At 32.1% G+C, this 128,563-nt stretch overlaps 8 protein-coding genes across 11 annotated transcripts; 5 read left to right on the top strand and 3 right to left on the bottom strand.

Moving 5' to 3' along the window:
* Positions 1-16,750: 16,750 nt before the first annotated feature.
* LOC134715691 (peptidyl-prolyl cis-trans isomerase FKBP8-like) lies at positions 16,751-41,034 on the top strand. Its single transcript, XM_063578042.1, has 11 exons — positions 16,751-16,923; positions 27,867-28,549; positions 28,966-29,113; positions 29,542-29,629; positions 30,595-30,705; positions 31,758-31,832; positions 36,011-36,122; positions 36,711-36,800; positions 37,272-37,349; positions 38,170-38,304; positions 38,827-41,034. Coding segments are annotated over exons 1-11 (1,608 nt in total). The 5' UTR covers positions 16,751-16,922; the 3' UTR covers positions 38,914-41,034.
* Positions 41,035-43,234: 2,200 nt separating this feature from the next.
* LOC134715690 (KAT8 regulatory NSL complex subunit 3-like) lies at positions 43,235-58,455 on the top strand. Of its 4 annotated transcripts, none has more exons than XM_063578039.1 (14): positions 43,235-43,340; positions 45,769-45,959; positions 47,210-47,374; positions 48,552-48,642; positions 49,318-49,401; positions 50,218-50,319; positions 50,980-51,114; positions 51,468-51,686; positions 51,985-52,056; positions 53,529-53,603; positions 54,113-54,334; positions 54,825-54,932; positions 55,492-55,564; positions 56,306-58,455. In XM_063578039.1, the coding sequence occupies exons 2-14, from the start codon at positions 45,802-45,804 to the stop codon at positions 57,829-57,831; spliced, it is 3,030 nt and encodes a 1,009-aa protein (XP_063434109.1). In that variant the 5' UTR covers positions 43,235-43,340; positions 45,769-45,801; the 3' UTR covers positions 57,832-58,455. The 4 variants fall into 4 exon arrangements, with proteins under 4 accessions (XP_063434109.1, XP_063434110.1, XP_063434111.1 ...); XM_063578040.1 differs by having other exon boundaries at positions 43,245-43,303; XM_063578041.1 differs by lacking the exon at positions 43,235-43,340 and adding an exon at positions 43,385-43,401 and having other exon boundaries at positions 47,210-47,362.
* Positions 58,456-66,333: 7,878 nt separating this feature from the next.
* On the bottom strand, positions 66,334-68,223 carry LOC134715689 (uncharacterized). The gene has a single exon (XM_063578036.1). The coding sequence runs from the start codon at positions 68,107-68,109 to the stop codon at positions 66,424-66,426; it is 1,686 nt and encodes a 561-aa protein (XP_063434106.1). The 5' UTR covers positions 68,110-68,223; the 3' UTR covers positions 66,334-66,423.
* A 4,264-nt stretch (positions 68,224-72,487) lies between these two features.
* On the bottom strand, positions 72,488-77,209 carry LOC134714058 (E3 ubiquitin-protein ligase TM129-like). The gene is made up of 4 exons (XM_063575304.1): positions 76,912-77,209; positions 74,964-75,438; positions 74,273-74,432; positions 72,488-72,778 (listed from the first exon to the last, which is right to left on the bottom strand). The coding sequence occupies exons 1-4, from the start codon at positions 77,129-77,131 to the stop codon at positions 72,527-72,529; spliced, it is 1,107 nt and encodes a 368-aa protein (XP_063431374.1). The 5' UTR covers positions 77,132-77,209; the 3' UTR covers positions 72,488-72,526.
* A 3,237-nt stretch (positions 77,210-80,446) lies between these two features.
* LOC134714057 (dual specificity protein phosphatase 3-like) lies at positions 80,447-86,178 on the top strand. Its single transcript, XM_063575303.1, has 5 exons — positions 80,447-80,516; positions 81,428-81,532; positions 83,396-83,507; positions 83,958-84,169; positions 84,915-86,178. The coding sequence occupies exons 1-5, from the start codon at positions 80,495-80,497 to the stop codon at positions 85,142-85,144; spliced, it is 681 nt and encodes a 226-aa protein (XP_063431373.1). The 5' UTR covers positions 80,447-80,494; the 3' UTR covers positions 85,145-86,178.
* Positions 86,179-88,662: 2,484 nt separating this feature from the next.
* LOC134714056 (uncharacterized) lies at positions 88,663-90,509 on the top strand. The gene is made up of 3 exons (XM_063575301.1): positions 88,663-88,688; positions 88,874-89,770; positions 90,460-90,509. Exons 2-3 carry the CDS (start codon positions 88,885-88,887, stop codon positions 90,477-90,479), a joined length of 906 nt encoding a protein of 301 aa, XP_063431371.1. The 5' UTR covers positions 88,663-88,688; positions 88,874-88,884; the 3' UTR covers positions 90,480-90,509.
* Positions 90,510-97,544: 7,035 nt separating this feature from the next.
* LOC134714055 (uncharacterized) lies at positions 97,545-99,985 on the top strand. The gene is made up of 3 exons (XM_063575300.1): positions 97,545-97,574; positions 97,785-98,600; positions 99,932-99,985. Exons 2-3 carry the CDS (start codon positions 97,796-97,798, stop codon positions 99,949-99,951), a joined length of 825 nt encoding a protein of 274 aa, XP_063431370.1. The 5' UTR covers positions 97,545-97,574; positions 97,785-97,795; the 3' UTR covers positions 99,952-99,985.
* A 20,183-nt stretch (positions 99,986-120,168) lies between these two features.
* Positions 120,169-123,143, bottom strand: LOC134715688 (uncharacterized). Its single transcript, XM_063578035.1, has 2 exons — positions 122,889-123,143; positions 120,169-121,539 (listed from the first exon to the last, which is right to left on the bottom strand). The coding sequence occupies exons 1-2, from the start codon at positions 122,995-122,997 to the stop codon at positions 120,725-120,727; spliced, it is 924 nt and encodes a 307-aa protein (XP_063434105.1). The 5' UTR covers positions 122,998-123,143; the 3' UTR covers positions 120,169-120,724.
* Between the last annotated feature and the right edge of the window lie 5,420 nt (positions 123,144-128,563).

Genomic DNA, 128,563 nt, shown 5'->3' with positions numbered 1-128,563 from the left:
GTAATATTTTTCACTTACCACAATTTTCTGAAGTTGTTAAGTTATCAAACAAACTTTAACAGGTTATAAATGTACTTTTGATGGAAATATAAGTTTCAAATAGCATAACACATGTGGATAAAATGGTCTTTAGCAATGTTATGCTTAAAAAAACAGATTGCCAGTTTAGGCCGTTCCCCACATTTGCATATTTAAAAGCATATAAATGATATGGGAGATGGAGATATACTTCTTTTTGCTAAAATCTGTGCTCAGATATGGTAAAACATGGAGCCTGGATGTAACAAGACTGTCACTTTCAACTATATATGCAGACAGTATGGTCTGATGCAAAGTTTATTAACTTTACTGTTTAAAAACTGAATGAAATTTCAGCCTCAAAAGGCCAATATTTAAACCACTAGCTATCCAACAGAAGAAAGTAAAGGTAGTCTGTGAAACAGAAATGGTTAAGCAACCAGTAATAAGTGTTTTTGATGTAGGTTCAGTGCAATCTGTTTTGGAATACAACTTTTAAGTGCATAGAACTTCACATTTCACCTGCTGCGTATACTGACCGTTAGCCTTAGACTATTAAAACAGCACATTTTGCACTCATTTTATGTTTTTATCTACTTTTTTTTGTGTTCAGAGTTCACAAATAAGTTAAACAACTGAAATAAATACCACAAACACAAATAGATATCAGAAAAAAACTGTCAGAGAGAAATTAAGCATGCTGTTTTTGAAAAAATTGTGAAAAAAGTGAAAAAGCTACATTTTAGGCATTTAACCTGAAAAGTGACTTTTTCACAAAATTTCTATCAAATGAAAGTGAAAATCATTTCTTCTCATATAGTTTGACAAATCAATACCAATAGATCATTCAGAAAAGATGCCAAAGTAAAAATTCAAAATTTGCTGAAATGCACCTCTTAGGCCACAGACCACAATTAATTCCTCTATCAGTTCTTTATAACCTTTTGCATCATTAAAAAAATTGCACCATGCACTTTTGTCAAATTTTTTGTGTGTGTAATGTATTGTCCTAGTCCAAATATATATCCAAAATTCAGAAAGATTGAAGCAATCACTTTTACAAATTTAGCCAATACACATCCATACCCCTATTGACAAGTCAAGAGATGTTCCGAAAACTGTAAATATCACCTTTTTGCACTTGACCTAATCACTCATTCCATATCAAAATCAGTTAAAATACAACCTCCAAAAATTTATTTGACCTCTCTTCTTTCATTTCCACCCAAAAAGATTTAAGGAATGAGTGAGGAAAGGAAAGAAAAAAAATTAAGGAAAAATACACTCTAATTAAAAGGAACTATATTCGTGGACAACGAAAAGCGGGGTCATTAATTGTGGTCTTGGGCCTATTAGGGGCCTAAAACTTGACCAATTCTAATAAAACTTGCATGATTCAAGCTTAGTATATTATAAAACAGGTTACAAAGTTTTAAAGCCATATGATATCAAATAAAAAAAATGTGGCATTTTTTATATCTGAATTTTGGGTGCTGAATTGTGGCGTTGAATTAGAACAATTAAAACTATCAAATTTGAGCTTCTAAAAACCAAAAGATACCAAAACTAACACTTTTTAATGTCTCTATGTATAAGTTAACATCTATTTAAAGCAACAGAAAGCATACTTCATGTATCAGACTTATGAAAAATGGCCAGAAGTTAATTTTATATGAGCCTGTGCCAAAAAATAGAGGTTTTCAATTAGGGTGAGGCCTTATATCAAATGTAATATTTTTCACTTACCACAATTTTCTGAAGTTGTTAAGTTATCAAACAAACTTTAACAGGTTATAAATGTACTTTTGATGGAAATATAAGTTTCAAATAGCATAACACATGTGGATAAAATGGTCTTTAGCAATGTTATGCTTAAAAAAACAGATTGCCAGTTTAGGCCGTTCCCCACATTTGCATATTTAAAAGCATATAAATGATATGGGAGATGGAGATATACTTCTTTTTGCTAAAATCTGTGCTCAGATATGGTAAAACATGGAGCCTGGATGTAACAAGACTGTCACTTTCAACTATATATGCAGACAGTATGGTCTGATGCAAAGTTTATTAACTTTACTGTTTAAAAACTGAATGAAATTTCAGCCTCAAAAGGCCAATATTTAAACCACTAGCTATCCAACAGAAGAAAGTAAAGGTAGTCTGTGAAACAGAAATGGTTAAGCAACCAGTAATAAGTGTTTTTGATGTAGGTTCAGTGCAATCTGTTTTGGAATACAACTTTTAAGTGCATAGAACTTCACATTTCACCTGCTGCGTATACTGACCGTTAGCCTTAGACTATTAAAACAGCACATTTTGCACTCATTTTATGTTTTTATCTACTTTTTTTTGTGTTCAGAGTTCACAAATAAGTTAAACAACTGAAATAAATACCACAAACACAAATAGATATCAGAAAAAAACTGTCAGAGAGAAATTAAGCATGCTGTTTTTGAAAAAATTGTGAAAAAAGTGAAAAAGCTACATTTAGGCATTTAACCTGAAAAGTGACTTTTTCACAAAATTTCTATCAAATGAAAGTGAAAATCATTTCTTCTCATATAGTTTGACAAATCAATACCAATAGATCATTCAGAAAAGATGCCAAAGTAAAAATTCAAAATTTGCTGAAATGCACCTCTTAGGGGCCTAAAACTTGACCAATTCTAATAAAACTTGGCATGATTCAAGCTTAGTATATTATAAAACAGGTTACAAAGTTTTAAAGCCATATGATATCAAATAAAAAAAATGTGGCATTTTTTATATCTGAATTTTGGGTGCTGAATTGTGGCGTTGAATTAGAACAATTAAAACTATCAAATTTGAGCTTCTAAAAACCAAAAGATACCAAAACTAACACTTTTTAATGTCTCTATGTATAAGTTAACATCTATTTAAAGCAACAGAAAGCATACTTCATGTATCAGACTTATGAAAAATGGCCAGAAGTTAATTTTATATGAGCCTGTGCCAAAAAATAGAGGTTTTCAATTAGGGTGAGGCCTTATATCAAATGTAATATTTTTCACTTACCACAATTTTCTGAAGTTGTTAAGTTATCAAACAAACTTTAACAGGTTATAAATGTACTTTTGATGGAAATATAAGTTTCAAATAGCATAACACATGTGGATAAAATGGTCTTTAGCAATGTTATGCTTAAAAAAACAGATTGCCAGTTTAGGCCGTTCCCCACATTTGCATATTTAAAAGCATATAAATGATATGGGAGATGGAGATATACTTCTTTTTGCTAAAATCTGTGCTCAGATATGGTAAAACATGGAGCCTGGATGTAACAAGACTGTCACTTTCAACTATATATGCAGACAGTATGGTCTGATGCAAAGTTTATTAACTTTACTGTTTAAAAACTGAATGAAATTTCAGCCTCAAAAGGCCAATATTTAAACCACTAGCTATCCAACAGAAGAAAGTAAAGGTAGTCTGTGAAACAGAAATGGTTAAGCAACCAGTAATAAGTGTTTTTGATGTAGGTTCAGTGCAATCTGTTTTGGAATACAACTTTTAAGTGCATAGTAGAACTTCACATTTCACCTGCTGCGTATACTGACCGTTAGCCTTAGACTATTAAAACAGCACATTTTGCACTCATTTTATGTTTTTATCTACTTTTTTTTGTGTTCAGAGTTCACAAATAAGTTAAACAACTGAAATAAATACCACAAACACAAATAGATATCAGAAAAAAACTGTCAGAGAGAAATTAAGCATGCTGTTTTTGAAAAAATTGTGAAAAAAGTGAAAAAGCTACATTTTAGGCATTTAACCTGAAAAGTGACTTTTTCACAAAATTTCTATCAAATGAAAGTGAAAATCATTTCTTCTCATATAGTTTGACAAATCAATACCAATAGATCATTCAGAAAAGATGCCAAAGTAAAAATTCAAAATTTGCTGAAATGCACCTCTTAGGCCACAGACCACAATTAATTCCTCTATCAGTTCTTTATAACCTTTTGCATCATTAAAAAAATTGCACCATGCACTTTTGTCAAATTTTTTGTGTGTGTAATGTATTGTCCTAGTCCAAATATATATCCAAAATTCAGAAAGATTGAAGCAATCACTTTTACAAATTTAGCCAATACACATCCATACCCCTATTGACAAGTCAAGAGATGTTCCGAAAACTGTAAATATCACCTTTTTGCACTTGACCTAATCACTCATTCCATATCAAAATCAGTTAAAATACAACCTCCAAAAATTTATTTGACCTCTCTTCTTTCATTTCCACCCAAAAAGATTTAAGGAATGAGTGAGGAAAGGAAAGAAAAAAAATAAGGAAAAATACACTCTAATTAAAAGGAACTATATTCGTGGACAACGAAAAGCGGGGTCATTAATTGTGGTCTTGGGCCTATTAGGGGCCTAAAACTTGACCAATTCTAATAAAACTTGGCATGATTCAAGCTTAGTATATTATAAAACAGGTTACAAAGTTTTAAAGCCATATGATATCAAATAAAAAAAATGTGGCATTTTTTATATCTGAATTTTGGGTGTAATTGTGGCGTTGAATTAGAACAATTAAAACTATCAAATTTGAGCTTCTAAAAACCAAAAGATACCAAAACTAACACTTTTTAATGTCTCTATGTATAAGTTAACATCTATTTAAAGCAACAGAAAGCATACTTCATGTATCAGACTTATGAAAAATGGCCAGAAGTTAATTTTATATGAGCCTGTGCCAAAAAATAGAGGTTTTCAATTAGGGTGAGGCCTTATATCAAATGTAATATTTTTCACTTACCACAATTTTCTGAAGTTGTTAAGTTATCAAACAAACTTTAACAGGTTATAAATGTACTTTTGATGGAAATATAAGTTTCAAATAGCATAACACATGTGGATAAAATGGTCTTTAGCAATGTTATGCTTAAAAAAACAGATTGCCAGTTTAGGCCGTTCCCCACATTTGCATATTTAAAAGCATATAAATGATATGGGAGATGGAGATATACTTCTTTTTGCTAAAATCTGTGCTCAGATATGGTAAAACATGGAGCCTGGATGTAACAAGACTGTCACTTTCAACTATATATGCAGACAGTATGGTCTGATGCAAAGTTTATTAACTTTACTGTTTAAAAACTGAATGAAATTTCAGCCTCAAAAGGCCAATATTTAAACCACTAGCTATCCAACAGAAGAAAGTAAAGGTAGTCTGTGAAACAGAAATGGTTAAGCAACCAGTAATAAGTGTTTTTGATGTAGGTTCAGTGCAATCTGTTTTGGAATACAACTTTTAAGTGCATAGAACTTCACATTTCACCTGCTGCGTATACTGACCGTTAGCCTTAGACTATTAAAACAGCACATTTTGCACTCATTTTATGTTTTTATCTACTTTTTTTTGTGTTCAGAGTTCACAAATAAGTTAAACAACTGAAATAAATACCACAAACACAAATAGATATCAGAAAAAAACTGTCAGAGAGAAATTAAGCATGCTGTTTTTGAAAAAATTGTGAAAAAAGTGAAAAAGCTACATTTTAGGCATTTAACCTGAAAAGTGACTTTTTCACAAAATTTCTATCAAATGAAAGTGAAAATCATTTCTTCTCATATAGTTTGACAAATCAATACCAATAGATCATTCAGAAAAGATGCCAAAGTAAAAATTCAAAATTTGCTGAAATGCACCTCTTAGGCCACAGACCACAATTAATTCCTCTATCAGTTCTTTATAACCTTTTGCATCATTAAAAAAATTGCACCATGCACTTTTGTCAAATTTTTTGTGTGTGTAATGTATTGTCCTAGTCCAAATATATATCCAAAATTCAGAAAGATTGAAGCAATCACTTTTACAAATTTAGCCAATACACATCCATACCCCTATTGACAAGTCAAGAGATGTTCCGAAAACTGTAAATATCACCTTTTTGCACTTGACCTAATCACTCATTCCATATCAAAATCAGTTAAAATACAACCTCCAAAAATTTATTTGACCTCTCTTCTTTCATTTCCACCCAAAAAGATTTAAGGAATGAGTGAGGAAAGGAAAGAAAAAAAATTAAGGAAAAATACACTCTAATTAAAAGGAACTATATTCGTGGACAACGAAAAGCGGGGTCATTAATTGTGGTCTTGGGCCTATTAGGGGCCTAAAACTTGACCAATTCTAATAAAACTTGGCATGATTCAAGCTTAGTATATTATAAAACAGGTTACAAAGTTTTAAAGCCATATGATATCAAATAAAAAAAATGTGGCATTTTTTATATCTGAATTTTGGGTGCTGAATTGTGGCGTTGAATTAGAACAATTAAAACTATCAAATTTGAGCTTCTAAAAACCAAAAGATACCAAAACTAACACTTTTTAATGTCTCTATGTATAAGTTAACATCTATTTAAAGCAACAGAAAGCATACTTCATGTATCAGACTTATGAAAAATGGCCAGAAGTTAATTTTATATGAGCCTGTGCCAAAAAATAGAGGTTTTCAATTAGGGTGAGGCCTTATATCAAATGTAATATTTTTCACTTACCACAATTTTCTGAAGTTGTTAAGTTATCAAACAAACTTTAACAGGTTATAAATGTACTTTTGATGGAAATATAAGTTTCAAATAGCATAACACATGTGGATAAAATGGTCTTTAGCAATGTTATGCTTAAAAAAACAGATTGCCAGTTTAGGCCGTTCCCCACATTTGCATATTTAAAAGCATATAAATGATATGGGAGATGGAGATATACTTCTTTTTGCTAAAATCTGTGCTCAGATATGGTAAAACATGGAGCCTGGATGTAACAAGACTGTCACTTTCAACTATATATGCAGACAGTATGGTCTGATGCAAAGTTTATTAACTTTACTGTTTAAAAACTGAATGAAATTTCAGCCTCAAAAGGCCAATATTTAAACCACTAGCTATCCAACAGAAGAAAGTAAAGGTAGTCTGTGAAACAGAAATGGTTAAGCAACCAGTAATAAGTGTTTTTGATGTAGGTTCAGTGCAATCTGTTTTGGAATACAACTTTTAAGTGCATAGAACTTCACATTTCACCTGCTGCGTATACTGACCGTTAGCCTTAGACTATTAAAACAGCACATTTTGCACTCATTTTATGTTTTTATCTACTTTTTTTTGTGTTCAGAGTTCACAAATAAGTTAAACAACTGAAATAAATACCACAAACACAAATAGATATCAGAAAAAAACTGTCAGAGAGAAATTAAGCATGCTGTTTTTGAAAAAATTGTGAAAAAAGTGAAAAAGCTACATTTTAGGCATTTAACCTGAAAAGTGACTTTTTCACAAAATTTCTATCAAATGAAAGTGAAAATCATTTCTTCTCATATAGTTTGACAAATCAATACCAATAGATCATTCAGAAAAGATGCCAAAGTAAAAATTCAAAATTTGCTGAAATGCACCTCTTAGGCCACAGACCACAATTAATTCCTCTATCAGTTCTTTATAACCTTTTGCATCATTAAAAAAATTGCACCATGCACTTTTGTCAAATTTTTTGTGTGTGTAATGTATTGTCCTAGTCCAAATATATATCCAAAATTCAGAAAGATTGAAGCAATCACTTTTACAAATTTAGCCAATACACATCCATACCCCTATTGACAAGTCAAGAGATGTTCCGAAAACTGTAAATATCACCTTTTTGCACTTGACCTAATCACTCATTCCATATCAAAATCAGTTAAAATACAACCTCCAAAAATTTATTTGACCTCTCTTCTTTCATTTCCACCCAAAAAGATTTAAGGAATGAGTGAGGAAAGGAAAGAAAAAAAATTAAGGAAAAATACACTCTAATTAAAAGGAACTATATTCGTGGACAACGAAAAGCGGGGTCATTAATTGTGGTCTTGGGCCTATTAGGGGCCTAAAACTTGACCAATTCTAATAAAACTTGGCATGATTCAAGCTTAGTATATTATAAAACAGGTTACAAAGTTTTAAAGCCATATGATATCAAATAAAAAAAATGTGGCATTTTTTATATCTGAATTTTGGGTGCTGAATTGTGGCGTTGAATTAGAACAATTAAAACTATCAAATTTGAGCTTCTAAAAACCAAAAGATACCAAAACTAACACTTTTTAATGTCTCTATGTATAAGTTAACATCTATTTAAAGCAACAGAAAGCATACTTCATGTATCAGACTTATGAAAAATGGCCAGAAGTTAATTTTATATGAGCCTGTGCCAAAAAATAGAGGTTTTCAATTAGGGTGAGGCCTTATATCAAATGTAATATTTTTCACTTACCACAATTTTCTGAAGTTGTTAAGTTATCAAACAAACTTTAACAGGTTATAAATGTACTTTTGATGGAAATATAAGTTTCAAATAGCATAACACATGTGGATAAAATGGTCTTTAGCAATGTTATGCTTAAAAAAACAGATTGCCAGTTTAGGCCGTTCCCCACATTTGCATATTTAAAAGCATATAAATGATATGGGAGATGGAGATATACTTCTTTTTGCTAAAATCTGTGCTCAGATATGGTAAAACATGGAGCCTGGATGTAACAAGACTGTCACTTTCAACTATATATGCAGACAGTATGGTCTGATGCAAAGTTTATTAACTTTACTGTTTAAAAACTGAATGAAATTTCAGCCTCAAAAGGCCAATATTTAAACCACTAGCTATCCAACAGAAGAAAGTAAAGGTAGTCTGTGAAACAGAAATGGTTAAGCAACCAGTAATAAGTGTTTTTGATGTAGGTTCAGTGCAATCTGTTTTGGAATACAACTTTTAAGTGCATAGAACTTCACATTTCACCTGCTGCGTATACTGACCGTTAGCCTTAGACTATTAAAACAGCACATTTTGCACTCATTTTATGTTTTTATCTACTTTTTTTTGTGTTCAGAGTTCACAAATAAGTTAAACAACTGAAATAAATACCACAAACACAAATAGATATCAGAAAAAAACTGTCAGAGAGAAATTAAGCATGCTGTTTTTGAAAAAATTGTGAAAAAAGTGAAAAAGCTACATTTTAGGCATTTAACCTGAAAAGTGACTTTTTCACAAAATTTCTATCAAATGAAAGTGAAAATCATTTCTTCTCATATAGTTTGACAAATCAATACCAATAGATCATTCAGAAAAGATGCCAAAGTAAAAATTCAAAATTTGCTGAAATGCACCTCTTAGGCCACAGACCACAATTAATTCCTCTATCAGTTCTTTATAACCTTTTGCATCATTAAAAAAATTGCACCATGCACTTTTGTCAAATTTTTTGTGTGTGTAATGTATTGTCCTAGTCCAAATATATATCCAAAATTCAGAAAGATTGAAGCAATCACTTTTACAAATTTAGCCAATACACATCCATACCCCTATTGACAAGTCAAGAGATGTTCCGAAAACTGTAAATATCACCTTTTTGCACTTGACCTAATCACTCATTCCATATCAAAATCAGTTAAAATACAACCTCCAAAAATTTATTTGACCTCTCTTCTTTCATTTCCACCCAAAAAGATTTAAGGAATGAGTGAGGAAAGGAAAGAAAAAAAATTAAGGAAAAATACACTCTAATTAAAAGGAACTATATTCGTGGACAACGAAAAGCGGGGTCATTAATTGTGGTCTTGGGCCTATTAGGGGCCTAAAACTTGACCAATTCTAATAAAACTTGGCATGATTCAAGCTTAGTATATTATAAAACAGGTTACAAAGTTTTAAAGCCATATGATATCAAATAAAAAAAATGTGGCATTTTTTATATCTGAATTTTGGGTGCTGAATTGTGGCGTTGAATTAGAACAATTAAAACTATCAAATTTGAGCTTCTAAAAACCAAAAGATACCAAAACTAACACTTTTTAATGTCTCTATGTATAAGTTAACATCTATTTAAAGCAACAGAAAGCATACTTCATGTATCAGACTTATGAAAAATGGCCAGAAGTTAATTTTATATGAGCCTGTGCCAAAAAATAGAGGTTTTCAATTAGGGTGAGGCCTTATATCAAATGTAATATTTTTCACTTACCACAATTTTCTGAAGTTGTTAAGTTATCAAACAAACTTTAACAGGTTATAAATGTACTTTTGATGGAAATATAAGTTTCAAATAGCATAACACATGTGGATAAAATGGTCTTTAGCAATGTTATGCTTAAAAAAACAGATTGCCAGTTTAGGCCGTTCCCCACATTTGCATATTTAAAAGCATATAAATGATATGGGAGATGGAGATATACTTCTTTTTGCTAAAATCTGTGCTCAGATATGGTAAAACATGGAGCCTGGATGTAACAAGACTGTCACTTTCAACTATATATGCAGACAGTATGGTCTGATGCAAAGTTTATTAACTTTACTGTTTAAAAACTGAATGAAATTTCAGCCTCAAAAGGCCAATATTTAAACCACTAGCTATCCAACAGAAGAAAGTAAAGGTAGTCTGTGAAACAGAAATGGTTAAGCAACCAGTAATAAGTGTTTTTGATGTAGGTTCAGTGCAATCTGTTTTGGAATACAACTTTTAAGTGCATAGAACTTCACATTTCACCTGCTGCGTATACTGACCGTTAGCCTTAGACTATTAAAACAGCACATTTTGCACTCATTTTATGTTTTTATCTACTTTTTTTTGTGTTCAGAGTTCACAAATAAGTTAAACAACTGAAATAAATACCACAAACACAAATAGATATCAGAAAAAAACTGTCAGAGAGAAATTAAGCATGCTGTTTTTGAAAAAATTGTGAAAAAAGTGAAAAAGCTACATTTTAGGCATTTAACCTGAAAAGTGACTTTTTCACAAAATTTCTATCAAATGAAAGTGAAAATCATTTCTTCTCATATAGTTTGACAAATCAATACCAATAGATCATTCAGAAAAGATGCCAAAGTAAAAATTCAAAATTTGCTGAAATGCACCTCTTAGGCCACAGACCACAATTAATTCCTCTATCAGTTCTTTATAACCTTTTGCATCATTAAAAAAATTGCACCATGCACTTTTGTCAAATTTTTTGTGTGTGTAATGTATTGTCCTAGTCCAAATATATATCCAAAATTCAGAAAGATTGAAGCAATCACTTTTACAAATTTAGCCAATACACATCCATACCCCTATTGACAAGTCAAGAGATGTTCCGAAAACTGTAAATATCACCTTTTTGCACTTGACCTAATCACTCATTCCATATCAAAATCAGTTAAAATACAACCTCCAAAAATTTATTTGACCTCTCTTCTTTCATTTCCACCCAAAAAGATTTAAGGAATGAGTGAGGAAAGGAAAGAAAAAAAATTAAGGAAAAATACACTCTAATTAAAAGGAACTATATTCGTGGACAACGAAAAGCGGGGTCATTAATTGTGGTCTTGGGCCTATTAGGGGCCTAAAACTTGACCAATTCTAATAAAACTTGGCATGATTCAAGCTTAGTATATTATAAAACAGGTTACAAAGTTTTAAAGCCATATGATATCAAATAAAAAAAATGTGGCATTTTTTATATCTGAATTTTGGGTGCTGAATTGTGGCGTTGAATTAGAACAATTAAAACTATCAAATTTGAGCTTCTAAAAACCAAAAGATACCAAAACTAACACTTTTTAATGTCTCTATGTATAAGTTAACATCTATTTAAAGCAACAGAAAGCATACTTCATGTATCAGACTTATGAAAAATGGCCAGAAGTTAATTTTATATGAGCCTGTGCCAAAAAATAGAGGTTTTCAATTAGGGTGAGGCCTTATATCAAATGTAATATTTTTCACTTACCACAATTTTCTGAAGTTGTTAAGTTATCAAACAAACTTTAACAGGTTATAAATGTACTTTTGATGGAAATATAAGTTTCAAATAGCATAACACATGTGGATAAAATGGTCTTTAGCAATGTTATGCTTAAAAAAACAGATTGCCAGTTTAGGCCGTTCCCCACATTTGCATATTTAAAAGCATATAAATGATATGGGAGATGGAGATATACTTCTTTTTGCTAAAATCTGTGCTCAGATATGGTAAAACATGGAGCCTGGATGTAACAAGACTGTCACTTTCAACTATATATGCAGACAGTATGGTCTGATGCAAAGTTTATTAACTTTACTGTTTAAAAACTGAATGAAATTTCAGCCTCAAAAGGCCAATATTTAAACCACTAGCTATCCAACAGAAGAAAGTAAAGGTAGTCTGTGAAACAGAAATGGTTAAGCAACCAGTAATAAGTGTTTTTGATGTAGGTTCAGTGCAATCTGTTTTGGAATACAACTTTTAAGTGCATAGAACTTCACATTTCACCTGCTGCGTATACTGACCGTTAGCCTTAGACTATTAAAACAGCACATTTTGCACTCATTTTATGTTTTTATCTACTTTTTTTTGTGTTCAGAGTTCACAAATAAGTTAAACAACTGAAATAAATACCACAAACACAAATAGATATCAGAAAAAAACTGTCAGAGAGAAATTAAGCATGCTGTTTTTGAAAAAATTGTGAAAAAAGTGAAAAAGCTACATTTTAGGCATTTAACCTGAAAAGTGACTTTTTCACAAAATTTCTATCAAATGAAAGTGAAAATCATTTCTTCTCATATAGTTTGACAAATCAATACCAATAGATCATTCAGAAAAGATGCCAAAGTAAAAATTCAAAATTTGCTGAAATGCACCTCTTAGGCCACAGACCACAATTAATTCCTCTATCAGTTCTTTATAACCTTTTGCATCATTAAAAAAATTGCACCATGCACTTTTGTCAAATTTTTTGTGTGTGTAATGTATTGTCCTAGTCCAAATATATATCCAAAATTCAGAAAGATTGAAGCAATCACTTTTACAAATTTAGCCAATACACATCCATACCCCTATTGACAAGTCAAGAGATGTTCCGAAAACTGTAAATATCACCTTTTTGCACTTGACCTAATCACTCATTCCATATCAAAATCAGTTAAAATACAACCTCCAAAAATTTATTTGACCTCTCTTCTTTCATTTCCACCCAAAAAGATTTAAGGAATGAGTGAGGAAAGGAAAGAAAAAAAATTAAGGAAAAATACACTCTAATTAAAAGGAACTATATTCGTGGACAACGAAAAGCGGGGTCATTAATTGTGGTCTTGGGCCTATTAGGGGCCTAAAACTTGACCAATTCTAATAAAACTTGGCATGATTCAAGCTTAGTATATTATAAAACAGGTTACAAAGTTTTAAAGCCATATGATATCAAATAAAAAAAATGTGGCATTTTTTATATCTGAATTTTGGGTGCTGAATTGTGGCGTTGAATTAGAACAATTAAAACTATCAAATTTGAGCTTCTAAAAACCAAAAGATACCAAAACTAACACTTTTTAATGTCTCTATGTATAAGTTAACATCTATTTAAAGCAACAGAAAGCATACTTCATGTATCAGACTTATGAAAAATGGCCAGAAGTTAATTTTATATGAGCCTGTGCCAAAAAATAGAGGTTTTCAATTAGGGTGAGGCCTTATATCAAATGTAATATTTTTCACTTACCACAATTTTCTGAAGTTGTTAAGTTATCAAACAAACTTTAACAGGTTATAAATGTACTTTTGATGGAAATATAAGTTTCAAATAGCATAACACATGTGGATAAAATGGTCTTTAGCAATGTTATGCTTAAAAAAACAGATTGCCAGTTTAGGCCGTTCCCCACATTTGCATATTTAAAAGCATATAAATGATATGGGAGATGGAGATATACTTCTTTTTGCTAAAATCTGTGCTCAGATATGGTAAAACATGGAGCCTGGATGTAACAAGACTGTCACTTTCAACTATATATGCAGACAGTATGGTCTGATGCAAAGTTTATTAACTTTACTGTTTAAAAACTGAATGAAATTTCAGCCTCAAAAGGCCAATATTTAAACCACTAGCTATCCAACAGAAGAAAGTAAAGGTAGTCTGTGAAACAGAAATGGTTAAGCAACCAGTAATAAGTGTTTTTGATGTAGGTTCAGTGCAATCTGTTTTGGAATACAACTTTTAAGTGCATAGAACTTCACATTTCACCTGCTGCGTATACTGACCGTTAGCCTTAGACTATTAAAACAGCACATTTTGCACTCATTTTATGTTTTTATCTACTTTTTTTTGTGTTCAGAGTTCACAAATAAGTTAAACAACTGAAATAAATACCACAAACACAAATAGATATCAGAAAAAAACTGTCAGAGAGAAATTAAGCATGCTGTTTTTGAAAAAATTGTGAAAAAAGTGAAAAAGCTACATTTTAGGCATTTAACCTGAAAAGTGACTTTTTCACAAAATTTCTATCAAATGAAAGTGAAAATCATTTCTTCTCATATAGTTTGACAAATCAATACCAATAGATCATTCAGAAAAGATGCCAAAGTAAAAATTCAAAATTTGCTGAAATGCACCTCTTAGGCCACAGACCACAATTAATTCCTCTATCAGTTCTTTATAACCTTTTGCATCATTAAAAAAATTGCACCATGCACTTTTGTCAAATTTTTTGTGTGTGTAATGTATTGTCCTAGTCCAAATATATATCCAAAATTCAGAAAGATTGAAGCAATCACTTTTACAAATTTAGCCAATACACATCCATACCCCTATTGACAAGTCAAGAGATGTTCCGAAAACTGTAAATATCACCTTTTTGCACTTGACCTAATCACTCATTCCATATCAAAATCAGTTAAAATACAACCTCCAAAAATTTATTTGACCTCTCTTCTTTCATTTCCACCCAAAAAGATTTAAGGAATGAGTGAGGAAAGGAAAGAAAAAAAATTAAGGAAAAATACACTCTAATTAAAAGGAACTATATTCGTGGACAACGAAAAGCGGGGTCATTAATTGTGGTCTTGGGCCTATTAGGGGCCTAAAACTTGACCAATTCTAATAAAACTTGGCATGATTCAAGCTTAGTATATTATAAAACAGGTTACAAAGTTTTAAAGCCATATGATATCAAATAAAAAAAATGTGGCATTTTTTATATCTGAATTTTGGGTGCTGAATTGTGGCGTTGAATTAGAACAATTAAAACTATCAAATTTGAGCTTCTAAAAACCAAAAGATACCAAAACTAACACTTTTTAATGTCTCTATGTATAAGTTAACATCTATTTAAAGCAACAGAAAGCATACTTCATGTATCAGACTTATGAAAAATGGCCAGAAGTTAATTTTATATGAGCCTGTGCCAAAAAATAGAGGTTTTCAATTAGGGTGAGGCCTTATATCAAATGTAATATTTTTCACTTACCACAATTTTCTGAAGTTGTTAAGTTATCAAACAAACTTTAACAGGTTATAAATGTACTTTTGATGGAAATATAAGTTTCAAATAGCATAACACATGTGGATAAAATGGTCTTTAGCAATGTTATGCTTAAAAAAACAGATTGCCAGTTTAGGCCGTTCCCCACATTTGCATATTTAAAAGCATATAAATGATATGGGAGATGGAGATATACTTCTTTTTGCTAAAATCTGTGCTCAGATATGGTAAAACATGGAGCCTGGATGTAACAAGACTGTCACTTTCAACTATATATGCAGACAGTATGGTCTGATGCAAAGTTTATTAACTTTACTGTTTAAAAACTGAATGAAATTTCAGCCTCAAAAGGCCAATATTTAAACCACTAGCTATCCAACAGAAGAAAGTAAAGGTAGTCTGTGAAACAGAAATGGTTAAGCAACCAGTAATAAGTGTTTTTGATGTAGGTTCAGTGCAATCTGTTTTGGAATACAACTTTTAAGTGCATAGAACTTCACATTTCACCTGCTGCGTATACTGACCGTTAGCCTTAGACTATTAAAACAGCACATTTTGCACTCATTTTATGTTTTTATCTACTTTTTTTTGTGTTCAGAGTTCACAAATAAGTTAAACAACTGAAATAAATACCACAAACACAAATAGATATCAGAAAAAAACTGTCAGAGAGAAATTAAGCATGCTGTTTTTGAAAAAATTGTGAAAAAAGTGAAAAAGCTACATTTTAGGCATTTAACCTGAAAAGTGACTTTTTCACAAAATTTCTATCAAATGAAAGTGAAAATCATTTCTTCTCATATAGTTTGACAAATCAATACCAATAGATCATTCAGAAAAGATGCCAAAGTAAAAATTCAAAATTTGCTGAAATGCACCTCTTAGGCCACAGACCACAATTAATTCCTCTATCAGTTCTTTATAACCTTTTGCATCATTAAAAAAATTGCACCATGCACTTTTGTCAAATTTTTTGTGTGTGTAATGTATTGTCCTAGTCCAAATATATATCCAAAATTCAGAAAGATTGAAGCAATCACTTTTACAAATTTAGCCAATACACATCCATACCCCTATTGACAAGTCAAGAGATGTTCCGAAAACTGTAAATATCACCTTTTTGCACTTGACCTAATCACTCATTCCATATCAAAATCAGTTAAAATACAACCTCCAAAAATTTATTTGACCTCTCTTCTTTCATTTCCACCCAAAAAGATTTAAGGAATGAGTGAGGAAAGGAAAGAAAAAAAATTAAGGAAAAATACACTCTAATTAAAAGGAACTATATTCGTGGACAACGAAAAGCGGGGTCATTAATTGTGGTCTTGGGCCTTTTCTCTCAAGTAACCAGTCGTATACACTATTTGCGGTTGTCGTGTAAGGGAATCTATTTTTTTTGATATTTGCATTTTTTTTAAAATTTGATTAATACATGTTTATTTAATATTATATATAAATCTGGAATCAGCTATGCTTTTAATTAGGATCATTGTTTTTATTGAACATGCACCGGTAATCGTATGTCGTAAAAGATATTCAGAAGTGAAAGTTGATAAATTATCTTCCCGTATTTTGCAATTTGTTTTTCTAACTGTCACTTAAACATTCCAGTTACAAAGAAAGTAAGTAGATGAGATCATTAAATATGTAAGTTACCAGAAAATGATTGTAGATAGATAATTGCTATGAATTTCGTCATTTGCTGTTCAGAGGGTGCATGTTTGACCTTTTTTACAGCATGATCTACAGACCCGGTATCAAACACTTGCTAAATTATTATAGGTAGGATACAGACTACAGGATTTGGATTATTTTTATTGTTTGCAATGAATATAATATTGAAATTTTCTATTTTCATAAGACATAACACATACTTAAGGTTCATGTGGACCCTATGGCTAAAATGGCCGTATTTTCACCTCAAAATTTACTCTGAGTACAGACAAACCTGCGCATCTGTAAAAAAAATCAGGCATAGCATGCCCTAGATAAATGAATTTTAAGTATGTTTTATGTTTTATAATAATAAAAACTTACCAGGATTTTGCCGTGCACTTTTTTCCTTCCTGCAGAAGTTGCCAAAATAAACTAAGTTGGGAAACAGGTTTGAGAACTTCCCCACAGATAATAATTAAAGTGAGCATTTTCAATTGACATGGACATTAGATGGACAATAGATACCTGACAATAATTGGTTATTTAAACTGTGTACCTGAGTGGACCATATCAAGGTAAACTCATCTGTTTGTTAATTTTATCATCTTCTGCAGAGACGAAAAAAAGTGTACGGCAAAATCCAGTTAAGTTAAGAATTTTCTACATCATACAATGCATTTGAATTCTATTTATCTAGGGCATGCTATGCCTTAAAACTTTTCCAGATGCACATGTTTGCCTGTACTCAGAGAAAATTTTGAGGTGAAAATACGGCCATTTTAGCCATAGGGTCCACATGAACCTTAACATTACTAGACTTGTCTTGATATTTTTCTGATTATGCTGATGAATTTATCAATTTTGTTGCGGTAGGTCTTTTCACCACCGAACACCACAGCGCACAGCCGAACACCACCGAACAACCCAAAAATTAATTTTTACATCTTTTTTTGTTATAAATGTGGCCTATAGTCTATATAATATTTAAGTTATCAATTCTATAAATTTTAAGATTAAGAGACCAAATATCAACATCGAACAGTCATAGAGAGTTTATAATATTAACTCAAACATTCACCACTAGACACCTCAAATATTTATTTTTCTTCATTTTACTTCTTCTTCCAAATACTAACAAAACAGCATATGTCTTACTGGTAACATTGGCCTGGTTATATAAATCATGTGATCTATATTGCTTTTCACCGGCCAATACAGCAAACCTTGAATCTATACCAGTGCCAATACAGAAACAACCAGTTAATTACACTATAGTATTGAGTATTGGAGATTAAGGAGATAACTGTATTGTATTTTAAGCTACAAATGGCATCAATTGGTGATTTGATGGATGCAAATTTTAAAAGTTTACTGGTGATAATTTAGTGGAGCCAGTGAACTGGTAATTGCGACCATAGCTTAAAATAAAATATCCCCACTTCATGATCATTCTTATGAAACTCACAGAAAACAATGTCTACAAATAATACTTTCGAAATTTGGTATACTGTATACCTTGTCTGCAATAGTAAATTGATGCCATGAAAATTGGTGACGTTATCTATTATCAAAACAAATGTTACAAACACTGTTGCATTACAATCAATAATAAAAGTTGTCTAACTCACTGCTTGAGTTATATTTAGGAATTTCTTCTTTTGCAAAGACAGATAAATCCAGAGGTTGCAGGTTCATCTGAGTATTTTCATAAAAGAGAGACTCATGCTGCTTGCACATACAAGTCATGCAAGTGAATGCATGTGTTGGATAAGATATTGTCTGCTATGAAAGTATGTCCACCAGACACTTTTTCACAGTAAATTATGTCACTGATATTATGAAATTTTGTAAGGTCGATGTTAAAAGTGTCCTTCAAAGAAAGGACCATATTTCAAAGTTTTAAGGGTTCCTTCATCATGTTCATAGAATGGACAACTTATCATACATAAAAAAAGTGTAGGGTTTTTGTCTCTAATAAAACATGGCATGTAAATTGGAGTTTTGAAATCATCCAAAATAATATCACCATGTGTAATTCGAGAATGGAAATGGTGAATGTGTGAAAGAGACAACAACCCAACCAAAGGGCAGAAAAAAAATTTGTATTTATTTGTATACTTTATCATGTTTATATAGAACAACTGAAACAAAGATAAATATTTAATTGTAAAAATTGTAAAAGAAAATATAAGACATCATAAGACATGTAAAACATCATTGACCTAGATATCACACCGGTCAAAAAGATTAGAAAAACACTAAAAAAGGCCCAATAACAGGCTATTATTTGAACTTGGAATTATTTTAAATTATGGAATTTGCATCATTTCTTGTGCTTGAAATTTTTGATAGTTTCCATGCATGTTTATATTAATATTGGTATAAATTTGTTTTGAGCAGTTCATAACACTTTCCATAAAATGTATTTTGTATAGATAGTGTTGTGCGCGGCACAGTACATTCTATTGAAAATGTTCTATCTTCTTTGTAATAGAAAGTGTTGTGCGCAGCACAGAGCATAAAAAGTACAGAATAAACATGGAATTTATTAAAAATTTCAAGCACAAGAAATTGTCCAAATTCCTTAATTCAAAATAATTCCAAGTTCAAATAATAGCCTGTTCCTTATTGTGATGAATAAAATGATTAGATAGACAAACTGAAAGGAAAGCTAACTAAATAATTCATGATCATTAACAACTCTTTACACATGTTACAGTTAACTATGCACCTGTCATGAATATATTTCACACATATAGTGAATACAAGGCCTCTTTTGTTACATTACAAGGGGTAATCAGGTAATCAATGAGGATTCAATGGGTTATTTGGACTTGTCAATCAATACTATAGTTCATGTTTTACAGGTACATTTTGGTCATCCTTACAGACCTTGAAAAAAATAACGAAAAATCAGAATCAATAATTATACAAATTGAAAATCATTGTACATTCAGTTATTCATATGTCATATATGGCTAAGTGCACATGTCATTGATTATTACTTACAGATGGTGGTATTCTGCTTTTCTGCTGTCATATTCTCTTGACTGCTCATCTTTCTTCATATTTGAATCCCTGTCGCTCTCTGCCGGGTGCTTTGATGTCTTCAGATGGTTCCAACCTTCACCAGATGTTTCGACCCTGTACCATTACATCCTCCGGTTGGCGGGTCAGTAGAGGTGGCCAAACCTCTACTCATCAGCACTCGGCTTCCAGCTCAGATCATCTCGGCGATGCCATAACCAGCAAGATGAACGCTCTGCTGCTTCCCCTAGCTGTCTAACTGCTGTCTTTCTTGCCTTTCCAACTATTCCCATTGCCTGTAGCATCCTCCATACTGACTGTGCAGGAAAACCTCTGCAGCCTACTTCTACTGGGAACAGCCATGCTTTCCAACCTCTCTCTCTACATGTTGTCATCAGCTCTGTATACTTTTCCTTCTTCCGCTGGTATGCCTCTTCACATCTCTCTTCCCAAGGAACTGTCAGTTCTATTGCAACTATCATCTTTGACGGCTGTGACCACACTACAATGTCTGGGCGTAGGGTTGTCTACGCATTCTGGAAACACAAGCTTCTTTCCAATGTCAGCTCTCATGTTCCAATCACTGCCCTTGTCCAAGATGAAGTGCTGTTGAGACTTTGTTGCATGTCCAGTATCTCCCTCTCTAACGAATCTGATCTGTTTTGCCTCTGTTTTTGATGGTCTCTTCTTTTTTCTCTCTATATCAAGGATTTCTGCTAGATGTTTTAGGACCTTGTCGTGTCGCCATCGATACCTTCCCTGTGTCAGAGCAACCTTGCAGCCTGAAAGTATATGTGCCATAGTACCTCGTTCACCACATAACTTGCAGCTTGGTTCTTCTATCAGTCCCCACTGGTGTAAGTTTGAAGGGGAAGGAAGTGTATCGTACACTGACCTAAGCATGAATGAGATTCTGAATGGTTCCATCCTCCATAACTCTGTCCATGTGATCTTTCTTTCTGGCAAGTTCCACTTCATCCATGCACCTTGACGGCTTAGCTCCACTGCTTTCGCCCTTCTTTGTTCTTCTTCTACTGTTCTTATTTCTGACTGTACCATGCTACTCTTCTCTTTTGGTGTTGCCTTTGACCATTGTTGGAAATGTGTCATTCCTAAGCCTTGTCTACCAGTTCAGGTGTTGCCAACTATGTCTTTGTGGTGAAGAATACTTTCTGCTTGATCGACTGCAGTTCTTGCTGACCATTTACGTCCAGTACGTGTCTGTATTCCTGCCTCACTGATCTTGCTATCCTTCGAGTCTCTGAGAGTCATAACAAGTCTGCTCTTTGATACCTTGTATTCCTCCAAAGTTGATGTTAAAGGTAGTTGTAGTTGTGATGATCTAATGTAAAGGCCTATGGCTGTAAAACTTGGTGGTACTCCTAGCCATCTTCTTAGGTGACTGTTTATCTTTCTCTCTATAGCTTCGACTGTTGTTGCTGTCATTTCATAGATCATGAGAAGCCATGTCAGTCTTGGTAACAGCCCATGTTGGTATATCCAAGCCTTAAACTTCCAAGGCAATCCACTCTTATCTACCTTCTTAAGCCATTCTACAACCTGAGTTTGTACTGTCTTCACACTGGTATTGTCTTTAAGGGTATCATCAAACCATTTTCCAAGGCACTTTATAGGGTTGTCTACTATTGTTGGTATTTCGTCCCCTTGGATCTTAAGCTGGAACTTTGTTGTTATCTTCCCCTTTTTCAGTATCATTGATCTTGATTTCCTTGGTTTAAATTTCATCCTTGCCCAAGTGACTACTTCTTCCAGTGCTGTCAGTATCCATCTTGCTTGAATATGGGATGATGTTGTTACTGTAAGGTCATCCATGAACCCTCTTGTTGCTGGTAGAAAAATCCCTGAATCTGTCTTTGGACCTCTTGTTTCTCTTTCTGCTGCCTTCATGATGATATTCATACCCATAATGAATAGTATTGGTGAGATGGTACAACCAGTAACTATTCCTTTCTCTAATTTCTGCCATGCTGTGGTCTTGTTATCTACAGTAAATCGCAGCAGTATTCCATCAAAATACGTTAAGACTATTTTCTTGATGTGTTCTGGAATGTGGTAGTGGTCCATTGCCATCTCTATCAATTTGTGTGGTACTGATCCATACGCATTTGCCAGATCTAACCAGACTACTGCCAAGTTCTTCTTTCCTGTCTTTGCCTCATGTATGAGTTGGCTAAGGACACTTGTATGTTCTACACATCCTGAAAACCCTGCAATACCTCCTTTCTGCATAGATGTATCAATGTAGCTGTTCTCTACCATATACTTTGTCATCCTGTTTGCCAATACAGAGAAGTAGATTTTTCCCTCGACGCTCAACAATGAAATTGTCCTAAACTGTGAGATATCTTTTGAATCCTTTTCTTTTGGTACAAAGCATCCTTCTGCTTTCTGCCAGCTCTCAGGAATGGTTCCTTTTTTCCATAGTATTAGGAATAGCTGCCACAGTTTTCTAAGTATCTTTGGGCATTTCTTGTAGACTTTGTATGGTACACCACTGTACCCAGGTGCTGATCCTGTTCTTGCCTTTTTTACCACCTCACAAACTTCCTTCCATGTTGGTTCCTTTGTTTCAAATTCTATCGTTGGTTGTTTTTCTTCTTCAACTCTTGGGCAATATCCCAAAGGTGTCTCTCTTTCTTTGTCTGAGTGTGTTTCATGCAGATACTTCTCTACTTCTTCCTTACTACAATGCAGATGCCCTGTTCTTTCTCCACCCAACAGTGTTTTCGTGTAGTTGTATGGATTCATAATAAAGTTTGCTCTATTTTTCACTTTCTTCTTATTGCTATTCTTGAGTTGTTCTGCCCTTCTAGTTCTTCTCAATTCCTCTCTGACATTGTCTGTAATGCAAGCTTTTCCCAACTTCTCTATCTCATTGCTTTTCTTGTACCTTCTGTTTAGGTCTTTGAGCTCCTTCCTTAGCTGTTTAATCTTCTGTTCTCTCCTGTTTGGCGTCTGCTTGATGTTACTCCTTTCCTTTCTCTCCTCAATACCAAATCTCTCCTTCCCGATGTTATATACTAGTGTAGTCAGTGTTTCTATTCTCCTCTCAACACATCCTTGGAGTGATGTTTCTAGAATTACCCCTAAATCATCGTTCAGATTCCTCCATTGGGCTTCGCTGTTCATCTTTGGCCATGCTATCCGTTCTTTCTGATGTGATGTCTCTTGCCTTTGCTGTGCAATAGGCTCCTCATCATTCAAGCTTTGACTGCTGTCGTGGAATGTGACTGATGCTGAGAGATTCCTTGCGCTATGGTTTGTGTCCTGGCTAGGATTCTCCTGCGTCTCACCAGATAAATCTGTGCGCTGCTCTGTAACAATTCCTCGACTGCATCCAGACCTTGACTGGTGGATCTTTAAGCCTCTTTGGTTCTTGCAGATCTTTCCACAATGGCATTTAGCCTCTGCCTTCTCTCCTGTCAAAGTTGTTTGCACCATCTGTGTCGTTGTCCGTTTTCGTTTCCTAGTCGTTGCCGTTTGATCTGTTTGGTTGAGCCTCTCATCCTCCCCCCCTCTCGGGAGACTCTGGGGGTATACTTCTTTATTCTGTGTAGTAGCTGTCTTTGGTGTTCCCTCACGAAAACCACACTAAGGGTAGCTGACCCCAAGTGCCCATACCAGTCTGTTCCCGGTTGTCAGCTGTCTCTCCAGCGTCACTGGTCTTCCCCAGTCTCCATTCAGCCTTTCCTGACGGTCACTGGTTTCCCAGAAGAAATGATTATTACTTACAGATGGTGGTATTCTGCTTTTCTGCTGTCATATTCTCTTGACTGCTCATCTTTCTTCATATTTGAATCCCTGTCGCTCTCTGCCGGGTGCTTTGATGTCTTCAGATGGTTCCAACCTTCACCAGATGTTTCGACCCTGTACCATTACATCCTCCGGTCGGCGGGTCAGTAGAGGTGGCCAAACCTCTACTCATCAGCACTCGGCTTCCAGCTCAGATCATCTCGGCGATGCCATAACCAGCAAGATGAACGCTCTGCTGCTTTCCCTAGCTGTCTAACTGCTGTCTTTCTTGCCTTTCCAACTATTCCCATTGCCTGTAGCATCCTCCATACTGACTGTGCAGGAAAACCTCTGCAGCCTACTTCTACTGGGAACAGCCATGCTTTCCAACCTCTCTCTCTACATGTTGTCATCAGCTCTGTATACTTTTCCTTCTTCCGCTGGTATGCCTCTTCACATCTCTCTTCCCAAGGAACTGTCAGTTCTATTGCAACTATCATCTTTGACGGCTGTGACCACACTACAATGTCTGGGCGTAGGGTTGTCTGTACGCATTCTGGAAACACAAGCTTCTTTCCAATGTCAGCTCTCATGTTCCAATCACTGCCCTTGTCCAAGATGAAGTGCTGTTGAGACTTTGTTGCATGTCCAGTATCTCCCTCTCTAACGAATCTGATCTGTTTTGCCTCTGTTTTTGATGGTCTCTTCTTTTTTCTCTCTATATCAAGGATTTCTGCTAGATGTTTTAGGACCTTGTCGTGTCGCCATCGATACCTTCCCTGTGTCAGAGCAACCTTGCAGCCTGAAAGTATATGTGCCATAGTACCTCGTTCACCACATAACTTGCAGCTTGGTTCTTCTATCAGTCCCCACTGGTGTAAGTTTGAAGGGGAAGGAAGTGTATCGTACACTGACCTAAGCATGAATGAGATTCTGAATGGTTCCATCCTCCATAACTCTGCCCATGTGATCTTTCTTTCTGGCAAGTTCCACTTCATCCATGCACCTTGACGGCTTAGCTCCACTGCTTTCGCCCTTCTTTGTTCTTCTTCTACTGTTCTTATTTCTGACTGTACCATGCTACTCTTCTCTTTTGGTGTTGCCTTTGACCACTGTTGGAAATGTGTCATTCCTAAGCCTTGTCTACCAGTACAGGTGTTGCCAACTATGTCTTTGTGGTGAAGAATACTTTCTGCTTGATCGACTGCAGTTCTTGCTGACCATGAGTGTTTGAGGTCTTTTTTATAGAATTAAGACAAACCTTGCATTTGACAGTGAAAAAATAAAATAATGCCCAATTTTTGGATTATCAATAACTCAGAATTTCACTCTTTAAAGGAGTATCAAAGACATGGGTGTTTCACATCTTTTAATTTTGGTTGCAAGACAATATCATATACTACAAATGTACATTCTGTGAAATACAATGTACATACATGTATGTTTATTGTTCTTTTTTATATATATATTTATATATCCAAGTCTAAAATGAAAACTACATTCAAACCTATGATTGCGTTGGATAAAAAACACAATTTTTATACGTGTGCTTGTAAAACAAATTTTGTTGTAGAAGAATCTAAATACAGCACTAACAGTATTTTCCAAAAGACCAAAAAAAGTGAAAAAGTATATATTTAAATGAAACGCATTTGACTAACAGGTCGAACAACTGATGTTCTTTAACCCTGCTGACTGCCATTGGCGTTTGCCAAATGAAATTGATCACAAGATGTAACAAAATGGATCTTAATATAAATTTAATACTAAACAGAAAACAATGAACTTGTGGCCAAGATGTTATGCCACAAACACAAGGTGTCAATATTTTTCTTGTACACCACATCTAGATTTTGACAATATATGTCTCCTCAGTGATGTCAAATGGATGTTAGGGATCGAAACGGTTTTTGGAAGGCCATATAATTTACCCTCAATTTAAGATTGACTCTTGAATTTTAAGAGTCAATATAGGATGAACCGATCATATATATGATACAAGCCCAAATGATAAAATATAAACAAGTCTAAATTGAAAATGATACAAGCCCAAATGATATTTATCTATATATATCTCAACTAACTTTAGCAGGAAATTCAACAACTTGTCCCAGTTGAAGTCTTTTGTTCAAAGGGAGCTAACAAAAATATTTTATTATTGTTATTTTTGAAAATTGAACTATTTTTCCTTCTGGATAATTACTACTTATGTTTTTTATGCCCCACCTACGATTGTAGAGGGGCGTTATGTTTTCTGGTCTGTGTGTCCATTCATCTGGTTGTCCATATGTAATTTCGTTCTCCTGTTTTGCATCAGGTTAAAGTTTTTGGTAAAGGTAGTTTTTGATGAAGTTGAAGTCCAATCAACTTGAAACTTAGGCCACACCAATTTAATTCCTTGTTCGACGGACCCGCCCGCACCTATTTTTTTCAAAACAGATTTTTTTAATTTTTATTATATTCCCTGCTTCCCGCATCCGGAAATGAAATCATGTCCATTTCCCGCACCGTTTTTTTGTAAATATTATATAAAGATCTCAGCATTTGTTTTTTTAAATCACAGTCTAGCTTTTATATAACGATTTTAAACCTTTCAGCACCCCACAACACTGTAAATATCTGCGAGAATATTTGTTTCAGCATGAAACCAATTTATTCCAAGCGGGAGTGCTCCGATATAAATAGAAATACCAGTACAGAACAAAAAGTTGGTTTCTTTCCCCCTAACTTATATTCCCTATAAAAAAATGTTCATTGTTAAAATAAAGTACAAAGAACTTCTGAAGGATTTGCCTTCTACTGCAATTATAATGTATGGTGACGGTCATACCCGCTGCAGGTGTGTGCACCTGTCCTGGTTGATTCAGGGACCTGTTGTTCAGCAGTTATCGTTTGTTGATGTGGTTCATTGGTATTTTCCCCGTTTGGAAATATAATTTAGATCGTTGGTTTTCCTGTTCGAATTGTGTACAATACTAAGTTGTGGTCCCTTATAGCTTGCTCGTTGGTCTTGATCAAAGCTCTGTGTAAAATGCCGTACTTTGACCTATGTTTGTTATTATCAGGTTGGGACCAACCCTCCCTCAGACAAGGACCATGAAGGGGTCATTTTACCATGTTTACTGTTGTAGAAAAGAAAATCGAAATACTAAGGACTTGTACAGTGCTACTATACAAAACCTTTGACAAATTAGAATTTTTTACTCAAAAAGAGGAGAAATACATTATATATTTTAAACAACTTTTCTAAAAGAGGGATGGGTCCACTTATTTTGAATAATATTTAACTGTTAAGTAAATGTGTTAACATGGTTAAAGTCCAGGAATCATTACAAAATTCTTGGACATGTTTTGACAATTTAATACCAAATAGTATAGTTCTTTGGGAAAATATAAGCCTTTTTGTACTGAAAGTGTTTTTACCATAAAAATATATTATAAATTATTTTGACCCCTCATAAAAGGGATATTCATATCATTAAGGGGTTCTGAACCTGATTATGACTTGGATGGAAAATTGTCTCATTGTCAGTCACACATACATAGACCAGATTTAATTATTCAATTATTTCTTGTTGAACAGGGAAAAAGTACTTCATAAATTAAAGAAAGGTCAAGGTACAAGTGATAAATCAAGTTTTAATATAGTCAAAACCTACTATTTTATGTTTACAAAAAAAAATTATAACCGTTCGCCTTTACTTTTTAAGCTTTGCCCCAAAAATTTGCAAATTAAATATTTTTTTATTAAAATTTTCAAATCGCTTGCTCGCCCCAATTTTTGGAGTCCAAAAATCTGTAGAACAAGAAATTAAATTGGTGTGGCCTTAGTACACATGTTCTCCATGATCATGATGATATGATCTTTTTAAATTTTAATGCAAAATTAGAGTTTTGACCCCAATTTCACCGTCCACTGAACATAGAAATTATAGTGCAAGTGGGACATTTGTGTACTGTGTACACATTTTTGTTAATCATGCCTTTGGCTGACTCTTAGGCAGTAAATTGCTGTTGCTTTTGGTGAATTAATTGATCAGAATAATGAGACACTTGCAACTTTGTACAGTTTATGGACTTGACAAGTTAACTGAGTATTTGATTTTTATTAATATTTATATAATTTTAGTGTCTGATAGTGACCAAAATACTAATGCCATCACAGAGGAACAAAGAAAACAACAGCTAGCAAAATTTAATTTAAATGTGGATGAATCCATAACAGCAAGTGAAAGTCAAGCCCATGTGTCAAATAAACAGGTCAATGGCTTTCCAGATAAAACAGGGGACTCAAATATTCAAACAGGGGCAATAACAGATAGTGTCAATATATCAGAACAAACAAATAATAGTGATTCCATAAATTCTAGTCGAGATAAAACTGACACCATTCAGAGTAAAAGTGTGCCTAATGAAATCGTAGAAGACATTGCTGATGACATATCCGATGGAATCGTGAAAGATTTTTCTAAAAACATAGCTACATATGTTACAGAGGTGTGTAAGTTTGACGAACAATACGAGAAAGAACAAATGAATGAATCGTCAGAAACTCAGGATAAAGATTCAGCTAGTTCAAATAGTGAAATAAATGAAAATTCTTCAGAGGATAAGGCAAATGAACCAAATTCAGAACAATCAGAAGGGGCTAAAGAAGAATCAAGTTCAGTAGAAGAGGAAAAAGAAGCCACTCCATCAAATCAAGATAACATCAAGGAAAATGATGTAAAAGATCAAACAAAAGAAAAAAAGAATGGCGAGGATGAAGATGGTTACTTAGACTTATTAGGGAATGGTTTATTAAAGAGAAAGGTATGGTTACGACTTACTAGGGTATGGTTTATTAAGAGAAAGGTATAGTTACTTAGACTTACTAGGGAATGTTTATTAAAGAGAAAGGAAAAGATTTTTTACATGTATATTAAAATTATAAACTAGCTCACTTACACATGTTACATATACGCTACCAGATGACTGATGCAAAGACATTGCCTTCCTGTCTGTCACTTTGCTCTACAATTATGTACCTACTGTCAAAAGCGATATCTAGTCACCTGGGTGTTCAAAATACATAAAGTAACTTTAAAGTCCCTTTAGTCATCAGCAATTTTTTTATTTATAAGTCATGTAAGTAAAGGAATTCAAAAAGATAAATGATTAAAAGAGAGGTGAATTTAATATACTACTTTGTGTGACACTGACAGTTTAATGTATATTTTCGTTCCAAGGTAATTGAGGGAGAAGATGTTGAAGACATAAAGCCTTATCATGGAGATATAGTGACTATTAACACAAGTGGCAAGTTGGAAGATGGGACTGTTGTTGACATTATAGAAGACCTGAGTTTTCCTGTTGGTGAAGGGGATGTTATACAAGGTATTACCTTATAACACTGAGAAATAACAGTTTATTAAAAAAACTCAATATATCAGCTGTTCTGAGTCTAGATGGTCATTGGGAGGTCTTAAGCACTAACTTGAACAGCCTTTACCTTACATATTTTTTTACTACTGACAGTTTACCATTATTGATTAATATAAGTTGTAAAACTTGTTTCCCAATCCACTATAAATAAATATGTTTAAACTAACATTATTGAAGTAAAATTATCAGACAAAAAAAATTTAGAGTTTATAAATGGTTTTCAACACACAGCACAACCCGACCAAAGAGTAAAAAACCACAGTAGAAGGACAAATTCTACATTCCATGTATCTGAGTTGTTTGTATAATACGGCACTGTTACTTATATGATATTTCATGAAAAAAAAGATTTGTTAAAAAAAAATGTCTATTTATTGTAGCATGGGATCTTGGTGTAATGACAACAAATGTTGGACAGACAATTGAATTAACTACTGATGCAAAATATGCTTATGGAGAACTAGGAAGGTAAACAGGAGATTAGTACTTTAATATTTTTGCTGGGTGTTTTATTTACTACTTACATTGTATATATGCCTAAATGTGCACAAAACCAACCTATAACATGGATTTCTTTATTTCAAGTTTATATCACTAAAAAGGACTCGTGGGTCTATAAATCATTTTTTTTTTATATCACTTAATGTGCAGGGTTTCACTATTGCAATGGGCTTTTGTTTTCTTGCTCCAAATTAAAACAACACCTTATAATTAACACACACCTAACACCTAAGCAACAACATTCCATTTATTTCAAGCCTGAAATGAAGACATTCAATTGATTTTGATGATTGGATTACATTTTAAAGAATATTAATTCTATGTGTTCTTAAAAATATGATGTTAATGTAATTTTAATCTGATAGCTACATAATATGTATAAATTAAGGGATCTATCAAGAGTCCTTTCTGCTTTACTTAATAACATTGCTAATGTTGTAGGCAAAAGTCTTCCATTAACCTAATAAAAACCTAAAATTTAACAAGTTATGTACACAAATAAGGCAAGGTGATCAAGATTATACAACAATAAGACCATGAAGACAGGAACGTAACAACTTCATGAAATAAAAAAAAGACATCTATGATCTACAGTTAGATAGAGTTAAAAGACTACAGCTCCAATAAATATTACCAATGTAAAATGACAGGTCAATACGCATGATATGATAAACTACAGAGTATGCAAAACTTGCTACAAAATGTGGTGGTTTAAAAAGTTAAAACACTTAACAGGGTTTATTTGAGTTTATAGTTAAATAGACCTTCTTGGGTTGAAGTCATAAAACTTTGAAATCCAGCATTTTGATGGGTTGATTATCAAGTCTGAGTACAAAAATCATGCTCGAAAGTTTTATGGCCGCAAAGCCTTATCAATGATATTATATCTGTTCCAATATAATTATGTTGTCATCATTTGATATAATTTTCAGGAAACCAGACATTCCTTCAAATGCTACAATTACATACATGATTAAGTTAACCAAGAAAGAAGAGGCTCCTGATATAAATAAACTAAATGTGGATGAGAGATATGATATGGCGTAAGTTTTTTAAAACAGCAAATGAAATATTTCATTTATATGTTGATTGCATGTTGTTATGACATTCTTTTTATGTGTTAAAGTGATGACATCAGCTAATTGTGCATTCTGCTATGAAAGTCTACAAGTTTTTTTAATTAAGTTTATACAAATTATTATTTTTAAGTTATTAGCATGAAAAGAAATATTTCACCATTATTGCAAAATAATCTTTTTCTTATTGATCATGTTGTTGTAATTTCGTTTAAAGATAAATCATTTATTAAATATGTCTTTAGAGAAATAACATGTATAAGCTTTAATGTGTATAAGTATATGTCCTTTCTGCTACAATTTTACAGAATTTCAGAAATACTTTAATAGAAAGTATTTATGCAGAATTTTCAAATGAAAAAGGATGGGTGGCAAGCAAACTTGAAAAATAGAAATTCATAGAATCTGATAGGGCAAATTTTGTTGTTGGTATCATTTAAGTATACATTAAGAGAATCATTAGTAAGACTCTTAAGCACTATTGGTTGTAATTTTTCATGTACATGTATTACTTTTTCCCTTTTTATATTGCAATAGACTTCCTTCTTTCAGTTTAAAATAATCGGAAATCAAATAGAGCTACTAAGGAAACATGTATCCTTCATCAAAGCACTGGAGAAAGAGGGGGGAGAGCACATTAGACTTTAAATCAGTCTCTCAAAGGAAGAATTCAAAGTCACAAATATCCTTATTTAAACATGTTCAAAATAAAACATACAATTTTTTTCTGAGACATGCAATTTACTTGACATATCAAGCATTTGGTTTACCAATTGATACTAAACATTTTAAGTTTGATGATTGGCTCAACAACTTCAGTGACATTGTCTCTCCCTTTCTAATTTCATTTTTTGTTCAACAACAAATCAAATGTGTATGTTGTTGGCATACTCAGTATGGTGTGTGGCCTCAGTCCTTCAAAATTTTCCTTATCAATGGGAAATATGAAAGGATAATTTTGAAATTGATGTCCCAAAAAAATATGGATGTAGGTATTGCAGAAATATTTTTTCTTGTAGGGAAAAGAAGAGAGAAAGAGGCAATGAGGTTTTTGGAAGAAACGATTATGCAGGGGCAATTAATTCATACAATAAGTAAGTTAAAGTGTACATTATGTCAACAATCTAGTCAGTTTTTAATGGAAACAGGTTTACTTTCATGAGTTACATAAATTGTTCTAATGCATCAATTTGTATCAATGTTTTTAATTGGATAACAACAAGATTAAAATCCTTTATCTACCTGTCTGTAGCTAAGAAAAGCAACAATTAATAAAAAAACTCACATTAACATGAACATGTTCTTTTTAGCTCACCTGGCCCGAAGGGCCAAGTGAGCTTTTCTCACCACTTGGCGTCCGTCGTCCGTCGTCGTCGTCGTCCGTCGTCGTCGTCGTTAACAATTTACATTTTGAACTTCTTCTAGAGAACCACTGAATGGAATGGAACCAAACATGGCATGAATGTTCCTTATGAGGTGCTGACCAAGTGTTGTTACTTTGTAGCCGATCCATCATCCAAGATGGCCGCCAGCGGGGGACTTAGTTTAACATAGGACACTATGGGAAATGCATACAAATGACTTCTTTTAGAGAACCATTGAATGGAATGAAACCAAACATGGCATGAATGTTCCTTATGAGGTGCTGACCAAGTGTTGTTACTTTGTTGCCGATCCATCATCCAAGATGGCCGCCAGCCGGGGACTTAGTTTAACATAGGACCCTATGGGAAATGCATACAAATGACTTCTTTTAGAGAACCACTGAATGGAATAAAACCAAACATAGCATGAATTATCCTAATGGGGTGCTGACCAAGTGTTGTTACTTTGTAGCCGATCCATCATCCAAGATGGCCGCCAGCGGGGGACTTAGTTTAACATAGGACCCTATGGGAAATGCATACAAATGACTTCTTCTAGAGAACCACTAAATGGAATGAAACCAAACATAGCATGAATATTCATTCCTTATGGAGTGCTGACCAAGTGTTGTTACTTTGTAGCCGATCCATTATCCAAGATGGCCACCAGCGGGGACTTAGTTTAACATAGCACCCTATTGGAAATGCATACAAATGACTTCTTTTAGTGAACCACTGAATGGAATGAAACCAAACATGGCATGAATGTTCCTTATGTGGTGCTGACCAAGTGTTGTTACTTTGTAGCCGATCCATCATCAAAGATGGCCGCCAGCAGGGGACTTAGTTTAACACAGGACCCTATGGGAAATGCATACAAATGACTTCTTTTAGAGAACCACTGAATGGAATAAAACCAAACATAGCATGAATGTTCCTTATGGGGTGCTGACCAAGTGTTGTTACTTTGTAGCCGATCCATCATCCAAGATGGCCGCCAGCGGGGGACTTAGTTTAACATAGGACCCTATGGGAAATGCATACAAATGACTTCTTTTAGAGAACCACTGAATGGAATGAAACCAAACATGGCATGAATGTTCCTTATGAGGTGCTGACCAAGTGTTGTTACTTTGTTGCTGATCCATCATCCAAGATAGCCGCCAGCCGGGGACTTAGTTTAACATAGGACCCTATGGGAAATGCATACAAATGACTTCTTTTAGAGAACCACTGAATGGAATAAAACCAAACATAGCATGAATGTTCCTTATGGGATGCTGACCAAGTGTTGTTACTTTTTAGCCGATCCATCATCCAAGATGGCCGCCAGCGGGGGACTTAGTTTAACATAGGACCCTATGGGAAATGCATACAAATGACTTCTTCTAGAGAACCACTAAATGGAATGAAACCAAACATAGCATGAATGTTCCTTATGGAGTGCTGACCAAGTGTTGTTACTTTGTAGCTGATCCATTATCCAAGAAGGCAGCCAGCGGGGGACTTAGTTTAACATAGGACCCTATTGGAAATGCATACAAATCACTTCTTCTAGTGAACCACTGAATGGAATGAAACCAAACATGGCATGAATGTTCCTTATGTGGTGCTGACCAAGTGTTGTTACTTTGTAGCTGATCCATCATCCAAGATGGCCGCCAGCGTGGGACTTAGTTTAACATAGGACCCTATGGGAAATGCATACAAATGACTTCTTTTAGAGAACCACTGAATGGAATGAAATCAAACATGGCATGAATGTTCCTAATGTGGTGCTGACCAAGTGTTGTTACTTTGTAGCCGATCCATTATCCAAGATTGCCGCCAGCGGGGGACTTAGTTTAACATAGGACCCTATAAGGAAATGCATACAAATGACTTCTTTTAGAGAACCACTGAATGGAATAAAACCAAACATTGCATGAATGTTCCTTATGAGGTGCTGACCAAGTGTTGTTACTTTGTAGCTGATCCATCATCCAAGATGGCCGCCAGCAGGGAACTTAGTTTAACATAGGACCCTATGGGAAATGCATACAAATGACTTCTTTTAGAGAACCACTGAATGGAATAAAACCAAACATGGCATGAATGTTCCTTATGAGGTGCTGACCAAGTGTTGTTACTTTGTAGCCGATCCGTCATCCAAGATGGCCGCCAGTGGGGGACTTTTGAATGAAATTAAACATGTTCCTTTTCTTATAAATGAGGTTGTGTTGTCACTTTTAGCCAAATTTTATATTTTTTTATATGATTTCAAAAACCCAAGTAGAATCAGGTGAGCGATACAGGCTCTTGAGAGCCTCTAGTTATCTTATTGAATAACATTCAGAGGCCTACAAGAAGCCTTTCATGTCTGGTGTTAAAATTTGAAGTCTAATGCATATATATGTTGTAAACTTGTTTAGTTAGACAATAACATCATTTCAGGGAATAAAAGTTTATGCTTAAATAATGACTGAAATGGACTGATTTGTTTATTTTGCATTAGATTGAAAATAAATATATTGTGTTTTAAGCTTGGCCTATGTTCAACTATGTTTTACTGTCGCAAATCTGCATTCAATAGCTCCTCTACTTGTCACTCGGTAAACACAGTTTGAAACTAAAATAAATACTTTTTATGTAGGCCAAGCTTCAAACAGTTTTTCAAGAAATTTTTATTGATACGTGAAATATAGTCAGAAGTTCAAGTTTTAAGGTAGATTGATGGTATACCGCCATCTTGGATTGTACAATCACAGTACAAAATCAGTCTAGTTATTTGCCTTAATCTGTAAATTTAAAGACAGATTTGCAATTCGATGGTTAGACTGTTTTCTTCATGTAAAGAAAACTTGTTAATTAATTGTATTATAAAAAATATTTTAACAAATACCTTTTTCTTTCTTTTAAAATATTTTTTTTCAAATAAGCCATTTAAGGGTAGATAACTCTTTTAGTACAAAATTTATACTAGGCTAATAGGGAATTTTTTAATTTTCACTTGTAAACAAGAAAACAACTACGGTGACACCATGTTTTCTTTTTATGCCCCACCTACGATAGTAGAGGGGCATTATGTTTTCTGGTCTGTGCGTCCATTTGTCTGTTCGTTCGTCCGTTTGTTCATCCGTCCGTCTGTTCGTTCGTCCGTCTGTCCCGCTTCAGGTTAAAGTTTTTTGTCAAGGTAGTTTTTGATGAAGTTGAAGTTCAATCAACTTGAAACTTAGTATACATGTGCCCTATGATATGATCTTTCTAATTTTAATGCTAAATTAGAGTTTTGACCCCAATTTTACGGTTCACTGAACATAGAAAATGATAGTGCAAATTTCAGGTTAAAGTTTTTGGTCAAGGTAGTTTTTGATAAAGTAAAAGTCCAATCAACTTGAAACTTAGTATACATGTTCCCTTTGATAAGATCATTCTAATTTTAATGCCAAATTAGAGAATTTATTCGAATTTCACGGTCCACTAAACATGGAAAATGATAGTGCAAGTGGGGCATCCGTGTACTGTGGACTCATTCTTGTTATTTTCTTAAAACATACTATGAAACCTATCTTCTCACAATTTATTTCAAAATTCTATCTCATAGAATTTTTTTATGCACACTAATGAGTTTTTTCATGAACAAACTAACCAAATTTTGGCAATTTTCAACAACTCATAGCTTGAAAAATAGCATGGTGACCCATACTTTTTATTAAATTATTGAAAAGAGCATAGTAAAATCTTCATTCTGGCAAATTATAAGAAAATTCTGTCTCAATAAATATATACTTATGATCTACCTTAAAACAAACAAATATATATCTTAAATTGAAATAATATTATTCATAGGTTAAAGTAGCAAGCATATACAAATAACAATTAGGATTATATTCATAGCTTTTACGAAGACTTTTGATTTTTCATAATAGGGCAATAAAGATTTTGGAATCCGGTTCCTTACAAGGTACCCCTTCAAAACTCCAGGAGCTAGCAGACTGTAGATTAAAGTGTTGTAACAATATGGCAGCTTGCCAACTTAAGGTAACATTTAGCAGTCTTCCCATGATTTGGAAAATTGTTTAAATTTGACACAGCAAATATATACTATAAATATGGTCATGGAAGAAAAACATCAACTACCTACATTATACACTTCTGAAATATATACATGTACTTTGGATAATCACCTCATTAAATGTATTTGAGGGTATCATTCATGTGTTAAAGGATAAAATACATCAGAATTATCAGGAGGTTAAGAATTGACAAAATACAAAAAGTTCTAATAACAGTTCATGCAGTTTGAAATGTATTTTCAAATTTTGTTTTTTGTTTTACAGTCATCATGCCAACTATGACATATGGACAAAATGGTTTCTATATTTGCCAACTTATTGGCAATCATACCGAATCTCTTTATTTTTTATATTCCTTTGAGACACAAAACAGACAACACATATTCTTTGGATTTTTTTTTTTACAGTTTCCTATGTTAGATTACATATTTTAAAGATTTGAGATATTTTGTACATATATAACTGCCACATTTGTACTGTGTTCTATTGTGTTGTCTGGATTTATATATGAAGTCTATTCTGTAAGTTAACTTTGATGCCATTTATTTTGTAGGTAGAAGCATATGATGCAGCAATGAAATCCTGTCAGGCAGTGTTAGATTTACAACCAGATAATGTCAAGGCCCTTTTCAGACTTGGAAAGGTAATCAGAATTCTTTTTTTGAAGTGATAGATATCTCAAAAGATTTAACTGATGTTTAAAGTCGAGGAGGCTACATAAATAAAAAGAGATTCAGATACATCAATAACCCAATGATAAAAAAAAAGACTTTAAATCATCTTCATGTCAACATTTGGTCTTCACCTATAGACAATTGTCTGTTAAAATTATATATTTAAAAGGTCTTTATTTTCCTAATCTTGACATTTTGTAATAAGTTCAACAAATACTATCAATAGTCTGCTAAAGTTCCTTACAGCACAAAAAAAATCATTCAATATTACAGCAAAAGACAATATGTCCGTATAGTGTAACACAATTTAATTTTTTTTTTTTTTTACATAACTTTAACTGATGGAAGACATATAAAGTACGATACAAAATATAATTAATTTATTATCATTACAAAGTCAACATTAGGAAAGTATGATTGTCTAAATATTTATATTATAGGCCCATACAGCAAAAGGTAATACAAAAGAAGGGATCCAATACTTACAGAAAGCCTTTAGACTAGAGCCAGAATCTAAGGTAAGAGATAATAACCTATTATCAATGCATGGGAATAGATTGTGGAAGGTTTCTTATTGTACTGTAACATATTTTTTTTTATGATGTTTCTGATTGTACTGTAACATAAAGAATTGTGAACGTTTCACACAGTAACAGTACTGTAACATAAGAAATTAAGGATGTTTCTGATTTTGCTGTGACAATAGAAATTTGGGAGATTTCTATTGTACTATAACATAAGAAATTTAGGATGCTTCTGATTGTATTGAATATAAGAATTGAGGAGATTTTTGTTGTACTTTAACATAGGAATTAAAATTTTGGTTCTTACACATACTTGTCATTAATTTGTTGAAGCAGAGATAAACATTTTATTCATTGCTTACACTCATAAATGAAATGAGAGTATATTCCCAATTTCCATTTATTCTAGTTAGCTATTTTGATTTGTTAAAATTGAAGTCTATGTGAAATTACTTTCATACTTGATTTTGAATATGATCCTTTTCCTTTTATTTAAGACCGCGAAGTAAAAAGAGATTGTTTCCTTTTAAAAGAATTTCATCATAGTAATGCCAAAGATAATTAGATATTTTAATGATTTTAAAATTGTTATCCTCAAGTATTCAGTTTGTAAAATCATTTATCAATTGTTATATGATTTTTTTTAACCAATAAGAAGAACCTATATAAAAAGAATAAAGACATAATATTTTATCAGGTTAGTTTTAAGATCTGTGAAATACACTTGAGACATGTTTCTGAAGAAAGACATTTTATTTATTAGATTTAAAAAGAAGGAAATTTTTAAATATTTTTTAAAATATCTTTTTTATAGGTTATCAAACAAGAAATCAAGAAATTATCTCAGAAAATCAGTAAAGAAACAGAGGTAGAGAAAAACATGTATAAAAAGATGTTAGGGACAAAAACAACAACACCAACAGCAGCAACATTAACAACAACAAATCAGGTTTGTACCTGGTATATAGTTATAATGGATTTTTATGTCCTACTTATGGTGTTTTTTTATGTCCTATTTATGGGCATTTTGTTTTCAGGATGTGGATTGGTCCATCCGTTATTTTGACCATCAATCTGTCCCGCTTCAGGTTAAAGTTATTGTTGGAGTTAGTTTTTGATGAAGTTGAAGTCCAAGTACACATGTTCCTTATGATATGACCTTTCTTATTTTAATGCCAAATTAGAGATTTTCCCCCATTTTCACGGTCCATTGAACATAGATAGGGCATACATGTACTATGGACACATTCTTGTTTAGTCTGTGCATCTGTTCATTCTTTCCCTATGTCTGTCTTGCTTCAGGTTAAAGTTTTCATCAAGTTAATTTTTGATAGTAAATTTGAACTTCTGATTCATATATTTGCATAATTAAAATATTTGTTTTAAAACAATCATTATTTAAATAAATCTAGAAAATCCTGAGTACATTATTTACTTGTATAACTTTAATGAGTCCTTGTTTTTGTTTCAGAAATCGTGGAAATGGGCTGTGTTAGGTGGAGGAGTAGCGGCTGTGGTGGCAGCAGGACTGGCGGCATACAGATATGGACATCACTAATGATCACTTCATTTAGCATCTCAAATCTCTCAAACCTGTATCTCATTGGTTTTTTTTTATAAACCATTTTTTTCATTCATTTTGAAGACAAATGAGGCACTTAGTTTTCAGGCATTCTCTCATCTTCAATCTCCTATTGTTACTCTACTCTGGACCTCATTTTTTGTGGTTGTGAATAAAAAAGTGTTAGTTATTAGAATGTTTACGAGGGCCTTTACAGAATATAACACCTTTACTGTACACCATGTAGTTTTCAATGTGATATATACTAAAAAAGGCAAAGAAGCATTATTACTGAGGTACTTTTTTTTAATTCTACTTAACACAATAATACTTGACCTAAATACTTGACCTATAACATTTGGGATTTAAAAGAAAGTGGCATTTGTTATCTAGTTTACGTTAAGGACTAAGGAGTCATATAAAATTCATATTTTATCTTTCTTTTTAAAATCTATAAGGCAAATGAAAAAAATGTAACACCTTATGAAATAGTTGCCATGGTTAATGTTTATTTTGAACATATTCAGGATATTGTGGGTAAATATTTTACTATATATCCCATGATCCATAAATATTAACAACATTTCAATCATATAGTGGAGACAGTCTGTAAAAACATTGAGACTGTTTGGGGCCAAATTTATATGCGTCACTTCTTTTTTGAAGAACAGTATGTTATGATTTGAGATTTTTATCCGATTTGTAATTGTTTCATGTTGAAATTGTTTTTATTACATTTTAAAGTATATGCTTTTCAGTAGATATTTGAAAACTAACATCATAAGGAAATCCATGTCAAAATGTACAGTTTGCATGTTATCTTAACAATTCTAGCAACTAACTTAATGAGATTGGGTGTGGAAGATATTTATGTTGAAATATAAGGTTGAAATTGTGTGAGGAAAATTGTTCATCAACTGATGAAATTTGGAAAACATTTATTTATATTTTATAAAAATTTTGTACGAAATACCCATAATACCTTTATATTTGACCTCATGTCATCCTATATATAGTGTCTATGAAGAGAAACGTCTATAAAAACAGTACCTACTGTATGTTAAATATTTTGGTGAGGGGTTTCGTTTTCAATATTTATATCCCACCACATATTTTTAATCTTCAAGATGATCAAAATCTGAGTCAGAGACATAAAATGCCTCCACATATTAAATCCACACAGAACAGATTTTACCCTATAAATCATAATATTCTAAAAGCACCAAATATAAACCAGATACATTGTAATAGTATTCTGTTTAAACATTTTGCTGAGAAATTATTTTCAGAGAATAGGTTGATGGCCTGATAGCTTTACTTTTATCATTAATATTGAATAATTTGGTTCTTTTGGTTTGTAGAAAAAGAATAAAACTTTCGTTTCTTTGCCAGTACACACTACAGTTTTGATATATTCAGTATATGCACCTTTTATAGATATTCTTATCTTGTTAAATGGACTCTTTAAGGATGTCTCTTAAAGCTTTGAATAAGTTTGACATCTTTATTACTCAGTATAAAAACTATTGATAGGAATAAAGAATTATACCAAATTATTTCAATTTATAAGGGAGATAACTCAGGATTTCAATTAAAAATAATTTTGACCATTGTTAAGGAACATTTCTCATTAAAAATAAATTCCTATTGACTTATTCCTGTCTTTCTTAAATGTGACTTGTTGAATGTTTTATTATTTTTTGCTGTGCTAGAAAATTAATTTCAGATTGACAATTGCTAGAACTTATTTTAATTATTTGAACCTGTTATGGATGTTACATGATATCTTTTTTATTATTGTTTTTTTTCTAAGTAAGAAAGATTGTGGACAAGAAGCTTTTAGAAAATGACTCAAATAAATATGGACAGTTGTTTTACTGAAGTCTGTACTGTATATTTCATGTTGTTTGTTTCCTCTACTAGTAATGAATGAATTGGTTTCTGGCTGAATGTGTCATGCATAATAATGAAAGTTATACATTTTAGCAATAATATCTTTTAATATATTGTTTAATATGTGATTAATTCAACTATTAAAATTATCATGATTTTGTAAACATGTATGTGAATACAATGCAAAATAAAATAAATCAGAGAAATAAACATAATTTTGATGTAGATTGTAGTTAGTTGTATTTATGTATTTGTATCTTTCAAATTCTTCAAATTGAAAGATTTTCATTTCTTCAAAATATTTGATGGCAATACAAAAAGTAACTGTCTGGTGAATACAGTAATCTCACAAAGAATCAAAGTTGATCTTCTATAACACCACATAATTGGTAGAAATGAATATAAAAGATTAAGGGTACATGTGTCTACTGACTAAGACATCAACTCAATATGAATAAAAAGTACATCACAGGTCTATGTGAGGTCCTCAATGAGTGACAGTTGGTGATACCAGATGCCAAACTCTTATTATTAACCTGTTTTCTATATAACCTATTGTCTCTTTTATTTCCTTGATCAGCTTTAGTGGACATCCTGTTGGTAGCCATTGTGGAGATTTTGTGTGTGATTCAATAACATGGACTAAATTGGACAATTGGTGATGTTTGTTGGCATTTAGAACTGGCTTAACTCTACCACATTGTATTTCTATACCAACTGTTTTTCAATGTTTGTTTTACTTTATATGTCTTCTTTCTCAATCGGGTCTGTTATTGATGGTAGTGTATGGTAAAGGTGTCCAATATTTTTGTGAGTCCTGGTTTCGTTTTTATGTGTTAAGAAACAATTTAAAAAAGTTAATAGAATTTCAAGAATTTTCTGCTTCATTACCCGCTAAACAACTAATTTGGAAGCAACAGGAAAAACAAATTGTATGGTGTTTCAATATTTTTTGCTATAAAACTGCAACAACCAGATATGCTATAGATTAACTAGGGTCTTACCTCCATTGGCTATCAAGTAAGTTTTGTAACCAATTTGAGGCTTACCTTTTGTCTTAATATATATAATATTTTCAAGGCAATGCATCATGATTTATTTTATCTGATCAGCCTAAAAAGTGTTGTGAATATTAAAAAACATACAAATATTAGACAAATGGTATAACAAAAGCTAACATGGTTTTGGCTTAAATTCCTGGTCATTGTGACACAAAATTTACAGTTTGGGAGGGCCTGCAACATCACCTTTAATAGAAAAAGTGTGGTTATTTTTCAAAAGAAAACATCAAAAATGCTTGTGTGATTGAATTTAAAAAAAATATTTGTTTCAAGATATCCACTTTAATTGGGGTCAGAAAAAAAACTTTGTGCAAGTTGATTACAAAAGGAAATTAAATGTAATCAAGCTCAATGGATACCTGGCAAAGTTGTAAAGGTAAGTGTTTTTGTTGCCTTTCCATATCACTTGAGCCTAATATTTTCTGCACTTCTTGCTGGGTTAAAAGCATAAATGGCAGAAACAGGACAACTTCTTTCTACCCTAGGCATTCTGCATTGATTTAATGCTGCTGTCATATTAATTTCTACCAATTTTCACACTTTATATCTTAAAAAATACAGAAACTAGTTTAAAATTGTAAATGTCAAAAGTGTTCATAAATGAAATACCAAGAACTAGTTTAAAATATAAAGGGCAAAAGGAACAGCAAGAAAAAAAAACAAGTATGTCCTATTTTGAAGGTTTCCACTAGCTGGTGTGTCCCTTTCAACCAAGTTAGCTATATAAACTATCATTTTGTTATGATAATGGTCCAATAAAGATCCAAGATGCATTAAATTCCTGCATTATTAGTCTTGACTCAAAATATTTAGGGGACTTTGGTTCTCTCCATCAATAAAAACTGGCATCTATGAAATAGCACAATAGTTTTGAAAGTGGCATTAAAAACCAATCAATCAATCAATCATAATATCCAGCATTACATCTGAAACAAAAAGGTTACTGGAAGATAACTTTATTGTATCTTGTCTATTATTTTGTTGTTTTAATATTCATTGATGACTGTCTCCTGTCATGGATTCAACTTGTCTCTTCTATAGGAAAAATTTACTCATACAAAGGGTTGGCAGCAACCATTCAACTTCAATTTGGGTTAGTTTTTTGTCTGAGTTACACTTTTTTTTATTTTTTCCACAAGCAAAAACTTTTTTTTTTAATAGTTGTTCGAAACTATCTATCAATCTTTTTATGGTGATTATGGTTTTAAATCCAAGGTTGAGTTAAAGAAATTTTTCAAATTAATTTCTGGAAGGTTTGTCATGTCAAAATCAGTGGGTTTTTATCTTATATATTTTTTTCACGCGAAGCTGTGGATTCCGAAACCAATGATATCCATTCCGGAATCGTAACACATTTAGAAATTTGGCCTTCACCTCTTAGTATATTTTGGCGTGGAATGCTAAATAATATATTATTTTGTCGATGTATTTAAGTATGAATGCTTCATAAGACAGCATTCCCAATTATTTGTAAGAATCTCAATTACGACAGTGTTTTCGCCGTCAAACATTTGATCCTGATATTTAAAAGGTCGCTGTTTTCTATGACGAAATCATCTCAAAACAGTGAACATCACAACATCATATATATATATATATTATTTTAAGAGTGAGTTCGTGGTCTAGTGGCCTGGTTAAGACCGATGGCTACAGTGCTGATGGTCCCGAGTCGATTCTGACACGAGGTACTGACAATTTCAGTACATTTAAGGTTCATCATAACAAACGGACAAATATGGCTGTATTTACATGCCAAAAATTACTCTGAGTACAGACTTACCTGTAAAGTTGGAAAAGTTTTAATGCCTAGCATCCACTAGATATATAAAAATTAAATCCATTTTGTGTTTCAGAGAGATAAAATCTCTTTTGGATTTTGATGGGCATTTTTTTTCCTTCATGCAAAAGGTGTGAAAATTGACTAAGTTGTGGAACAACTATGAGATGCTCCCTCAGGTAAAAAACCGGTTTGTATTGTTTTCATTGTCCTTAATTGACATGGACACAATGGGTGTGTTTGGATATACGCCTGAGGCTTCCTATGGTTACCCATAGGTACCTATGGTTTGGTATTTTGTGTATAAAATATCAAACCATAGGTACCTATGGTTAACCATTGGAAGCCTCAGGCGTATATCCAAACACACCCCAGGTATCTTCACAACTGTAGGTGAGTTAAAGAGTTTATCTGAGTCAGTGAGTTGACAGTATCAAAGTAATTCAGGTGTTTGTTTATTTTTGCACCTTCTGAAGAAAGGAAAAAAAATGCCCAGCAAAAACCAAGAAAGATTTTATCTTTCTTAAACACAAAATGCATTTAACTTTTATATATCTAGTGGATGCTAGGCATTAAAACTTTTCAAACAGCACAGGTAAGTATGTACACAGAGTAGTTTTTGAGGTAAAAATACGGCTATATTTGTCCATTTGTTATGATGAACCTTAAAGGGTGATTTTCACCCTCCCACACACTTCTCTTGTACTGTTGTACGAGTTTACAGTGGTACGGGATAACTATAATTCGTACAACAGTACAAGAGAAGTGTGTGGGAGGGTGAAAATCACCCTTTAAATGTACTGGAATTGTCAGTACCTCGTGTCAGAATCAGTATTGTACGAATTATAGTTATCCCGTACCACTGTAAACTCGTACCACTTTACAAAAACTCGTACCAATGCATATGAAGTCTACGTTTCAGAAATTGAAAAACTTACCTGCATTTTGATGTGCATTTTTTTCCAGTCTGCAGAAGAAAGCAAAATAAACAAACACTCGAGTTTCATTTGATACGGTCCACTCAGTTACACAGTTTAAACCTGTTAAATCACCTATTGTTTACAGGTGTCTATTGTCCATTTAAATCAATACTACTCACAACATTGATTATATGAGGGGAGTTTCTCAATTGTTATCACTACTTAGTTAATTTTCTGCAGGAACGAAAAAAAATGGATAGCAAAATCTAGAAAAGTTAATAATTTTCTGAAACATAAAATGCATTTAAAATTTATATATCTAGTTCCTGCCATCCCTTAAAACTGTTGCAGGTGTATAGGTTAGTCTGTACTCAGAGTAAAATTTGGGGTGTAAATACGGCCATTTTAGCCAAAAGGTTATGATGAACCTTAAGATCCAGTATAAAATTCAAGTAATGCAACATTAGTTTTATTAAGTTTACAAAAAAATACCATAAAATATTCGTAATTTTTAATATATTTTTGATGGTACGAGATTTTAGTGGTACGACTTCCCAGTGGTACGAGTTAACTTTTTTGGTACAAGTTAACATGGTACGAGTTTTCGTTGGTACGAGTTAACTTGCTTCCCTGTTGTACCCAGACTGGAAATAAATCCTCAATAAAACTAGAATGGTACTTTGGAGGCCTAGGCTGGTCAAAGTTGTCCCCTACTTTGACCTAGAGATTCAAGGCCAAAATCATACAATAACTAGTCTGATATTACTCTGACATCCAACGGCTGTTTTGCCAGAAAAGCTGGGGACATCAGAGCTCGTCCCATATCAAAAAGTGGATATTTGCCCACCCAAAATAGATGGGCTGCTTCTTCAATTCTGGCGCCGACTGATGGCCTTGGAATTACATAAATCGGGCATCAATCTGTTCATTTTTCATCATGGTTACCATGGTAACAGATAAACTATGAAATTAAATGTTCAAAGAATGGCAAATTTTCTAAACATGCTATAGGCTTGTACGCAGACAACGGCAAAACCACGAAATTAAATATTCCAGAGCATACTAGTTTTCCTTGATCCACGAAAACTATTGAATCCACAGTAATCAATTATAACCTTGGAATAAATACATGTAAATGTGTATTTTATCTGCAAACTTTTCATTTCTATGAATTGTGAACAATCTTGAATTTTTGTTTCAGATCATTTTACAGTAGAGATAATTTTTGTTTAAAATGGATTTTTACCAACCAGACAGAGGCAATACAGTGGCCATGGACCATTGTTATTCCAAGCCGTGGAGTGCTCATCCAGATGCCAGTAATGCCAGACCAATCAAAAAATTATATATGCCCAAGCTACCACATCTTACACAAATGCATGTTCAAAACAGGTAATGGTTATGATAACTAATATAAAATAAACTGTCAAGCTGACGTTTGTTATCATAGTATTAACTGATCTTTGATTAAATGTGAGGTACTGTTAGCTGGGTCATTCATGTAAATAATTAGTTGAAATTGTTTTTTTATTAAGTGCTTAACCCTTTCCTCCATAATGACACCTTTTGACGCCACCCCCCTTACTCCATAATGACGCCTTTTGACGCCTGTGTAGTACCTCAGTTGAAACACTTTGACTACAAAGTGTCTGCAGTTGACTTAATAAAGTTTGTATCCAATATGAAAAGGAATATCATAGGAATATCTGACTTAAATTTATTTGATGAACTAGTTGTTTTTCACAATGCCTTAATACTTCAAAGCATAAGTTCAGCATTTTATCAAAAAAATCCTATGCGAATCAAGTATGCAAAAAAAATATTTCAATGGAGGAAAGGGTTAAAGGGGCACTAGCTGTCAAATTCATGGTGACAGATTTGACTCAAATTCTCATATTTGATTTTTAACAATATAAAACATCTATCCAAACTCCCAAAAGTCCAAAAGAAACAGTTTACAGAGCATGGGGTAGTGTATATGTAGGTTCGTTTCGTATGAATTTTAGTCCAGACGCCATCTAATTAACTATCGATTTGACCTCAAATGACCATACAAGCGATGTAAACATAATAAAGATATGAATATATTAAACCAACACCTGCAATTAGATTTTTATAGGTCTGTTTGATTTTATTTTATAGATTAAACATATATGTTTCTCATTATTTTTAAGGAATTCCTTGATTTTAAATGTAAGTAAGAAAGTTGCACCAAATTAAAACAAGATCATCCAAATTTAAACTTAACAAAATTGTTAAATGTACTTTGATGAATGAAAGTACTATTGACAGCACAAAAAAAATAGAAACAACAGAGAAGACCTATAGTTGTTTATATCCTTGTCCTTTAGTCTTCTGATGGAAATTTGTCTCATTAAGACTTACATGTATATCATACTTTCTTTTTTAGACAAACAGACATAAACATGCAAACACAAGATGACATAACTCATATAAATAAACTATAAAACTATCTACGCAAAAAACACACCAACAAACAGGGAAAAAAAGGGAAGAGATAATGATAATTAAAGAAAAACTTCTTCTTATTTCATGAATATGTTGGATCAATATGTGCTTGAAATTTGATATAACATTTTAACAGTTGTTTCTTTTGTAAACAAGTTTGCTTTCAATTTCAGGGAAGCAGAAATAGATGTTTGTACAGTAACAGAACCCAGCAAGCCACCCTATGACACAGCTAAAGCCAGAAGTCTAATGCAGGAGTGTGGACGACATGTACCTCTAATGAGAACAGAAGAAAGCCCAGAGGACTGGGAAGAAAGAATTTCAAGGTTTAAACAAATGTCTGTTGATTTCATGGGGATCATGGTAACACCTCATTTTCATCTTGCATTCATTTCACGTTTAATAACTTGTTCAATAATCATAAACAGTTAGAAACCAATATTTCATTCATAATTAATTTCTTTAAAAATATGAATAGATTTTAAAACGTTTGAATGATAGTTTATCTCAGCAATGAGTTAAATGAGACTATTATATAAGATTTGAAATAAAAAAACACACAAACACTTTGTTAGATATTTGTGATGTATCAAATATTTTGGTAAACATTAAATAATTAACATTTCAATTATAATTATTATTTGAAGAATAGTTAGATCTTAAGGTAGATTTGCATTTGAACTGATTTTATAGACCTAAAAAAATAACAATCATAATTTTTGTAACCTATTTGATTTAACAAATGTATGACGTGAAAACATTTTGTGTGTGACATATTTATGTGTGCATATCTATGCGTGACATATTTATGTGTGCATATCTATGCGTGACATATTTAGATACTAATGATAGTTCTGCACATAATCATGTGATCATTATCACTTTCATTGTCATTTCATACTGGGGAAATCATGCTTCAAACATTGCATTATACTGCTTAGTTAAAACCTTTGCTTTCTGCGTGAATAGTGATTTCATCTTTCTGGTATGAAATATGCTGATGTTTACTTGTTTAAGTTAGGAAATTCATAAAAGTACTAATTTAAGCTTTAAGCTTGTAATTTTTACTGTGATTAATACGTAATTTGTATTCTATCTTGTGACTGGGTGAGTTAAAATACAATAGTATATAGATACAGACTTTTTTTAAACCATTCATCATATTCACATTTTGACATTATTTTGTGAACACATCAAAATCATTGTCAGATGCCTGTTCATTTCTTTGATATTTTGTCAAATATGGGGAATTCGTTGAGTTCAAGTAATACTTTTGAAAATAAAAAAATAAAACATGAGATACACAGTAACACCGGTCACAGAAAGTTTGAACTTGAGAGTTGAATTTTCATTCATTTGGTGAATAAGGGTAAAAAGTATAAAATGTGACTATAAATAATCAGGTTTTTAGGGCAGAAGCCTTACATGAACTACTAGTAATTTCTCACTCTTCTATTACAATTTCTCTGAACAAGTTAGTTTATAAGTTATTCATTGTTTGTTTATTTCTTTAAGGAATGGATGGAGTTTACAACAGAACAGGTTGTTTAATAAAGTGATGAAGGCATTACAGTCAGATAGACTTGCCAGGCTGTCATATGTTGATGTAAGGTTACAAATCAATGTATCTTAAGTTGTTATATAGCTTTATTTTATCTTTAATTTCTTTCAGTAATGTATAACTCTTTATACATGTGAATTAACAATGATGTTTTAAGGTGGTACCTTTAATTTTCATAAAACTTAGACAAAGTATTTACTTTGACCCTTTGACAAAAATATAAAAAAAATAAAAAAATTGAACCAACCATTTTATCAGGAATATTACACTGGTTATATATAGCAGTTTGAAAAACACTAATTTTGATCATTGAGAAGCTTAATATTCCCTTCACAACACAACGTAAATAAAATGTTAAGCTGATTTTACAGAGTTATCTCCCTGTAGTGTTAGGTATCACCTTATTAGAATAAAATTGATTGAGCAGATATTCTTCTAAAGTTTGGGAAACTGTGGTTACTACAGTTTACCACAGATATTTGATATGGAGAAAGCTATTTACAAGTTTTCTTATTAGAAATTTTCATTATATACCATTAAACCTGTCATTTAGATGACCTTGATTCACGTGGTCAGAAATTTAATCTATAGAATACTGTTCTGGTTAAATTATATAAGACTTTGAGTCAATGTTGAGACCTCTCATTGAAGTCAGTTTGTAAAATGAAATACCATTCATGTCATCTTTATTCTAATCTATCCTAATTTTTATTTTAACAGACAAAAAATGAACCAATAATGAGAAGGATTCATATAGATAAAACAGCAAGACGAATCAGACAGGCTCTGGCTGGTGTATCATGGGTAATATGTTAATAAGATTAGTATGGCAAACTGCAGGGTCATAGTGTGGTTATTCTTTAATGTTCTTGATTATGTTACAATCATTGTTTCTGGGTAGAAACTTGTTTATGATCTTAAGATAGTATTCAGAAGTAAATTTTTAAAAAGAAAATCCTGTATATCTATATTTTACTTATAAATGGAATTAGTTTTTTCTACCAGTTAACATTACATTCACTCTTAGGTTAAAGTTTTTAAAACTTTAATCACTTTCTTAGATTAATCTGGATTTGTACCAAACTTGGGCAGAAGCTTGCTTATGATCAAAAGCTTGTATCAAGAAGGACATTTTGTGAAAAAATAATTCTGTTTTTCCATATATTATTTATAAATGGACTTAATGTTTCTTCCAGTTATCATTACATAGTCAGCAGTTAAAGTTTTAAGCCATTTACTAGATTCATTAACCATCCTGGATTTTTATATCAGTACTGTAAATCTGTTTTGTGCATTCCCCTATTTCACTGAAAACATAGATAACAGCAAAAGTAGGCAAGGCACTGGGTTCTGCTGAGCCTTTACAAGTTTTTATCTTTTAATATGTACATTGCTGTTTTTGTCTATAAACATTAGTTCACTCATGCAAACATGACAGTGTTCTAAATTCCATTGGGAAAGTTAAATAAGAATTTTTCCTTCCCACAATTAAATGTTGTTTGAAAAATGCATGATACATTTTCAAAAATCTCCACAAACATATTTATTTATCTTTTCAGCACATATGAATTTTGAGGCCATGAGATTTTCCCCATAAAATAAGACCTTAATATATTTCAGGATTCCAAATTGACACAATGGTTACATAATTTACTGATAGAGAATTTAAGTATCCAGATGTTAGCATCATATTTAGATGTATTACAGACCCTCAGGGCAAAGGTAAGATTGTTATAAGGGGTGTTCTAAAATTGATGGGGATGATGGAGACACTCAAAACAATAAATTTCGATTTGTTGTTTTTTCCCTCATAGTTTTATTGGTGGTTCTTGTCAATAAAAGGAATAGAACTACCAATATAGAATTAAGATGTGGTATGATTGCTAATGAGACAACTTTTCAACAGACACAATGAGGTAGATGAGTAACTACAGATCACAGTACTGCTTTCAACAATGAACTAATCCATACTACAATGTACTACATAGTAAACTAAAAATGGCACAGACATGACAACTTAAAACTTTTTTTTACAAATCAAAATGCTTTCAGTCTTAATTATGTACTTAACGAAAAGATATGCTATACAGCAACACACAACAACCACTTAATTAAAGGTTTCTGAACCAGGATTGGACCATAGAGAATGCATTGATATTTAAATGACATGCACAAGGAGAACCTACTCCCCCATTTTAAAATTTCTATTGACAGCATAGATCTAAACTACAAATTGTAAAAAAAGAGTAAATGTATTTGAAATAAACATAAACCAGTATAGTGCTGTATTTATGCTGGTTGTAAGCAATGACACAATAAAGACACACAAAGATTTTTTTTAAATCCTATTGATAAATATTTCATGTAAATTCTACATTACAGTTGCCAACAATGATAGATAAAATGGTGGCTATTGGTTTAGCAAGTGGCAAATCAGCAACGTCCATAGAAGCATTACATTTACTGCTGAAAAGGCCATGGGACCCAGTCTTGAGTACTTATAATCAACAAAAACCTGTAAGTTATTGATATAACCAGTAAAAAATTATCAGAATTGTTAAAAGAACTTTCAATTTTAAGGAAAATATAATAAAAGGTATTATAATAAAATTTTAGATGTTTTCTAAAACAAATCATGCAAATCATTGAAATTTAAATTAATTTCCTCAGGATATGATATTCCAAAATTAGATGTAAGGATCAGGGGATGGGAAGGTTATGATAAGGTGCCTTCAAACCCCAATACACTTATTTCTGGAATAGCCCTAATAAGAACACTAACAATTTCTTTTAAATGATAAGATATTTTTTACAGTTATAGCGAATCAAAGTAACATTGATGTATAGTATTTTGTATTTTATTATTTCAGCAAAAGTTGCCAGGAAACCCTTTGATCATAGTAGCGCCCTCTGTACCATCTGCAGGAGGTCATGCTTACTCTAAAAGAACAAGATTCTGGAATTCTCAGTTATCTAACCTTGGCAAGGTCATCCCTGTCACCATGCACACGGTGAATGGCAGTAAAGGTGTTGGTATATCTCAGTGCTTAGAACATATGGTTGGAGCTGTACATACAAAAGTCTTGGAGGTAAATTTATTTATTATTTATACAAAAAACTATCAGATTACAAAAATTATTGCTCTAAGTTGGCATGGTAATTGAATGCTGCTTAACTTAAAAGCAATAAATAGACAGTTTTGGTTTCACATACAAAATATTGTTTTCGTATAGAAAAACTTGGATAGCTTAAACATCATAGATTTGTACAACATATTTTTTGGTCACAGTGCATGTTAATTTACGCTTGTGAAACCTTAGCAGTAAATAGAGCTTCCCTATAACTAGAATATCTTTCTGTATAAAGTACAAACCTGTTATTTTTCAGCTAAAAGGACATTTTCAACATAAACCAATAGTTTTACTAGGATGGGATACAGGCTCATTAATTGCTTGTCATGTAAGTAGAAACATAACTTATGATTTATCATTGACTTGCCTATGAATTTTCATTAAGGTGGTACCCAACACTTTCACAAAAATTGATTGGGCTCGTTTTATTTTCATAAAATTTTGACTAAGTATTTACTATTTAAAGAAATATAAAAATATCAAAAATTTTGAACCATCCATTTTATCAGAAAAATTGCACTGGTTATATAGCAGTTTGACAAACACCAAATTTGATCATTGAGAAGCTTGATATTCCCTTAAGGATGTATTCTTCTGACATTTCAGTCTCGTTCAGTCTCGTTGAAATCTCGTTCTTGAATTATTTCCAAATCATGTGAAACAGGTAGAAAATATCAATGAATTCTAAAAATATTATAGTTAAACATAACTCTGTGAAAAAATTGTGTATTTACACTGAACAGTTTTTGAGTAATCCAGTTTACAAATTTTACGCCCAATTAAGTCAGTATTTTTAGCCAAAATTTTGAGAAAATGGGTGAGGGATACAAAAAATGATTTTACAAGAATCATGTACATCCCATTTCTTTTTGGTCTTTTCAAATTTCTTAGATATGTATTTTATCAATCATTTATAACAAAAAAGTTGAAATAATATGCATTTTGTTCTTAAAACTGAGAAAAATCGCAAAAATAGAAAATTGACAGCATGGTAAATTTTAAACAAAAAAGCGTCAAAATATGATAAAACTTTCTTATATTAACACCTACCTATATTTATTTTAAGTAAAATTTATTCAGATTGGTCCACTTCATCTTTATAGAAAGTATAAAAAAAAGTTTAATTGTGGAACTGTGATTTTTTTCCAGATAATAACCCAAAAATAGGTACAAATCGATGAAAAATGGGAAATTCATCAAAATTGGTCAATTTCAAAGAGCCGTAGCAAAAAAAGAAGTGCACCACCATATTATTTTTTCTTCGCCAATTATTTTGTTACAGTCTTATAAACCCAAAAATCAGGTTAAGAAAAAAAGTTTAATTCTAGAAATTTTTGGCACCTCAGAGGTGTACATCCTTAACAACACAGCATAATTAAAACATTGAGTTGACTTTACAGATTTATCTCCCTGTAGTGTTAGGTACCAGCTTAACCATATAAAGACCCATTAATAAGAGATCGGAACTTATTTAGATCTTTTAAACTTTTTTCTTTATGGCTTGTTTGAATTGCATTAAGAAATGCTTTTGATGTCTTTTGTTTAAAATTTTACTGTCAATATCTTCTTTATCTATCAACAAGGTCAAATGAAAAACTTGATAAACAGTGCTGATCAACTTTTCAAACAGGAGTTATATCCCTTTGAAATAGAAATACATTTCTTGCAGGATATCAATAGAATTATAAAAATAAACTTTTAATTAATTGCCCTTGAACAGATGAAATATGTGCATCTGTGGGACATTTAACTGACTCTGTTCCATGTATTTATCAAATAATAATAGTACCCATGTTTTAGGTGGCACTACAAGAAACTGTGTCTGCTGTTGTATGTCTTGGTTTACCATTGAGTGGCATCAGTGGATATAGAGGGGTAAGTAGAACATGTTACCAAGGCGATAAAGGTTAGATTTTTTTTTTATAGGAAATGTAAGGGCATTGTTAAACTTGTCCATATAAATGAATGAAAAATTTCAATACAATTGTATGTCCTTACCCTTTGAAACAGGGATCTGAAGTATATTCGCAATTTATTTTTAGACAAAGCTAACAAATAATCAGAAAGAATCAAATTGCTTTGTCTTAAAAGCATTTAAAGTCTTTTACACAATTATCCAAGTTTCTCAGAATTTGCATTGTTATTTATAATTTGCAAAATTAATAAATGAATTCAAACTTATTGAAGATCAATGTGATTGTGTTCTAGCTGTCTGTCCAGCATATAGATCTGCATGAACAGAATTTTTAATGTGTATATTGTTATTGTATTTCACTGCTAATCCACATATTATATTATGTAACATATATTAGTTCTTTTGCCAAGCCATGTTTGTACTTTTCAAATAAATGTTTAATAAACTAGTATATTCTTTTTATTTTAAGGATATAGAAGATTCGTTACTAGACCTGACAACTCCTTCTTTGTTTGTGATTGGTCAGAACTCAACAACAACAAATATGGATGATATGGAAGATCTGCGTGAGAGAATGAGGGCAGAGAATGCTTTAGTTGTCATAGGTGGCGCTGATAACCAACTCAGAATGTCAAGGGCAAAACGAAAGCAAGAAGGAATTACACAGATTGTTTGTGATAAAAAGATTATGGTAAATATTTATATGGTTTATTTTAAATTGTTTACTCATGACATGTGTAAAGGTACAACTAAATGATGCTATTATTGTGTCTCCTGACAGTGTTCATGGTAGGGCCACATAAAGGATTACTTTTAATGTTGTTGTCCACATTATCTGCTTTGTAGTCCTCTGCCTATGTTTTGTTTGACATGATGACTTGGAAGCTTGAATAGATATGTATATATTGATATTCCTAGAAAATGTAGTGTTAACGAAATATTCATATTTTCATGACTACCTGCCAAGTCAAGAAATTTTATGCACTATAAAAAGTGTTTTACTACAGACAAATCTGCACAAATAATTGATGCAATAAAATTGATTAGATTTGTTTCACAGCTATTAATCGCTTGTTCATTTGTTTTATCAAGGAATAATGAAGTAATGCCAACTATATTAGCTCATCACAGTGCTGTCTTACTGTAAACAAACTGAAAAGTTTTCTGTTTATATTTTTTAGGATGAAATATCTGAATTTCTTGGTGGAATATTATCACAGTCAACATCCCAGTATATAGAAACACCAGAGGCGTCAGATGCTGAAATGAAGAAGAAACCAAAAAAAAGGGTAGGCTTTATATTATAAAAGTGTTTTCTGAGTTGGTATAGGATTAAGATAAATTAGTCATACTTAAAATAGCTTTTCTCCCTTAACACAATTTGATTTATATTTCGTAATAGATACTTTAAGTATTGGTTCTTTCGATTGACTTTGATAATGGTAACCAATTTTAATGCAATTACAAGATTTCTTGGGCGAATAGATATAAAAACTCAAATTATAGTACATGTACTGTAAATTAGAAATTATTGATGGCATTTGTTATTGATTTTTTGAAGAACAGACACAGTTGTGAGTTTGATTATTTTAATTTCTTATAAAGCTACATCACTTATCAAATAATATCAGGATGGAAGTTCTTATAATTGCCATATTCAAACCAGTTGCATTACTCAACTTGATAAAAAAAAAAGAATAGCCAGTCAATTTATTCTATTAAAGTGTTTCATTTCACATACCATTTGAAAAGATTTTTTTTTCACATAAGCACTACCTCTCTTTCCAATTATTTTTTCTTAAATCACAATTTTTATTAGTACTACTTATCTTAATCTTTCTATTTCAGAATGAGAAATTAATGACAGTTTCAGGGGCAAGTCATATAAAAACTGAAATTGGCACGAAAGCTCAACATACAGGTATATATATATATCCTTATATTCACAATAAATATTCCAAAAATGCCAAAAATTGATAAAATGGTTTCATAATAAGATGAAATTCAGAAATTAGACTCAATCTATGCGAAATGGATAAAATCGGTTCATTCTTTTGATATATACTTAAAGGAATTTCCTAGAATCTTAAAAAGCGGTATCAAGATGATAATCTAAGATTCAGGTAAAATTCTGCAGTGAAAATCTAAGAAAACGACTGAAAGCAACAAATATTGCAAATCTACAGTTCTGTGCAAGACCAAGCTAAATTCTGATTGAAAAAGATGTAAAAAATGGACTGTTTGTCCTATAGTCAGAGGTCAAAAGTGTTTCACACCTGGAATATTACACTATATTTTGTATCAAAAAAGTATTTAAAAAGAAGATTGTTGCAAATGTATTTTATATCAGCAATTATTTTAGCATGACTCCTGTGGATGGAAAAATAATGCGAATGTAAATAGTTTTTGAAGATCTGTAGAACTTGGATTTAGTCTTTTTAAAATACATCGAGTTAATGTGAAAATTGCAATATTGAATAGCTAAGAAATTGCCTAAAATAGGCTATACACAAAATAAAGTATCTGCCAAAATGAATTGGTTTACAGTATTGAACTTCAGTCAGAAGTTCAGAACTCATAAAATTTTGTCAATCATACACTTAGTCTTAAAATATATATTTTTTATTAGCTTCTTTATTATATACTTCTACGAATTTTTTAGGTTCAACTATAGTGCCTAAGAGGAAATCCACTCATAATTCTCTGGCTCCTCCACGGAAGAGAATTAAATCTGCACCAGACTCGAAGTTTTCACCAGGTACAACTCATGTTATGAAGAGTGCACCAGAGTTATCAGGATTATTACGAGGACAGAGACAAATACATGACATAAAACAAGAGATAGACATGCAGAATAGACTTCTGAAGGAAGGATCTGCTTTATATTCTGATCTGAAGGCACAGCTAGCTGCTAAGGCTACTGCACATCAGGCATTAGCAGGTTCATTGACATCAGCTGATATAAAGGCACAACTAGCAGCTAAAGCAGCGCAGCAGTCTCTTGCTGCGTCATTAGCCAGCACTTCTCAGTTAAACAGTGTTCGACAGGTATCAGCCAATACTTTAACCTCCGTTCAAGCAGCTGCAGGTAATCACAATGAAAGCATGCTGTCAAAACATTTACAGACATCGTCGGAGAACACCTTACCAAGTCTAGCTTCTACGCTCACTTCATTACACAATGCTCTGAGAACTGGTGGATACAAACCATCTGTCCATATAACATCAGCTCAGTCAATGACAAGTCAGATTCAACATTTACTTTATTCATCTGTGAATAGAACGACAGAAACCAAGACACATAAATCACTTCCAACATTGTTGTCATCGTTAAAATCCCCTGCCATGGTTTCGCCTGGAAGTATACTTGAAGCATCTTCATCCCCAAGTCACACACCAGGCACTCCAATTAATTCATCTACTACCACACAGACTGATAGTGAGAAACTTCAGGCCATTCAGAAACTGCAATTCCATGATTTCCCTCTGACTACAGCGAGTTTGATCAAGTTCCCTAACACAGCTACTTTGACACAGGCTAAAATATTAACAAGTTCAAATGCCACTAAAAGTCCCAGCCCAGGTTTATCTGATATCAGTAAACCTTCTACAGTTCAGATTGTAACCAGTAAGGGTAATCAAATGGAGTCCTCTGGAACAATGACCATGGAAACAGATGATTCATCTCCACCACGGCCACAAAGACCAGCTATTGTCAGCACTGTCACGGAAGGAAATATAGTAACTGTCAGTCTTACAAGTGACAAAAGTATTATACATTCTGCACCATCCACAACTAAACTCCAAACCACTGGATCAGGAATAATCAGACCTATTACTACGTCAGAAACATTAGGTAAAGTCAATTCTTTACTGGAATCTAGTCCTGTCATTCAAAGAACATCCACGAACATTGTAACTCCTAGCTCTTCACAAATAGGGAGCTACACCATTACAAAAACATATGAATCCACATCAAAAAAGACCCCAGTTACTAGCACAACAACTCATGTGGGGTCCTCAGTCCCAAAGTCTAGTACTACAACTCATTCTGTTACTCCTAAGACTAGTAAATCTACAGCTGCCACAACAGTAACATCGTACACAGCCACACCTAAACCTGCATTGTCTACCATTGCAGCTACGAGAACAAGGAGAATTAAAACACCAAAACAGTATGACCTTTGAACTAGGAATCTGATGAACTTTAGTAAAACATACAGAATAATAGAATAAGGACTACACTCAGACAAGAATATTACTTTCAATACACATCTTGGATAAAGATGATAACATTGCTCAAGGTTTTTCTTGTGACTATTCTTTCAAAAAAATGTACAAATGCACTTGCGCAGTTGAGAAGGACATATTTCAGATGCAAAATGTGTATATCTGTGCGAGAAGAACAAAACAATGTTAAATGTGAGGTATGGTGTCATTCTAGTTAACTTGTCATACCATTGAATATTGTGAGACAAATCTATTAAAGGCCAAGGAGGATATAGTGCTTAGTTTTCATGGCTTTAGAGTTTTATCTTTGATGGTTGGTTTTTTCTGAAGGAGGAGCCTTTAAGATAACCATCAAAGTGTTTAACATTATTATAATGCTAAAACTGAAATTTTAACCTTAAATAGGAGATGACATTTGAATATACAAAGTTTATACCTAGATTATTGTTTATGAAATGGCAATCATGTGCATGAATGCTGTTTAAATTCATTTCCGTAAATGTTTTGTTATGAGACCTAGTTGTTACTTGAAACTGTTTTGTGTTGTATCAATGTGCTATATCATTAAATCATTTATATACATTTTTGTACATGTCTTAAAGAAAATCCAAGTATCTTATGTTTATTATAGCCAAAAACACATGAAAAAAGACTGTATTCAGCATGTTCAGAGTGCTGTGATAAATTACTTGATATTTATCAGCATAAACAGATAAATGTCCATTAAGGTGGTACCTAACACAACAGGGAGATAACTCAGTAAATCATCTAAACGTTTTAATTACGTTGTATAGTTGAAGTTATTGAAATGTTAAGCTTCTCAATGATCAAAATTAGTGTTTTTCAAACTGCTATATATCTAACCAAATTTTTCTGAGAAAGTGATTGGTTCAAGTTTTTTGAAATTTTTATATTTTTGTCAAAGTAAATTTTTTGTCAAAATTTTATGAAAATTAAACGAGCTTAATTAATTTTAGTCAAGGTGTTAGGTACCACCTTTATATGTCAAAGATAAATTTTTCTGTCTTAATGGACTTTCAAACAAACATTCAGTCTCATGATTGTTTAATACAAAAGTCACTTCTAAAATGAATTCTAGCCCGGTTATTGTTTTTCTGTAAAAGTTATTGTTTAATATTGATGAACATTACCTTGTTTTAAAGATAAAAAAAAAGGGTGAAAGATACCAAAGGGAGAAACACAAGTTGAAAAGATATCAGTGAAATAATGGAGAAGAAAAAAAAAACAAACAAAAGAGACTGTCTACAAAAAACTAGAAGACTCACCAACAAGATTCCCACCTAAACCATTCTATATGTGCTGGTCTGAAGTCAGAAGCATGTTTTTAAGTGGTTACAATTGCTGTTTGTTATATTTTCTGTTTATTATTTTGTCAATAGGCTAGATTGGATTGTTTTACGTTTTGTCATGTGGAGGCCTTCTATTATAAATTGCTAATTATATACAGAATGTGATTTACTTATTGTAAAATGCTTCAATGTGACTTATAGTTGATCATCTTCAGTTTGTCTCTAATAGATATTTTTCTCATTTTTGGATTTGAGCGTCACTGATGAGTCTTTTTGGCTCACCTGGCCCGAAGGGCCAAGTGAGCTTTTCTCATCACTTGGCGTCCGTCGTCATTAACTTTTACAAAAATCTTCTCCTCTGAAACTACTGTGCCAAAGGAGTAGGTCCGGTAAGGACTCATTTTGGCCACAAATTTCAGTTTCATCTGACGAAAGATTTTGACCACTTTTTAAACCCTTAAGTGTCTATTTCACTTGATTCAATTAGTTTTTGTGAAAGATTTTAACTTATTTAGTCATTAAAAACGATCCGATTCAAGCTCAAACATGAAAAATCTCTCAAATATGCCAAAAAACGTTACTTTTCAGATGGTTTTTGTTAAAAATGAAAGTGGCTGCATCCGTGTTCATCCACAACCTTTATATATGTTATGTATTATCATAAAATACAACTTACATTTCAATATTAAGGATGAACACGATTGCGGCCACTTTCATTTTACACGGAAACCATCTACAATTTAACTAAAATGATAGAGCTTTGAAGATTTCAGTAATTTAGCATGACTTAATGGTGCTACAACCAGATATATGTGCATTGTATTGTCAAAATCAGCCCATATTTATGTAGCAGAAGCATTCAACTGTCCAATAAATAACTAAAAGTTTACATTTTAACAATTTTGTAAAACTGTTAAATTTTGGGGCCAAAAAGGGGTTTTATCGGACCTACTCCTTTAACCAAACTTGGCCACAATCATTGGGGTATCTAGTTTGAAAATTGTGTCTGTTGACCAGGCCAACCAACCAAGATGGCCGCCATGGCTAAAAATAGAACATAGGGGTAAAATGCAGTTTTTGGCTTATAACTCAAAAACTAAAGCATTTAGCGCAAATCTGACGGGAATAAAATTGTTTATCAGGTCAACTTCTATCTGCCCTGAAATTTTCAGATGAATCAGACAACCCGTTGTTAGGTTGCTGCCCCTGAATTTGTAATTTTAAGAAAATTTTGCTATTTTTGGTCATTATCTTGAATATTATTTTAGATAGAGATAAACTATAAACAGCAAAAATGTTCAACAAAGTAAGATCTTCAAATAAGTCAGCAGGTCCGAAGTGGTCAGTAAACCTGTTTAGGAGTTATTGCTCTTTATAGTCCATTTTTAACCATTTTTCGTTAATCTTTGTCATCTTTTACAAAAATCTTCTCCTCAAAAACTACTTGGCCAAATTAAACCATACTTGGCTACAATCATCATTGGGGTATCTAGATTAAAAATTGTGTCCCGTGACCAGGCCAACCAACCAAGATGGCCTCAATGGCTAAAAATAGAACAGAGGGGTAAAATGCGGTTTTTGGCTTATAACTGAAAAAACAAAGTATTGAGAGCAAATCTGACAAGGGATAAAATTGTTTATCAGGTCAAGATCTATCTTCCCTGAAATTTTAAGATGAATCAGACAAACCGTTGTTAGGTTGCTGCCCCTGAATTGGTAATTTTAATGAAAATTTGCCATTTTTGGTCATTATCTTGAATATTATTATAGATAGAGATAAACTATAAACAGCAAAAAATTTCAACGAAGTAAGATTTACAAATAAGTCAACAGGTTCAAAATGGTTAGTTGACCCGTTTAGGAGTTATTGCCCTTTATAGTCAATTTTTAACCATTTTTCAAAATTTTAGTAATCTTTTACAAAAATCTTCTTCTCAGAAACTACTTGGCCAAATTAAACCAAACTTGGCCACAATCATCATTGGGTATCTAGATTAAAAATGGTGTCCTGTGACCCGGCCAACCAACCAAGATGGTCGCCATGGCTAAAAATAGAACAGAGGGGTAAAATGCAGTTTTTGGCTTATAACTCGAAAACCAAAGCATTTAGAGCAAATCTGTCAGGGGGTGAATTTGACTGGTCAATATCTATCTGCTGCAATATTTTCATATGAATTGTACAACTGGTTGTTAGGTTGCTGCCACTTAATTGGCAATTCTAAGGAAATTTTTACATTTTTGGTTTTTATCTTAAATATTATTATAGATAGAAATAAACTGTAACAGCAATAATTTACAGCAAAGTAAGACCTAAAAATAAATCAACATGACCAAAATATTCAATTGACCCTCTAAGGAGTTATTGCCTTAATAGTCAATTTTTAACAATTTTCATATAATTTGTAAATTTTTGCTAACATTTTTCACTGAAAGAAACTGGGCCAATCATTAAAGATTGAGATAATTGTAAGCAGCAAGAATGTTCAGTAAAGTAAGATCTACAAACATGTCACCATCACCAAAACACCATTTTGTCATGAATCCATCTGTGTCCTTAGTTGAATATTCACATAGACCAAGGTGAGCGACACAGGCTCTTTAGAGCCTCTAGATTAGACGAAGCGCGTGTCTGGCATATATACAAGATTTAGACCTGGTATCTTTGATGAGTTTATTTGCAATACACTGTATTAGCATACCGGTAGCTTATTTCTATATCAAAGTAAAGGGGCCAGCAGTCTTTTTACAAAACACTGATTTTGCTTCTCTTTCCATATAGGGATTTGGAATAGGAAAAACTTATTTGAACTGTTAAGTCAAAATGTTCACATAACTGGTTTAAATGCTTTCAAATACAATAAGTGGTTCCGAAACAACTGAATAACTAGTCTTATGGTCTATGGTGATATTGTCACTGTTAACAGTTGCATGAACATTGTCATTCAAATGGTTCCTAGGTATCAGGAAGTACAGCAAATTCGTTCACAGTATATGTATTTTTACTGAATATGTGTTGCAGAAAGTTGTGTATCACTTCTACCTCTTTGTCTCGATTAATGATCACTTGGGTAATATAGTGTATTGTAGATGTTTTTTTTTTTAACTTGAAGAAAACCTTTGATATTTGAGAAACTTTTTGTTTAATATAATACGCAGGTCAAGTTTTTACATTGTCCTGTGGGGGCCTTTTATAGCTGACTATGCGGTATGAGCTTTGCTCATTGTTGAAGGCTGTACGGTGACCTATAGTTGTTAATGTTTGTGTCATTTTGGTCTTTTGTGGATAGTTGTCTCATGCATTGGCAATCATACCACATCTTCTTTTTTATATTAAAAAAACAATTGTGTCAATTGGTCCTTGGAAGCTTAAGATTTCTTCAGGATGAATCGTATACATATCACTAGATCAAAGATCAAGAACACATCTGCAATTTTCGAATAACATCATGGTCAAAATTTTGGTTATTGAATGTTATCTTGAACAATGTGTCAATCTTCACCTTATAAAACCAGACCTTTGTAAGTTTGTCAAATATTTAAGAAATCTTTAGCAGAACTTAATTTTGAAGTCTTCAACACAAAAAAAGTAAATGAACAAAAAAATCTCTTTCTTCTATAAATTTTATTTATTTGGGTAGTAAATTTATTTTGCTTTTACTCCTTTCTGATTTTTACAATGAAAACTCCCCAGTTGGTATATTGCTTAATGTCATTTAGGCCTTTTTACATATAATGAAGAATCATTGCAAGGAAAAAAGTTCACACAGAAACTGACTACATTAACGACATTGTAATTGTCATGTTATATGAAATACCTATACAACACAATTTAATAATCAATTCAGTAGATTTAATTCTCTTTAAAATGCAATATACCGGTATTTGTTATTACATACATAACACATTAAAATTTTATTTTTTATCGGAAAAACCATGCATATTTAGTATTTTTCAAGGTTGAATCGTTCTAATGCGAACAAAGACGCTTGTATAACTACTAAAATGCTTTTTAATAAATAAGGTGCATCATTCTCATAAACGGTATGTTAAGTCGGGGATATAGAAAATCCCTGGTTAAGTACGGTCGTACGCACATTCATGCATTTATCTTTGAACCTTGACGTTTATTGACTGTGTCGACAAACACTCTGACCAACAATACTGATCGTTATAGTTTTTAAACTCTATTATGTTCTTAAAAGCCAACATTCACTAGATAATGTTCCGTCCACACGAAAATTCATGGTAATGAGATGCTTGCAACCAAATGTTGTATACTGGAACATGTATCCAAACTGATTAAGTTCAATGCAAACTCCAACCAAAGAACATACTTTTATTAAAGTTAGAAATAAAACAGTGCATTTCGATTCACACAACAAAATATTGTAGGTCTAGGGTGTCCCTTTATTTTGAATTTTGTTTTGCCTCTTGCGAATGAACCCACGATGCTAGTTTGGACATGATATACACGTATGTTTACCCGGCGGCAACGCCTTTTGGGGTTAACAAACAGCAAAAAAATTTACGTTTTATTCTTTCAGAAGCAGATAATTCTTATTCAGTATTTGAACAGCTTGTAGTCTTAATATTCCTTATGCCATATGGTAGTCGGCCATCACTTTTTCTTGGTCAAATGACAGACAAAATGTCACTATAAGAGCTAGTATACAATTGCATGTAGACCAAGCGATTTTTTTTAACTTGCTTGTCAACTTTGTTTTTGTGTTTGGTTAAGTATTGTTATTCTAAAAATTGATTTATAATCTAAAAAAAATAAAATAGACGGGGATTCAGTCTGAAGAATATAAAACGCTTGGATTGGACATCGTATAAATGATATTATTGTTAAATGCCTTTTTAGGTTAATATAGGCTACTATATCTGTCATTGAGTGCATGGTTGTTGTGTATTTTTGTTGATCATATGCGTTTGTTTATTTATTGTTTTTACACTTCTTGTATTATTCTGTTGCACCATATACCTATGTGCCTGTCCCAAGTCAGTATCCTGTATTTCAGTGGTTGTCTTTTGTTGTAGTGTTACATATTTCTTTGTTTTTCATTATTTTATATAAATTTTCTCGTTAATTTTTTTTTAACTTTGTAATTTCGGGTCTTTTATAGCCGACTATGTGATGTGGTCATTGTTGAAGGTCGTACGGTGACTTATACACGTATTAATGTCTGTGTCATTTGGCTCTTGTAAAGAGTTGTCTCATTGGCAATCATACCACATCTTCTTTTTTTTATTTAATCTGGCAACGTATTTATTAACTTTTTGTTTTTGCTTTTGTACTATATAGGTCTTCTTCACCATTACTTATTTCTCGATTCAACAGGAGCATATATATATATATATACATCCTACAAGTATCAGACTTCTATAAATTAAAACCGCAATACAATCATTGTATTTTGTATTTCGGTTCGATTCGTATACATATTGAAAATACCGTAACAAATTTATTGCGAGGGTTCTTTATAAACGAAACTTTACAATTTACACAATTGTTTAGTTTTATTATGTCACTATTTTGTCTTGGCATATGCATGAAATATTCGTAACTGGACAATAAGCAACAATCAATCTATTTTATTTTTAGCCTGTTGTGATCTATCGTTGATTCGAATAACCAGTATTCGAATAACAGATTTGGGTACAGGTTTATGAGACAGCCTCTATACTACCTACTGAAACAAGATATACATCTCGTATTGACATTGAAGCAAAGGGGCTTTAAATTTTTTTTTTATTAAAAATATATCTCCGCGTTGGGTAGTGTATGATTAGTGTAAAGAGAGGAAAAGGGAATCTGAAAGGCAATGAAAATGGTTTTAATTGTAAGATGATTTCATACAGTTTTAAAGCATCTTTATTTGTGTCTTATGCCTCGAAATACATCTCTGTAGAAAATAAATCATCGGATTATACAAAAGTTTACTTCCTAAAGTGTAAAATATACTATAGGACATATTTTTTCCAGTCACTTCGCGGTTAATGGTTGATCGTAAAGTTATATGCCTATGTATTGGTTTGAGTTGATCAATAGGTGGAAAAGCGTTTACATGAATTGGTGTGAGAACACACTGTAACACATATTCTTTTTTTATGGAAAAACCAAATTAGTTTTTAAATGTATCATCATTATAACAGAACAGGTATTTCGGTACAAAATTTTAATTTCGTGATTTGACACACCTGATGAAAACACACCTAAAACCTAATAAATCATCAATAATTCCTAACCGAATGATTCTACAATTTTCGTTCATGTAACAAAATTTAAAAAAGTGTGTATAATAGTAAATTGGTTTATATAATGAAATGCCTTTACGGTTCAATATATATTGTGTATCGTGTTATATAACATGAACTAAAACTAAAAATATACGCATGGAATGTTATGAAATGAGTCAGTCCGAATATTTGAAGTTTAAGAAATATAAACAAACAACTTAATATTTATTAAAAACACTGGAAGAAAAGGGAATATCAAGAGGTTATTGCAAGCTCGATAGCGTCAACCAAAGTCCACAAAACCCTTCATAGAAATCTAGTTATACTGTATATAAGTAACACAACCCTATGCAACCAATTAGCTAGTAGTATCGGTTGTGTTTGATGTTTAGAAAAAAACAGTAGAGAGCAATATTATTCGTTCTCTTTCAAAATTCGACTGTTTCAAGCAGATTTTGATAATTGTACTTCTTCTCACTGCAATAACTGTTTTCTGTCTCCTGCATTGACTATGCACTTCTTTTGTAACATTTTTGAGAATTCAATTGAAATAGTGTTATTCCAATTTGTTTAACATTTACTTGAATCGCAACTCAATCAGCAAAATCACTTAATAAGAATTAAGATTGTACAAAACATATATTAACTTTTTATTACTAAGAGTATTGACAATTTGTGAAAATATCATGTTCGTGCCTATACGATTATTGTTATCTGTTTAAATATGTAGAAGCCAACATATTATAATGTTACAATATCAACAAGAGACACAAAAAAAAACAAAAAAAACCCAATTTTAAAGTAGACACATAATTGTATAAAATAAAATGTCTTATTTTTTTTCAGGTATCAAATGAATAGGCTTTTAATTTCAACATAATTACAATTATCATTGATTTTGCAAAATATGTTATTTACAGGAGAGACAGAAAACTTTTCAGTATATCTCACAATCCCATTGAAAGACACAGTAATTATCTCCGTACAGCTAAAAGTTCCGTTATTTCTTTGTCAATCTAGTGATGTATATTTGTCCCTTCTGTTTAGTATCAGTCGGAGGGTGACCCGTTCCAATCCATAAGCGGTCATAGGAATCTATAGCCATGCTATGCGGATGCAGTATACCCACGTCAAGAGTCGATAAATTTTGGATAAAAAATCCGTTTTTGTCTATGATATGCAAAGAGTGATTGTCGATATCACAAATAATTGTTTCACCCCTTTGTGTACAGCTGACATTCGTTGGTCTAAACGGTTTAAATTTGGAACTAGCAGTGAATCCAGAATATCGGAATTTAACTTCCCCAGTTTCGTCAAATGCGATTACTCGTCCTGTGGATGGGTCGTATTTGTCAATAACCACAATACATTTGTTCGTTTCGTTCACATGGCATCGATATGGCACAGTAAATAGTCGAGTGCCTCTCAAATCAAATTCAAATTCGGCCTTGAAAATTCCTTGTGGTGTCAATTTCAGTATTGCTCTTTTGCTGTCTGCATCAACATTTTGACTGTCAGATTCTACTATTCCCACGTATATTTCATGTGTAGATGTAACGTGTACACAAGTTGGTAAAAGCGGCGAAAAAGTTTTAATATTTTTCAAATCTCCAAGTTTTGTTACAGCTTGCAAGCATTTGTTTTTGAAATCTGTTATGTACAATAAGCTGCCATCCGCTGAAGATGTAAAATCATAAAATGTCACAGTAAATTCGTTGAGTGGAATCGATGGTCTAGTAAGGTTGACCAGTTGAATCGTTTTGTGTTTTACGCCTCCAATGCAGACATCAGTATCACCACAGGGTGTTATAACAGAAACGGTCTGTAGTTTAGTAGGTCCTGATTTCTCTATCAACACCAGCTGAAAACTTCTCCCTGATTTTCCAGAAGCTGCTATAGAGTAGTGCAGGGATCCTATATCTCGTGCGCTGTCATCTGAAGTTTGATCTCCAGTTCTAAATACTATTTGTTCATCGACGGGTAAAGTTGATAAGTATTTTTCCAGTTGCTGTTTTGTGGAAATAAATGTAGTTTGTAATTGTGGAAGTTCAGCTTTATATTGTAGCATGCCGAGTTTGTCTCTGGCCTTGACAAGCTTTGTACTCTCCTTCCCAACTCTCTTATTAGCTTCTTTAATATGTTTTTCTCTTTCTTTGTAAAACTTATCTAAATCATTGTGTAGGGATTTCATGTTAGCTTTGCAACTCAATATTATTTCCTCATACCTCTTTTGAATTTCTCTTTTCATTTCTCTTTTTTCCTCCACCATTTGTTTTTTGTCATCGTAAGATTTCGACGATCCCACTTCTGATGTGATTTTCGATATGAGAGTTTCAATATTGTTTTTAAGAGTTTTATTGAATGATTCAAAACTGTCCAAATTGTGAGTAAGATGTTCCATAATGGAGTCTGCCGTGTTGATTCTAACGTTGCAGTTGATACAGAATAGGTCACATTGTTCCTGATTGTTAATAGCAGACGTGATTTTAACTTTCTGCTCCTCCATCAAAGATGGACTTAATTTATCCAGTGGTATAAGAATATGATTCTTACTTATCGAGAATTTTTCGTGGACGTTTTTACAATCACCACATTGTAATTCTAAACAGTTTAAGCATTTCCATGCCACGAGATTTTCCTTTTCACAAACACTACAAAATCTTCTAACTTTCCTTTCAGCCGCCATTATTAAAGGGAATGCATATTTGACGTTTCTACATTTTAAATACAATACTTATGTGTCATCTACCCTAAAATCACCAACCGTTTAATTGTAAAGTGATCGAGGATGGTTTTCTTGTTTATTTTATATTTAAGTGACTTTTAACTGTTAAGTGTATATATCTATTCATCCAGGTCGCAGGTATATCTAGAAGTTCAAATTTGAGAACCAATACAACAAAACCATGTTTATGCCAGTGCATAATTTACAACCAAAACATGCAGACATTACTTTCAAAAAATACAAAGCACAAAAGAAGATTATGAAATATTATATTTAACACCAACGCATGTGAATCATAAATATGCCAATGTGACATTCAGACAATATATATACCCGTTCTAATTTTACTTTTATCACACGAAATCTTGAATTTATAACCAATGATTCACAGTAAATTATTTAAAACTCTTCCTAAATGATTAATGTGCTGATGCCAAATGATATAAAAAAAAATATTCAGAAATGCCGAATTCTATTTCTGTTTACTAGTTGAATGGAATACATGTTGTTTGTATAATTATCTCGTATACTCAGGTTATTTTTTTCCAATTACAAACCATTAAACACGATTAATAGAAGACGAGGTTAAATGAAAGGCAACAAAAACCTGAGTTTACTTAATAACAGCAATTTACATTAAGTCGCTGTACGCTCTTTAACGACGAGCAGAGTACAGCTGCGACATCAAATAAAAACCTTAGACTATGTTCTATTTCAGTGGAGAATATTACTTTGAACCGGTAGAGTTGAGTATGGGTACTTAAAGAGTTCCTTGTTTTTATTCTGTTGATTTGTTGGTTACGTGGGGAAATCAATCGGACAAGTACCATGCACGCTTACAAGAAGCCATTATAAAGAAATACTTCAGCACATACCAAACATACTCTATACAAAATAGGTCAAAAAAATATAGTATATATTAAACATTCTCATCACAGCACTGTTTTAACATTTCTAACTGCAGTGAATGTCATTTAGAACTGTTCTGTCTTTTATTAATATTTCAAGTTGTTTCCCGATGACAGTTCAAAATGCTCTCTCGTTTCAAGTTGGGCAGCACTCGACTTATAATCAATCATAGGAAACAATACTACATCTCCTTATATTAGATTACTATCTGATAGTATGGTAGTCTCATATTATTATATAGGCAATTATCATATATGATATACTATTTCTACTAACTACGGCCACCGACAAGACAATTAAACTAGGCGATATGATAATCAACATATACAGTCTACATGCTCCAAAGACATCAAACAACACATGATTTAATAGCAACCCTCAATAAAACTATATGGCACAAACATCATAGAAATGTTATTAATTTCATTTTTTGCTGGATGGGAGTGGCTTCTACACATACGTAATCAAAGGGTGTTCTATTTGAATAAGAAGCGATAAACTGTTAAATGCATGTCAAAGTGTATGTTTTGGTACACCTATGAATATTGAATAAGTATTTAAATCTCACATATCTGATCAATAGGTCAGCATTTTGAAACATGATATTTTTCTTTTATATCTAACAGTAAGGACAGAGATGAAAGGGGAGTTCGCAATTTTACTCTCATATTCTCTAATTTACATGATTAACTGGTTTATATTTATTAAAAGTGGAAAAATGCTATTTAAAAACCTTTGTACACTTTATTCAACTAGTTTGGGTTTCTTTAAATTGATATATTAAATTTTCAAAATAATATTAATTCAACAATTTTGATTAGAAGTTCTATATTTGAAGCTAAAAATAATGATATTAAAAGAATATAGGAACATTGAACGTATCATACTGTTACTGTTAAAACGTAAAGATAACAAGCATGTATGAAAGGGGGGAAACACTTTAAGATAATAAATAATTTAGAAAATTAAGAAGTGATTAACCATACAATATACCTTAAATGGTATATGATGTATCTTTAATGTTATATAAGATATCTCATAAAGTGTATATGATATCTTATATACTTTATAAGATATCTTCTAAAGTTTATAAGATATCTTATAAATCATATGAGATATCTTATAAATTATGTGAGATATCTTATAAAGTATATGAGATATCTTATAAAAACAATTTTTATATAAGATATCTTATAAAAACAATTTTTATATAAGATATCTTATACAATTTATAGGATATCTTATATAGTTTATAAGATATCTCATATAGTTTATAAGATATCTTATAAAGTTATAGAGATATCTTATAAAGACAATTATATAAGATATCTGATAAATTATATGAGATATCTTATAAACTTTAGGAGATATTTTATAAACTTTAGGAGATATCTTATAAACTTTATGAGATATCTTATAAACTTTATGAGATATCATATAAAACTATATAAGATATCTTATACACTTTATGAGATATCTTATAAACTAAATAAGATATCTCCTATAAAATATAAGTTATCTCCTATAATATATAAGATATCTCCTATAATATATCAGATATCTTTAATGTTATAGAAGATGTCTCCTAAAAATTATAAGATATCTTATATAATTGTCTTTATAAGGAGATATCTCATATATTATAGGAGATATCTTATATATTATAGGAGATATCTTATATATTGTAGGAGATATCTTATATAGTTTATAAGATATCTCATACAGTTTATAAGATATCTTATCTAGTTTATGAGATATTTTATATAGACAATTATAGAAGATATCTAATAAATTATATGAGATATCTTATAAACTATATAAGATATCTTATAAAGTTTATGAGAAAAAGTAAGAATAAATAGCAAAACAGCATGCCATAGAATTCCATCAGGCTGACTTAAACATATCAAAATCATTCTATAAATCAAATTTGATAAGTTTACCAATCACTTTTGCCTGGCACAGTAGGAACTAAGTTTATCATTTAAACTTGACCTTGTTCAATGAACCATTAATATAAGGTCAAAGTCTGATCAACCATGCCATATATAGACATGTACACCTTTTACTCATTCTTTATATCATATTGTAGACTTAATTATAACTGACAAAGTTACCTAATCATGAAACCTTTCGAAACCAATGTACCAAGAAATTTAAAAAAAAAATGCACTTTTACAGATAGATTACAATCTTACCTTAACATGATATGATATACTTACCTAATCAGGACTGAAAAAATGGCTGCATGGGATAAAACATCAACATTGAACAATGATGAATGAACCAAAAAAATTAGAGCAAGGTAAGAACAATAATGTCTGATGGATTGTACACTTTACAATATATCTATACAAAAGCTGACTATGCTGTATGGGTTTTGCTCATTGTTAAAGGCTGTACGGTGACTTATATTTGTTAATCTCTGTGTCATTTTGGTCTCTTGTGGACAGTTGTCTCATTGGCAATCATACCACATCTTCTTTTTTATATATTGACTATTTACTAAATAATCTCAGGAAAATTCTGCAAATAGTTAAACATTGATCCATAAACATAATTCACAGTTAGATAATCCCAGTCATACATGATACATGTAGAGCTTATATAGTGCTTAAAATATCTGAGAACCTGATTTAAACACAAACAGTAAATGTAGATTTATATCAAACCTTGAAATAAGGGCAAGACCTTACGAACCCTCTAGTAAGTAAGGTTTGCAAAAGAAAATTTCAGGGGCAAAAACTTCAAAGTAAAGGTCCTCAATTTTCTGAAAATTAAAAAAAACCAATAGACAACCTTGACTTTCTTATCGATTCTGCTAATGTCAGTTTGCTATGAACTTTGCTCTAACTGCTTTTGTTTTTGAGTTATAAGCCAACAACATTGTAGTTTTTCTAAAAATTGACGTTTTATCCTCATTTATTTTTTTAGCAACACAGAGCCATGGTTGATGATGGATCGAATTCCTAGATACATATTTGAAAATTATAATTCCTCAGGAAAATCAAGGTAAAGTTTTTTAATATATGGACTACCAGTAGTGGTTTCAGAGGAGATTTAAGAAAAGTTAATGGCGATATACAGACAGACGACAACAGATGCCACATGATGGCTAAATCCCATTTCACCTTTTTAGGCCCTGTGGTCTGAAAGGGACATTTTCATTAAATAAAATAATAACTTCATCAGCTGATGTAATCATCATGAAAGTAGCACCTTTTGACAGGGTCTATATTAAAATCAGATCTTTGTATTACTGGAATGTTGATCTTGATCAACTAGTAAGAAAAAATGCATTTTTCCTTCAAGTAAAATAAATTGATAACGCCAGTTTCATAATTTCTAAATGATTCTTGTTTTTCCCTGTAAACAAGGGTTTCAAGTTGTCATGTGAAATAGTAATTGAAGTACCGGAACAAAAATTAGATACAAGTTTTGAAATACAGTCTTTTATGTATTTGAACATTTATTTAACAATTTTACAAACATCTAAAACACAAAATGTTGCCCTGCATGTCGGACAGGGTGATTTTCCACTCATCCATATTTCTGGTCTTTGTTGATTCTGACGACTTGCAAACCATTTACCCATACATTCTAAACACCACATAGGTCGACAGAAACACTGAACACAATTTCCAGCTTCTTGATCATCACAAAGTTTTACAAGCTTCACATCTGATTCTTTCTGCATACATCCAATACAGTTATCACAATCCTAAGAAGATGAAATATACAAATATTTTGAAAACATAAATTAACACAAAGTTACATGAAATTACATAAATGAATGTAACAAATGATAAAGATCTTTCTTAAATTTGCACACAACAAAGGCATGCTGAATATATAAACTAAATATTTTAAATAAATGTAAAACTTTTGTTTTCAAAATAGATTCATAAAATACATGTCTACAATTATTTGTAAAAAAATAATCGTCACCTGGATGGTGTAAATGGTCAATGTCAAACTTGTTCTCCATATTTTAATCAGTAATAAAATTGAGAATGGAAATGGGGAATGTTTCAAAGAGACAACAACCCGACCCTAGAAAAAACAATAGCAGAAGGTCACCAACAGGTCTTCAATGCAGCGAGAAATTCCCGCACCTAGAGGCATCCTTCAGCTGGCCCCTAAACAAAGATATACTAGTTCAGTGATAATGAACGCCATACTAATTTCCAAATTATACACAAGTTGACAGTTGACACAAGAAACTAAAATTAAAATAATACAAGACCAACAAAGGCCAGAGGCTCCTGACTTGGGACAACATTTGAAATAGCAAACCTCTAGTTGAAAGGTTCATAAATCATTGCGTGGAAATGACATACAGTGGTCTTTTCCAATCAATCTGGGATTATAACCCCTGAAAGGCATTTAGTGAAAATTGTCAAAATTAAATTTGACCTCCATTTTGCTGTCATTAACCACATATTGAATTAGAAAAAAATGGGGGAACCTTACAAGTTATAAGCATAGAAACAACTGGAGCTGTTTGAAGTACAACCTAAAATTAGTTACCACTTCTTCTTTATAATTCTTTCCTCCACTGTCTGGAGTACCACTACTTTTGTAGTGTAGCACGGATAAGCAACTGATTACTGTATACTGTAAGCAACTGTGTGCATGTGCAGGAATATTGTACAGTGAATATATGATCGGTGCACAAACCAGTATTATTTCGCCTAAAATATATTGTCCTAGATACTGGTATAAAGGATATCAACACAGCCTGGCGTACCCACCACCAATTTACAACGCAACGGCAGTTGGTCTTATCCAAAATGAGCTAAGGCTGCGATCCCAGCCAGAGCTCAATTCAAAACATAAACTTTAAAATAACTTAATGTTAAATCATTTTTGTAGACGTGCAGGAAACTGTTCCATCACCATACTATATACACCAGATTAAAAAAAAATATAATACAGATAAGGGTGTCAGTTATAAACTAGGCTTACATAAGTGCTATATTAACATGTCCACACTGATTCCAAATAAGTTTTTTTAATCGTTTTTTTTCAATCGAAATGTATTCTTCTTATCAGAGACATATAATACAATTGTATTGTATTATATGTCTCTGTTCTTATAGATCAAATGCTGGATTTTGTAATGATATGTTCACATATATATATCTTTCTTTAATATTAAAAAGGAGCTTGAAGCTGCATTTAACTCATTTTATTTGCTCTCAGAAATACTTACCATATTTAAAGGCAAACGAAAGTCATGATTGAGATTCACTTGTTCATGGAACGCTTCCAAAAACTGGTCACTTAAAGATTGTTTTATTACAATGTTTCTAGCATTTCTAATTGGCCCTGATAGTTTTTCTTTCAAATCTCTGTATTCCAATGAGTTAAGTCTGAAAAGAGTAGAGATGTATCATGTTGTCATTCGTTACATTAGTGTAGCAAGGACCAACTTCAAAAAACTAAACTATTAAAGATCATTAAAGTGCATTTATAAATATGTATATATGGTTCTGAAATAACATGTGATATATTTTAATTTTATTTCTGTGTAAAATGTGTTTGCAATGAATCCTGAGGCAAACCACTATTCACTTAACACATTTACATTACTGTCTAAACTCTTATCTTTATTCTTACAAAATATGTACTTTTGAAAACATTCATCATGTTCATGGATTTCAATTCCACTCAAATATGTACAAAGCGCAATCTTGAATTTGAAATGATGTGCGAATTTTTTTCTGTGCTGATGGACTTGCTCTGATTCTGAGATTACAATCAAGATAACATTGTTTAATTCTTTGTGTGTTTGTATGGTACAACATTTTGGTCGATACTAACTATTTGACTTGCTTGTTTTGAAATTGTTGAATTTTGCGATGGTTTAACTTGATAAAATTGATATTAACTACTTGACTTGCCTGATTTGAAATGGTGTAACTTTCTTGTTGATACTAACTACTGAGATATTCAGATACTGCACCGATGTCATACTTTCATAGGAAAGAGAATGTTCTTCTGATTTGGATAAAGTTAGATGAATATCATTTTGATGTGCTATATTTAAAAAATATGTGGATGTTTTCATAACCCATGAGTCTGTGACAATAACTCTTCTCCCATGTGGGCCGGATGTAAATTTGTCAAAACGGCGGAACTCCACATTTATAGAGGATGCCACTGCTCTCCAACTTCCTGCATTATTAGTAAGATAACTAAGTTCTTTAGCAATCGGATGTCTTGACCAATTGCCTGTAGACCAATAAAATACAACAGCTGATGCACATATAATAATAAAGAGGCTTATTGTCAAATATATCTGCCAGTACCATGCAAAGTAAGGAAACCAATAAAGATGCTGAAGAGGCGAGACATATCTTAGTCCTAGAAAATAACCTGAAATGAGAAAAAATATTAGGCGACTTTAATTTATACTATAATATAATTCATGTACATTATACTTTAATCTAATCAATTAAACACATTGCCTACTAGTTTGATGTCAAATTGGTAACTACTTAAAGCCATGTCATGCATGTGTAGCCTTGTTTTTAGACAAACAAGACTTATAACCATGATAAGTTAACCCTGCCTTTAACCTTTTGTTTATTGATTACTGATTATTTGTTATCAAGGTTAAAATGGTGTTGTGTATTACAAATGTTTAAAGTCTATTAATATAACAATAAAAATTCTAAATAAAAGTAACTTGAAATTTAGTACATTTATACCAGACACCCAAACGATAATGCTGTTGACAGCAATACAATTTATTGCTTCATTGCTTTTAGAGAAAATAGGTATTTTTTATTTTCTTCCAAATCAAGCCAAGGTATTTACAAATAACCAGACATTGTTTGTAGATCTTACTTTCCTGAACGTTCTTGCTACTTAAAATTTTCTCTATCTATTAAAAACTTGGCCCTTTTACCATGTTTACAGAGGAGAATATTTTGTAAAAATTTACAAAAATTTAACAAATTAATGAAAATTGACTATAAAGGGCAATAACTCCTTCTAGGGTTAACTGACCAATTTAATCATGTTGAATTATTTGTAGATTTTACTTTGCTGAACATTATTGCTATTTACAGTTTGTCTCTATCTATAACACTCACTTATTCAAGATAATAAACAAAAATGGCAAAGTTTCTTTACAAAATTTTACCAAATGGCTCAGCAACCCAACAACGGGTTGTCAGATTGATCTGAAAATTTCAGATCAGATAGATCTTCACTTAATAAACAATTTTACTCACAGGTTAGATTTGCTCTTAATGCTTTGGTTTCAGAGTTATAAGCCAAAATCTATATTTTATCCCTATGTTCTGTTTTTAGCCGTGGCTTCCATCTTTGTTGATTAGCCGGGTCATCAGACACATTTTTTAAACTAGATACCCCAATGATGATTGTGGCCAAGTTTGGTTAAATTTGTCCCAGTAGTTTCAGAGGAGAAGATTATTGTAAAGGTTAACAACGAAGACGGACGCTAAGTGATAGGAATAGCTCACTTGGCACTTTGGGCCAGGCGAGCTAAAAAGGGAGCATGATCCTGAATAAAACTATATATATATATATATATATTGATACATATTAAATCTTAGATATGTCTGATAAAACCAGTTGAGATGTACCCATCACCTCAGTGGCAGATCAAAAGGGGAGGGGTTGGAACCCTCTTTTATTTTGATATTAATGTTTTTGAATGGGGTCATACAATGTATGCATTCTATATATGCTCCCCGTGTGCCTTTAATTTGAAATAAAATACATCTTGTCTTATGGTTTGGAACCCCTCCCCCTTTTTCTTAAAATAAATGTCCGCCCCTGCACCGATAAGTGAATGAATAACAACTTTGTAATGGTTACCTAATGGAAAACATGAATGAATCAACAGTGTCGCTGCTGTTCTTTTTATGTGAAAGTAGATAAAACCAAGTTCTTCACTCCCAAGGAAACTTGCCAACATATTTTGAACTGTCAAACCGGCAGCCACAAATTCAGTAGGTGGTGCTATCATAACCAGACTAAAAAATGTATACCCGAGTGTATAAATAGCAAAAAGTGTCGATTCTTCGTTTGACGACATTTTAGTTTATAATAGTTTGGCAATCGATCGTCGATCGTCTACTTTCCATTTACAAAGAATTTTATATGTGGAGGTACTTTTGCTATAAATATATCTAACGACCGAAAAGACGTTTGACTCTAGCAAAGCACTGTTACCTCCAACCACTTTTAACTCTCAAATACTGGTATGCGTTGAAATTATGAAACAATCTTAAATTTCATAGAAAAATTTGTATTGCTTCTATCCTTTGTAAAGGAAATATACTCTCATTTAAACTGACAGGTGCTTTGTTTGTACAAATATTTTATTGCTACAATATCGCATGCCAACCTGAGTTGTATAAAGGCCGGGTTTCACGGCCGATCTTTTTAGACTAGTATCAAAAACCTTTTAAATATTTTTGATCATTTCATTCAAAATATTGTGTTTTATGATTGTGAGAACTGGGGAGTCATTAACATTACTCAAAAAAGAAAACTATTTCTCTATTTGATATTTTTGAAAGATTGCCGGGAAATGGAAAAACGTACTTTAAAAAAAGGGGGAGGGGCAAAAGATACCAGAGGGACCGTCAAACTCATAGATTGAAAATAAACTGACAAAGCCATGGCTAAAAATAAAAAGATAAACAGACAAATAATAGTACAGAAGACACAAGATAGAAAACTAAAGACTAAGCACCACGAACCCCACCAAAAACTGGGGGTGATCTCAGGTGTTCCAGAAGGGTAAACATGTGTTAAAATTATCAAACTCTGTACAAACATAAAAGTCCTGTTAGAACTTGTGAGATATCCATATTTTCAAGATAAGTATATTTAGACTTGATAAAACAAAACATAGAAGTCCTGTTAGAACTCAGTGTGAGATATCCATTTTTTCAAGATAAGTATATTTAGACTTGATAAAACAAAACATAGAAGTCCTGTCAGAACTTGTGAGATATCCATTTTTTCAAGATAAGTATATTTAGACTTGATAAAACAAAACATAGAAGTCCTGTCAGAACTTGTGAGATATCCATTTTTTCAAGATAAGTATATTTAGACTTGATAAAACAAAACATAGAAGTCCTGTTAGGACTTGTGAGATATCCATTTGTTCAAGATAAGTATATTTAGACTTGATAAAACAAAACATAGAAGTCCTGTTAGAACTTGTGAGATATCCATTTTTTCAAGATAAGTATATTTAGACTTGATAAAACAAAACATAGAAGTCCTGTCAGAACTTGTGAGATATCCATTTTTTCAAGATAAGTATATTTAGACTTGATAAAACAAAACATAGAAGTCCTGTTAGAACTTGTGAGATATCCATTTTTTCAAGATAAGTATATTTAGACTTGATAAAACAAAACATAGAAGTCCTGTTAGAACTTGTGAGATATCCATTTTTTCAAGATAAGTGTATTCAGACTTGATAAAACAAAACATAGAAGTCCTGTCAGAACTTGTGAGATATCCATTTTTTCAAGATAAGTATATTTAGACTTGATAAAACAAAACATAGAAGTCCTGTCAGAACTTGTGAGATATCCATTTTTTCAAGATAAGTATATTTAGACTTGATAAAACAAAACATAGAAGTCCTGTCAGAACTTGTGAGATATCAATTTTTTCAAGATAAGTATATTTAGACTTAATAAAACAAAACATAGAAGTCCTGTCAGAACTTGTGAGATATCCATTTTTACAAAATAAATATATTTAGACATGTTAGACTTGATAAAACATTTGCTTTTTTACTGGTACAGAATTGAACACTGATCTATTTATCAGAGCCTATAATGAATATAAATCCAGCAATAACTAGTCGAATAACTTATGGTATTCAAATATACGGTTTTGTATATATAGTGAAAACATTGATATTAATCTAGATTTCTGCAAAAAACTTAGTAAGAATAACTTTAAATTGTATTTGAAAAAAATACATTCAGGAGAACTTTCTTAAAGACACGACTAGACATAAGAAAAAGCTATTCTATTGACTTATTTATATATTTTAAATTCAAATTGGATTTGGTATAGACTAGATGTACAGGGGGAGGGTTGAGATCTCATAAACATGTTTAACCCCGCCGCAATTTTGCGCATGTCCCAAGTCAGGAGCCTCTGACCTTTGTTTATTTTGTATGATTTTTAATTTCAGTTTCTTGTGTATAACTCGGAGTTTAGTATGACGTCCATTATCATTGGTGGCCTTCGGCTGTTGTTTGCTCTATGGTCGGGTGTTGTCGCTTTGACACATTCCCCATTATCTCAAGTTCCTCAATTTTATTTCAATTACGAAAGTAACTTACGTTAATAATATGATTTTTTTTAACAGTAGAATAACTTTAATAAATTTCAGACTGAATAACCCCAGTTTGAGATTAGAAACTGGGAGGCATGAACAAAAACAAAATCCAATTTCAGGAAAACTCTGGGAGGCATGAACAAAAACTAAATTCAGTTTCAGGAAAACTCTGGGAGGCATGAACAAAACCTAAATTCAATTTCAGGAAAACTCTTGGAGGCATGAACAAAAACTAAATTCAATTTCAGGAAAACTTGAAAATTTGTCCAGATATAAAAGGCTCTGTCAGCACTGTTTACTTTACTTGATGGAAAACAAGCTACATTTTGGATATTGTGATACAGTTTTACCCCTGACGATAACTTTAAAACATTTAACTAAACAAGACGGAATTCGAATTCATGCAACTGAGACATCGTGGCACCAAATCGGCTTGCACTTTGTCCATCTAGCTAGACCACTCGACCAGCCAGTGTCAAGTTTTCGGTGACCGGGTGTTACTTTTTTTCTCATCAGTTTGCATCTAGCGTTAACTTGTAGCACACGGTACATGCTATAAGGCATAAAGATTGAATATTACAGATCAGCTGCATTATCTTTTGTAGAGGATCTTAATGTTTTGAGTTGAGATTAAACTTGTCAAGAAAGGGTTGCCCCCCCCCCCCCCCCAACAAAAAAAAATCTTATCTCGTACAAAACCTGAATTGACAATTTAACCCTTTATATGTATGATTTTACAAATTCAATAAAAAAGAAAACGAGACTTTCATTGCAAGTAATGTTCCCGACATACAGCATGTTACTAGTAATAACATTCGACCTGCTTAACGGCAAACTTTAAAAAATCTTTCGGTCCTGTGATTGATATTTTTAAAATTAAAACTGTAGTGGTCTAAAGGCCTATAACATAATGGACAAATTAACAAAACATACATTCAATTACTTGTCGTAGAAACTATTTACAGAATATACGTGTAGATCATATACAAATAGATTATCCGAAATATTTAAACAAAATAATCGATAGTATTATGATCATAACTATTTATAGACTGAATAAATCCACTTTTATATGTACATATGCATACAATGGAATCTTCAGGTAAGAAACATTATTAGCATTTCAGTCTCAGTTCATCTGTCAAATTTTAGAGGAATCATTCATAAGTCTGTCTGAATAGATGTGTAGCTATGTCATCAAATTGAAACAAAGGAAGACTAATTTCTGAACTGATAAATAGGGGAAGTTAATGTCTACAAAAAACTGCCAGGAAAATGGATACCTTTTTTTTAAATATATTTTTTTTTAGAATTTTTGGAGAAATTGGTGATGGTTGCACCCCTATACATATAATTGTTATGAAAGAGGTATGACGAACCTTGCCTTGTAGTATTTCACCGAGTTCCCTTGTCAAAAAGTCAAAGCTTCTATCTACACTCATAATCATAGTATTGTTGCTTTAATAGATTGATATTTAGTGCACAGACAGTTGGGTTTCGAATAGGTTATCGTGTGTATTTTTAGATTTAAAATGTGACTGAAATTAAGGCACGGAAAAATATCCAAAAAAACTGCAATCGTGAAAGACATCTTGGTGATTCTGTAACAATGAAAATGAAGAAAATTCTTAAACGAAGTGTGGAGCTATATATTGTCTGTTAGATACACATCAGTGGCGGATCCAGAGTGGAGAAGATCCGGGGGGTACGACCAATGCATTTTAATGGGGAAATATAGAAAACTATGTTCAGTCAGTTTAAAGTTTGTTACTTTGTAAATCTTGGTCCATATAAGGCCATTATAGCCCCCACTCCTTTCAATAAATTTGTTACATTTTAACTAGGAAATCTACATATTTCTTCATTTTTTCTGAAATAAGATCCTCAAATTCTCCAGGATCTAGTCTACAACCGTTTGAATATTTCATTGGATTCACAATGATCATGGTTTCATGTAATGTGCAGAACTTTTTATCGTCTAATGTATAACAAACGAATACATGTATTTTGAAGGAATGTTAGAAGAAAGGAAAAACTCGAACCGAAAAGGTGGCTTCAAGAAAAGAGTAGGATTCAAACCACAGTTTTTAATTACACACCAACAGAAAAAGAAACATGGTAAGTGAGATGCTATCAGATTGTTTTTTAAATATTTAAAAGATGCCACAATGAACCTTTTTCTAGCCTGTAATTCAGTGGTTGCCGTTTGTTACTGCTATATATGTGTTTTTCGTTCATATTTTATTCACTAATTAGGCCATTAATTTTCTCGTTTGAATTGTGTAAATTTTTATACATTTGTGGTGTCGGTGCCGTTTTTAGATGACTATGTGGTATAGGGTTTGCTCATTGTTGTAGGCTGTACGATGACATATAGTTGTTAATTTCTGTATCATTTGGTCTCTTGTAGAGAGTAGTCGTATTGGCAATCATACCACATCTTTGTTATAATCCTAGTAAATCGCTTCTCAAACGTGCTTGGTTCGAACTCACAACCTTAGTGTTAACAGGCAAGTGATACTGAAAACGAACTACTTTTAATACCATCTTTACGCATAAGTCCCACTGACATCGAAAAAGGTTATAAAATTTAATCAATGCAGACTATCGAGATATTATGTGCCAAGTGTATATAGTTTTAAATTGTATATATTCGGAACGTTTTATTTGTAAATAGTTACAGGAGAATTGCTGTCTCATTCTCCGTCTAGTGGACTTATAACATTCTTTTAAGAATCCAGTCCTAAGCAAGGAAGAAGAAGAAGAAGAAGATTATATACTGAACGACCTAAAAAACGCAACACTCATTTTGTTGATTTTTTTTACCAAATCTTTTTTGATTCTCTTACAACTACTTTTTATGCTTATCATGCTTCTTTCTCCTTACAAAAAATCAAAATCTGACTTACTTGTGGTTATTGCACATACCGAATTTTTTGAAGTCGCACGAATTTCTTACAGAGAAATTTTGGTCCCATGAAAGATTGTTTCATTTTTTTACTTTGTGAAACAGTTCTTTCAATCCTTTGCCTTACTAATTCTTTTTAAAATGTTGCAGCTCCATTTTGCCAAGTCAGAGAAATAAAAAAAAAAGAACCGAATTAGCCTTTAAGAATACTGCAACATGAAAACATAAATGTGCTGCAACCATACCTTATGACTTCAGAAACTCGTCCTACTGTCCTTCCGACAACGATGCAAGTACACAAGATTTGTTGCTGGCCATTAATGAACAGATCAACGTGAAGTGACAATGAAACATCAACAGAATTTGATTATGGAACGTCATTTGCCAATCATGTTTACGGCCGTTGCGGTCAACTGCTAACCAAATTGCCGAGTGCCAATGAGTACAGATTCATGTCATAAATGTTTAACATAAACTGCATTGCCAATGAATTGACTGAAGGAAAACCCGTAAAGCCCTCAAGTTCTAACCGCATAATTGCTAAAACCAATTAATGGGTTGAACAAATGCAAAATCAGAAGGTGTAAAACAGAACTCAAAAATATCAGACAGAATATGTTGACCTTTCTGAAAATCATTTTGGCGTTTGTAACGGGCAGTTATCGCTTTTGACGTTGACACATTCCTTTTAAAAATAACACAAAAATAATCTAGTGTTGCGTTTCTAAAGTCGGTCAGTATATTTTGGAAAAGGAAGGATATATAGTGATCTTGAGAATCATGTTAAAAGAACCCGGGGTGATTTTCTGGGGGTAACGATTTCTATTATTCAAGTAACATATAAATGATATTGATCCACAGTTTTTGATCGAGACTAGCGCTGAAATTGACGCCACACATTACTCGATCAGCTGATTGGATTTTAAGATATCTATATACTATATATACTGTTATACAACATGATTATACAATCAACAGAATGTACAAAAAGTCCTTATTATAGATATGACAATCACACGAAAGCGTAATTAACAGATAGCTCAATATCCAACTAATACTTTCTTTTATTGCAGAAGAACATTACGACGTGAAGCTGTTTTACAAAATACGAAATTTTCTCCAGGACAATAAGCACCTCAAAAATGATGTGGATGAAGTTTTCCCCAGTATATATGTCGGAAATGTGTAAGTGTAAATATACGAACAGCAATCATTATGACTAAAAACAAATATATTAAATTAAAATGATAACTTTAAATAGATAGGTCTGTATTGCAAAAAAAAAAACAACATAAACATAAAAAACTTAAGAAAACAAAAATAAAACAAATCAAATTTCAAACTTCGTTAATTCAATTCGAAACTGATTTAATGGCGTTAACATATATTTGATCTCTTGTGGAGAGTTGTCTCATTAGCAATCATACCACATTTTCTTATTTATATGTACTGTAAATTCAGAAGTTATTGGTTGCGATTTGAAAAGATGGACAAAAATGCGAATTTTATTATTGCGGTACTCACCTGTTCGTAATTTTCGTACTGATAAATTTAAAACATCGCAATAATTTCAATTTTACAGTAATAAATAATGTCTATAAGTACCAATAATTTAATCATTTTAACATATTACAGACACTTCGCAAGAGATTTACAAGGACTAAAATACCGAGGAATCACACATATATTAAATTTAGCAATAGAGGATTCAGAAACCGGAAGCGAATACTACGCTGACACTGCAATTACTTATTCTGAAGTGGAGATGTATGACGAAGAAGATTACGATATTAAACAACATTTTGAGCATACTTCTGATATAATAGATAATGCTATGAAACAAAATGGTATGAAGCTAAAGACTTTTCTCTTTTACATTTGAATTTTTAGTCATTTAGCGCCTCGATCAAGTATTTGGAGTTTTAGTATTTAAAGCTATTTTAACCTGCTTTCAGTGCTATGCTACATTTATGATTTATCACATACGTTTTATTTTATTCTGTTGAAAAATGAAAATAAATATCCTTCCCTAATGTAAAATTGACCTTCTATATATATAATACCCCCCTTTTACACCCTCCAAATTTAAAATTATTTCTATTGTAACTCATTTAAATTGTAATAATACTCCAAAAAGTTGTTTGTATGTATTTTCAAGGACGTACATGTATAACTAACATACGTCCTTGGTATTTTTAAAACATGCTGCATGGAAAAGATATTTTGAAAAATTACTTAGCCATGGTATTTTGACTCCCCTGTGGTAAATTGACTCCCCTAACTATAAACCTTTTATTTAAAAAATCAAGCTATTTTAACTACTTGATATAGTAATTATACCCCAATAAATAGTATGTACGTATAACATGCTGGAAAAGATATTTTGAACATTTTACTTCTCGATGACAAGTTTACATGATATAAGCAATAGTTTACAAATGTTAAATTATCCCAAACTGATACGAAGATAAAGTATACGACTTGTTTTGCACTATGCGGACTGTGACACTTCTATAAAAACAAAGACCACTTCATTCAACATTCATATTTTTATATTATTGACATACACATGATGGTGTCTTATTCTTTCAGGCAAAGTATTAGTTCATTGTCACTCTGTGTACCGCCGGTCCCCAACTGTAGCAATCGCATATATGATGATGAAGCAAAAATTCCATCTTTGGGACGCCATTGTTGAAGCAAGATCAAATAGAAAAATATGTCCAAATTCAGGATTTGTAGAACAGTTGTGTATGCTTGAGAGAGAACTACATGGACATTCTTCTAACTTAGACCAAGTTGACGAAAACGACGAAACATAAAGAGATGTACTACTATTGTATATAACGTTAGGTTGTGCCAACAATGTATAAACAGAAAAGCCATTAGGGATACACGTATACTCCCATTTGAATATCTTTGCAAATATCTGCATGCAAATAAATTGAGTTACATTTAGATATAAAAAAATGAGGAGATGAGGTATGATTGTCAATGAGTCAACTTTCCATACGAGTTAAAATGAAGTGGTAATAAACACCAACATGCCTTCATCAATGAGAAAAACACATATCATTGAGTGTATATTTAATAAAAATGAATGATAAAATTTCAATTTTAATGGTGACAGTCATATAAAAGACAATCTTAATTTATCGATCACACTAGCTCTTTCCGATGACCACCACCTTATTTCTATGTTAGCTCTAAAGTTATAACTGAACACGAGTTATTACCCGTCCTTGTTAATTATATTAACACTTTATTTTCGCTTTATAGACTTAGATAATACCAAAATGAGCAGCAATATTGTTTATACAGATAACAGATAATGAGATGTGGTATGATTGCCAATGAGACAACTATCCAACAAAATCCAAATGACATGGATATGAGCAACACTATCTAGCAAATCATATGGTCTTTAACAATTCAAGTAAAATTCGAACCTTGTTATTCTTGTTCATTCAGTAATAAAAGACTCAAATAAACATTGTTTAATATATGGGTTTACGAAAAGATTACAGCCGACCAATTAGACTATACGTGTTAGGGAATCATATGCACAATTGAACAGGACAAGCAAATTAACAGTGAAAACATGTTTAACAGCTTTTTCTTTCAGCGAACCGTATAACAAATTGCATTTCAAAACAAATTTGTTGAAAGTTACAAATTATAAACATTGTTAATTTTTCTGTTTTTCACCAAGATTAAAATTGGACACCTTGCATTTATTATGCTTTTCTTAACATATGATCAAATCTTCGAAAGACCCTCTCCTAATTATTGAAACTATCTTCTGCATTGACATTAATATATTGTTGTTAATAAGAAACATACATTCGGGCCAACGTCTTCAATGTGCTTCTAATGCGTAATAAGGTTTTCTCTTTTGAATTGTTTTTATAACCTGATAGAAAAAAAACTGTTTCAGAAGTTATTAAGCCTATTTTCAAATAAACAATATAGATTTTAGTTTGTACGTCAGTTTTATCTGGAAAAACCATCATCAGACAATTTATAGATGAAAATTAATGTTCATATACCATGAAGGTGTCAGAACACTAAATCAAAATTCCTATCAAATTTTGTAATTTTCACAGCTTTCTCAATATTTTAACTTCAAAGAAACCAGACATATTCTGAATTGTACATGTATCATCTTTCTACATGCCAATTATCAACCCATGTTAAAAGTCTTCTGAGAAAGAACTGCCTTTCAGAAGACAAGAACTACAAAAACTAACTCCTGGTTTTCTGGAAACTTTAGTTTACTATGGAGCGCATTAATCCTCAATTTTTATAATGCAACTTTTAGACAAGTAAATTTGGACTCAAAAATGGTCTTAATATATTTCTTATGCACCAAAAGTTTCATTTTTTCAATGACATATAAAAGCACTATTTTGTGTCAGAGTAGGGCTACTTTTACTTAGGAAGGAGAGTATTGATTGTCTGACACCAAGAGTTTATGAGCAAATTTCCCTCCTATATATGATTTTTCATGAAAACATAATTAACTAAGAAACAATTTGTACATAAATAAAGACAACCATAGTATACCGCTGTTCGAAAGTCATAAATCGATTGAGAAAAAACATATCCGGGGTACAAACTAAAACCAGAAAAACACATCAACTATAAGAGGAAATCAATGAAACAACAAAACACATAAGTGCAAAAACAACCAAAAAAAAAAAACGACAATGTAACACACACCGAAACAAATTAGAAAATAACAACTACAATTTTCTGACTTGGTACAGGACATTTAAGAAAAGTGGTGGGTTGAACCTGATTTTGTAGCTAGCCGAACCTTGCGTTTTTATGGCAATGTTAAGTATGACAATAAAAGGACAAAATTACATAACAAATGATTCATTTAATTGAGAATACAATAATAAATATAAGAAATGCTAAAAGAATTTAAAGACGAGTCTCTATGCTACCAATCCGGATCTAATATGAACTTTTACCTGCAATGATAAAAGCAGTACATTAAAAAAAAGTTATAAAATCAATAACTTCGCAAAACTTCAGTGAAAGACAACACTTTATGCCCTTATTGAATTTCCGTGGATAAATAAGTTGAAATGCATATATTGTTACTCCTGTTTTTCACTAAATTTACAGATTGCCATCGAAAAAAAAAAGATAGTTACTTGGGAAATGCATACAATAAATGAGTACAATTCCAAACCACTCGTCTAAATTACATGCAAAACATTTGTTTAAGTAAATACAAAAAAATGTATGTTTACATCGATAACAGACTCATTTTTCTCGTCATTTGCTTCAAACACTGATAAAAACATTAAAAGGAGTAAAAATTTATATATTGTGTTTTATACAGTTTTGGTTCAGAGATGGATTGTGAAAATAAAATACATAAATTTGTTAAAAAAACTCAGCATAAAGAACATGAATGTTCTTTAAAAATAAAAATACAAAAATACTAGACTCCGAGGAAAATTCAAAAAGGAAAGTCCCTAATCAAATGACAAAATAAAAGATAAAACACATCAAACGAATGGACAACAACCAAATTTTCGTTGTCTTTTGTTTTGAGAAATAATTAAATACGATTTATTTGGGGATAATATTTGGCTTCCAATTCAACTTCCAGAAACCTACAATTTCAGATAAGTGTCTCCGCCGTCGGTCACTATCGTAAACAATTTTATTACCATAACAAATAGCTCATTGTTAGTGCAAGATAAACAGAATGAAATTTAAAAAAAAATATTTCAGCTTCTTGCTACATTGATTAGCATATGGAATAAAGTATAACAATATCTGTTATCTGTATCACCGAGCCTGAAGATGAATTGAAAATGGGCGAAATCTATGAAAAATAACAACATTTAACATTATAAACAAACGGCTAATGTCATATTCATGATTTGGTAAGGCATGTCCCGAAGAAAATGGTTTGGTAAACAGTGTGCTATCGGTAACTGAATCTCCGAATTATATAACAGTTGTTATAGTTCCGTAACAAAATGGATGAGCAACAGAAATACATACTTAAATAAAATGGGAAATTTTCGTAATACTGAATTACACTTGCATTATATGAACATCAAATATTACTCATAGGTAAATAACCCAAACCACGACGATGAGAATAACGGAGAAAACAATTGCAACAAATAATTGATGACAACATTTTCTATCATTGTGGTTAACCTTTTTTTCTTTCTTTTTTTGAATAAAAACCAATTTTATAATACAAGGTTTATCATTGTTAAATGTCTTTTTTATACCTGATTATAACAAAATTTGTGGTCAGTGAGTATATTATAAAAGACGTAGCAAACAATACGTATCACAAGGAACACACCAGCATAGATCATTACAGAGGTAAGCACTTGATTTGCTTTAAAAGATAATTGTCTTTCTCTCACAAAAGATCATGTTTAACGTCATATTTTGTATATACATCTCAATATCTTATTTGCAACTTTTTTATTTCATTTTCGATTATACGTATTTGCTTATTTTTGAAGGTACTATAATTATTCTTTTATTTAACGGATTCGTTTCAGAACCAACAAACATGACACCAATAGTATTGCTTTCCTTTGCCCTTTTTGGACTCGTTGCATCGGAGGCTGGTGAAAAAGGATACAGTCCCAAACATAACCTGAAAACATATGGAAATCCATTCGGACCAGGTAATATTGGTAGTTTGGGATACCAAGGACATGGTGGATTTGGATATCCATCTTATGGTAGATCAGGATACGGATACGGGGGATATTCCAACAATGCATATGGTTACGGTTCACCATTAAACATTGGCGGTTATAATGAATACAATGGATATAGTGTACAAAGTGGATACCCTGGATACGGATATTTACATGGCAGAGGATTAAACGGATTCAGTGGTAACGGAAATTACGGTGTTTATGGTAAACATATCGGACCTTTCAATGGTAATGGATTCGGTCGAGGAATTGGAGGATATAACAATTTAAATGGTTATGGAGCATATGGTATTAATGGGGCATACGGTGGTGCTAACAATTACGGAACATATGGTATTGGTGGTTTAAATGGTTATGGAGCATATGGTATAAATGGGGCATACAGTGGTGCTAAAAATTACGGAACATATGGTATTGGTGGTTTAAATAGTTATGGATCATATGGTGGTTTAAATGGTTTTGGATCATATGGTGGTTTGAATGGTATCGGATCATATGGTGGTTTGAATAACTTTGCATCATATGGTATTGGTGGTATTGGTAGTTTAAATGGTTTTGGATCATCTGGTTTTGGTGGTTTGAATGGTTATAGATCTTATAGTATTGGTGGTTTAAATGGTTTTGGATCATACGGTATTGGTGGTTTGAATGGTAATGGCATTGGTGTCAATGGTGGACTAATAAATGGAAGACGAGGTCTAAGTGGATTGAGCAGTTTTGGTAAATTTGGAGGTAAGTAATCCTACTAGAGGAAAAAGTTGTTATTTAAATGTGAAATTTCATAATATTAATACAAATATAATTGCCAACTTGTTACTTGAAAGTGTTTCATTCAAAATGACATTCGTTCGTCACGTTAATTGATTTAGATTAATGTTCCGACAAACGAATATGAGTAAAAGGAAATCGGAAAACAAATCATGCTCCATGATGAATGTATTGGATAATTATTTAAGATGGGGTGGTATATGGTAAAATATTTTGTTACTATATTAAATTGATTGCTTATACTTTACTCTATGAAGAATTTATCTTTAATTATACACTAAGTCTAAAGCATAGCAAGGAATAAACAAATGAACATTGATTTGAAAGGTTTTGATTTTTTTTAAATAAGTTTTGAAATTGTATGGGGCAAGTCGTTTTCCATTAACCTTGTGCATTTTTTTCGTTTGATTTGAAAGTTATTTTGATACCAATTATCTAAATAAAACATAAAAAACTGAAGGAAAAGTAGGAGATGTACGGAAGAATAAGAAAAGATACGAACAACCGTAGGAGACATAAAACCGAAAGTTTTTTTGGAGCAATTTTAGCGGAATGTTCATTTAACAAAATCTTTTGAGAATATGAACTGAAATCTTCCTTTAATAATGCAATGCAATCACCTTATTATTTGAACATTGTTTTCATCATTGCAGGTAAAAAAGGAACATATTAGGATTCAAGAAGTCCATGATGAATTGATGTCAATGTTTTACAGTTTTTTTTATAATGGTTTATGTATATTAAAATAAATTTTAATCTCTTTCTTCTTGATTTTTCATGCACGTTTTGTTTTCTATAGTACCATTTAATGGAAATATAGAGAAGCAATTCAATTGAAAACAATATGTGAACGAATTATTGCGACCAAAAAGGTAAAATGAGAAACAAAAGCCAACAAAACATTTTCGAGAAAATAAACCTTGCTTATCACATGGAAATGAAATAACAATTATTGGCGAGGTTTTCCTTATTTCACAGGAGCCTGACTTTATACAGAAACGTCTGATGAAGAAGAACAGATGTTGGCAGTATCCATTAACTTTTCATTTTGCTATATAAATGATTTTCTCTTGCTGAATAATACAATTTTTGGTGACTAAGCTGAAAGCATCTTTCCCATTAAACTGCAGACGAGATACAATTAAGTCTGTATCTTATCTTGACGTTCACATTTATAGACAAGTTGGATAAAGCAGTATTACTGCATGGTCATGTAGCGTCCTTATGACTAACATAATATCACATCATAATTTTGGCAGTCGTTTTATTTTTATTGCATGTAAATATAAATACGGCTCCTCAAAACTTAACTGTAAAAAGTCATGCATTTTGCAAACTGATTGTGACGTTGAACACTAAATCAGATGGAAGGTTCCTGATTGATATATAAATAAAAGCAACAGTAGTATACCTCCGATTAAAAGTCATAAACAGATTGAGAGAAAACAAACCAATTTCACGAAGTACAACATCAAGTGTAAGAATAAAACAACGAAACAATAGTTAACTGACTTGGTTCAGGACATTTTAAGAAACAATATAAGTCTGACAACCATGGTTAGATATAAGTTGAAATCATATTGAACTAGCCTTCTGCTTTTGCGAAACACTTCTGTGTTGCTCATTCCAGATATACTTTTTATTTTTGTTTCATTATTCGGTGATGTCGAAGAAAAGAGAACGGTATATGGCAACGTATGATTTGCAAATAAAAACTTCGTTCATTCTGAGACAACAACTGCAAATAAAAAAATATTTCAATATTTGTAGATTTAACAAAAGTGACAGTAAATTATTGGGATTTTTGAAAAATGTCTACTTAGAAAAATGTATCAGATGTAGGAATGCACCTAGTCGCACCATTCACATTTATAAAAACCCTGCAATAATTTCTGAACTCTATTATAAAAAAAACAAAAAAAAATCAAAACAGTACATAATATTTTACACGTCACTAGAAAAGATTGGTCAACTTGAAAATCAACAAAAAGATGAAAACAAAACACTAAAACCATGGTATTGCACTTAGATCTACGACGGAGAGGTTTCGTTATGATACACCATGTTTTAATGTCTATATAATAAACCAAGTTGTAATGTCAATAGTTCAAATCTACTAGAATAGTTGAAAACAAATTACAAAATGAGAAGAGACTCATGAAATCGAAAATTGATGAAGACCAGGTGCCTCGACAAGGTTATGTTATTTGCGATATTATTAGACCTACACTATCTATTACATCCTCTTATTTTGAGATTAGTTGGAATGGCGCGATATATTCTAGATTTATATAGGTAGATGATATTGTTTTTTATCATTTCGATGGTCGTAGGGTGACCTGGATCTGCTTACGTCAATGCCATGTGGGGTTGTCTCATTGACAATTATACCATATCTTCTTGTTTTCATTATGAATTATTCAAAGAGAAAACAATAGTATACAACATGAACTCAAATTTAAGGATAAATCTATGTTCTTGAAATTCATCTTGAAAAGCACATCTCTGAATTTTACCTTGTTTTAACGAAAGAATAAGAATACTAGAAGAAAATCAAAGGCACATTTGGTTTCCATAAGAATGAACACTGGTTTAAAAACACGACTACCACAGGTATCAAAAATGGTTTTCATGAGACTCCGTAAATTAGACTTGCCGGGTTAATATTTTATGTAGCATTGTTTGTCTGTTTGTCTTAGATCATCCCAATGTTTTAGGGGGGGGGGGGTCCGTGTTGCTTAGTCATTGGGTGTTTATGTTGTGTGTTATGTTATATTGTTTGTTTGTTTGCTTTTAGGGCAACATCATGAATTGGTTGATCTTTATGATGATTGCTGAAATTAATTAACGACCCTTGACCACGTCTGCTTAGATTGTGGTTTGAAATCTATGTCTTCTTCTGCTAATTACCGAACGTGACCTTTTTCCGAATAGTACTGTGTTTTGGCTTGTGAATTTGCATTGCTATACGACGTGTTTCGGTATTTATTCATCCAACATTCAGGTATCTAGTTATAAAAGAGGGACGATCAAACTCATAAATCCAAAATAAACTGACGTTTTGTTTATATAGATTAGACCGTTGGTTTTCCCGTTTGAATAGTTTTACACTAGTAATTTTGGGGCCCTTTGTAGCTTGTTGTTCGGTATGAGCCAAGGTTCCGTGTTGAAGGCCATCCTTTAATCTATAATGGTTTACTTTTTAAATTGTTATTTGGATGGAGAGTTGTCTCATTGGCACTCAAACCACATCTTCCTATATCTATTGACAATGCCATGGCTAAAAATGAAAAAAGAAAAAAAAGACAAGCAATAGTACACATGACACAACATAGAAAACTAAAGAATAAGCAACCCAACCGCACCAAAAACTAGGGGTGATCTCAGGTGCTCCGGAAGGGTAAGCAGATCCTGCTCCACATGTGGCACCCGTCGTGTTGCTCATGTATTAACAAATCCGGTAAATAGTCTAATTTGGTAGGTCACATTCATTATAATCTTTCTGTTGTGGGTTCGGTTAGATATTGTGTTATGTCTTATTGTTTGTGGTTTGAATTCTGAATTTTCGGTACATTTCACATATGTCTAATATGTCAGTAGAGTATGAGTCGAGTTAACTTTAATTTTCTGAAAATGAACAGTGCAGATTCTGAAAATATAAAAAAGAAGATGTGGTATGATTGCCAATGAGACAACTATCCACAAAAGACCAAAATGACACAGACATTAACAACTATAGGTCACCGTACGGCCTTTAACAATGAACAAAGCCCATACCGCATAGTCAGCTATAAAAGGTCCCGATAAGACAACGTAAAACAATTCTAACGAGAAAACTAACGGCCTTATTTATGTAAAAAAAAATTAACGAAAAAACAAATATGTAACACATAAACAAACGACAACCACTGAATTTACAGGCTCTTGACTTGGGACAGGCACATACATAAATAATATGGCGGGGTTAAACATGTTAGCGGGATTCCAACTATTCCCCTAACCTGGGACAGTGGTATAACAGTACAACATAAGAACGAACTATAAAAATCAGTTGAAAAAGGCTTAACTCATCAGATGGACAAAAATACAAGTGGACGTGGAAAAGCCTTGTTGAAATCACAGTCAAATTGAGATATAATGCTAACTTTACATTCATTTTGTTAATCTCTATTCCCTTTCTCATTTCAATAAAAGAACTAAACAGAAATAAGAGAAGCACACCATATTTTTATGGAAATGACCACTGCGCATTGGATAACACTCTAAAATGGCTAAAATAAACAGATCAATTATCTTGATAATTTCTGTTTCAACACAGTATGTGTTCTCGTTATTTTTTACACACATAAAAAGTAAGATCACAAAATAATGCACTTTAAGGAAAATTCGAAACGGAAAATCCCTATTCAAATGGCAAAACTTAATCTTCAATTCTGAATATATTTAATGTATTAATTTTGACCTTCATTAACTCCAAGAAAAAATGCATATTTTTATACCCCAATAGCTAAACACGTACAGAAAATATGTTGAATATACACAGGCAATTTGCCCACATGAATTTCATATGAATCTAACATGAAATTAATATGAAAATTTCACTTGATATTCACCTCAAACAAGCTTATACATGAAACTTACGTGAAAATGTTCATGTGAATTTCACGTGAATTGAAATTTACGTAAATCTGATGTGAATTTTTACATGAATTTCAAGTGAAATCAAGTTAATTTAAATTTACGTGAAATCGATGTGAGTGAAATTTGCCTGTGTATGTTTAATTTCGGATACCATACACTCGCTTAAAAAGAAAAAAAAACCCAGAACTCAAAACAATCATCACAAAAATTCAAAATAGAACCCTCAAAACCCGAATCCGATCCCTAAATTTAAGTTATTCCTATCCTATCATCAATATTATTATGCAACATCATGACTTCAGAAATCGTCACACGGAATAAATGTTGAACCTGCTTTTTTGCGAGCTATAAACAATTTAAGTTAGCAATGACAAAATTCTGTAAACGCTGTGACCTATATACTGTAATCACAAACCGCAAGTTTTGATAATTATTAAAAATACATAAAGCAACGAACGACCATAGACGATATGTGTTTTCAAGGTTAACCACAGCGAAGATAATAGTGTAATAAATTATTTATTTGTACTTAAACAACAAAAAAGTGTTATCCACTATTATATTAGCGGTTTCGAGCGTCACTGATGAGTCTTCTGTAGACGAAACGCGCGTCTGGTGTATACTAAATTAAGTCCTGGTATCTATAATTAGTTTATTTACAACAACAGGGTCGATGCCACTGCTGGTGGAGACTTATTTCCCCGAGGGTATCACAGGCCAAGTAGTCATCACTTTTTGTGCTGACATGAATTGTCATTGATATTTTTATATTTATAAATTTACTGTTAACAAATTTTAGAATTTTTTGAAATACTAAGACTTTTCTACCTTAGGCAAATATTACCTTATATGTATGTGTCAAAACTTTTAGGAGTTTTGGTCCTCAATGCTCTTCAACTTTCTTCTTTATTTGGCCTTGTTATCTTTTTTAGATTCGAGCGTCACTGATGAGTCTTCTGTAGACGAAACGCGCGTCTGGCGTATACTAAATTTAGTCCTGGTATCTATGATAAGTTTATTTATGAAACATTTTCAATTTCTGATAATATTTGTTAAAAAAAAAGACACAAAGCAACAAAGAACCATTGCAATAGACTATTTATGTTTTCAAGGTTAACCACAATGAAGATATTGTAATTAATGATATATTTTTACATAAACCAAAAAAGTGTTCTTCATTTCTATATTTGCGGTTTATGAAACATTCTCAATATTTGCTGTTTTGTGATTTTCGAATCTATGACATTTCTACAGTATTGGTTAGAAGTGTCAAATTATTTTATGTTATTAAAGAATAGTAAATATAAATATATTGTATTTATACATTTTTAGGTCAGAGATGGCTTGTGAAAATAAAACATATAATTTTGACAAAAATATATCATAAAGAACATGAATGTTTTTAAAATAGTTGAACTCATAACAAAGGAAAGGGTAGCTGGGAATTTGAATGTACGTTTGACAGCTTATGGCAAAATTTTCATTGTATTTTGTTGTGAGACAAATAATTCATTTCGATTTTTTTCTGGGTATTAAATTTGGTTTCAAATTCAAATTCCAAAAAACTATCATTTGGAATGAGTTTCTCTGTCGTCGAACAGTTTTGTAAACAATGTTGTTACCCCAAAAAGTAGCTTACTGTTCGTGCAAGAGATAAACAAAATGAAATAAAAAAAAAATATATTTCAGCTTTTGTTATTTTTCATTTGTTTGTAGCAACACTCTAGCATATGAAATTTATAATTTCCAGCTGATACGATATAAGAAAAAGAAACAAACACGCCGAGCCGGAAAATAAATTGAAAAAGGGGAGATAGCCATGAAAACTAACCAAATTTAACGTTATCAACCAACGGGTAAATGTTATATTCATTATTTGGTAATGCATGCCCCGAAGAAAATGGTTTATTAAAAGGTGTGCTATCGGTTATTTATCCTCCGAATTATATAACAGTTATTATAGTTCAGTAAAAAAATGGAATGAGCAACCGAGATAGACACAATGCCTTTATGAGAGACACACAATCATACCCCCAGATTGGGGTGGGGTTCTCGACTCTCAGTTTTCAGTTTTTTTATGTTGTTTCTCACGTACTATTATCTGTTTTGTTTTTATCAGTTTTAACCATGGCGTTGTCAGTTTATTTTCAATATATGAGTTTGACTGTTCCTCTAGTAATTTTCGCCTTTATTGTATAAACGTTCTACACAGGTATACATCTGACTAACGTTTTGTAAGAGTATGCCATTACCATGAACGATACAGCAGGTGATATGTTTGGAGCAGGATATGAAAGACCTTCAAGAGTACATTGTATCATCCCTGATTTTGCATGGTTTCATGTCATTCGGTCTTTAGTATTTCTACACATTGTTATGTAGACGATTGTTTATACATTTCCAAAAGAATAAAATCATAATTCAACTTCTTAAAAAAAAAATGAAAATGAATGCAAGAAGTAAAGTAAAAAAAATGTATTTACGAACTCCAAGGGAATTTAAAACGGAAATTCCCTCAGCAAATTGCAAAATCAAAAGCTCAAACACATCAAAACGAACGGATAATAACTGGCATATTCCTGAATTTGAAACATGCATTTTATGACTAGGAAAATGGTGGATTAAACCTGAATTTTAAGCTAGCTAAACTTTTAACTCAGTTAACGTTGGTTTAAAAAGTCCGAGTCTGAATAGATCAATTGCAAATACAGTGTTAAAAATGCAAAAAATGAAACAACATTAAACGACACAAATAATTAGAAATACACAACTTGGATATCAATGAATGTGTACGAATACTTAAATAAAATGGGAAATTTTCCTAATACTGAATTACACTTGTATTATATGAATTTCAAATATTACTAATAGGTGAAAGTCCCTAAACCAAGATAACAAAGGGTAAAATAATAGCAACAAATAATTGATGACAATATTTTCTATCATTGTGGTAAACCGTTTTTTTGGGGGTTTTGTTTGTTAATTAAACCCACTTTACAGGTTTATCATTGTTAAATGTTTATTTTATAACTGATTATAACATAATGTGTGGTCAGTGAGTATATTATATAAGACGCAGTAAACAATACGTATCACAAGGAACACACCAGCATAGATCATTACAGAGGTAAGTACTTGATTTGCTTTAAAAGATATTCGTCTTTCTCTCACAAAAGATCATGTTAATCGTCATAATTCGTCATAACTCAATATTTTATTTACAACTTTTATCTTTCATTAATCTACTTAAGCATTTTCGGTGATCCGTTTTTGTTTATGTTTTAAAGGTTTTATTATTATTTTTTTTATTTTGACGAATTATTGAAAATCGTTTCAGAACCAACAAACATGACACCAATAGTATTGATTTCTTTTGTGCTTTTCGGACTCGTTGCATCGGAGGCCGGTGAAAAAGGATACAGTCCCACACATAACCTGAAAACATATGGAAATCCATTCGGACCAGGTAATATTGCTAGTTTTGGATACCAAGGATATAGTGGATTTGGATATCCAACTTATGGTAGATCAGGATACGGATACGGGGGATATTCCAACAACGCCTATGGTTACGGTTCACCATTAAACATTGGTGGTATTGCTGGATACAATGGATATAGTATTCAAAGTGGATATCCTGGATACAGATATCTACATGGCAGAGGATTGAACGGATTCAGTGGTAATGAAAATTACGGTTTTAACGGTAAAAATATCGGACTTTTTAATGGTAATGGATTCGGTCGAGGAATTGAAGGATATAACAATTTGAATGGTTATGGAGCATATGGTATTAATGGGGCATACGGTGGTGCAAACAATTACGGAACATATGGTATTGGTGGTTTGAATGGTTTTGGATCATATGAGGGTTTGAATGGTTTCGGATCATATGGTGGTTTGAATAACTTTGGATCATATGGTATTGGTGGTATTGGTAGTTTAAATGGTTTTGGATCATCCGGTTTTGGAGGTTTGAATGGTTATAAATCTCATGGTATTGGTGGTTTAAATGGTTCTGGATCATACGGTGTAGGTGGTTTGAATGGTAATGGTATTGGTGGTTTGAATGGTAATGGTATTGGTGTGAATGGTGGACTAATAAATGGAAGACGAGGTCTAAGTGGATTGAGCAGTTTTGGTAAATTTGGAGGTAAGTAATCCTACATCACTAAAAAGAAGAAAAAGTTGTTATGTAAATGTGAAATTTTCTAATTATAATACAAATACAGTTGCCAGCTTGTAACTTAAGAGGGTTTCATACAAAATGACATTCGTTCGTCACGTTGTTCCGACAAACGAATATGTGTGAAAGGAAATCGTTAAACAAATCATGCCGCATGATGAATGAATTGGATAATTTATAACTTTTGGTGGTATATGGTAAAATACTTTGTTACAATATTACATTGATTGCTTATGCTTCACTCTATGGAGACTTTATTGATATTTCTAAACTAAGACTTAAGCATAGCAAGGTATAAACAAATGAACATGAAACTAAACACATTTATTTCTAAAAACACAGTTGTTGGCATGACACGGGTTATGTTCTTTTCATATATTTTATGATAGTATGATACTAAACCCCTAACGGGAGGGATTGTACCTGATATTCATATGATGAAGGCATACTCTTTCAATCAGTTTAATTAAGGTCTGGAGCTGGCATGTCAGTTAACTGCTAGTAGTCGGTTGTTATTTATGTATTATTGTCATTTTATTTATTTTCTTTTGTTACATCTTTTGACATCGGACTCGGACTTCTCTTGAACTGAATTTTAATGTGCGTATTGTTATTCTTTTACTTTTCTACATTGGCTAGAGGTATAGGGGGAGGATTGAGATATCATAAACATGTTTAACCCCGCCGCAATTTTGCGCCTGTCCCAAGTCAGGAGCCTCTGGCCTTTGTTAGTCTTGTATGATTTTAAATTTGAGTTTCTTGTGTATAATTCGGAGTTTAGTATGACGTCCATTATCACTGTACTATTATGCATATTTTAGGGGCCAGCTGAAGGACACCTACGGGTGCGGGAATTCTCGCTACATTGATGACCCATTGGTTGCCTTCGACTGTTGTTTGCTCTATGGTCGGGTGGTTGTCGCTTTGACATATTTACCATTTCCTTTCTCAATTTTATTGATTTGAAAGGTTTTGAAAAATTTGAAATAAGCTTTGAAATTGTATGCGACAAGTCGTTTTCCATAAACCTTGTGCATTCTTTTTGTTTGATTTGAAAATTATTTAGATTAATTTAATACCAATTATTTAAATCAAACCTGAAAAACTGAAGGAAAAGAAGGAGATGTACGGAAGAATAAGAACAGATATGAACGACCGTAGAAGACATAAAACTGAAAGTTTGAGAAATTTTAGCGGAATGTACATTTAACAAAATCTTTTGAGAATATGAACTGAAATCTTTCTTTAATAATGCAATGCAATCAGCTATTATTTCAACATTATTTTTGTCATTGCAGGTAAAAAAGGAACATATTAGAATCCAAGAAGTCCATGATGAATTGATGTCGATGTTTTATAGATTTTTTTATAATGGTTTATGAATATTAAAATAAATATAAATCTTTTTCTTCTTGATTTTTCATGCACGTTTTGTTTTCTATAATACCATTTAATGGAAATATAGAGATATAAACATTTCAATTGAAAACCATTTGTGGACGAATTACTGCGACCAAAAAGATAAAACGAGAAACAAAAGCCAACATTTTCGAAAGAAAAAAACCCCATGCAAGATATTAAACCTTACTTATCACATGGAAATGAAATTACTATTCTTTGCGAGGTTTTCCTTATTTCACTGGAAAATGACTTTATACAGGAACTTTTGATGATGAAAGAAAAAATGTTGGCAGTATTCATTAACTTTTTTGTTGCTATATACTAAGAAAATGTTTTTCTCTTACTGAGTAGTGCAATTTTTTGTGACTATGCTGAACACATCTTTTCCAACTTTTCCATTAACTGGATACACGATACAATTAAGTCTGTCTCTTATCTTGACGTTCACATATATACACAGATTGGATTAGGCAGTATTGCTGCATGGTCATGTAGAGCCCTTTTGACTTACACGATTTCACATAATAATTTTTCATAGTACATGTACCTTCTGATATGTGTGGGTTTTTTTTGCTTTTTTTTGTCTCTCAATATATATATATTTCCTAGTAATTCAGTCAACCATGTTCGTCAAAGTTTCATATAGTTACACGACAAAACTTAATACTAAAAATAAAATTAAAGACTGAAAGTATATATACATAATATTTATATATATGAATTTAAGGAGCAATTACTACATAACTAAGCCACCTCCCAAAACCAATAACAACAACAACATCATAATTTTGGCAATCGTTTTATTTTTAATGCATGTAAATGTAAATACGACTCTTCAAAACTTAACTGTAAAAGGTCATGCTTTTTGCAGACTGATTGTGACGTTGAACACTAAATCAGTTGGAAGGTTACAGATTGATATATAAATAAGGCAACAGTAGTATACTTTCGATCAAAAGTCATAGACATATTGCGAGAAAACAAATCCATGTCACGAAGTACAACATCAACTGTAAGAATAAGAAAAAGATCACATCTACCAGAGAGTTTTGAATTCTAAATAACATTTATTCAAAGTCGCAACATCCTGTGAAATTTAAATCGCAAAGCTTTTTTAATTCACTAGATAAGAAATACACGAGTTTGAGAAAAAAAAGGGCTTTCTTTTTACCTGTAAAACTCACATGTACTGATGTAATAAACCATGTATAGTTCCGTGTCATTAAATTGACCAAAAACATATTTTAAGATTTGATTTAAATAAATTTTTACTGTAACTTTGAAACACATATCTTTTTTTTAAAAGGTTATTAAGGATTGTTATGAAAGTTCATGATATTAAATTTTTGTTTTAACACAAAAAGGTGTTTATTTGGTTCAAGCTGATTTGAAAAAAATGTAATCTTAAAAAAGACACCATTTTGTGTTATAAAAACTAAAATTTAATATGAGGAAAGATATATTTCTAATATCGTAGCTTTTTGACCTAGATTAATTAAATTCTTAAATTTGACAGAAGTACACAAAACTAAATAACAACCTATGATTCAGTAAGATCAATATATTGCGAAGATAGTTGTAGAGTTTGATGAAAATCTAAGTTGAATTGAAAAAATAAAATGACCTGGGATTTAGTAAGCTCAATGTATATCTAAAAGAGGGACGAAAGATACCAAAGGGACAGTCAAACTCATAAATCTAAAACAAACTGACAACGCCATGGCTAAAAATGAAAAAGACAAACAGAAAAAACAATAGTACACATGACACAGCATAGAAAACTAAAGAATAAACAACACGAACCCCACCAAAAACTAGGGGTGATCTCAGGTGCTCCGGAAGGGTAAGCAGATCCTGCTCCACATGCGACACCCGTCGTGTTGCTTATGTGATTACAAATCCGGTAAATAGTCTAATTCGGTAAGTCAAATTCATGAAAGGGAAGGGGATTGTAGTTACGACGTAAGGAACATATCCGATATCATTTGTGAAACGGTTATTCCATAACGGTCAACCAACTCGTGATGGCGTCCGTAAAATTTACGAAGGGATGATTTCAACTTCACCATTTGGAAACTTGGTTTAAAAGCTTCCTTGTGAGCAGTAACCCTCTATCAAGAAAATCATGATAGGAAATGCAAGCACGGGAATATCGTATAAATTGGGAGATATATACTCCGTATGCAGGTGCTGCTGGAATGTTGCTACTTAGAAATGGAAAGTTCACAATTGGAAAGCTTAAATCATCTCTTTTGTCGTAAAGTTTTGTCTTCAACCGACCCTCATTGTCAATTTCTAGATGTAAGTCAAGATATGAAGCCGACTTAACTGTATCTGTAGTATCCGTTATCTCCAATTCTATGGGATAGATGCGATCCACATAGTCACCAAATTTTAAATTGTTTAGTGAAAGAACGTCATCTATATAGCGGAAAGTAGAGTTAAAGGATATTGCTAACTTCTTATCTTTCTTCCTAAGAAGTTCCTGCATGAAGTCAGCCTCATAATAATAAAGAAACAAGTCAGCAAATAGAGGGGCACAGTTTGTTCCCATTGGGATGCCGACAGTCTGTTGAAAAACACGTCCTCCGAACGTAACAAATATGTTGTCAATCAAGAAATCAAGCATCTTGATAATATCGGTTTCAGAGAATTCTTTGTTTGAATCAGAGTGATTCTTTACAAAGTTGGACTTATCCCTCCCTAAGACGAGATACTTGTATCTACGTTGGTCATTCTTTTTTATGAAGCAAAGTAATACCAACTCTTTTAATTTGTCTTTTAGTTTGGAATGTGGAATACTTGTGTAAAGATTAGAAAAGTCAAATGTTTTAATACTGTTACAAGATGAAAGAGAGTTAGATTGTATGTACTCTAAAAGATCTTTGGAATTTTTAAGTATCCACATATGATTCACGCCACCTCTAGAAAAGGCAGTTTCACAATAACTTTGAAGCTCGTTTTTGATTGCTGATAAAATGGATGTTAATAATTTAGAAAGGGGTTTTAAGATAGCTACATAGTTTGATGAAAATCCAAGTTGATTTTAAAAAGTTATTAAAAATTAATTAAAGTGTACTATCTCTATTTTGTACACATTGCAAATCCTAGCTTTTTTTTTAACAAGATAACTTAAATTCTTAAATTTTACAACACTACATCAAATAACTAATTGATATGGGATTCAGTAAGCTTAATATCTATCTAAGATAGCTGCATAGTTTGATGAACATCCAAGTTGATTTGAAAAAGTTATTAAAAAAATTAAAGTGTACTATCTCTATTTTGTCCGAACTGCAAATTCTAGCTTTTTTGACTTAGATTAATTTTATTCTTGAATTTGACAGCAATACAACAAAAAATAAAATGACCTGGGATTCAGTAAACTTAATATATATCTAAGATAGCTACATAGTTTGATGAAAATCCAAGTTGATTTGAAAAAGTTATTGAAAAAAATAAAGTGTACTATCTCTATTTTGTCCAAATTGCAAATTCTATCTTTTTTGACCTAGATTAATTTAATTCTTGAATTTGACAGCATTTCAACAAAAAATAAAATGACCTGGGATTCAGTAAGCTTAAAAAATTAAAGATGCCCATCTGAATTTATATAATAATTTTCACCTTTTGTAAAATTAAATTCTTTCATTTCACAGCAATAAAAAAACTACCTAATAAGCTTGATTATTGTAAGATCAATATTTAATTTAGAAAGATTGGCGGATTTACACCAGTCTAAACTAAATTTGAAGGTCAAGACTTGTCGAGGCAGGTCGAGACTGGTTGATACTGAGTCGAGACTAGTCGAGACAGGTCGAGACAAGTCAAGACAGGTCGAAACAGGTCGAGCCTTGGCCAAGACTATTTCAGACTACACAAAGATCATCAAGTACTGAATCAGACTAAGTAAGTAAAGTCGAGACCTAGTCGAGTACACTTAAGTACAGTTAAGTACAGTCGAGACAATGTCGAGACTAGTCGAGTAAAATGTGTGCTCGATTTTACTGGTCGAGCACAAAAACTGGTCAATTCAGACTCTGAGCAGTTTATAGTGTAAGTTTTTGGATGTCTATGAATTAGATATCACAACAAACCTATTCTCGGCGAATATGAATATTCATCAAATGGTTTCTTGTGATGGGAAATTCACTGAAATGCAGTCAACTTTCGCGTTTGATAGTTCAATTATTACATTAGATGTATGTTTCATTATAATACGTTATTCTGATTGGCTAAATGCACATCACATGTTATTCCGTAAGCAATTGCATCAGACAATAAAACTTATCATTCATAATGACACGAGGTCCTACAAAAAAGTGCACAGGTGAATTAAATAAAACTCTATAAAAACCGTGTTTTAATGATCCTAGCTAAAAAAATGAAATTATAAGTATTGATTGCTTCTTTTTGTAACTTTATAGGGTTGTAAAAGCGTTGACCGTGCGTACATTTTTAGAATGAAGCGCTTCCGCGCTTCATACAAAATGTACTTCGGTCAACGGTTTTACACCCCAATAAATTTACAAAAAGAAGCATTCAATTCTTAATTGATAACATTCTGGCGTATTACAAACAAACAACTTGTTACGTCTCATTTCAGTGGTCGAAAGATTTAAATACAACAACAATGTAGTCAGTGTGCACGTAAATTGACACAGATGACCGACAAAGATAAATGTTAATCACTGTACTCTAGCTTATGCTTTTATTTGTTGCTGAGTTTCATTTTTTTTTATCTGCTTTAAAATTAAAAGATAAATGTTAACCATTTAAAATCGAAAACAGCACATTTATATTTAAAAATGAAGATGTGGTATGATTGCCAATGAGACAACTCTCCACAAGAGACCAACATGACACAGTTCTAACTTAACAGGTCAGTTAGAAATTAACTATAGGCCACCGTACGGCTTTCAATAATGAGTAAAGCCCATACTGCATAGTCAGTTATAAATGGTCCCGAAATAATGTATGACAATTCAAACGAGAATTGTTCCTTATAAACTACGACATTTTTCACAAAGATTGATTTAGTAATTAGTTCCAAACATGCAAAAGAAATAATCTTCGCCGATATAACATTTCAATTTATTACAACAACATGCCTTCGTTCACTGAATTCATTCAGGTGCAGAAATGATACGATGTAAGTTATTTTGTTTCTATCTTTGGGGGACAATTTCCCCCGTATATGGTACGCTTATAGCTACTGTGTGTATGTTTTATAGCATGAAAAAAATAAAAGAGGAATGTCAGTGCAACCCCTCATTAATTATTGTAAAGGATCAGTATTGTGAGATACTTATTATAAGTGACTACGAAATTGTTAGGATTATAACCTATCGTCAGTATGAAAGAAATTGAAAGTGGTTCATATATTCATCCGTATAAAAGCGCCACATGTATTTTATTTTATCCTTATATTTCTCATCATGCCGGTTAAAAGACAATTGAATTGCTGCATGCATAAAGAACTTAGAATATTACTTAAAACAAAATATCAGTATAATATTTCGACCCTACTATTTGAAGTTAACAAAACATTTATCTAATTCTTTTGAACAAAGGTTTATAAACTATACAAATCAGTGTTTTACGTTCGTAGTAACATAGTAAATTCCATTGTCGGTCACCTGTGTCAATTTGCGTGCACACTGACTACATTGTTGTTGTATTTAAATCTTTCGACCAATGAAATGAGACGTAACAAGTTGTTTGTTTGTAATACGCCAGAATGTTAACAATTAAGAATTGAATGCTTCTTTTTATAAATTTATTAGCTGTAAAACCGTTGACCGAAGTACATTTTGTATGAAGCGCGGAGGCGCCTCATTCTAAAAATGTACGCACGGTCAACGCTTTTACAACCCTATAAAGTTACAAAAAGAAGCAATCATTACTTATAATTTGATTTTTTTTTAGCTAGGATCATGAAAACACGGTTTTTATAGAGTTTTATTTAATTCACCTGTGCACTTTTTTGTAGGACCTCGTGTCATTATGAATGATAAGTTTTATTGTCTGATGCAATTGCTTACGGATTAACATGTGATGTGCATTTAGCCATTCAGAATAAGGTATTATAATGAAACATACATCTTATGTAATTATTAAACTATCAAACGCGAAAGTTGACTGCATTTCAGTGTATTTCCCATCACAAGAAACCATTTGATGAATATTCATATTCGCCGAGAATAAGTTTGTGGTGCTATCTAATTCATAGACATCCAAAAACTTACACTATAAACTGCTCAGAGTCTGAATTGACCAGTTTTTGTGCTCGACCAGTAAAATCGAGCACACATTTTACTCGACTAGTCTCGACATTGTCTCGACTGTACTTAACTGTACTTAAGTGTACTCGACTAGGTCTCGACTTTACTTAATTAGTCTGATTCAGTACTTGATGATCTTTGTGTAGTCTGAAATAGTCTTGGCCAAGGCTCGACCTGTTTCGACCTGTCTTGGATAGTCTCGACCTGTCTCGACTAGTCTCGACCTGTCTCGACTAGTCTCGACCTGTCTCGACTAGTCTCGACTCAGTCTCAACCAGTCTCGACCTGTCTCGACAAGTCTTGACCTTCAAATTTAGTTTAGACTGGTGTAAATCCGCCAATCTTACTTAATTAAGTAATGATCTTTCAATATTCAAGCTTATTAGGTAGTTTTTTTTTTATTGCTGTGAAATGAAAGAATTTAATTTTACAATAGGTAAAAATTATTATATAAATTCAGATGGGCATCTTTAATTTTTTAAGCTTACTGAATCCCAGGTCATTTTATTTTTTGTTGACATGCTGTCAAATTCAAGAATTAAATTAATCTAGGTCAAAAAAGATAGAATTTGCAATTTGGACAAAATAGAGATAGTACACTTTATTTTTTTTAATAACTTTTTCAAATCAACTTGGATTTTCATCAAACTATGTAGCTATCTTAGATATATATTAAGCTTACTGAATCCCAGGTCATTTTATTTTTTGTTGTATTGCTGTCAAATTCAAGAATAAAATTAATCTAGGTCAAAAAAGCTAGAATTTGCAGTTCGGACAAAATAGAGATAGTACACTTTAATTTTTTTAATAACTTTTTCAAATCAACTTGGATGTTCATAAAACTATGCAGCTATCTTACAAATATATTAAGCTTACTGAATCCCATGTCAATTAGTTATTTGTTGTAATATTTAAGAATTTAAGTAATCTTGGTAAAAAAAAGCTAGGATTTGCAGTTCGGACAAAATAGAGATACTACACTTTAGTTTTTTCAATAACTTTTTCAAATCAACTTGGATGTTCATCAAACTATGCAGCTATCTTAGATATATATTAAGCTTACTGAATCCCAGGTCAATTAGTTATTTGTTGTATTGTTGTAAAATTTAAGAATTTAAGTTATCTTGTTAAAAAAAAAAGCTAGGATTTACAGTTCAGATAAAATAGAGATAGTACACTTTAATTTATTTAATAACTTTTTCAAATCAACTTGGATTTTCATCAAACTATGTAGCTATCTTAGATATACATTAAGCTTACTGAATCCCAGGTCATTTTATTTTTTTCAATTCAACTTAGATTTTCATCAAACTCTACAACTATCTTCGCAATATATTGATCTTACTGAATCATAGGTTGTTATTTAGTTTTGTGTACTTCTGTCAAATTTAAGAATTTAATTAATCTAGGTCAAAAAGCTACGATATTAGAAATATATCTTTCCTCATATTAAATTTTTGTTTTAACAACACAAAATGGTGTCTTTTTTAAGATTACATTTTTTTCAAATCAGCTTAAACCAAATAAACACCTTTTTGTGTTAAAACAAAAATTTAATATCATGAACTTTCATAACAATCCTTAATAACCTTTTAAAAAAAGATATGTGTTTCAAAGTTACAGTAAAAATTTATTTAAATCAAATCTTAAAATATGTTTTTGGTCAATTTAATGACATGGAACTATACAAACGCGATGATTTTAATTTTCCTATAGTCAACTTTCCATTTCTGTAAAGCAACATCCCAGCTGCATCATCATCTTGAGTATATGTGTCTCAATTGGTACGTTACTTTAGAGATAGCATAATATGCGTGATGACTTCTGCTTTCTCGAAAGTTGCTAAGACAGGGCTATGAATCAATCAAAGTAAGGTCATCACTCAAGATTACGGTTTTTGAGCTGATTGGTCATCATGACAAAAGTGCGTCAGAAATCATATATGATATTCTTCCTCAGTCATAAAAACATTCCATCATTACCGAACTGACCAAAGAAATAACACGACGGGTGCCATATACGGTGCGGGAAATGCATACCCTTCCGGAGCACCTGATTTTACTCCCGGTTTTTAGTGGAGTTCGTGTTGTTTCTAATTTATTATTTATAACTGTTGATGTAAAAAGTAAAATCACAAAAATACTTAACTTAGAGGAAAATCAATTCGGGAAGTCCATAATCACATGGCAAAATCAAATAACAAAACGCATCAAAAGCGAATGAGAAGAACTGTCATGTTCTTGACTTGGTACAGGCATTTTCAAAAGTAGAAAATGGTGGATGAAACCTGGTTCTATAGCGCTAACCCTCTCTCTTTAAAGACAGTCTCATCAAATTTCATTATATTTACAATGATACGTTAAATAAACAGACACAATAAATAAAATAGTCAAAATATGGGTACATCAGTCCTCATCGTATAACAATTTGAAAAGGAACAATTTAACAGAACACAAAAACAACTATTATCTACGAACACATTCATTGATTTGAGTGTCTGACGTCAGAAACTTTAACACGTCACATAAATTTGTCGTTCAATGTGCATACAAACAATTTTAAAATTTTAAAACAGGCAATGTTAGCATACAGGGTTAAAAAACAAATGTCTTTTGGTTTTGTGAGTCTTTGTTTACTCCTTGATTTTGATTGTTATTGTCTTTTATATAGATTAAAAACAAATGACAAACTGAGAAAATGCCATAAAATCCACAAATAGAGCTAGACCAAGTGAGCCGACAAGGCAATTGTCTATGGTATGGACGCATATATTTGACATTCGATGTTCTGCATAGCTAACTGCATTTCATATCTTTTAATGGTTAACAATGCATGTAGTATAACAACCAAATTGTATACTTTTTTAATGAAAGAATATAAACAAAGCATCAAAATGTGAGGGCTAATCGACATCGCTTACTTCATTTCATTCTGGCTAGTTGCCTAATATATTAGATAAAGGTGATTAACATGTTTGAAGTTTGAATAGATAGATGTTAAATACGGTATTAAAAGACAATAATGAAAGGTAACAATATACGACACAAACAATTAGAAATATACAAAGCTGCTGTATACGAATACCTCAATAAAATGAGGATTTTCCTTTAAACTAAATAACACATTTAGTTTAAATTTAATATCATTGATAGGTGAAAGTCCACAAACCACGATGATAATTACAGCGGGTAAAACAAAGCAACACATAACTGATGACAACATTTTCTATTATTGTGGTTAACCCTGTTTAAAAAGACCCACTTTTACACATGTTAATCATTGTCAAATGTCTATTCTATAACAGATTATTACGACATGTTTGGTCAGTGTTTATGGTATATACAGGACAACGATCACAAAGTATCACAAGAAACACACCATCATTGAAGGACACAAAGGTAAGCAGTTGCTATACTTAAAATGTATGTTTTGTGTTTGTTTTAAAAATTATGTTTTTCAGGTGTATTTAGCATGACTTTCTTTTTAAATAAATTTCATGAACTTAAAACGCCAGGATAAGTTTGGCCTTTTTAAATATATAGTCAACTTACATTTCATTTCACTTACGTCTTAAATCTTTTCAATTATTTTTTTTCTTTATATTTTCTGTCGTTCTGATTAGTCAATGTTTTGAATTTTCACATAAATTATTATTAGTTAATTATAAATGAATATCGTTACAGAACCACTAAACATGACACCGATATTATTGATCGGTTTAGCCCTTTCGGACTCGTGGCATCCGAGGCTGGAGACAAAGGATATAGTCCCAAATATAACCTGAAAACATATGGAAACCCATTCGGACCAGGTAATATTGGAAGTATTGGATTTCAAGGAAATGGTGGCTTCGGATATCCGTCTTATGGTAGATTTGGTTATGGATATGGAGGATTTGCCAACAACGCGTATGGTTACGGTTCACCGTTAAACATTGGTGGTTATTCTGGATACAATGGATATAGTGTACAAAGTGGATATCCTGGATACGGGTTCATGAACGGAAGGAGAATACAGTATACAGTAAAGGAATCAGACCTTTCATGGGTTATGGATACGGCAAAGGACTTGGAAGAAATATGCATGGAACATATGGCATTAATGGGGCATACGGTGTTAATAATCTGGGATCTTATGGTATTGGCGGTATTGTTAGTTTGAATGGTTTTGGATCATATGGTGGTTTGATTGGTCTTAGATCATATGGTATAGGTGGTTTGAATGGTTTTGGTATTAGCGTCAATGGTGGACTCATAAATGGAAGAAACAGTCACAGTGGGTTTGGCAGTTTTGGCAAATTTTGAGTTAAGTAATATAAGATCGCTAAATAGAATAAAATCGAAATTTTATAAATATAATATAACAACAATTGAAAAATTGTTATTTGAAAGCGAGTGTCATTACAAAATGGCATATTGTTTTTTGATGTGAAGATTTATTCTCTTTTTCCTTGTGCATTGTATTCTATTTTGAAAATGATTAATCCTGATTAAAATACCTATTCTCTGAATCAAAAGAGAATTTGCTTAATTCACAACTCTTCCTTCAATAATTCAATGTAATCAACTTATTATGTGAACATTGTTTTATCATTTCAGGTAAAAAAGGAACATATTAACTTTCCATGGAGGCATTGCAGAATTCATGAAGGTATTCTACAAATTTGATTATTTTGTTTGTAATGGTTTGTAAATAATAAAATGAATATTAAATAGTGTATTGTACTTGATTTTTTCATGCAAGTCCTGTGTTCTCAAGCTTAAACACATCAAACAAATGGATAACAACTGTCATATTCCTGACTTGGTACAGGCACTTTTTTTGTAGAAAATTTTGGATTAAACCTGGTTTTATAGCTACCTGAAACTTGAACTTGTATGACAGTCGCATCAATTTCATTATCCTTACAACGATGTGTGAACAAAACAAACACAAATAAGACATAATAGGTAAACATGTAAAAATGTAAAAAAATAGAGCTACAGCAGTCAACATTGTGTTATATTCTCAATCACTATAAAAACAAACATGTAACAAAGAAGCTTAAAAGGGCATATAGACAAGGCATATTAGCAGAAATGAAACGCAATAATACAAATAACCAAATATAGAAGATAAAGATATGTGAAATTATATATAAGATTATAAACTAATAAACTCATCATAGATGCCAGGATTAGAATTTTATATTTACGCCAGACGGGCGTTTCGTCTACAGAAGACTCATCAGTGACGCTCGAATCAAAAGGAGAGGACCTGGTATCAAATCTGTCTCAATTAAACTCTGCTTGATAAACGTCTTACTACAGTTATTTTCATTAAGGTCACATATATTGAATACAAAATGAGTTCCATTTTGACTGGATATGTTCATTAGCCCTACATTATGTATACTTGCGAATTAGTTCACCTTGATCAGTATATATAGCCATTAAAGATATTGAATGCACGAAATATATTTGTAAATAATCGGGAATTTTGTAACCAAAGTTACATAAACACAGATATTCACTGGTATTAAAGAGATAACCGTAACTGCAATTACGATTATCCCAATATGGCGACGGCAGATATAGGTAAAATATTTACAGTCATTTTTCTCATGTAGCATGTTTTTGTCACTAGTTACTCAGCTGCAAGGTTTTTCTATACCATTACATCATATTTGAATCGTAATGGTGTACTGGAATTGTCTAAGCGCTTTGAAAATTGCCGTTGAAAAATTCGGAATGATAATCGAAAATCGAAAAAAAAGATAATCGTAGTTATGGTATTAAAAAATGAGAAGATAATTGTAACTGGATAGTGTTTTATTGATATTGACACTAAAAACGTATATCTGATAGCACATGAAGAAATTATGGTGATGAATTAATCACGTTTCAACATCTTATGACATATCTTTTTGTGCATATATATAATTATTAATGGTTCTAATGAAAACAGCTACATACTATTATATCATAAAACTGGAAGGGTGAACAAGCTTCAAGAAATTTGGATATGGGAAAAACACATACTTTGTTAAAATACAGAAAACTCCCAAGAATTAGGAATGTCACAAAATATTGGAATGAGCGAAGAGGCAGTTTTAAAGGAAGTTATGATATATAGCAATACTTGTCAGGGGAAATGCATGTGTCACCCTACATCAGATTTGTGATTCATAAAATTGAGAATGGAAATGGGGAATGTATCAAAGAGACAACAACCCGACCATAGAAAAAACAACAGCAGAATGTCACCAACAGGTCTTCAATGTCGCGAGAAATTCCAGCATCCGGAGGCGTCCTTCAGCTGGCAACGAAACTGTTAAAGATCATTGATTTATTCCGAATAAAAACAAAGTAATGTTTTAAATCATTTAATGAAGATGGCTATATATGTGCTATTTCTTCCCCCGGGAAGCGACTGCTGGTTCAATTCCAGCCCATACCCTTTATGCCATAATGAAGTAGAAAAGAAGTTTAGTATTCGCCAGAGACAGTTTGACGAGAAATTAAGAACAACAGTTTTGCACTTTTAGGATATGGGATATTGCTAATCCCCCTCCATTTTTTTTCCAAAAAAAAACCCCACCTTAAACGCGCACATAACATTGAAACTTTGAAAACAATTAGAATATCTACTTACCACAATGTCTGACCCATCTTGAATAGGTACATGTATATATTTAAAGGTTGGCACTCACACCACATCTTCCTATATCTAGAAAGATCTCATCTTTTTCTGAATGTGAGAACCATTTTTACCGATACATATTAGACGGTACTTAAAATATGAACGTACAACTTATGTTACGTAGTGGACATTTTGATGAGTGTCGTGTGGACAAAACCGTTTTGATCGTAGTGGACAAAAAGTTTCGTAGTTGACATCAACCCTATTCTATGTTGATAACATACTGAAAATTACATGAAACTAACCCTTGTTATTTGTTTTGCACGAATAGAATTGAAAAAATAAAAATCTCATATACTTGTTTCGTAGGTGACCGTTTTGTAGTGGACATATTTACATGGTTTTTCTCTCTCCACAATCTCTATATTTCAAAAGTATCAAGAATGATTAAATTCATCAAAATACGTACTAAGCTGTACACTGATTTTTTTTTATAATTTTAAAACCAGATACTGATGGAGATTTTAACCGTTTCGAAGTGGACATTAACAAAAATACGGTATCACTCTGGTCCATTTGATGTGCTTTTTTGTCAACAATTAAACTGCCGTTATTAAAACGGAAACATCATTTCTTTTGTAAGACCCTTATGTCTATATCTCTTGCAAAAATTGAGGATGAATGTTGAATAAGGCGTCTAGGGAAATGCCATTTTGTTTATTTTGAATCATTGCAGGAATCAATAGCTTATTAGTGCCTCTAAAAATAGTATGTTTCTTTGCTTAAAAAATGTTAAATCTAATTCCATGTACAGACTGCACAAAAAAATACTTGCAAAGATCAAACACAATTTTTGGCAAAGTGGCTGGGACAAGAAATCACGGTTTTGTAGAAAAAACGCCAATAAATTGAGAGATATATAAGTAAATTTGTCTTAGATATTAACCTCTAAGTTTCTTCATTTATTTTTGTTTTCCGTTAATGTCATCAATTAACTGTACATTTGCATTTTAATACACACAATACCATTGACATGCTGAAAGTAACATTTAATATTTTTCAGTTACTACTATTATCCGAGAAAGAAATTACGATTATCAAACAAGAAAAAATCCATAGAGTTACGATTATCATCCCGAATTTTTCAACGGCAATTTTTCAAAGCGCTTAGACATTTCCATTGCACCGTTACGATTCAAATATGATGTAATGGTATAGAAAAAACTTGCAGCTGAGTAACTAGTGACAAAAACATGCTACATTTGAGAAAAATGACTGCAAAAAATTCACCTATATCTGCCGTCGCCATATTTGGATAATCGTAATTGCAGTTACGGTTATCTCTTTAATACCAGTGGATATTTTTAATTAGTCTGGTTGGTTACATTTAAAACAACATTGTCGACAATACGTTTATATGATATCCTGTTTGTTATGAGGTTTCAAAATATCACAATTTGGAAAAGAAAAAAAATGAAAATATGTCATACTTATTCACACCTTAAAGCAGACAATTATATTGGTATCCTTAGATATTAAATTTCTGAAAATAGTACGAAAGTCGAGAAGCTCAGCTATAATTCAGGATTCAGCATTCAGAATTCGCCATTCGGAATTCAGAATTCGGAATTCAGAATTGGGAAATGATTTCTATCAAATGTTATAACATACCTTTTTTAATAATTGATATATATTTTGATTGTGATATAAAAATTGTATGCCTGTTAATATGTTATTAACTACTCCACCTTATATTAAAATTTTATATTTATTTGGTGTCCATAATCTTTAGAGAGAGGTTGCTATTCGTCATATCTTTGTGTTTTTGCCGTTTTGGAATCTACCCTTGTAGGAGTCTGGTTCAAAATCCCCCCTCTCCACTTTTCAAACATACACTACTTGATTCCTTTTAGTCCATTCACTCACTCGAAATATGTCCATTACACGAAAATATAAAAAATACTCATCCCCATACCTTGATGTGTCTTGTTTGATAAAAAGAAGAAACAAACAACCGTTAAACGTCATATTAATCAGTTCTTCTTCACTAAAGGTGCGAATCAAGGTGTAAAACCAAAAGATGACAACAGTTAATTACTATTGAATCTACAGATCATATGAAAAGAAGAGATGACAAAACACAACATGAAGCTCTTGTGTAGCTCACCTTGGTCTATGTGCTGCAGTGCATATTAAACAAAGGACATTCTACTATATAGACATGAATATAATTCATGACAAAATTCTCTGTTTTTGTGATAGTTACTTGTTTGTAAAAATTGTTAACAATTGACTTTAAAAGGCAATAATACATGAAAGAGTCAATTGACAATTTAAATCATGTTGAATAAATTGTAGAGCTTACTATTCGGTGACCTATAATTGTTTATGTTTGTGTCATTTTGGTCTTTTGTGGATAGTTGTCTCATTGGCAATCATACCACATCTTCTTTTTTCATATTTGCTGAAAATGTTTGCTGAGTACAGTTTATCTCTATGCATAATAATACTATAATAATAATATAACAAAATAACAAAAAACTGCCTAATGTCCTAAAACTACCAATTTAGAGAAGTAACCAAACAGCAGGTTTTCTAATGCGTGTGATAATTTCAACGGCAGACAGATGATTTTGTTTCAGAGATATAAGCTAAACTGTATTTATCCTCCCTGCTTTATATTTTTAGTCATGGCGACCATCTTAGTTGTTGGGCAAGGTTTTCAGATACATTTTGCTAAGGATGGTTCAGGCTAAAAATTGGTTTAATTTGGCCCTGAAGTTTCTGAGGATAAGAATTTTGTAAAAGATTAAAAAATGTACAAAAATTTGCAAACGAATGCCTTTAAAGGGCAAAAACTTTAATGGGGTCAATTAACGAACATGTGTAACTCCAAGGAACTTAAGACAAATATCCAGCAAATATCCAACATGAAAAGATTAAATGTTCTACCATACGTGTATGGCCCGAACGTAATTAGTATACAGATAATGAAATCATACAACTGTCTAAAGTAGGAGGTATATAGAACAATGCATTCGCATGAGGCATTGCGACATGTGAAATAATAAAAGGAGTACAAATGAAGGTCCAGTAAGTCCTCCATGTGACTCCAAAATATAGCAGTTTTAGAAAATTGTTAAAATTAAAACTTTTAGCTATTTATTGGGAAGCAGAATACTTGTGTTACATACATATGGGCTGTTTTGACAATATAATTCACATGTATCGGATACTAGCACCATTAACTCAGGCTAAATTACTGGAATGTTCGAGATTTTAGCATTATGGTAAATTTTTAGACGGTTTCCGTCTGAAATGGCAGTGGTCGCATTTGTGTACATTCTTGATAATCCAATGTTTGTTGTATTTGATCATAATACATAACATATGTAAAGGTTGAGAATGATCACGGATGCGGCCATTTTCAGTTTTGACAATAATCATCTTAAAAGTAGGATATTATGGCATATTTGAAAGATTGTTATTTTAGTTTTGCATTTGAGCGTCTTTAATTACGAAATCAGTTTAAAATTTTCACATAAACTAATTGAATCGACTGAAGTAGACGTGTTTAAAAAGTGTCCAAAATCTGTCTTCAGATCAACGGTAAGTTTGAAGTCATATTCTTCTTACTGGATCACCTCCTTTCAACCAAAAGTCTACAGACCTTAATGTCACCATAAAACTGTGTAAAGTGTTAAGCCTATTATAAGAGGCAATTTCAAAATACAGCGCGACATGTGAGAAATATGTTCCCCCTTATTTTTACTATATAAGAAGAACATATCTTGAACCTAAATACCTAAATAAAAATGTCACCAAAAATTAAACAGACCTTGATTAAACTATAATAATTTATGCAAGCTATACTATCCATGTTAAAACTACAATAAAGTATATCTTGCATCAATTATTTCTAAAAAAATAAGAACAAAGTTGCAAATATTTATAAAATAATTAACACACTGCAATATCGGTAGAAATTTTTACTGCATAACATCACTGCTCCCTAACTATACGTTCTTTGAGTTAAGTCCGTTCGAAAGATGTTGAGATTTGTAAATAGTGTACATATTATGTTTTCTCTAATTTATAACTGTGTTATTTATTACATGTAACTTCTGTATACCATTGTATTGACGAAGGTTTGTCAGAATAAAGATATATATAGATACATCTAGAAGAGCGTGCCCCGTGTATTTATCAAAAATCCTAACTAAACATAACATCCCTGTTCATAACATTGTCTAAAAAATATTCAAATTTTAATCCCCTGTAACCAAACGATGCATTTTTTTATTTCTTCTGTTACGTTTAACAAACTATAACAAACGACACACAACGGTTACCAAACTTTGCTTAGAGAACATGCACTCTTGATTTCTTAAATGATATATGTAAAGTGGTAAACTGTTTTAGAAAAGGTATCACTCCAGGGGATTGAAATTTTACTTTAGGTCAAATTTAGGGGAAATATGTGACATCTTTTCCCTCTTTGTGCAATATGTTTTGGCAAATACATACAGGTTGTTATCATACAGAAAAAAGAAAATACCTTTATTTAACCATTCAACTACTGGCTATTAAATCTATGAAAAATACTGATTACAGACTTATGAACAGTATGCTTTTATTTGTAAGAAAGCAAGGAAATGGGGATGGTAAAGTTTATGTATATTGCTATCTAACATAAGTACTAATCCAGTGACAAATCTCATTTTGTGGTGTCATTTCCATAAAAGAGCAATAAAACATATCAGTGTCCACTATAAGGATTTTTTTTTTAATAAGCATTGGGTTCCTCTTTATTGAGTAAGTGCAAGTCTCTCAAACTGCCCACACATTGGTCGTCGTATTAGCCACTGCCTCACCTAGATTTCTCGGCGACTGTTGATGTCTACACCAACTTTTCGTCTTCTGTGCACTATAAAAGCTCCATCACAGCTATTCACTTGTCTCTCTAAGCTCATACCCACTTGTCCACATTTCCAACTGCTTTATTTCTATGTAGATATTATAAATGTATGCTTTTACTCGGACCTTCTACTAAATATAACCAAATAAACGGAGAATGTGTCCATGGGACACCAATAATGCCCCAGGTAGCATATATAACCTTATAAAGGGTCGTGTTAGGACGTACGTGTGTACGAACGGACAAGGGTTACACTTAATATCCACCCCGAATCGGCAGGGAATAATAAATTCGTACGTTTTTATACTAAAAATGAACATACCCAACCAATTCCCGATTATCCCTACGTCCAATATACGATCAGGTTGATCTGATCTGGTCCAGATCAGGCTGAGATCGTGACAGTTGATTTTGTCTAGCTAGTCGAGTAAAGATCGTGTAAAGATCTCGAATTGATCGGAATTATCGAATAAGTATTCATTTTGTTGTCGGGATGGAGTGATTAAGGAGTCGTGAATGGTCAAGTAAAGCTTGGGTACAGTCGGATGGCGGTCGGGTAGAAGTCGTAAACAGGCCCGCTCAAGAATTTGGTTGAGCTTGGTCGTGGAAATTTGGACAATTGGGATCATCGAGTTGATCTAACCAGCAGTGTGAACCTAGCTAAATGGGCAAAAGAGACAACAAGCCGACCAAAGAGTAGAAAACAACAGAAGGCAATGAACCAATGGTAACTAGAAAACGTGCAACCGAAGGCGTGCTTCAGCTGACCCCTAAACAAAAATGTGATAATGGACGTTATACTACGAAATATATAATGAACTAAGACTAACAAAGGTCAGAGGCAACTGACTTGGGACAGCCGCAAAAATGCAGCGTGGTAAAACATGTTTTTGAGATCTCAACCCTCCTCCTATACCTCTTGCCATTGTAGAAAAGTAAACACTCAGCAATGCGCACAGTAAAACTCAGTTTAAAAGAAGTCAGAATCCGATGTCAGGATAGGTAAAAAAAGAAACTAAACAAAATGACAATGATACATAAATTAACTAAGGACTATTAGCAGTTACTAACATGCAAGCTTCAAACCTCAATAAAACTGATTGAAACATTATGTCTTCCTCATATGAATATCAAGCACATTTTTTCGCGTTAGGGGTTTAGTATCATATCATCATAACATATATATGAGAAGCAAATAATAGTTATCAAAGGTACCAGGATTATAACCAAAACAGTTAAAAACCCAAACAAATACAAAGTTGAAGAGCATTGAGGACTCAAAATTCCAAAAAGTTGTGCCAAATACGGCTAAGGTAATCTACTCCTGGGCGTAAGAAAATCCTTAGTTTTTCGAAAAATTCAAAGGTTTGTAAACAGAAAACTTATAAAAAAAAACCATATAATTGATATTCATGTCAACACCGAAGTGCTGACTACTGGGCTGGTGATACCCTCGGGTACGAAACGTCCACCAGCAGTGGCATCGACCCAGTGGTGTAAATAGTTATCAAAGGTACCAGGATTATAATTTAATACGCCAGACGCGCGTTTCGTCTACATAAGACTCATCAGTGACGCTCAGACCAAAACAGTTAACTCGTATCATGTATGCTGTTTTTGTGTAGTCCAAATTACAGCATTGCATTGCTTGTTATAAAGAATGTTTAACATCACCACCTGCTATTATTGCATGGGATGGGCATTTCGACAATAACTGTTTCTTAAATGGTGATCGAGTCCCTCCTATTAATATATTACCACGTTCGAATCGCATCAATAAAAATTGATATCAACTATACAAAAATAAAATGCAAGTATGATAACTCATCTGTAAGAGGAATGCCTGCGGTAAAGATTTTTTTGTGTAGTTTTAATTTCTATTTCGTCATGGATATGGGTGAAATATTTTACGACTGTGACTAACAGATAATTTTCACTGTTACATGTCTGAATTTCTGTTCAAAAACTTTTTCATAACCTTCAGTGTTTTTAAAAGATCTCTGCAATTAATTGATTTAAACCCAGAAATTCTTTTTGACCAAGTTTTGGGATGTTGTGACGTTTCAGCGATTTATAATTTGTTTTCTATCGACCGAAAATTTACATTTTTTTGTGGTTCGGAAACGTTTGGGAATAGACGCGTTCGAGAGTGTTACACACTTATCACTTTTAAAACTGGTTTTAGAGTTGTCAAAACATCTGTGATTTATGTAAAAAGAAGAACAAAAGGGTCTAGATTTGCCTCAAAGACTGCAAAGTTCGATGTAGGAATACACTTTTCATTTATAAGAATAAGCAAATTCATTTTAACTAAGGTATTTCAATACTATCTTTATTATTAGCTTAATGTTAATTTCATTTTCAATTTTTCAGTGATATATTGTCTGTAAAATGTTCAAATGTTCTTCGGAGAATTCTTGCAAAAACTGTTAACCCAAACTGTTCTATTAAACGGTCTCCAGCATATTCATATATGTTCAACGTTCTGCTCAGACCAATGACTATACATGTAGTATTTATGCTTAAACAATCAGTTGGTGTTTTGTTACAAGACTCTTAAACCGTTTCTGCACTCAACAAATCGCAAAACAACGGAATGACGTTTTCTACTGCCATTTATCATGTAAATTCTACTCCTTGACTACTTTTTGAAGTGGTTTTCGTTGTACAAGTGACTATTATACTGGTTGTACAAAGCGATAGAACAACGTTTCGACAGCAAATCGACATCAAGTCAATTCAAGTAAACTATAGTTCTCCTTGACTCTTCTTTGAAAAAACCTTTAAGTGTTATTCAAGCCCACGACACCGCCATAAAAGGTTAGTCTATATACATCAGCCTACCAGCATTAACATAGTCATTATTTCTAAAATCTATATTTTCTAATAGTCATGTGGTTTGCATCAGAACGTTCGTAAATTAGATTTGCTCCCTTAACATTGACCCAAATTATATCGCTTTTTTTCAAGTTCATATCAATTCTAACGGTCACAGACCTCTGTATGCCTGCTGGAATAACTTCAGGGGTGCACCGCTCGTAAGTTCTATCTAAACTGTTTAAAATACACATATATATAGGCTTTGAGTCGTTATTTCGTCTGTTAAAAAAATTCAACGAAACATCGACTGAATATGATCCAGGCTGGAGGATAGTGATATCTGTGCTGTTATCGTCTAAAATGAGAAATGATGCGTCTTGAAATGTCCATGGAATTTTAACAGACGTGTTTTTAACCTTTTGACTGTATGCATCGAAGTTGACCTTCAAATTGACAAACATAGGTTCCTTTGCTAAAACATGTCGTGTGCTATCTACACACACTATATAGTTATACAGTCCAACACTTACTGCAACACTAACTAGTGCGTTTAGTAGTACTACAAATATATAAGAAGACAATCTTTTACATCGTTTTGCAATACTTTGTTCGTTTGAAGATATCTCTTTTTTACCACTAATGTTTTCGTCTGAGCTATCTGAATTGATGTAAGCGCTTGTAAGTGTTTCATTATCAATATCATCTCGCAGAATGAGGACTTTAGGACTTTTATCGGAGTGATTCTGACTACTAGTACCCTGAGTCTTCCCAGCATTCTCGGAAATATTTGTATTTGCTGTCATTTCTGATGTTGGTTGTGAATTTTGCAAAAGATTGATGTTTTCGTCGCTGTCTTCAGAATCTGAAAAAAAAACATAAGTCACGTTGAAAAATAATTTAAATATGTATATAGACAAAGTATAAAATTGAGAATGTAATGAGGAATATTATCAAGACACAACGTCTATACCAAAGAAAAGAAAACAGACCCACCGGTCCTAGTTACATTGTGTCACTTTTAACTAATGTAAGTTTTGGTAAATGGAACACACTTGTTTCCTTGTGTAGAAAATGGTGGATAAAACACGATTTTGGAAAGCCCAACCTCTCACTTGTATGACAGTCTCATAAAATTCATTATACTTACAATAATTGGTGAAAATAAACCCACAAAAACAGACGTAAAAGGTAAAATGTTAATAATATGGGTACAGCATAAAAACATATTAATAAACATATAAACAAACAAATATCGGTATCTAAAGAAAGAAAAACAAATTTGCATATATAGGCGAAGGCCGTTTGAGTTTAGATAGATATATTATCTTATATTAAACTGGAGTAATGACTTAATGAGGATGTTAATAAAATGTGGAATGCGAAATCCGGATGAATGAAAATAATATTTATACTTGAATTGGGTAAATTCCGCGTTTAATTTGCTCTAAACAGAAAATAAAATTACACTTCAGTTCAGACGCGCATGAATTAATAATACGTTGCATCAGAGTAATATGTTTTAGTAAATCTTAAAAACTCGTAACGGTTCTGCGGAATCCGGTGTCTTGCCTACTCTTGCTAGTAATCGCACACTCAACAAAAATGAAGAAACAAAATCAATAAAACATTCCTCTCAATACTATCTTTTGATCGTAAGAAACTTCTGTCTAAGTTTGGTAAAAATCCAGGATATTTTCTGAATCTAATAAATGTTTTAAAAACTTTAACTGCTGACTGTATGTAATGTTAAATAGAAGAATTTAGGTCAGTTTATAAGTAAAAACGGAAAAAAATTGATTTTCTTTTACAAAATTTACTTCTGGATCATAAACAAGCTTTTGTCTAAGTTTGGTACAAATCCAGGATAGTCTAAGAAAGTTATTAAGATTTTAAAAACTTTAACCATGTTAACCACAGAGTGAATGTAATATGATTCCTGCAGAAAAAACTAAGTCCATTTATAAGTAAAATACGGAAAAAATGAAATTTTGTTTTTACAAAATTTAATTCTGGATACTATCTTGTGAACATAAACAAGCTTCTGTCGAAGTTTAGTAGAAATCCAGGATAGTTTAAGAAAGTTTTTAAAATTTTGAAAACTTTAACCACAGAGTGAATATTTTGAACGTCGCTCGTATGCTCGAAAAAAATGCGAAAGAACGATCATTATACTGAAAAAAAAAGCAGTAAACTACAGAATGAAATATTTACCAATTACACGTGTGCCACATCTGTTTCCTATGTTAAATGCATCTCCATTAATTGTCCATGGCCTAGTACGTCCATGTCTGGTTAAATGATTAGGGTTGTTTCCATCCATAGTCTAAGAAAATTTGTTTCTAGTCTGGTTCAAATAATCGCTCCTTAATTGAATTATTTACATTTAACTTTGATATTTATATACATTCAAAATTCAAGGAAGTTAAAAGATTAAGGTGGTTTCCTATCACATGCCAATGAAAAATCCAAAAAGTTATTTATAAAATTATCAATAATATCACTTATCCTAAATTACTCTACAGCATAGTATTGATTTAAAGTGTAACTTTATGTACAGTTTTTCAAACGTTTTTAAATGAACATATCAGCAATCGCTTCATCTTTTCCCTTGCCTATAAGGGGATTTTAACATTATGTGTTCATTAGACGCTAATGATATATTTAGATATAGAAAAATACCCAGACATGTAATATGCGTATTTATAGACAGACACTGTATTTTTGGGCACAGGACGTTTTGCGCTTTTTTACCTGTAAAACGATAGGACATTTGCGCTTCAAATACTATGGACTTTTGCGCTTTCAATTTTGAATCACCTTTCAAAATGCGTTGACCGTATATTTCTATGTCATGTTCTTGTTTCCAATGTATACAATGACTTGAACTTATTTCTTTTGCACTTTTTGGAATAAAAAACAAACATATTTCACTTGTTAATAATTTTGGTTTGCAAACTATATATCATTATTTTTTATGCATGCTTATTAATGATATTTTAGTTCATTCTCAAACTTGCTCATCATCGATTGCAGGTTTCAACAGGTAGATGAACATTTCATCATATTCATTGCGCATTCCGCCTGCATGATGTGAAACCTTTTTGTAAAAGGGGGACGTTTCCCAATATTTAAATCCAATAATAACATACATACTAAACAACAATTGAAATTGTAATCTTTTAGATTGCAGTATACAGACAATTATAGTGCATTGACTTGATACATCAACGATATAAGAATTCGGCCCAAACAAGAAAAAAGCTCGGCAGAGACTCGCATTTCCCTGTTTCTTGGCCGCATCCTTATATCATATATGTATGTCAGGTCAAGCACTACTATTGTCTTTTTTCATCATTATACTAAACAATCTAGACGGTCTGGTGGTTAGCGTGCTTGTCTGAGTACGAACTTTTGCCAGCAAGATCAAACAAAAGACTTATAAATTGATATCCAGCTCAACATGCCAGACAAGCACAAAGCAGACTTTATTAATCTTTCATTCAAATGTTCACATCAAGAATATGCATATATTATATTTGCTTCTGTACGTTAAGCACAATTCATTCTTTCACTCGTTAAAGTAATATGATCGATCCAAATGGATTAAGAAACATGTGCAATATCCCAGGTTATTATTTTTTGTTGCTCTATTGTAGTAGATGATGAAGAAACTGTTTCAAACTTTTTGTGTTGCGTTTTAGTATGTACTCAGTATTGTGAAAGTTGTTGACATGTTGACTGCTATCATCACACCAAAAATCCCATGGAATTTATATCGCCTTTCAGGATATTTACATGTTCTTATCGCATCAGTGAAAAGGGTATTGTAAACTAATATAGTTTATACTATATCTCTGAACCTTTTTTTACAATAAAAAACAGCTTTCCGAGAAAACGTTTCACGGAACAAGTAAACCATTCAGAAGCATGCGTTTAGACAAGGGCAAATGAAACTAAAGGAGGTTGTAGTTAGAAACAGAGGCATGTAATACAGTGTTGAGAGAGAGAGATAAGAAAATTAAAAACCTAGTTAAAAGAAAATTAAAATAGGAATCGAGGAAAAACATATAGGTTCTCCTCTAATAAAATAATTAAAACAGGAAAGACTATATAACACGTAACTAGGAAAGATCGATCAACATGCAAACCAAGAAAACAAAAATGAAACAGCAGTGCAATGAAATCTTTGACTTTTCATTATGGATGAACCAAGTTCAAATGTCGATCATTTATCAAGGCGATTGTGTTAATCTTCAAGATCGAGTAAAACCAAATGACAAACTGAGAAAATAGAATAAATTTTACAAATGGAGCCAGAGCAAGTGAGCCGACAATGCAATTGTCTATCTTATGACCGTATCTATTTAACATTCGATGTTCTGCAGAGCTAACTGCATCAAAATGTAAGAGCTAATCGACTTCGCCAGCTTCCTTTCATTCTAAACTCGCTATAAGTAGCTATTCTACTTCTTGTCGAATATGGTGATGAGTAATATTCATTGATAAGGAATCAAACAATATTTTTTGAATGATTTCGCTTACTTAACTCTTTCACCTCACAAAATTCATAAAAGATTGGGCATGTAAATGCTCATACATTCAAACTTCATCAATTTAAAAATAAGGATCTAGTATTTTTAAAGAGTAAAATTCCAAACGGAAATCTTTAACCAAATGGCAAAATCAAAATCTTAGATACATCAAACGAATGGATAACAACGTCATATTCCTGACTTGGAAAAGGCATTTTGTTATGTGGAAAATTATTGATTAAACCTAGGTTTTTAGCGCTAAACCTCTCACTTGTACTGTTAAAACTATTTCGAATACAACATATCTCATACAAATGGAACATAAATATATATGTTGTATCAATGTTAGTTTTCTTCTGCATAATTATGTTGAAATTGAAAATTTTGAAAAAATCATTTTACACAAGGCTATGTAAATACCTTCTATTGGACTATTTGATATTGGTATTTTGTTCATCGCAAGAAGCAATTCGACAACAGTCACATTCGCCAAAAACGGGTTTTTGGCTTCTATCATTAAAGGTAGTGTAAATTTCTATCTAATTAGACCAAGGTAATCTGTAGTATCTTTTATTTCAAGCACTGTAGGATGGGTGCGATGAGCATGGTCAACTTAATTTTTCATCTGCAGTTGGTATGGGTTTTGATAATTGTTAATGGCTGTACAGTATTATATAGCTGTTTGCGTCATAGTAATACGATCTCTAGTATAGAATTGTATCAATTGTAGTTATACCAAATCATTAAGTTTTCGTTTTTAAGGTTTTCAGTGGAAATTTGATTTTACAATAGACACTCATTTGAAGATTCTGCTTAGGTTTTTACATACATTTTGAATCGCTCATCTCTCAAGTCTACCTCGCTAGACAAAAAGCAAATTATGCAATACTTAATAGCATGATAAAGATTAAACTTAACGACCAATTAATTCTATTCAAGAATGTTAATATAACCCTTGGCTCCATTATGATAAGCATAACGTTGTGCCGAAATTACTCGTTTACTTGGTAGTTTTCTTTTGACTGAATATACAATGTTTACAAAGGGATAAAGGGTTAACTTTAAGTATTTAAAGCTACGCTTCTTTCAGTAAATATATACAATACAGTTTTCAATAGAAAATCACTTTGCTTCTAAATCTGTGCCACTTTTACAACGAAGTTTCGTAAAAAAAATGTATCCTAGAACGGAATATTGAAATGCAAGATTTTTTCATTAAACGGTCAAAACATAGAATTTTGCGGAATTTGTCAATATTCATATGCCCCGAACTTCTAAGTGTTTAACAAATGTACTAAAATATTTACAACTGTTTTTTTTTACTTTGAGTCTTGTTTATAATTTAATTAACGTCCAAACCAAGTGTTGTTATACTGGTAACATTCCCACGTCATTTCTTTATGAGAGAAAATATAGAGATCATATATTGGAACCATAACGTAAAAAAACCCCAAATAATCTATGAGTAGAGGCGTTACTTGACAAACAGCTGTATTTTCAAAGTGAAACCTTCAAGGGTATTTATGGCGAACACTTAATTCTGAAACATAATTTTTTGAAAAATAAATTGTTCATTTAAGCAAAAAGAAAAAATATATTAAAACGAACCGTTATAGATTTTATGTGGTCGACGTGCTTATCTTTTTTTAAATATTTTTGTTGTTGTCAAATATATCGCCATCACTGGTGAGACATTTTTGTCGAAATGCGCATCTAGGTACCGTCAATGTTGTAACTAAAAGCATATGTATGATAATAGTCTTTAGTTTGTCATTAAAAGAGAACCACACACATAATGCATGGAATTTTGAATTCATGAGTGGACGACATTCTTTCAATGTCATGATAAAAACCCGAAAAAAGTCCAAAAGACAAACCAATATAAAAAACTCACATCGTATGAAATAAGCAATAAAAACAGGGGCTAGTGTCAGGTGCTCTGGAAGAGTGCGTATATTCTGCTTTACATATTTTAAGCAAATTGTCATTTTACACAAAATTTTTGACAAAATATGAACAGTTACTGAATCTTATGTACAACAATACACATTCATAAAAAAGATATTTATCTGTGAAAAGAATATCTTGTTTTTGGCAGTGATGTGTCATATTTCTACGCTCATCGACTAAATACTGACATTTTCGCAATTTTAAAAGCTGTTAAAAGAAAAAAATACATAAATTCTGAGCTAAGGTAGGACATAATTGAAAGAGATGAATAAAAAAAATGATTAGAAATAATAATGTTTGTAAATTTGCACAATGCTATTTGTTTGAACAATACTTTACATGTGATTCTTTCAATCAATGAACTAATACGTGAAATTAACCTAATAGGTTAAAGTCATATTTTTGCCAGAAATATCATATATAATAAATCAACATTTAAAAAAACCAATAAAACGCGCACATTAAGAGTGTTGCCTAATATATAAGATAACGGTGATTAACATGTTAGAAGTTTGAATAGATAGATGTTAAATAATTAAAAGAAATAATGAAAGGTAACAATATACGACACAAACAATTAAAAATATACAAAGCTACTGGTGAATGTATACGAATACCTTAAAAAAATGAAGAATTTCCCTTAAAACTAAATTACACATGTAGTATAAATTAAATTTTATTGATAGGTGAAACTCCACAAACCACGATGATTACAGCAAGTAAAACAATAGAAACACATAATTGATGGCTATATTTTCGATCATGTTTAAATAGACACACTTTTATCATTGTCAAATGTCTATTCTATAACAGATTATTACAAATGTTTGGTCAGTAAGTATGGTATTTAAAGGACAACGATCACAGAGTACCACAAGGAACCCGCCATCACAGAACGACACAAAGGTAAGCAGTTGCTATACTTTAAGGGGGTACAGAACACCTCAGAAAAGATAACTCTTACTCATAGTCTGATTCATTGTTGCGTTTTAAAATTATGTGCAATATGCAAGCTTTTAAAAGATCATGATCAGAATGTTTACATTATTGCTAAGACCAGCTGTACACCCTTTGTTATTCATTTAATCCTTAAAAAGAATTTAAAGTTAATTATTTTCAATAAATGAACCTTCAATGAGACCTAATAGGGAAATTTCAAAGTGAAATAAATTAACCAAAAGAAAACAAGGACGTTTGAAAAGGAGGGAAACAGAAAGAGAAGGGACCATAACTGTTTTCGTTTTTTACTTGGCAATGCCTACATGTAGGACTTTAATAAAATGTAATAAAGTGTAAAAAGTCTAAGGATGCTACCATTTGATTTTAAGAGGGGAGGGCTAGGATTTAAAAAACTTTGTCCTGCATTTTTTTTTATAGTTGCATGAACTCATCATTATATTATCG

This window comes from Mytilus trossulus, chromosome 4, assembly GCF_036588685.1.
Source record: "Mytilus trossulus isolate FHL-02 chromosome 4, PNRI_Mtr1.1.1.hap1, whole genome shotgun sequence".
NCBI lineage: Eukaryota > Metazoa > Mollusca > Bivalvia > Mytilida > Mytilidae > Mytilus > Mytilus trossulus.
The sequence above is the reverse complement of the archived record's forward strand: the minus strand, read 5'-3'. Positions and strand labels throughout refer to the sequence as shown.

Bases quoted from the DNA above. Each gene is read 5' to 3' on its own strand.
- LOC134715690 (XM_063578039.1), top strand. From the start codon at position 45,802: ATGGATTTTTACCAACCAGACAGAGGCAATACAGTGGCCATGGACCAT. The intron at 50,320-50,979 runs GTAAGATTGTTA...TCTACATTACAG, and splicing joins TACAGACCCTCAGGGCAAAG to TTGCCAACAATGATAGATAA. The intron at 52,057-53,528 runs GTAAGTAGAAAC...CCCATGTTTTAG, and splicing joins GCTCATTAATTGCTTGTCAT to GTGGCACTACAAGAAACTGT.
- LOC134714055 (XM_063575300.1), top strand. From the start codon at position 97,796: ATGACACCAATAGTATTGATTTCTTTTGTGCTTTTCGGACTCGTTGCA. The intron at 98,601-99,931 runs GTAAGTAATCCT...TTGTCATTGCAG, and splicing joins CAGTTTTGGTAAATTTGGAG to GTAAAAAAGGAACATATTAG.
- LOC134714056 (XM_063575301.1), top strand. From the start codon at position 88,885: ATGACACCAATAGTATTGCTTTCCTTTGCCCTTTTTGGACTCGTTGCA. The intron at 89,771-90,459 runs GTAAGTAATCCT...TCATCATTGCAG, and splicing joins CAGTTTTGGTAAATTTGGAG to GTAAAAAAGGAACATATTAG.
- LOC134715689 (XM_063578036.1), bottom strand. From the start codon at position 68,109: ATGGCGGCTGAAAGGAAAGTTAGAAGATTTTGTAGTGTTTGTGAAAAG.
- LOC134714058 (XM_063575304.1), bottom strand. From the start codon at position 77,131: ATGTCGTCAAACGAAGAATCGACACTTTTTGCTATTTATACACTCGGG. The intron at 74,433-74,963 runs GCAAGTCAAGTA...TACTCTTTTCAG, and splicing joins GTTACACCATTTCAAATCAG to ACTTAACTCATTGGAATACA. The intron at 72,779-74,272 runs GTAAGTATTTCT...TCATCTTCTTAG, and splicing joins TTCGTTTGCCTTTAAATATG to GATTGTGATAACTGTATTGG.
- LOC134715691 (XM_063578042.1), top strand. The intron at 36,123-36,710 runs GTAACATTTAGC...TTTATTTTGTAG, and splicing joins TGGCAGCTTGCCAACTTAAG to GTAGAAGCATATGATGCAGC. The intron at 38,305-38,826 runs GTTTGTACCTGG...TTTTTGTTTCAG, and splicing joins CATTAACAACAACAAATCAG to AAATCGTGGAAATGGGCTGT.
- LOC134715688 (XM_063578035.1), bottom strand. From the start codon at position 122,997: ATGGATGGAAACAACCCTAATCATTTAACCAGACATGGACGTACTAGG. The intron at 121,540-122,888 runs GTAAATATTTCA...TTTTTTTTTCAG, and splicing joins ATGTGGCACACGTGTAATTG to ATTCTGAAGACAGCGACGAA.
- LOC134714057 (XM_063575303.1), top strand. From the start codon at position 80,495: ATGCATACAATGGAATCTTCAG. The intron at 80,517-81,427 runs GTAAGAAACATT...TGTATTTTGAAG, and splicing joins GCATACAATGGAATCTTCAG to GAATGTTAGAAGAAAGGAAA. The intron at 84,170-84,914 runs GTATGAAGCTAA...TTATTCTTTCAG, and splicing joins TAATGCTATGAAACAAAATG to GCAAAGTATTAGTTCATTGT.